Raw genomic sequence first — 132,357 nt, 5'->3', positions numbered from 1 at the left:
CAAAGCACTGATTAAAGCAGGGTAAGATTATAAAGTAGGTCGAAGGAGGAGAAAAAGAACGATAAAAAGAAAAAAAAAAAGAAAAGAAAGAAAAAGGGGATCCTTCCTCTTCCCTAAGAATCAGCAGTAGGCAAGCCTATTTCAACAAGAGTCCATGGCCAGCCCAGCCCCCCTCTCGTCCCCCCGAACGGCACCCCAAACGGCAGCGACCCCTTTGGTTGCCGCCCTTCGGCCGCCGGCCCGTGGCCGCCGGCCCCGGCTGTTGCCGCGGCTTTGACTCCGCAGGGCGCCTCCAAGACTGGCCCCGTCGCGCACCGCGTGCACCCGATCACCTGGGCCGGCAGGCGGTGCTCTCCGGCGCCGCGTGCGCCCGCGCTGGCCGGTGGAGCTGGCTGCCGTCGAGGTCGCAGCCGCGTGCGTCTGCCTGCATTCGCTTGAGGACATCAGTTTGCACAGAATTTGCATGTGCTGATTCATACACATATATGAGCATAAATACATTACTAATATTTCACCAAAGGCAAACCAATCATCACCATTACTATGGTTGTGGTATTATAGCTATACCTCATTCTGTCAGCTCTGCTGAAATAATTAATTTTCCCTCCTCTTCCCTCCCTGTGCCTTCCATGTAAGTGTGTTTTTTGAGATTGGAAGCCTGCAGGCAGGGAATGCCTTGTTTAATTATATGCAAGCCTTTCTGGGAGCTTTGCTTTTGGCTAAGGAGAGGCATGGAGGAGGGTAGAGACCTATTCTACCCTGCAGAGGAGGGCAGGGTGTGTTGCAATGGAGCCAAGCTCAAGGAACCAAGATGCTGGGAAGCACTTCCTGACAGTTAGGACCCCGAGGGTGTGGAATGGGCTTCCACAGGAGGTGGGTTGAGGCACCAGCGGTGAGGGTGTTCAAGGATAGGCTGTTCATGCACATGGTAGGCATGTCATGAGCGAAGCCAGCTGGAGCCAGGGGTCAGACTAGATGGCCTGGGAGACCCCTTCTGACTTGCTCTGTTTCTGTGTTTCTTTGAACAACAAATACAGAAGTTGTTTGAATTACATAAAAAAAAAAAAAAACCTCGCTCTTTATTTTCTTTTCCCAACAGCCTTTACACACGGCACAAAAAGCTGTGTGCAAGTCCACAGAATAGAAACGTGAAGAAGTGGATGAAGCAGAAGGTCGAGAGTCACGAAAAGATGGGTCATCAAACCAGGAAGAAAAACAAAGGCAAAAAGAGAAGAAAAAATATGAAGGAGCACTAACATGTGGATTGCTGAAGCCAACATGAAGATACCACCATCTGTACTCTCCAGTAAATTCAGCACATATTGCATAATGACACTGCCAATGTGGATATTCAATTTCTCAGATGTTTTGATCTTTCCCTTTTGAACTTACTCTGCAATATCCCCCGTGAACTCAGATCAATCCCTGCTCTGAGCTTACTTAACTATTCATTTCCAGGAGAGAGTGTGTCAATCCTTACATGCAGTGATTTTCCACTTGCTGCATCTATCAATTTGTAGGTTGGGACTAGCATGAAGTTTTATAAGCCTTTCTCTCTGTCATCTCTCTCCCTCTTAGCTGCCAGCAGGGCCTCTCTCTTCAGTGCTACCCTATGCCCTGAAAATCACAGATTGAGAAACCACAATCAGCTTGTCATGAATTGGAAAGTTTAAGCTTGCCAAAATTATAAAATAAAGGCCTTAAAATGCTCTTCCCCAACCTAGTGCCCTTCAAGTGTGTGGGACTTAAACTCCTATCACCCACACTATTTAGGGATTATAGGATTTGGGATCCAGTACACTCAGAAAGCATGAAAGGCTATCCTAAGAAACTGACCTGGTGAATAAGACACAATAAGCCGCAATGTCATGTCAACATGGTTTGCTGCAGTGTCTGAACACAGTGTAGACGCTTTAGCGTGGTCTGTTAAGCACACAGAAGCCTCCCTGAGAGACCTTGGCTTGTTCCAAATAGCCTCCCAACTGCCTACCAAGAGCAGTGAAAAACATGGCCACTTCTTCCCAGGTTGCTACTGCAACTACAGACCCTCCACTGATACAGAATGGCACTTGGGAATGTGTTCCAACCCCTTTTAAAGAACAAGTTTTTGATGTTCAGGGTCACTTTTTATTTTTTGTGTGCATTTGCACTCTTGTGAATGAAAGAAAAAAAATTTTTTTTTAACGATCACAATATTGTACATGATTACCACTCCTGCAGTAATTACAGCCACCCACTCCAGTAGCTCCATTCCGTTCAGGCACCATTTTCAGAGTCTGGGGGGCAAGGAAAATTTCTAACCAGAGGAGAAACTGAGTAGTGTCAGTTCAGAATGTATAAAATGCATAAAATTGGTGAGTGTGATTTCAGCTCATACGGAGAGAATACTGTGATTTCGCCTGAAGAAAGAAAATAGCAGACAGGTGAAGAAGCATAGATGTCCACTCGTGAATGACAGGAAAAGGAGCTGTGTGTTTTAAAACCCTATTGGCATACTACCAGAGTGCCAACATTATTTAAAGAAATAAACAAACCCATTTGTGTACTTCCAAAGCACCAGAAGGAGGGGGAGAGGGGAAGGTTGTAAATGGGAAAAGAGCTTACAAGGGCAGCAACTGAAACCAGAAAAGTTTCCCTCTGAAGAGACCAAGATAGGAGAGTGGTTGAGCTGTAAAGGCACACAAGGTATGTGCTGGGAGTGAGTAAGGGGCAGCAAGCCATGGCAAACTGCAGAGTACCTGCTCATTTGTCAGAATAGCATGAATTAGCAAGTAAACAACCAAACCACTGTGGTTTATGTTCATGGTGGCTTCTCATGCCATGTGGACAGGCCCAATTTGCTGAAAATCTTCAGCCTCTCTCTTATTGTTCAAGACAGTAGCTGGGGCTGGGGGCAGGGGAGGGGGAGAAAGCAAAAGTCAAGAGAACCCCTGCAACAGATTTGGAAGGCAGCCATGGCTGTTGATGTAGTAAGAGGCCACCGCTCAGCGGCAGAGCACACACCGTGCAGGTCCAAGGGCCCACATCAATTCCGCACAGGTCAGCTAACAAGAAATTGTTCTTTTTCCTTCCCCCTGGGATACAGAACTGAAACCCTCATTCTCCTTTCCCTCCATACATTCTTCACGTTTCTTTCATCACATCATTATCCTTGACATTTGTATAGCACAGGGCTGGGCAACTTGTGGCCCTCAAGATATTGCTGGACTGCAGCTCAGCCTTAGCCAGAAGAGCCAAGAGTGAGGGATAACGGCAGGTGTAGTTTAACAGCATCTGTGGGACAACAAGTTGAGCACTTTCACATGCTCAACGCTCTTACATACACTACATACATTATCTAGTCTTGGACTCTCCAATAGTCATGCACGCATGCATGCATTTATACTTCCATTTATACGCTGCCCGAAGTCTCAAGGCGGCTTACAACGAAATATGGAGCCTATGGGCAGTAGGACAACTCTCCTAGTAACCAACAGGCTTCCTGCCCCTCTTGATTTTTATTTTACTTAAGATTATTTAAGTACTATGCTAAAAAAGATGGGACACTGTCTTGCTGCAAAGTGTTACCCTCCAGCCTCACCTGAAGTTGACTTTGTCCTTCGGTTCTTGGACAAGTTGCTTCACTTTTTGTCTCTGGAGTTTCTGGGAAACCGAATGACAATGCCTGAAGCCGAGACAGGATGGCCTGCCTACAGCCAGAGGCAAGATCCGGACAGGGGACTTCTTGGTTTATGTACATGGTGTGGAAAAAGTGGACAGGCACATATCTCCACTTCCCTCTCATGATACTAGACCCTGGAGGCATCCCATGATGCTGACTGGGAAAAGGAACATGGCATGGTTGAATTATGGGGATCCACTTCCATATGAGAGAGCCACGACCACCAATTTGGATGACTTTAAAAAGGGATTGGATACACTCCTCCAGGATGAGGCTATTATTTTTTAGAACCCCCTTAGGACAGGTTCATCCAGCCCTCTTTCCCTTTGCCGCTTCTGCCCCTTTGCTTACCATTTCCCCCAGCCCCTAGCCTTGCTATTTCCCTCTGCCTCTTTAAGCCGACTGTTTCTCTCTCCCCTAGACTTTCCCTGCCCATTTGCCTTCTTATTCACACTCCCCTTACAACTCCGTCTTCTTGCCTTACCCTTTCCTCCCCTCTGCCTTGTTATGCCTTGCTGCCTTCCAGCAACCAGCTTCACTGCTTCTCTCCTCACTTCTTCATCTTGCTGTTTCTCCTCTCCCAGTCTCAGTCCCCGCTCTTTCCCTTTTCTTCCCAGCCTTCACCCTTGCCATTTCTCCCTTTCCCCCATAATGTCTTTAGTTCACTTTTGGCTGGGCCCGCCCTCCTCCACCTTATGTGAATAGCTGTATCCACCAGGAGAACCATGGTCTGGTGGTGCCCACAGCAGTTTCTCAGATTCCTCAAGGTGTCCTCAGCCAGGTCCCAAAAGACTGGGGACCCTGCACTACAAATCTGTGCATAAGCCATCCCTCTTTGCAATCAGTTTCATTGTGTTAGCTACATTTCTGTGCTGTCCAATAGCCAATGCTCTCACTTTTCCTTTCTTTGCTTTGTTTTTGTTCTTGCCTTGTGCTCACTTTGCCAAAGCTGATTTCCATGCATCTTCCGAAGGTTTCCCAGGGCATGATCAATCCTCAGTGGCCTCATTAAAACAGAGGAGTGAAGCAAACAGATAGCAGTGATAAAGGAGCTCTCTGAAAGCTATTTGCTGCAATTTATGAGTTTAAAGCCACAGGAACAAAGCCATAATCCAGTTATTGCAGATAGGTGTTTCATTAACAAAGCATTTGTGAGGTGGAAAACTTTCAGTGGAAGTCATTTAGGGGGTGTGGGTGGGGAGGGAGGCTTAACAGGTTCCATACATCATAGCATTGTGGAACTCAAAAAGAGAAGCATAAAGGTTGACCATCACAGCTGTGCAAAAACTCACACTTCCTCTCTTGCACTGAATAGACAGATGGAGTCTAGGTGAATGACAGCACCACAACATTCTTAGTAGCTATCAATCTGCTGCCTCACATCAGTTCCCAAGAAAGAGACACTTGTACCGGCAAGATGCCTTCAGAGAATGCTCCTAAACCTGCCTGGATCACTTCAAAGCTCACTCCTAGCCCTCAGCTTTGCCCCTTTCACTTTTTCTCAGACTTTCCAAAGGCTGCAGTTTCTTGCCACTTTCCATAGTGGTTCAGTTCAGTTCAGTTATCATTGTACATCTGGGAAGCTTAATTTGAGAGCATTCTGTGCACTTGCAAATATCACTAATATCAATGATGTTTACGGTGGAATAAGCGTATTTAGGACAGCAGCCAAAGTTTGTCCAAACGATCACTAATACTTTGCAAGCTGCCCCAGGACTTGATGACTCTCTTCTCTCAAGACTTTAAATCATTGGCTTAGAATCCCATTTTGTCATAATATATGCAAATAAAACTACGCAACTTTTTGACGCAAATACTATTTCCTAGAAAAGAAACCCTGTGGTGAATTAAGGTAACCTTGGACCAGTTAACCTGCTTGAACCTTCATTTATCTGTTTTTCAAAGCAAACAGAGGGCCATCCTTCCTCCCACTCTGCGGCACATGCTAACGCCCAAGGGCCAAAATCCATTTTGTATCACTTCACTGAGGCCACATTCAGTGGTGGTGGTGCGGGGCGCAAAAGAGGAGAGGCCAAAACTGAAGAAAATGCTATCGTTTTGCAGCAAGCTCTTCCTGCCAAGTTACAAAACCTAAGCAGAAGTATTTCAGCCTTTTGGAGTAGGGGAAATGCACAAAAGCCAGGAAAATATTTAACAATAGGTGGTTGGAGTGAAGAGGGTAGATCCTGGAAAAGTGGGACTAGTCATCTGTTTGACCCCCAAGAGGACTGAATTCTCCCTGCTACCTCTGTGTTAAGGCTACCTCTGTGTTAAGGTCCCTGCTACCTCAGCAAACTCTGTGATTAGCCAAGTTGCATTCTAACCATTCATTACTGAATTACGCCCAGAGATAATCTTGTTTCATCAGTGATGAATTATGGCTTGGAGTAGATGATTAGATTTAGATTTATAGTGGTTGGATAGAGGATCTGATACCAGTTCTTTGCATCTTTTCTACGGTGAGATAAAGAACACCCAGTGAGCTTTTATGGATGAATTCCCTGACAAATCTGGCAGGAGACTCTCCTTATGGAACTCATCTACGATTGCATAGCTTAAGTCAAAATGTGGCTCTTCCAGAGCCTGCATTCTGGCTTCTATTTGCCAAGAAGACCAGCTTCTACTAGCCAGCTGTCAGAGCCTGAAGGTATGGCAAGGGCTTCAGTTTTACTAAGCATTAAAAGCCCAGCTCAGGAACATAATCCAAGGAGCAGAGAGCTTGTACAAACAAGCAGCTCTAGAGAATTGCCTGCCATGTGTATTGTGGGGAATGATCTATATTGCAACTAGTGCTATTTACCAACTCATAACTGAACATGTGGATGTTTGCAGATGACACCAAATTATTCAGGATGGTGAATTCTCAAATGGACTGTCCAGAACTTTAAAGGGATCCTCCTGAAATAAGCAAAAATAAAATAAAATAAATAATAAATATTTATTAAAATAATAATGGGAATATGAAATTCAGGCTGAATTCACACATGACATACTGGAAACTGTGCAGGCATGGCTTGCTGTTATGTGCAAAACTAGCATCTATGGTGAAGTGTGGCACCTTTGGTTTCCATAAACTATGCAGAGAAACAATGGTTTGTTGTAAAGTTTCCATGCTTCACCATGGCTTGTCCCCACTTATGCTTCTGTGTGGTTTCCACAGGGCTGCCATTGAGTTGGCAGCAAGAGTAGCCACGGCTGCCGCAACCACACTACTCTCCATTTTCCACTGTCCTGTTCAGCCGAGCGACTGCTGAGGCAGCGACAACCACACTCTGACGGGCTGCCTTGTGCCGCTTTTCCCTTCTGTCCATGTGGTGCCTTCCCAATGGCCAGCCACAGCTTTAGAATCTTGGTGGCAGCAGGGCCATGTAGCCTAGCAGCTACCTGGAAATCACTGCAACCTAGCCTCCCACAGCCTCGTGTCCTCCGGGTTTGTTAGGCTACAACTCCCAACACTACGCAGGGCAGCAGCTTGGAAAAGGCTGATGCAACCTGACCTGAATATTCTCCAGTTAGTCCCATCAGGTAGGCTTTATAAGGCATTGCTGTGGTACAGGCAATATTAATAGATCTGGTTGCACTACCACACAAAATTAACAGCCTTGGCTGCAGTAGGAAGAATGAAATAAAGGATCTGATTAAAGTTAATAGGCTTTCCTAGTTTCTGCTGATGAAACATGGGCTTCCAAAACAATGGATTGACAAGATCATACTTCATTCAGTATGTTTCACCAGGATCAAGAGTAAAATGACTAAAATATCAGATCTTATCAATTTGCACAATGGAACATGACACGATTGCTTCAATCGCTATTCTCTTAATTTGGAATGTCTTGCTTGTAGGCCATGACAGCACTGTACATCATAGAAATGAATTCTGGAAGCATCAAACACACATTCTTGTTACACTAAAGATGATCTGGTCACCCCTTTCTGAAATGGACAAGCCATTTAAACAATTTGACTACCACCCTACTAATATACTGTGAACTGAAGTCTGAAATGAGGATACTGAAGCTACTTCTATCAATCTGAATATGGCACAAGCAAACCAGGTCCAGTTTGTACATAACAATCAGTGGGTGGTTTAAATGATGGATTGTCTTGGCCATGGTCAATTCTGGGTTCTTTAACCCCCCCCCCCCAAACATGCCTATGTTTCTGAGTTCGGATATCATTCTTACAAGCCATGAACAGGGCATGACTTCAGTAGCATGGTATGCCTTCCACCAGCTTTGATTGGTGGCCTGGCTGTGCTCCTATCTGTACTTTGATAACCTGGTTTTATACTCTTGAAACCTATTGCTATGTACTTTGCATGGGACACTTGACCGCTACTCAGAACTTGTGGCTTGTGTATAATGCACCAACCAGACTAATAACTGGGTCCAGAAGATCAGAAGATATAACAATAGTTCTCGCCTACTTGCATTGACTGCCAGTATGATTTTAGGCAGGTCATGAGTGGAGCCGGCCGCAGCCAGGGGTCAGACTAGATGGCCTGGGAGACCCCTTCTGATTCGCTATGTTTCTATGTTTTAAGCCCTCTTCAAGCTGTTACTTTTAACCTATAAAGCCTTACATAGTTTGGAACTGCAATACCTGATGGAATGCTAGTTTGGGACTGCAATACCTGACGCTATGGTGAACACCTGAGGCCTTCCTTCAAGTGCTACCTCTGAAGGAGGCTTGGGTGGTGGCAACAGGACAAGGCGCCTTCTCGGGGTCACCCACTCCTCCCCATTTATAGAACAAACTCACCACTGAAACTTGTCAGCACCAACTCTGTCATCTTTTCAGTATGAGGTTAAGAATACCTTCTTTTCCCAAGGATTAAGGGCCCTTAGTAGAACAATGGGGCATTTATGTCACCTCCTTTTAGTAAAATTAATGTGTTCTAGCTGTTGAGTTGGGTTTTTTAAAAAAAGTACAGTGGAAAAAGATTTACGATGTCTTAATGTTACTCTACTTATGCATTGTGTTTTTTGAATTGCAGTAAAATGCCCAGAGAACTTTGGCTACTGCTTAGTACAGTACAGAAATGAATGAAACATTATAGTCCCTAAGAAAATCTAGCTCAGTCTGGGTATACAGTTTGCTTTCAACACCTTTCTCACAATAAATTAGCTCTATAGGGCAACTAGGCAATGGGAGTAGTAGGAAAGTCTTGGCACAAAGAGGATGGGTTTCCCACACTGAAATAATTAATTGTAATTGTAGCCTTCCCAAATTAACAAAAAGGCAGCACTTCCAAATTAAACACCTACTCCTTAACTTTTTAATTCCTGCAGCTTGTGAAGTCTCCAAGCCTCCCAATTTCTCATCAGCTTTCTTGCCCAGCTCGGCAATGTTCTTGTATAAAGAGACTTAAGACCAATAAAAACCGAATGTGAATATAATAAGGGTCAGAGGCTAGACGGAAGAGCTGGAAACGCTGCTATCCTGGCGGAACTGACAGACAGCACTGCGCCGCATCAACATATCTCTTGATGTCCGTGCAGGACATAAACTACACCTGGTCCATTCACAGTGTGGCTCAAGAGCAACCCTGCAGCTGTGGGGAAGTCCACCTGGGAGATGTGAAGGCCTTCTTCCGCACCAGCATATAGCCTCTAAATCTGGAGTTTCCATGTGGCCTTGGGAACACAAGGAGCATCCATCTAGGCCAGCATTGTCTGCTACAATGGACAGTGGCTCCCCAGAGTCTCAAACATTTGCATTCCCCATCATCTGCTGTCTGCTCTCTCTAAAGTGCATATGGCAGGGAGGGGACCTACAAGCTTCTGAGCACCAAGCAGGTGCCCTACTACCCTATCATACTAGCTGATCTCCATAAAGAACAGAAATCCACAATTTTGAATTCTCCAGCATAAGCAAAATGCTGTGCTGTGTGAGGCTAAGCATATGGAACTTTTAAGGCCTAAACAGGTATTCCTTTCAGATCAAAAGCCTATGCATGTTTAGATGTGGGCAGTAAGGTCTTACAGCTCCCAGCAATCCTCAGCCAGCATTGCTGACCAGAGAATACTGGGAAATGTAGAAACTTTTTCTGTCTAAGCAAGCTCAGACTAAAGAGTGCTCATCAGTAGCACATTCTCAAACTGGGAAGAGGTGAAATGTGGGGTACCACAGGGTTCTGTGCTGGGACCAGTACTCTTCAACATTCTTATTAATGATTTAGATGAGGAAGTACAAGGAAATATTAAATTGGCAGATGACACAAAGTTGCATGGAATAGCAAACCCCCTGGAAGACAGAGATAAGATACAAGGTGATCTTGATAGGTTCTGCTGGGCAGAGAGCAACAGAATGAAATTCAGTAGGTACAAATGCCAAGCCCTCCACTTAATAACAAGAAACCAAATTCATTGCTACAAGATGGGCAACACTTGGGTTAACAATACTGCAAATGAAAGGATCTTGGGGTTGTTGTAGATCACAAGCTAAATATAAGCCAACAATGTGATACAACTGCAAAAAAAAAAAAAAAAAAAGAGAGAGAGAGAGAGAGGAAAACGCCATGGAATTCCCTGCCATGGAATTTTACAGTGACTCTGGAGATCATCATTTACCCTCAGAAGTGTACTGTTATCCCATAGCTTCTTCCATATTTTTTCTTACTACAGAAAATGCATTAAGAAAGGTGGAACAGTGATTCAATGTCTTTGATCTGTTAACTCTGGGTTCCCTCTATCTGGAAACAGGCAATCTACTTAAACTGCCATACCATTTTTCTAATTATGACATTTTCTGTGGAGAGTAACTTTCCCCTATTATATTAATCAATCATTTCTGTATTGTGTGTAAGTGTCTTCAACACTGCTTTTTGCAGTGGGAGGCATCACATTAATTAATTAATAATACTAATTTTTAAGCATTGTGGCACTCCTCCCTAACTTACCAGCCCCGCATAACGGACTTCCCTCCTTTCCAGCGAGAGTAACACGATGCTCCTCAGACGAGATGATCAGAGCGCCTTCCTCCCGTTGCTAAGCGACCGTCTCCCCTTTCTCACCAGAGGACCGACAACCGCACTACCCTCACCCCGCAGTCGGCAGCGGGGCCCTTATTGGTCACCAACCCGTTACGTCACGCGCTCATTTGCCGGGCCGGGCCTCCATTGGGCACTCTTCCTCGGGCCACGCGGCGTCATTTTCTCACACCATGTCCCCCCTCCTTTTCCCGCTTCGCTCCGCTCATTGGCGGAAAGCGGAACGAGGGGCATGCTTGGGCGCGCCGCTCTATGATTGGCTCCAGGGAGCTGCCGCTCATCGTATTCGAGCTTCTGCCTAGGCGGCGGGGCTGGTTTAAAGGCGCATCTCCTGCCGCCGCGGCGTTCCGTTTGGAGAGAACAGCTGTGCGAACGACGACTCTGCATAGGACGAGCCATTGCTGCACACAGGTAGATGCGGGCTGGAGGGAAGAGTGATGGTGGTGGTGGTGGTGATGATTGATGATGGTGCCCCTATCTCTGTCCAGTGTAAGAAGAGCCTGGCTTGGTATAAATAGGGGTATTTTCATCTTCGGAAGGTTTCCTGTGCATCTCTACTCAGTAGGAAGGACTGCTGAGTTTAGTGGGATTTACTTTCAGGTAAGGTGCATAAGACTGCAAGCTAAAGCTGAGAAGGCACCTATAGCGTGTTTGGGGATTTTCATTAGGGTTGCAGGATCTGAAGCCAGAGCGGGAGCAGTGCTGTATTTATGAGGGTGTGTTCTATGAGGACTTCCTTTTCTTCTGTTCATCTGCCTACTTTAGGGAGATCGCAAGATTCCATAAAACAGGAGAATGGAAGGGCAAGGTTCGACTAAAAGCTTGAGGGCTCCGGAATATCATCGATCGCATTGCCTCAGCCTCACACAGAAAGATCCGTTGCTCACGGGTAGTTTGAGGTTATAGGAAACTTGTGGGTTCTCATCCCCCGTGCCCGTGCCCCAGGGGGGCTAGTCCTCCTTGTCATGGCAACAAGTGGAGAGAGAAGTGCAAGCTTGGCATGGGAGGCTGGCCAAATGATGGCTGCAAGCCCTGGTAGCCACCGCCCTATAATTGTCGTTAAGGTGTCAGTCTCAGTTTGCCTTTGACTTTCTCTCTTTTTCTGTGTAAAAGGCTCTGTGTATTTGATCCAGTAATTTTTTATTTTTTATTTGCATTTTCATTCTCTAACACAGAGGGAGCAGACGGTAGATCTCAATTCCCAAAAGCCCCTCCTGGCATGGCCAATGGTTAGAAATGCTGGAAGTTGAAACCCAAAACATCTAGGGATCTATTTCACCTCTCTCTGCTCTAAGACACAGTAGGGCAGAGTCCGATTCTGATGCTGATAGCCTGGTTTTTCTAGACTAAGGGAAATTGATTAATGGCATCCTCCAGGCCTAGCACAGATGTGTCTAAGACATACCAAGCCAAAAATTACTTGCCGGTTAATTGTACTATCCTACACACATCTTCTGAAAAGCATGTTCCACTGAGTTCAATACTTATTACTCCCACATAAGGAAATATAGTATCACAGCCCAAGTTACTATTATTTCTAATTGATCTCTGAGAAGGTGCTAAGGCAAAGTTTCTGGGGGAAAATTTTTCCTAGCATTTGGTTGGCTTGTTAGGCCCTTGTATCTAAAGAAACAATTCATCCTTCCAAAGAACTGGAGTTGGTGAGTTATAAAGTAATCAGCCAAACATTTGTAATTTTTGTCATGCTACCTCAACAATTAGAAGCGCAAGTCTAACGTCCCCCACCTTGCCCAGGCAAGTGGCTATGGTTTAGGCATTGCGTAGATTCTGCCTCATGGCCAGAATTGTTTCTGTTTTGAGGCTCTGCATTCCTTGTCTTGGAACTGGACTACAATTTTTTCAGCAATTCATTATGAGGTTAAAAAAAATCATCTCTGATTCCTGCTCCTGGGAAGTCCTATTGCAAAAATGAACAACACCGCTAATTCTTTGGACTAATCAATGTACCAGTTCAGATAAAGTAGCTTCAAGCTTAAAACATAGGTCAGTTTAACTTGCTTGGGAAGCACATTTAGGAACAACTGCAAGATAAGACTGTGAACGGGTAGGACAAGCGAGCAAGAGTTAAGACTTGATGTATTTCATCTTAAAGGCATGCCTTTGTTCTAAGAAATACATTTACCTCTCTGAAACAAGTGGGTGTTCTGTATCGGTAGTGACACATTTATGCCACAGCAGTCAGTCAACTTGTGAAGTCAGCTTCATGGTGGCCACTAATAAATTCTTTCTTGGCAACTCTACTTTGGGGATGAAACCTATGATTAGGTACTAATAGCTCCATAGGAAACTCCCTGATAAGTAGCGGAGATACCTATGTGGTTTCATATGCTGTAGCTAAAGCATGTGACACTGGGTGTGTTTTGTATGCAAATGAGGAGAGGGATGGACAGCTACTTAGCCAAAAACACATTTGTTAAGTATGGCATGAATTTTACCAGCCTGTGCAGGTATTTTTCCTAGGAAGCAGGAGCTTTGAGATTTGACTTATTGTAAACAAGCCACTATAAGGCAGAATCTCATCTTTCAGATCAACCATGTTCTGGGTTCAAGCCAGCAAAAGTTAAATCTTGACTAAGGCCTGAGGGAGAGGGAAAACCTACTGTCTAAATCCTACTGCTTCAGACAGTAGGTGGCAACTTGGATGATGAAATGTTCCTCCAAAACAAATAATCCCTGCAAATGGAACACTTGATGTCAGGGAGAAACATTCTAAGCAGCGCCTTTCCTCAGGCATGCTTGTAAAACGTTATTTGTAGGAATACTGTTTTATCACAGAGCAGATTGTATCCAGTAAGCCCCACATACAAGCTTAGTGCAGACCATTCCACACATAAGAAGTTCTTATAACACCACTCATACAGCTGCAGTTCGATTTTGCAAGAGGTATGCCCAGTTTACATTTTGTTGGGACTTACTTCGGAGGAAGCTGCTTAGGATTTCACTGTAGGTCTTTGCAAATCCATCTGATTTTCTCAATGTGGTCTGGTCAGTGCTATCATTTTCTGGATTGTGCTCTCTGCCTCTGCAGAATGCCAGAGAAACTTGTGTGTTATCGCAAGCAATGGCAGAGTATACTCTAATGTAGGAAAACTAGCATGTCAAGCTATAGCAGTGCACCTTTACATTTCATTGAACTCAGTGGGGAAGGCCCTGTGTGTTTCTTTCCCATTGGAATCAACAGGATTTAAATCTGTCCAGCTGTGGCAGCCTTATGCACCTGTCTCTTCTCTTGGACATGGTTTGCTGTTAAATGGCCAAAAATTAAGCAGGATGTAGGAGCTGTCACTACTTTTTCTGTAACAGATTCACTAGGTAATGCTCAATATTGTACCAAAAATCCAATTTCCAATACTTAACTATTTAAGGTGCAATCTTATGCCAGTTTGGATGGGAAAAAAGTCTACAACTTCTCCATGGTGGCTGGGACATGCTAGGAATTAAAGCTTTTTTCCTGCCTAAACTTGCATGAAGTTGCACCCTTCATCTGATTTCTACAGTGTACTATTTTTGCAAGTGATTGCAGACATTGCTTTGAGATTTTAATACTTTTTTCTCTATTTGTTTGGGTTTGAAAAAGTGGGGCATTTTCACATCAGCCTCTGTATTCTAATTACATGAGGATGGTAACACATCTTACAGTGTCTCTTGACAGGACTTTTAGAGGGGGGCTGGCATTCTTTCAGGAAAAGAAAAAACAAAACTTTGAGGAATTCTCAAAGATTAGTGGATTTAGTGTGGCCTAAGGTTTAACAGTACAGATCACACATCATCTGAAACATGCAATTTTGTACCTTTGAAGATGACACCCGTCTTCCCACATAAGATTTTACTGCCTGAAGCTAAAATGTTATATCAACCATAGCTGCCAAGTTTCCCATCTCAAAACTCTTAATTTTGATGTGTCTGAATTCTTTGAAAGATTGCATACAGTGCTTTATTTCTAGGCTTCAGTATTCTGTGACTGCCTAAGAACATGAGCTGCAAGTAGATAAAATGAACCTCCTTAAATATTTGTCTGATAGCTGAAAGAATTTAGTAAATCTCTCATAGTGGAATTTTCTAGGGTGGGCTCTTGCCACCTCCAGGTGAAAGGGAAGGGGGGGACACAGTTTAAGGTCCATTTGCCTGAGTCTCCTATAGCAGTTATGAGCCAGGCTAAAGGTATGATAAGTGTAGGTGGGATGTGAAACAATGATAGAAGGCAGGTGACCTAAAACAATGCAGCTTATGACTACTACAGGCTGTGAGAGTGGTGGGGGTGTTTCCAGTTCTCAGGAGTAAGTGAAAGGGTAAACAATTTAATTCATTTCTACAACTTAGAGCAAAGCCTACCTGGGGTGTGTAGAAAGGAAACCCTACCAGATGGAAGACAGTGACCTCCTGTGGTTGTTTTCTAGTGCTATAGACCTGAGGTTTCCTATATTAAACAGAAGACTTTTGAATGCCAATTGAGTGGACCACAGAGTCAAGCTACCATAAGTTAATTATGACTAATAACTCACAGGTATAATACTTCAATGGTTCTGTCTTTCAGATACAAGCTACTGAAAGTGAGCTTGCACCTTATGACTCCCTGGCCCTGGTTTATTGGCATTCTGCTGTTCATACCTTATTTATACTAAACTTCCTTCCTCCTCCTTTCTTCATGGAGCAGAATGCCACCAAAAGCTTTAGGCTCCCTCCAGTATCAGCAGTGAGTCTAAGTAGACTGGTTGTTGGAGAACATGGGTACATCCTGCTGGTAGGTTTCCTCATTAGCAGCTATTGGTTGGCCATGGCGTGCATGGAATGCTGGGCTGGATGGCTCTTGCTCTGGTTCAGCTTGGCTCATCTCGTGGTACTTGAAAGATGAACACAAGCATCTCGGTACTTGATAGCTTGTGCAGACCAGTCTCCAGCTTGAAGCAAGGCAGATGGCTTCCTACCAAATGCAGGATTAAATTCTGGCATGTCACTGCAACAATTATATTGCCTCTCCCTCAAGATTTTTGCAGCATTTCCTGGTATAACTACTCCTGAAATGTCATCCAGTGCATTTAAGTATTCCTCAGTGATGAATGGTGAGGAACTAGGGTCAAGGTGTTGCACCTTGGAATCCAATTTGTGCAGGCCATTTTTGATGTCTTTTGAATGAACCAACTGGACTCCATCAAAGCAAACAATTTAATTCTATACTGTCCAGTTGTGAAAGCTCTCTGGGCAGTTCATAACAACAGAAAATACACTATAACATTTTAAATAGTTAAGACTACAGTATAAAATAAAAGTGAGAATTAAAGGAAAACCTACAGTACAAGATAGTGTACAAAAGTAGTTAAAATACAGTACAGAGAAATTTAGCAAACACAATTTACAAGCAAACTCAGTCTACTTATTAATAGCAGCAGCAGCTTCTCCAGTGAGAAAGGAAGATCAGCTGTCCCGGGACTAATGAATGAGTTATTCTGCCATTTTGCTAACTTTTTCGCTTGCTCAAGACACTTCTCTTGAAGCAGGAGATCTGGCTGCTCAAGTGAGTTTCCGCTTCCTAAAAAGAGCCCAACAGCATTTTTCCAGCAGCCCCACTGGGCCCTGGAGGTTATACTGTGTTTTGGTAGGATGGCCACTATGAGTGACACTAAAGGGGAGGCCAAGGATGCTTCTTTGTGTATGTTTTCTGAGGAGCACTTGAAATCAGGGTGAATTTGTTTTAAGTCACTAGTCAGACTAGATTTAAATCATGGTTTCTACATAATTTGCACACATGCCTACTTTATTCATAGGTAGAAGAACTTGATTAAAATATTCCCAAACTGGGTCTGTTTTATGCCCTGCTGCCATTATAGGTTTTCTCCTCCAGGGAAAGAGTAATATGATACTGTATACAAAAGATCAGGCTGTACACAAAAAGATCCAAACATTTGTAGATTATTCTGCTCAAAAGATTTCACTTTTACTGCTTGCCCCTCCCTCCTCACACTTAGCTTCTTGTGCTGAAGGGTTGAGGGTTGATTCTGTGTAAATAGATTTGTAAAGGAACAATGGGATTAATTTTTTTCCCTTAACTCGGTATGTTTATTTTATAACATTTTTGTTGTGAAGAAGAGGCATGTGATCTCTGTAGACACAAATTCACAGTTTTGAGAAGTGCAAAACCAAGCATCCCTGATTATATCTTCTAGATAGAAAAATTGTCCAATAATCTTATAGAAACCTCTGGAAGTGCATGGCATTGTGAATGGATTAATAGAATTCATTTACAAAAAAAGTTAAACATTGCACAAACACACAGCCTCATGCTATATAATTAAAAACTAATCTTTATTTCTAACCTCTGGACTGTAGTATATCTGAAATAGAAGGCTCAAAGAGCATTTTATTTAAAAATGCAATTTCAATCAAAAGCTGATTTAAATTTTAAAAATATTTTTATCCACCCTGCTTAAATTAGCACTTTGGCCACTTAGAACCTGCATTCTTGGGAGTTAATTCTAATAGTGCTACAGTTAGCTTTACAACATGTCCCTTGAAGAGTGGGGAACAGAAGCTGATTTGGGAACAACTATTCAAATGCTAACTGACAAGTGGAAGACAAAATAAGAGATGGGTTGACTGTATAGAGGAACAGCTACAGGCTTTAACTCAGATGAGCTGAGCTGGGCTGGCATGGCTACTAAACTTTGACGGGCGTACACAGGGTCACCACAAGTCAGAGATAAGTTGAAGGCACAGAACAAGAGAAGGTATGGTGAGGAGATTCCAACCTGTTTCAGGGAAAGAAGGATACACTGCCATTTTCTTTTTGCAAAAGAAGCCACAGTCAAAGTGAAGGTGGCCCTTCTGGTGTAAAGGTCACATTCATTAACACCAGGTCCCTTACTGGGAAAACATCACTCATTCAGGGTTCTGTTCTGGATAAAGATGATGACAGGAGATGTTTCATAGAAAGCTTAGTAAGGGAAAAGGGAGGGAAATTGTGTCTCACCTAGCTCTGCCTGCCAGGTTCTTCTGGGAGACAGCAGGTGAGGGCTGGGGAGCAGGCAGGGATGGAGCGGCAACAGTGGAAGAAAACTGTTTTACCACCCAGATGCTCCACCTTGCAATCTATTAATTTTGAGTCTGTGCTGCTGTGTTTGGGTGACCAGAACAGCATAGGGATTCTGTCCATGGACCATTCAACTCACTGCTGAACAATCTCCTTTCTTAAACTAGGCAGGCCAAGCTGAAGGCTGCTGCTGAGTCATCCCATATGTCTTGTCCTGGGGTATTTCAACATTCATGTGAGGTTGGTCAGGATATCAGGTCCATTGTGGTCTTGACCAGATTGCTAGAGAAGGGAGAGCAGGACAGTTTCTGGCTCACCATGGACAAATTGCTTCATTTTTTGTGATAAATTTATTTGAATTCACTTTGAATTGACTCCAGAATTAGGGCAGGTTAGAGTATTGTAACCTTGTCCAGCTTTAATTTTTTTTTCAGCTTGTGTGTGTGTGTGTGTGTGTGTGTGTGTGTGTGTGTATATGCCCTCCCGCCCCTTGAGATCAGCAACAGATGCCCTCTCCGGGAACCCTCTGTGAATGATATTAGGAGGGTGAGTACCCGGAGGAGGGCTTTCTCTATGGAATGCGCTCCCCAGAGAGGTCCACCTGGCGCCGTCGTTATTTGTTTTTCGGCGCCAGGCTAAGACCTTTTTATTTAAAACTTATTTTAATTGTTAAATTATTGAATTAATTAGGATTTTAAAATTTTTAGCCAAGAATGCACCGGGGGTTTTTAAACGATTTTTTTATTGTTATATTATCATTATTTATGTATGTATTTATGTATTCTTTGTGAGCCGCCCCGAGGCTTTGTTGCGATGGGGGCGGCATAGAAATGTTTTAAATAAATAAATATATTGCAAAGACAGGGACAGAAACAGTGACGGCCATCATTTGACTCTTTGATGATTAAATTGGCTAACTACAGTGAATCAAGACAATGGATAAAGGGAGAGTGATAGTAGAGAAATCAGTCAATACAGAATGGAAAACAATGCATAAGAGGAACTTTTTATGAGACAGAAGTTGCCATGCAGATAACAGATACTCTTCCTCAAAATAAGGTTAGAAATTATGCCTTTTACCCACTGGTACTATGTTTGTGACTATGGCTGGGATACTGACGGAAAAGTGGAGAGTAGGCTATTGCTTCAACCTGTTTCTCACAGGCCAGGCACGTGTTTGAATGCAGGCCTCATAAAAACAAGCAGGATTTTTCATCTGAATCACGCCTGACATTTTGTCATGTAGCCAAAAGGTTGAGTGCAGGTAAGTTCACTTTCTGTACCTTGTTGCTGTAGCGTACCACTCTTATTTGCATATTAATATACATTATAGGTAACACATTTTATAATCCCTGTTATACCTTTATAATTAGCCAGGCATGCTGATGGAACCTTCTACAGACTTTGCAAAGAAACTTGGTTATTTCTTAAGATGTGGCAAGTGTTCCCTTTCATAGCACATTAAGAAACTTGTATGACATAGGCTTGTGACTGGAAGCACACGGTTGACAAAATTCAGCCACAGAGGCTTTCTGTATGACAGCTATATGTTTGAATGTGATTAACCTTTCATAATGAAGCAACGTCTTTCTTAAAAATGGAAGGAAAATGGTTTTTTAAAGGTTTATTCTTAAGCAGAGGTATACAGGCAGTTCATATATTTGAACATCCCATAATCCACAGTGGGCTGCTTGGCAGACAATATTGTATGACCCTGGGGACCATGCGTTATGTGAAGGTTGAACTACCCTTGAATAAACCCAGTGTCACGATAAGCTGTGGCTGCAAAATCCCACCCAGCACGCATGGCACTTTACCATGGCTACTTTACCCATGCAAAACCAGGTCAGCGGTTTGGGTCCAATATAAGCAACTCACGATTGCGTTCATGGGAAAGTTTGATCTAGGGGGGAAAGCACACTGGTGGAAGTTGAGTTTTGTTGGTTCATCCCCCCTTCCCAGTGGATCTGCTATGAGGGCTGGGGGCCCCTCTGGAATGATGGGGACGGTTGTTCAAGCAGCTGCAGAGAGAGGAGAGAATCAACAAAAATTGCTTCCTTTTAGACAGCAAGTGCATTCCAACTGGAATTCTGATCAGATTCTTCTTTGGCTGTCAGAACAAATACCTGATCCAACCCTACTGGTTTTAAATCTTACACCCTGCATTTACACTTTCCTGCTGTAGTTTCTTCAAGAGTTGTTACCTGCTAAAGCTGTAGGCACTGGACAGCTGAAGGTATTCTAATACACATCCTATGTGTTTTGTACATTTAAATCAGCATTACATCTGCTGATTGCATCAGAAGCATCATTCAGACACATAATATCATGTGCTCACTTTTTTCTCTTAATGAAGTTCAATTTTTTGTTTTCAGTTCCAACCCACATTTTTATAACAGTCAGCAAAAACTTAAGCTTCTCTAATTGTCAGTGGGGGTAGGGAGAGACATTCTCAAAATCTGAGAAACCAAACTTGTGTTCCAGGCATCAACCCAGCTCTGATGCAATTTTCTTAAAAAAAGACATCCTGTCAGCTGGGTTCTACCTTGAAATCCCAACTACAAAACATGGATTAAATGCCCCTGATGGTTTCCTGAAATTAAGGGGATTGTTCAAAAATCTATACTGATGCTCATGCATGTAAGGCAAGAAGAGAAAAACACATTGTCATGCAAAAGGAAGATTACCGTTCTCCAATCCCATAACAAAGCAGCAGGTGGCTTGAAGGCTAAAGGTCTTCCCAAACTCATCTCTTAGATATAAACATTGTAAATGAAGTCTCATTTCAAGTAACTTCCATAAGAGGCACTTTTGGTCACAGCTGAACTAATCAGCTTTGAGACTGAACTACCACAAAGAAAGCACCACATCATAATTGCTCATTATACCGTTCCACAACCGAAGCTCTCTGGGCGTTTTATAACAATTCTTAAAGCAGACAATATTGCAATGGAAATACAAAATCAGAAAAATAGAAAGAACCCGAACAGCATTAGCTACTTGTGAATAATATTGCCCGGCATTTCGACGGTGCAGTTTTGCAAGTAATTTAAATCTTATCTGCCTGGTTAGGTCAGCTCAGGGCCAAGCAAGCAAACGGGGCCCCTCTGTATACGTCCCATTTGTGGGTGTACACCTGAAATATTTTAAGCGCGTGTACCTTAAACGTGAACTGCACATACGTATCGGGAAGTCAGCACTGGGTGCTAGGCCTGCGTTAAGCCGGCGTATCGTGTTAAACAGCCTTGGCGGCGTGTTGTCTCATTGCAAGGTAGGAGAAAGGTGTAGGAACAGAAGCACACGCAACACTTTTGTACCGTTGCCACCTCCTTTGACCAGTCAGCGAAAGGGCAAAACGCAGAGCGAGCGGCGCCTGCTCGCGCCTCTTCCATCGATCCACGCCGCCTGGATCTCGTGGGACTGAAAGTGGCGCATGCGCCGGGAGCTTACTCGGCTGCCGGTGGGAGGGGTAAGAGGGAACGCGCACGCGCCGTTTCCATAGGCAGAGGATGCTGCGAAGCCCCTTTTACGAGAAAGGGCGTGCCGCACGGGGACGGAGTACGTCGAGCGAACGCTGTGGGCGGCCGCTTTGTGAGGGCGGCGCGCATGTCCGCTCTTGCCTTCAAGGTGACAGCGGCGCTGAGAGTCGGGAAGGCGCGTGGGGCGCGCATGCGCGCCAGCTTACCCCGATGCGTGCCTGAAGATCCGGAGCCGGTGATGGGATTTCACTGTGTGTGAGTGGCCGGAGGGCGCGGGCGGGGGGCCTTCCCGGAAGCAGGCTAAGGACGGCTGCGCTCCTTCTGGCCGTGTTCTCTGAGGAGTTGTGTCTGAGGGTTGTCGACAGGCGCGAGGGGCTGTAGTTGGGTAAGGGTGCTGGTGCTGGTGCTGGTGCTGGAAAGGGGCCGCGGACCGATGGTCTTCTCACCCCCTCCCCCCAGTCATGGCAGTGGGTGAGAGAAGCTGAGGCAAAGGGCTTTATGCGGCTGAGGGGAGATGGAAGAGTGTGTACTATCAGGAAAGGTCCATCTGCGAACTGCGTGGTGAAAGAAAGCTAGGGGGAGGCGTCTCCAGAAGGAAATTGATCCTTAAATGCTTTCTTTTTTTATTTTGAGTCCCCTTTTAGGAATGTAGGAAACTTGCCCGAGTCAGGCTATTGGCCCAGTCAGCGCAGTTATTGTCTTACTAGCTTTGCCCAGTCAGATGTGCAGTATTACAACTCCCAGCATCCCCAGCTGTAGGCCAACACATCTGGGGGCACCAGGTTTTTCCAGGGTTTCTTTCCCCTGCTGGAGATCTAATGTAGGACCATTTGTGTACAAATCACAAGTTCTACCCCTTGAGGTTACAGCCCACAAAAAAGCTTACAATGTACTCCAATCCATGCTTACTCATAAATAAGCTCCACTGTGCTCAGTTGAGACTTACTCCCATGTAATTGAGTGTAGGTTTGTGACTGTGGAGTGTTGTTGTTGTTGTTAGTCGTGAAGTCGTGTCCAACCCATCGCGACCCCGTGGACAACATTCCTCCAGGCCTTCCTGTCCTCCGCCATCCCGCAGAGTCCACTTAAGCTCACGCCGACTGCCTCCGTGACTCCATCTAGCCACCTCACCCTCTATCACTCTCTTCTCCTTTTGCCATCCATCGATCCCAGCATTAGGCTCTTCTCCAGGGAGTCCTTCCTTCTCATTAGGTGGCCAAAGTATTTGAGTTTCATCTTCAGTATCTGGCCTTGATCTCCTCTAGGACTGACCGGTTTGATCACCTTGCAGTCCAAGGGACTTGCAGGAGTCTCCTCCAGCACCACAATTCAAAGACCTCAATCCTTTTGCGCTCAGCCTTCCTTATGGTCCAGCTTTTACAGCCATACATTGCAACTGGGAAACCCGTAGCCTTGACTATACGCACTTTTGTTGGCAGGGTGATGTCTCTGCTTTTTAGTATGACTGTGGAGTCTACTTGCTACTTTGCTTTCATTATGTGCTTTGTTTAAGGTTGCTTCCTACCCTTTTCTGGCAATTTTAAACTACCCACAGACCAATTTTCAATTGGTGATCCTTTATTTGGCAGTACAGGAAGGCTTCACCATTTGTTGTGTACCTGTATTATTTTCTTTCTAGTAATATAGTTGTTGCCTTGTTGTTAAGATGTATGTTGGGAGTGATTGTCAAGGTTACACTTTTGTGTCTCTTGTCAGAATTGTGTGGTTGGTAAGACTGTCAGGGTTGCTGCAGTATTTGAAGACAGATCTTGTTTAGGCAGGTTTCTGGTGTTTAGGGCAAGATATAATGTATGGAACATTAATTTTGTTGGTAATAGTTGTGTGGACAAACAAAATTTTTATCCTTTTATTTTAAAAGTGGTATATCAGTAAGTTCTAGTACAGATTGTTTTAAAAAGTTTTGTTTGGCCGACTTTAAAGGTTTTTGTCCCCTCATTTTTCCTAGGAGGGCCAAAATACTTGCTAAAAATATTAGCTCATGCCCTCCAGATGTTTTTGTATTGCAACTCAGATTAGCCATGGTTAGAATAGCCAAGACTCAGAAATGCTTGGAGTTGCAGAGCAAAACATCAGATGAGGTGAGGGAAGGCTGTTTTAGGCGTGTGTGTGTGTGTGTGTGTGACTAATAAATGCCTTTCTTAATGGGAGCCAGCAATAAGGCAATAACTGCTGTCCAAGACGTGGACACTTCATGTCGTTCTGGCTCTGTGGAACATGCCTCCAACCATCTTATTCTGTATCCTTGCTTAGTTAGCAAACTACTTTATGAATCTTAAAGGATTGACTAGGGCAAAGGCAAATTGTTTGGCTGGCAGTCAGTCTTGCCTGTGATTTGAGACCCAGCAATAAGTGCAGAGGGAATGACAGGATGGAAAGGGAGAGATTGAGTAAGTAGGACCAGGAAATGAGAACATCTGATCAAATTAAGCCAAGTGGCTTAATAGACTTGGAAGCCTTTCCAGGTAGTTTCCAAAGAAACATTTGCACAAAGTTAACAGAATTCCCAAATATTGTTCTGCAATGGAAGGTTGTAACAGATTACATGTGAACAACTAAACTGATGTCTGGGATTTATTTTATTTTGTTTTTTGTTCTCCAGGACTAAGATTAAATTATAGCAGTTATGGAGTGTGCAAGTTGCTGTGAGCAGATTCTTAACTGATAGGAGAGGTTTCAGTCTTCTTCTCAGATGAAGCTAGATGCTCCATTCTGTTACCAGTCATTTTTGTTACCAGTGGGGCCATTCAAGATAATGTTCCATACTATCTACTTATCCAAAAACATGTCTTAGTCACTGATTGGCATGGGTGGTAGTCTGGCAGATTGTTAGCCAAGGAGACATTAATAGCATAGTCAACAGCACATGAGCCTGTTGGTTTTATATGTTTCATTTCGTGCCCTTCTAGTCCTTTCTTTTTGTTGACGCCATCATTAGCTTGATGCACTAGCCCCATGCATAAGTTCATCAGCACATACAGGACTAATGTGTTTCCGTGTATCAGAGGGTCATGAGCACAATGTCCCCTGCATCCAGCTACATCGGAATCTTAGTGCATTCAGCACAGAAATCCCAATAGGTTTGTGGAACATGTTGGAATTGGTTCTGAACTTCATGGTCATCATGACAATGGGTCTATCCTTACTGATAGCTTTGTTCCACTTTCTGGATTGCCTAACTGCGATGTGACACAGTTGTGGGACTCCTGTTTGACACTGTGGCCATTGACCAACTTGCATGGATGGGCAACTTATCCTCCAGGTATTTTGGCATTTAGTACTGATCAGAGCTAGCCCACATAGCCCATGGTGAAGGATGCAGATGTTGCAAACGATAAGTTGCTTGCTTCTAGCTTGCATTGCTTATCAGGATTCTGTTTTGCCTCACAATGCTATTTAACCCATGCATGAAACTGCTGCAAAAAATTATCTGGAATTCTGTGGTTCAGTGACACCATATGCTGTTGATTCCTGAAACTGCCTCTTTTTAAAATCTAAATCCAAGGAAGCTTCACTCATAGCATGCTCGCTGCTCAAGACTCTTTGAGCAGTGGGATAAGGAAAGACTTCTGTTAGAGATTCTGCATAGTTGTTGGACCAGACTGTGATAATTGCAATTATCTGTAAAATAGCTTACATTTGTGTGGAAGTTCTTTGGCATTTTTTCCCACTGCTGCAGTTCATGGTTAGGAGAAAAATGAACTTTGTGCTCATGAAGATACAAGGTGGCTTTCAGTTGCTATTTGTTCACCTGTTGAATTCTGAATGAATGCTCCACATTAATTTATTGCAAAGGAACAGCTTTAGATTAGTTTTGCACTTAAAAGGATAAATGCAAGACTTGATTTTTCCTATTCCTCCAGCAATTACTATCTTACCTTCATCTTAAAATAACTACTAGTCAATGACATACTAACAAAAAATCCCTTGTATCAACCTGGTGCCCTCAACATGTGCTGTACTACAACTTCTAGCATGGTAGAATTTCCCAGATGCTGAGTGTTACAGTTCAACACATCTGGAGTTTGAGGAAGGCTAGCTTATGTGTACTGCAGTCTTCAGTGCTATTACAAGAAACCTGGTAAGGCACTATTTTTTAAAACAACAACTACAACTGAAACTTATTTCCTTGCAAGGTGCGGCCTCTTGTTGTTGAGTAAAGTCTTAGGAGGTTATCTAAGGTATTATTCATACCAGGATAACTAGCTTGTTGATTTAAAAAGTTGTGAAGAGAGTTATCTTCTTGCTCTAAATGGAGCAGTTATACTTGTCTGTGAAGCATTCTTTCAACACAGATCTGTACAGACTTGTACTATGATGTAAAAATGTTCTACAATGCCTTCCTGATGTGTTGGATTACAGCTCCCAGAACTCCCACCCATGCCACTGCTGACTGGGAAGGTGGAAATTGCACTTGAACACAGTTAGCCTAGACTGGTCAGATGCTAGAGGAAAACCCTTTTCCTTTCCTCCTTGTAAAGCCAGACAAAGAGAGACATTGGTGGGGGATATTCTTGGCTAACTACAACAGAGGCTAAGCTGCAAGGTTGCAACCCCAATTCTGTCCATGTGGATGTTGGTCCAAATGTGGCTAGGGTTGCTTCAATAGATGTAACTTTGATCTTTCAAAATCAGTAGTCCTGCAATCACAATATTCAGTGGTCTGTGCTGCAGGTGTCAGATTCTATTTTTTGGCTTTTCCCTGAAATCCTGAACACACATACTTGTATCTACTTCTAGTAGCTTAAAGCAGTTTGCTTTTAACTGTTGGCATACCTGCTGCTTCCTAACCAGAGCGTAGAGAAATTTTATCAAAATACTTCTAATCCTGTGAATGGCTATAATGGCTTAGATGCCACTGAATCCTAGCATCTAAGTAAATATGCATAAGATCAAGTGGTACACTTGCCTTAACATTATTCAATTAAGTATTGATAACTTTTTTTTTTCAGCTACACCACCATGCCTGGATCTCTTCCTGTGAATGCTGAAGCCTGCTGGCCAAAAGATGTGGGAATTGTTGCACTGGAGATCTATTTTCCTTCCCAATATGTTGACCAGGCAGAGTTAGAGAAATTTGATGGTGTGGATGCAGGGAAATACACCATTGGCTTGGGCCAGTCTAAGATGGGCTTCTGCTCAGATAGGGAAGACATCAATTCACTTTGTCTCACTGTAGTCCAAAAGCTTATGGAGAGGAACAATCTCTCCTACAACTGCATCGGGAGACTTGAAGTTGGAACAGAGACAATCATTGACAAATCCAAATCTGTAAAGACTGTTCTGATGCAGCTTTTTGAAGACTCTGGTAACACAGATGTGGAAGGCATTGATACAACCAATGCGTGCTATGGAGGTACTGCTGCACTCTTCAATGCTGTTAACTGGGTGGAATCCAGTTCCTGGGATGGTGAGTTTAGTTATCTCAAGTAAGCAACATTTATGAGAAATTGTGAAAGCAAAGAGTGAGGGTGGTAAAACACACCTAACACAGGTGGACAACTGATATCCTAATAGCTAGTGTGCACTTCCCAAGGGTCTCTGTAATGCATAGTGGTACCCATGCAAGTCAAAACACGGCAAATAAAATGCTCTGTAACAGGTTAGGAATAATAATGCTGCCTTGGCAGAGTTCTTCCAGTGCACACCTCAACTGTTGACTGTAATGTGCAGGCTGAAGGATGGAAAATAGGAGTAATAGAAGTGCATAAGGTGGAACCTTTGCTAAACCACACTGCTGCTGTAGGTATCATGGAGCAGTGAGGGATAAAAAGTACTTTCCTATGTCTTGTGAGCTTACCTGTTAGTCTATTGGCAGAGGTAATGCTGCTAGCTGTTTAGTTTCTTGTCACTTGAAAAAGAGAGATGGCTAAAACTCAGTTGCTGTCAAGTTGCTGTTCACAGTATTTGTTGAACAACATTCCAGCAAAAAGGTCATTCAGAGTCGGTTACATTCCTTACTGTGGAATGAGGACATGATCCTGAGTGTAAAATCATGTTGATTTCAGTGGGGGTTGGTAGCAATTCATTTTGTTGTGCTGGGCGAATTGGTTACGTGGCCAAGTTTGTAAGAAGAAACTATCTTAACAAGAGTAAAAAGACAGAGGGCTGTTTATCTTTAAATTAACTAGTTTAGAATGGTGTGGCCAACTTTTCATAGGCAGTGGACAACTTTGTGTAAGATTTTTACAGCTATACTATAGTACATTAACACAAGAAACAGCTCATGGCCCAATAAAACTTAAATCTCTTTCTACTGAACTAGCACATCACATATTAGTAATTTCAAACTGCAGCACTGAAGGAAGAAAAATGGGCATGCATTTTAGAAATGTATTTGGTTTGAAAAGTAAAAAGTTGATTTCATTCCTGAATTCAAATCTTGCTGCATTGTGAGCTCATTGAGTACCCTTAGGAAAGACCTGATTTCCTAAGCTGCTTTCCGATAGAGAACTTTAATCTGTTGGTTATGTACAAGCTGTGTGGCAACTGTGCTCACCCTCAGATTTATGATGCAACATAAATAGGCTGGTGGAATCAGCATGGATGCCCTAGTCCGAACTTGCAGATGCAGCATTAAACCTTTTTGGGACCTGGAACCATTTTTTTTTTTTTTGGTACCATTTCCATGTGGTGTTAGCTGCCTACTCTGGCAGGTGCCATCAGATAAATCCCCTAAGATTTATTGCTTATTTACAAACTAAAGAAGTACATAACAAGATGTACATAACAGGATGTGTGTAGTAACATGCATAAGTAATTTGTAAGCCTGAGTTGGGGTGTTATATCTCAGGCCAAATCTGGGCCATCCAGGTCCCAGTCCAGAACTCTGAGTTCCCCAAATGGCCACACCCCTCCTTCCCTATCATCTTCCCCAGGTGCCAATTTTTCACAATATTTTCCATCCTTGAACACCTCTTTCAAGGAAGGAAAGACCTTAAGCTAAAATATGCTGATTTTTTCATATTTTGGTCAGCCCCTCTTGCCTGTGGCTCCATTTTTTCCCCTGAGAGCATCTTTGATGTTGTATGTGGTTGAAAGAGGTTTGACAGCTCTATTTTAGATACTGTATATGTTAATTAGTGGTGGCAGCAGCTTCAAATTGATGAGCAGACTGAAGGTCAACATGCATGCTAAACTCAGACATCCTACCTAATTCAGTGGCACTGCTTCAAACTACATGCACAACCCAATGTGGTATTTGCCACACCTGAAGAGTCTAATAGCCATCTTTTCAATTTTTCTTTGCATTTTGCAGGGCGTTATGCACTTGTTGTTGCTGGAGACATCGCTGTCTATGCTACTGGAAATGCCAGGCCAACTGGAGGAGCTGGTGCTGTTGCTATGCTTGTGGGTCCAAATGCACCTCTTATTTTTGAGAGAGGTTAGTGTTCTGTCTGCACTGATTTCTCAGTAAATAACTTGTAGAATTTGCATGAGCACACTGTGCTTACAATATAAGAGCAAACTAGAGCTAAATTGTCCTTTTCCATCTGCAAAAGGGATCATCCAGTGATTTCATGTTTACACTACTTAAAGCAGGATCTTTTACATTTTCACTTTTCCATTCCTTGCACAAGTAGATTGCTTGTTCAAGCAGCAGGTGTGCAGGTGAACTTGCTAGATTATCACCAGGACTAGTTTATAGTAATATTAAAAATAACTTTCTACTGCTAAGCATGTTAGTATTGTATTTTTTTTCCAGGCCATATTCAAAAGTGGAAACACTCTCCCTTTTCACTGCTTCTTACTCCTCTTGGTTTAACCTGTGATTCTGCCAAGTGGTCCCTTAAGATAGGAAGAACTCAGAAGTATGTTAATAAGTTGCATCATCTCCTTTAAGCCTGGCTTCTCTCCTTAGGATTGCGTGGGACCCACATGCAGCATGCTTATGACTTTTATAAACCTGATATGGTATCTGAGTATCCTGTGGTTGATGGGAAACTGTCCATACAATGCTACCTCAGTGCATTAGATTGCTGCTACGCTGTGTATCGCAAGAAGATCCGAGCTCAGTGGCAGAAAGGTATGTTGTAGAGCCAAGGGCTTGCTTTTATTCTTGGATCCAGTTTTTTCATCCACAGCATTTGGAAAAGTATTACATACCTAAAATATTTGCCAAAAGTTGAAAAGTTATTTGTTGCACAGCATTGTTTTACTGAAACATGTTGTCTTGTATCTAAATGTTTACTGCAAGAGCCTGTATCATATTAATCACATAGCAACTCTGCATTACTACAGTGATACAACTTCTGTATTATTGGGTGTGGGTGAAGGGACCCCACTGTTTATATTAGATGAGTAATGGATGGATGGTATTATTACTCTTTTTCTGTAACACAGATTTTCCTTTTCATCAGGAAAGGCCTTTTCTTTTAAATAGCAGGCTTCAAGGAATACATATTTGGTTTTACAATGTATTTTTAAAGATTTTAATCTTTGTAATTGGCCCAGAGAACATTGTCTATTGCGTTGTATAGAAATGTAATATAAAAATGTAATATTACAGTAATTAATACTGTAATATTGTGTGTAGTCCCTGAGCATTTAAAAAGAAAGTAGTGGATAGCTTTTTTTAATGAATGGGGCTCTATCTGCAGAGGAGGAGATTCCAGTGTGGATTGCACCTATCCATCCCTCCCAGGTGCTATAGAAGGCTTCTAGGTAGAGACTTTAATGAAGGTTGCAAACATAAAGAAGGGAGAAAAGAGAAGGGATAGGCTGTGCAGTGCAGTGGATCATACTTGTCTTTGCTCTTGGTAGCACAATTCTACTAAACAGGCTCAGAGGACTATCTAGTCAAATCAGTCAAGGCCCAATGAAGATGTTGCTGATGTTATAATTCAAAACCTGAAATGGCCTGGAACTGGATTACATGATGACTCCTTTTTTCCCCATGTATACTTGTTCTCACTCTTACAGCATCTTCAGTGGACCTTTCTCTGGCAGCCCCCACTAAATAAAGAGAGATGGATGGCTCCTAAGAAGGGGGCCTTTTCAGTTAAGAAACACCACTTGTGGGATGAGCCCTGCAGAGCTCATGGTGGTCCTTTTAGCACTAGGTGAAACATTTATTTTCCCAGGCATTTTAGTCTTTGTGTTTATGTTATTTAAAACCTGTTTGGTATTTTAAATGTTTGCCCAATAAGTGGCTCACAACAATTAATAACCTACGACACAATAAAATATATGAACACTTAAAAGTTTAAAACTACAATATAAAAATAAGACCAGAAGCAAACTTAGCAGCAGTGCAGAGTGAAAATTTAATCAACTCTGTAAAGGAGGACAGAGAGGCAAAAACCTCTACTCCGCTGGCAGGCACCTTGCAGGGCACTGAATTATCAGAAGGCTCTGAAATCAGAGGCTTCCATCTAGTGGGGTAGCATTTCAGTAAGATATTGTGCCCTTAGGGACTTATTTCTACACTGTAGCATATGTATATGGGATTAATAGTTGATGTATCTGACAGGCATATAAGTTAGCATTCTAGAAATTGCAAAATTGGGCTTCAAATTTTTACAGGTCTTGTAAACACTGCCTTTTAAAAATGGTTTCAACTGTTTCCTAGCATTGGTAGGCTTTGAACAAACAGTAAACTTGCATGTCTACTTGGAAAAAGCTTTGTTATGTTCAACAGTTCTTACTTCCAAGTAAGTGCATGTAGAATCTATTGGCAGAATATCAGCTTAACTTTTTTCCTCCTCCTATCCAGAGGGAATTGACAAAGATTTCACCCTGAATGATTTTGGCTTCATGATCTTCCATTCTCCATACTGCAAACTTGTACAGAAATCAGTTGCTCGTCTTTTGCTGAATGACTTTCTTAATGACCAGACATCCACAAAAGAAAATGACATCTACAGTGGCTTGGAAGCCTTTAAGTAAGAAACTTTCAAATTAAATAAAATACTTAATTCAAGAGAGGCCACAAAAAGTAACCTGTGTTTTAAAATAGCAAAACATTGATGTTTTGATGATTTATATGTCTGATTATGTAAGTATATCTTTAAAAAATATGAAAACTTTTGAAAGATGCATGAAACACTGGTAACATTTCTCTTATGCAAAGATATCTGGGAAATTTTTAAATAGGAAAAAAGTTTGCTTGCATGGCCCCCCTCTTTCCCATAACCATAATCACATTGCTTATTTAAAATAATTATTTAATAATGGTTATTTTAGAGGGATAGTTGTGTTGTAGCATAATGCTAAACTTGTTTATTTATTTATTTAGGAAGCTTCTATGCTTCAGTCTCTGTTTGTTCAGTAGGATTTATTTCTAAATAAGTGAGTTTAGGATTGCAGACTTACTCTGTTACTATAAATGCAAAAATTGTATATGATACTTTAACGGAGTTACTGGTTTGGCTTGTCCAATCATATGTTGGGATAATAAGATGAGTTAAAAACAAGACTTTTGCCTGTCACACAACTGTTTTTTCTTCTCTTCTCCTTTCTTCTCATGCTTAAATGCAATGTGGTAGTATTCAGTTAATTGAAGTTGCCTGTTTCACCTGCACTGTGGGATTATTGTTACCATCTTGGGGAAAAGCCAGGATCTTGAACTACACTGAAAGTAGTTCAGACAAAAGAAGAATATATGACTAATGGAAGAATTCTCTCTTCTATTGGTGTGCCAGAATGCAATGCAGAAGTGACCTCATGCATTGGTGCAGGACCCTTTGGATAATTGCCCAAATGAGAACATTGTAAAATTTATGTTGGGACTAAATACTGCAGCATATGACCTCTCAGATAGAAGCTGAGCATTCTTTTAAATGTCATTTGCCATATCTGATTGAATGGGAATAACTGAAGGAAATTGGCGGGGGGGGGTGTGGATAGTCGGGATACCTTAAAAAAACTGGGGAAATGTCAGATACCAAATAGTACAGATGCTAGGTATTCAGTGTGTTCCATATCGGACTCTAGTCTTGAAGTCTCCTGAACTGTCTTTCAGCTCCCATCTTCCTCAGCCCAATACCTAATGGTCAGGAAGGTTGAAAAAGGCTGATATACCATGTCTTCTAAATACTTCTCTTCTTTCTGCAGAGACGTAAAACTGGAAGATACATACTTTGACCGAGATGTGGAGAAAGCTTTCATGAAAGCCAGTGCTGAACTTTTCAACCAAAAAACAAAAGCCTCTTTGCTTGTTTCTAATCAGAATGGGAATATGTACACACCTTCAGTCTATGGCTGTCTTGCTTCTCTTCTGGCTCAGTACGTATGATGGTGGGATGCAAAACTAAGTTTGAGGTGTGGGTCTTACAGTGATTTGACTTAGGTAACATATTCTTAAAGAAAAAAGTATAATTTGAACCATGGCTTGCTTTCACATCCATTTTGTAAATTAGTAGTAAGTAGAGTGCCTTTGAGCAAGTGCAAAGTGCCTTATTTTTCCATTGAGGGACCTTTCCAACCTTTCCTATGCCAGAGGACATAGAATTCCAGGTACAGAGGGTGACCTCACTTTTTTGCCTTTTGAAATTGAGTTTTATCTAAAGAAGGTAGTTTGCATCTTGGAAGCAGACTTCCCTGTCTTCTCAGGCTCATAAAAATTCAACACATAGAGTTGAGAGAGTCTGAGTGGGATAGGCTATGTTGTGGAGAGAAGAGGGGGAATCCTTGCAGTTGCTGTTGCCTAATTTTCAGAGATTTCCCCCTCTCTCCCCATGCTCCAACTTAGCCTATTGAGCAGGGTTCCCCTATCCTCTGTGCAACATGTTTGTGGGAGCAGAAGAACAGCAGTGCAGAGGAGATAACGTCCCAGCAGCCTAGTTACATGCACCTAAATTTGTGCATAACCCAGTATGCAGAGCCATTGAAAAGGTTAGGGCAGCTGGGCATTCATTGTATATCTGTATGACACATACTTGTGTTAATAAAATCTGGAGTGTGACTACTTGCAGAATAAAAGTTCTCAAATAATGTAGGTGTCAGGTATTGGGCAAGAAGTGGTATTTTGCGGCATCCACAAAACAGTTTACATTAATTCAAATGTGTTGTTCACACAGCTGTGGCAACGTCAAATTTGGCCTGATGCCACTTAGCCAAGTAACTTAGTGTGTGATATTGGGCCTGTCATGCTCTCTCAGCCTCCCCTGCCTCACAGAGTTTCTGCTAAGATAAAAGTAGGCAGGAGGACCATCAACTCCACCTCAAGCTCCTTGGAAGAAAGGCAAGATACAAATCAAGTCATCTGTGTACCTTTGAAATAAGGCTGCCCACTCCTGGCTGTGTCATAACTATTTAAACGTAGCAATGTGGCCCAATGAATGCTTTAATATAATTCATCCATGCATGTTGGAAGAAAAGTGTATGTCTGGGGCAAGGGGAGAGTCCAGTAATTTCAGTGTAAGGCAGGAGAAAAATAGCTTTCTGTTAAAATCTGCCTTTGAAAATAATGGCTTTGCTAACAGGAAAGAAGGAATGACACTGCAGGCAGCCTAGGATAGAGTCAGCTCATTACCAGAAGCAGCTGGCCCTAAATTTCATTCAACTAGTTTTGGACAGAGCAAACCAAATAAACTCTATAGACAACTAAGAATTTATATCTTTCATTCAGTTTTCCCAGATGTACTTCTTGCTGACATCTCTCTTTCTTGTGTGCAGGTACTCTCCTCAGCAGCTGGCCGGGCAGAGGATTGGGGTCTTCTCTTACGGATCTGGATTTGCTGCTACCCTCTACTCCATCAAGGTTAGCCAAGATGCAACCCCTGGTGAGTAAAATCAGGAAGATGTGCTCTGCACAACCATTTCTAATGTTTAAAGTCACAATGATAGGAAACAGCCAGTGTTTAATCTCCATTTGCAGTGCATACAGAACACTAGAGAATCCCCTCTTTTAAAGTGTAAAGGAAACAAAGATGTTTTCCTAACTTTTCCTTTAAACATTGAGTCATTTAACTTTTGTTAACATTGCACGAGGTAGAAATAATGCTATCATAAATTATTATTTTGTACTGCAGGCTCTTCCCTGGATAAAATAACAGCAAGTCTTTCTGATCTGAAAGCAAGGCTTGATTCAAGGAAATGTATCGCACCAGAAGTGTTTGCGGAGCGTATGCTGCTTAGACAAGAGACTCATCACTTAGGTGAGTGGGGGTAGAGAGTCTGCTCCTAGTTGGATCCATTCATAGCCATACTTGAAGTAGATCTGCTGACATAAATAGAATTGTACTTGTAATTTAAATTAAGCCCCAAGTCATGAATCTGCTCCCATATACGAGTACTCCTGGTTCTAACCCATTGTCTCTATTCGGATGGAGCTTAGTGGTCTGCCATAAATTTAGAGCAGACATCTAGTAAGCATTATTTCTTAAATAATGAAATTGGCTCATAAAACGATGCTTTACTCCATAGCTGTAAAACCTTGGATTAAGAGTCTTAGACAGCTCAGTTCATAAAAAAAGATTCTATGTGCCCCAGAAAATAGGAGGTTTAGATATTCCCAGTGTGAAATTTTATTATATAGCAAATCAGATGAGGCATATACCAAATATTATATTTCAGCTGTATAAAATAATATGAGGTAAATTAAAATGTCAGGATGTAGATGGGATCCTTATTAAATATGTTTCTTCAACAAGATAATAAAAATGGTTAAAAAGATGGGAAATCCCCTTTTTAAGAATATGATCAGAATCTGGAATAAATACAGGGACATATTTATCCCATTGATTTTGCCATTATATCTAGTTATGGAATTAGAAAGATTCCCAGAGAATTTGAGTAGTTTGAGGGATGTCCTGAAGAGTAAACATGTTATTAGGTTGAAGGACTGGTTAGAGAAAATGAAGAGTAAAGACATTAGCCAAGCAGTACTGGTACAGGATAAAGTAATTTGGTCAATGGACTAAAGATTGGTTGAAGAAAAATGGTAAATGTAGAGCATATACTAAATTTGAAGATACAATTTTATAGAAAGAAAAACAAGATATGTGGATGAGAGGAATGACAAGTAAAATTTACAACATACTACTAGAAGGGGATGACTGATATGATCCTCTTAAAGAGTCTTGGGAAAAAGATTTTAAAAGAAATATTAGTACTGAAGGATGGAATAATAGTGGGATAAGAGAATTTTAAAATGTATGTCAATAAGAAATTAAAGAGATTTTTTTGATAAGTTAGTTTGGAAATAGTACTTAACGCTGGTTAAATTGAATTACATTGAAATATTATTCATATATGTTGGAGATGCAACTGGGAAGTGGGTACATATTTCCATATATGGTGGCAGTGCAAACATATAAATGAGTTTTGAGAAGTGGCTTTCAAAGAAATTTGTAAAATATTGAATTTAAACATTGAAGCAGACCCTGGCCTAGCATTACTGTCATTATTTAGAGAACAAGTGGGACAAAATATTAAAGAATTGATGACAAATGTATTAACAGCAGTAAGATTGATAATAGCAAGGAACTGGAAAGTAAAGGATGATTACCAAATTAGACGACTGGTATAAAGAAGCTTGGAATATAGGTATTAATGATAAGTTAACTTGTTATATTAAGTAGAAAAAGGTTTGATAAGTAAAAATAATTTTGAAAATATTTGGAAACTGTTTATTGAATTTGTCTTAACAAAAGGAAAGGGGTGTGAACCATCACAAGAGTCACTGCAGTTCTGGAAAGGGTGTAGAAGTGGGTCAACCTGAATTAATAAATGATCTTACATTAAGTAGCATGATTTATTGGTCCTGGTGGAGGTAGCACTGCTCTTATTGTATTGTTTAATTATGCTTATGATTATATTAATTGCTTTATGTTTGTTTAATAAGATTAAATATTTTTTTTAAAAGATTGAATATTTTTTTAAAAAAAGACAACATGGCCCAGATCAAGCAAGCAAAACCTTCTCATATGGAGCCAACAAGGAATAGTTTGTAATTAAGACCTGAGTCGTTCTTAATTTCTCAGGACTTCAGCTGAACAACAACAGCTGAAGATATGCCAAGATATGCATGGATATCTTACTGTGTAGCTTTTAGTATTGCATTAGAAAGCACTGAGGTGCTGTGGTTTCAGTTTCCACTCTTCCAGTGTAATGTGACAAGGAAGGATCGTTGCATCTTCACAGTTTGGAGGGTAGCTGACAGTGAGAGAGCGAGACTTCACATTACTTTTGAGTCACTGAAAGAGGAAACGCGACTTACTACCTGTCAGTGAACTCCAGTGTGGCACCAATCTGTTTTCAGTGCAAAGATAAAAGGAACAAGAAGCTTAACAAACTGTATGTAGATTGAGCTCATACCAGGAGTAAGCTGCTTAATAAGTTCTGCCTTTCATTATTTCATAGCGAACTATATTCCACAATGTTCAGTGAATGAACTCTGTGAAGGAACATGGTACTTGGTGCGAGTAGATGAAAAGCACAGACGGACCTATGCTCGTCGCCCTGTGCTGGGTGATGGGCCTTTGGAAGCTGGAGTGGAAGTGGTTCATCTGGGCCTTGCTCATGAGGTATGGTCTTCAAATTCCCCTTCTTAATGTCCAAGGGCAGGTACACAGATAACAGGATTGATCTCACAGCTGCGTTTTAAGACATTGGGAGCAGTCTGCAGAGTTGAATTCATAGCCATGGATCATGAATACAGTGGATGAATGATAACAATGCTTAAGGCTTACCCGTTTTCAGTTTTTAAGTGGGAATGTTATCCAACTCCACATCCTGGTTAAGCAGGGAGCCTTAAGTGTAGTTAACATCAGTGTTGATAGATTGGTTCGCTGAAGTTAAGGCACACATAAACGTGGGCGGCGGGGGGGAGAAACTGTTAGAGAAAGAGAAGTGCACAAAGCTGGGTTTTCCTCACAATTTTTAACCATGGTTCCCTGCCCCCTTATATGTGGACCAGCCCTCCAAAAGTGTGCATTCTTTGCTAACTTTTCTTTATCTTATTTCTCTTTGTTACAAAACTAAATTACAGAATATTAAGCGCATGTAGCGGAGTATGTCTCTGTTTGCTATTCCAGTAAGTTACTATCTTCAGTAATACATAAACCCCGTGAAATCATGTATATCCTCCCTTTCTGAGCTTGTTTAATATGGTCTCACGCACCCCCATTCCCTGCCATTTCTTAAATTCTCTGCTCTTGCAGTGTGCCCTGCCCACAATTTTTGCTGCAGCTGACAAAACAATCACGAAAGATCTTTCCTTTATACCTTAAATACACAGTCTGAGGTCTAGGTTGGGCTCACCACAAGGCTTTAACTGCAGATTCCATGGGTGCTTCTTCCTGCAATCCACATACCGATCACTCTTTTTTCACTGCTGTTAACAGTGAGGATAGCATGATCTGTGCTAGGATTACTGTGCCTGCACAGCTCCCAAGCTAGCATCGTTTGAAGCTTTTAGGGATGAAAAGGTTGTACAGCCCCGCTCTCCATTAATATATCAATCTCAGTAAGTTAACCTTAATCCTTGCTATAAACCTGTATCTGAAATTTTATACATAATCTCAGTAATCCTGCCCTAATATCTAGAAATGTTAGCAAAAGCAAATCAAAGATGCAAAAAAATGAGCATTGGCAAAGCATCCTTCCTTTCGTAGTATTTATCCTATAAATCTTGTTTAGCTTCTGTGGCCATAAACTAAGATTTGGTTTCCACTAAATTTGAATAATGACAAATGTCTTTCATTCTCCCAATTTTAAATAATGTCCAAGTGCTTTATGCTGCTGCTGTTGACAATTAACTAAGTCATAATTATTCACTACCATTAATGTACTATAAGTCTGGGACATGATCTTTGTTTTTTTTCCGATGAATAACATCTCCATTTCAGATAATTGTCCATTTGACTGTTGTTACCAACCCGCTGCAAAATGCCAAATTTTAAAAACTTGAAAGAAAAGATGTTTGCAACTTAACATTTTTTGCACAATTTCTCAGATGAGAACACTGCCATTCTCAAGCATATCTTGAAGTCTGTATAATGTCTCTTTGGTCCAACTCTGAAAACTTCCTAGATATTGACTGGGGTTGAGTCCATTATTGTGCTCTATAGAAATTAGTACTGCACTATGGAGAATTGTCTGGATTAAGCATTTACTAAATTACTATTCCTGCTTGTCTAATTTATTTCAGAACAGAGTAAAATAATAGGAAGCTGTGTTTTTTAATGTGTTCTAATCTGCAGCTTTCCCTCCTTCCTTCCACAGCACATCCCTAGTCCTGCCAAGAAAGTACCAAGAATTCCTGCAAAAACAGACTCTGAAGTAGTTGCTGTTTCTCTTTCCAATGGAGAACATTAAGACACCTCTGTGAGGTGGGAATTGAAAAAATGAGGGAGGTGGAGATGTACATGGGATTAACAGATATTACCTACATCCTGCTGTACAGTACTGCTTAGTTGGAGCATGAAAATGTTAATCCTGACGCGCTGTCTTTTGATGCGGTTTGTTGACATGTGTAGTTTCATAACACTAAAAGTTCTTGTGCTTCTTGGAACAGAAATTACCAAGGGCTCTTTCTGAGAAAACAATTTGTTGTATGTTTGTTTGTTTTTAAATAGGCATGGTTCAGGAATAGGTACTGTAATATAGGCTCAGGAAAACTTCAAATGTGTTTGCCCTGCCCCTCCCACCCATTTTAATAAAAGTTAAAATTTGTAATAATAGCCTCCCAAAAGGAAGCAGCTCTTTTTTGTTTTAAAAAGCCATTATTAAGAGAAAATAATGTGCCCTAAAACCTTTTGTGTGTCACCTTAGTCTTTTATGTTAGGGTCCTGTGTGCCTTAACAGGATAAGCACCCTGCCTCTTAATACAAACTTTATTCTGCCTCTCAAAGTACTCCTTGGATTTGAGAAGGGTGCAGTGGGTTTGTTTGTCAAGGTGCTATTTATTGGAGAAAGTTTTTCCAGTTCTGTTGTAAATCTAAACCTATCCTAAAAAGGTGGATGTCTGTGATCTACAGGTGAATCTGGTCCCAATAGTATATTATCACTTGAAAACCTCATTTTCTCTACCATAAGCAAAGATACTTCTTCAGTACTAGTAAAGCTAAAAGTTGCATGCCTTACAAGTGAACAGCCCGTTCTGCCCCTCCCCACACCCTCTCCCCATGGCAGAGTATTGCAACAGTGTCTTCTTGGTACCTTAGAAATAGTTGAAAAATGAATTCCTTTGTACCTCTCTTGTGCAATCTTTTATAAAGGTTACCCGAGAGCAGGTTTTTCGTGTTCAGTTTCCTGTGAACAAAGACTTGGTCAAATGTGCATCCTAACAGCTAGGATCGATCATGGAACACTTTCTTCATCAAGGCAGTTTTTGTGTGTGTGTTGGGGATATTCTGCAACAAATAGGTGTGACTCTGCATTGATATATATGTGGCTTCATATTGCCAGCTTGTTTAAAGCTCCATTTTCATTTCTGTAGGAATGGTCAAAGGCTGCAGTCCTCAAATCACTTACTGTAGAACAGGCATGCACACTTGGTGAACCCTGAAGCTGAACATAGTTCACCAGTTGTGACTCACTTGATAAGCCTCCCGAGTTGACTGCCTGTAGCAAAAAGAGGGGTATTGGTCAAGCACCTGGCTGGGCATGGGACATGGCTTATGAGCTCCAAGTTACTCTCTTCTAGAACAATTCGTGATTTTCTTAGACCTGTTGCAAGTATGAATATGGGCTCTTCTGAGGGTGTCCACTGGCATGCTGGGTGGGCCTAGATGAACTGGACTTAAAGGGAAAGAAGGTTCCTGGTTTGTAAAATATATTGCATTTACACTAAACTTCTAGTCTGTCCTGTTTTTATTTTGCGTTAACATGCTACAAAAACCTTTGTCTATTAAGACTTGCAGAATTGGTACATATTGTGCAGTGTTACAAGATGCACGGGGTTTGGTGTTATGTTTTGTTTTTTAAAAAATATCACTGACTCTGGATTGATAATCGCTACACCTGTACATCGCATTGTACAAATGCTTTGACGTAACATGCATTGAGAAACCAGTGGTCTAAGTGCTGTGGCTTCACGTGACAGAGCTTGCTGTGTGTACACGTTGTTGGAAGCATATTCAGTCCATTGCAGGCAATGGACATGCTGAGAACCGTAGCACACAGTTTAACCTTTATACACCTCACAACCAATGAGGCAGATGCCTTGTAAAATAAACATTGAGCTATTTGAATTACCTGTATTGATGTAGTCATACTTTGTGCTTTAGCCCCACATCAGCCTGACTGTGAGATACAGCTGAAGGCCCTACAGAAAGCAGATTTAATTAAGGAGTGAGTTATCAGCTCTTTCCTCATCTAAGCCAATAGTGCTGAAATTGGAATATGAAAAACAGGATGAGTCTTGTCATGTATTCTCTTTAAAAATGATTGTACTTGTTTTGGATAGTTTTAGTTTTTGTGCTATATGGTGAAACATTTATTAAGATTTATATCCCTCTTTCTTTTTTAAAAATCTGAGAACATCTTACATCATGTTCCTCATGTTCTCAGTCTTGCCTTCACAGCAACACCTCTGTGAGGTAGGTTGGACTGAGAGTGTGTGACTGGCCCAAAGTCACCCAGTTGGTTCCATATCTGAGTGGGGACTAAAACCTAGGTCGCCAAGTCCCAGTCCTCTGCTCTTAGCCACTGCACCACACAGGCTCTCAAAATAAATAAATTTAAATTTTTGTGTAATAAACTACCTACACCTATTAAGATCACATGAAACTCTAATTTGAACTTGAATCATTTGATCAAATTAACCCTCTTGCCTGCACAGTTTTAAACCCAGACCTGTGCACAGACAGACAGACAGGCAAGCCATTCCCTGAGTTTGCTCAGGCACTGTAGAATAGCAGGTGGGAAAGGGACTTGGACAGAGTAAGCCGTAAGACCAGTGGAAAGAGCTCTGAGACCAGAGCATCCACAGCCCTGTCTCACTCATGCTGCTCCAGGATGCCTTTCTAGGAGCCAGAGGATTGTAGCCTTAGTCTCCTCACTCTTTCATACTGTATTGTAGCCTGGATAGCTTAGATCTGTTTTCGATTGTAACCCTAATTTTTTTGTTTTTGAATGTCTAGACTGTATTTTGGATGATAACTAGTGTTGTTTCGGTAAATATGCTTTCCATACATTTTTTTTTAAATACTGGGTTGGCTCCAGAATTTGTGAGCTGAGTTTTGATTCTGCCTATACAAGGGGGAATCCTAGCACTCCTTCCTTCATTCTTAACAATCTACTCAGAAAGCTGGGATGCGCGGAGACTGCAATGGCATGAGAGGCTGGAGAGCGGAAAGGGAATAATCAGAAATCTTTCCCCATCCCCCAGCTGTTACTTGGGAAAGTTGTGCTGAATGCAGATTCCTCCCATGAGCAGTCGGACATCTTTGGATCCAGCTCAGTAGTGCTGATTTTATATACATTCAAAACCTTAGAGCAGGAGGTAGCATATTAAAAGGTTACCAATTCCACATTTCCTGGGGTTAATGAAGATTAAACGTGGGTTCTTCATGTGCAGCATATATGCTTTTCTTCAGCTCTTCACAATGCTGCCAGCCAATTACAGAAATTGCAGTTCAACACATTGGAGGTAGCAAATTTGGGGAAAGGCACTTCCTAGTCAACAGCAATCATTCTTATAGAAATGGTTCTAAAGGGCTTTTAAAGGCACTTTTAAGGGCTACATTAAAAGATGGCATTTAATTAGCTCTAGTCTACAGGCTAGAATAGCCAGTGCAGGGCACCAAGTCTAGATAGGATGGGCAGGAGGATCCTCCAAGGAATCAGTCAGGACCCTAGCAGTGGCTCACGTTATACTTCCCTACTCAGATTTTGACAATAATAGGCTAGGTCTCTTTTTTAAAGCTGATTTGGTGATGAATGCCAATCTAATTTGGCCCACAAATTGTTCCATTACAATGAAGCTATACTTGAAGTTGAAATGTTGGTGGTACATTTCAATATATCATCTTTCCCAAGGCTCCTAATGAATTAACTGAAAGGGAATCTTTACCCACTGCTGTATGATCTTACCTGTTTTGATTCTCCTGCCTGTGTCTGTCTCATGGACTGCTTTCTCCTATGTGTGCATGTGCTAAAGGAGATGGTATACCTGTCATGGTCATTTATACCTGCGGCTACCACAAGATGCAAAATTTCAGCAGTTCAGAAAAGGGAGTGAGTAGTGGCTGCTGCAGATGTGCAAATTTGGGCTGAGACAGGTGTAGCTGCAACAGAGATGGCCCAGAAGAAGGCAAAAGCAACAGCTGCAGCATCAGGAATGATTGTATGGTTGCCTCTAATGGGATTGCACTTATTTACCTTGCATTATAGCTTGTCTCTTTTCTTCCTTTGAGGAACCTAAGTTATTTATATATATTTATTATGGTCACAGAGCAGCATAAGAACCCTAGGTAGCTTATACAGTTCCACTTTATCCTCACAACAACCACCTTGTAAGGTAGATTGGGCTGAGAGCCTGACTGGCCTTAAATACAGCTGTAGGGAGTAGGATACTAATGCTGAGTTTGTGTGCTACAGGCCTTGGCAACTCTTGCCTGAGTGTACTCCCAAGAGTCACAATTCCCAATTCACTTGGACCAGGAGATGGTGTGGGAAGCCCACCTATATTTACCAGTGGAGACCAGCATCATCCAAACTCATTCTGTTGAAACACAAAAAAGCTATTTCCAAATGCAGTATAATAAAGTGATTTCTACATCTTTTCTCTGAAGCAAGCTCCATGCGGGTTGCTGGGAACACAATGGAACTTGCTCCTGCATTAACAGATATCAGACTAAACTGCATGTTTGTCGCTTATGACCTAACTTTGTGGGTCAATATCACAACAAACAAATGGATTTGCACAAATGTCCAAGATAGGTTTTCCTTGGCCATTAGAATTTTGAGTGGGAATCGTGATTCAAAAGTCTTAAGGCATTTTTATTTATTTCAAAATTACAAAAATTCTAAGAGCAAGAATTAACCAGTACCAAACAAAAGGGCTTGATATGGTTCCTTAAAAACCAAGCCTGCAACTTGGTTTATAAAATCAAACACAGCTTAGATGAGTGTTTGAGGCCCCGATAGGTAGTCTGGTCTTTTTTTGACTCCTGTTCTCTGGGTTCTGGTTGGCTGATAATAGGAACAGTTTCCATGGCCCGTTTCTTTTGTACTCGGTGCAGAATAATTCTGTAGATCCCAGTTATTGAGCTATGAGAAACGCGCCTGTGGTTATTCTGAATGTGTTCCTCCATAATTCCCAAACTGTTCAGGACGTTTTTTACTTCAACTTCTTCCTCTTTGAGTGCTGCAGTATCCCACAAATATTTTGGATCCAGTTTAAATGGTTCCAAGGGCTTTGGATACTGTACTCCTTTCATCCATTCATTGTTCATAATGTACTCAATGGAATAGCGTTCAGATGGTACTGGCTGAAGGACTCCCCGAATCAGCTTCTGGCAAGGTTCCGACAGGAACAGTGGTAATACATACATTCCCTCAAGAATGCATTTCTTAAGTTTGCCCACTGTGTCTGCCCGGAAGGGCATGAGTCCAGTTGTCATGAAATACAGAAGAATTCCTAGTGCCCAGATATCCACATAAACCCCAATGTAGCTTTCATCCCTGAAGAGTTCAGGGGCAGCATAAGGAGGTGAGCCACAAAAAGTGTTCAGGGTTTCCTCTTTACGACTAATTGTGCTGAATCCAAAATCACCCACTTTCACGCAGGTGTTGCTGGTGTAAAACACATTTTCGGCTTTCAGGTCCCGGTGAATAATACTGCTTTCATGCTGCAGAGCCAAATGAAATGAAAGAAAGAACAGATATTAATAATCTTTCCAATTGGGTCTTGTGTAGGAAACGTGTGTGCGCGCGCGCTCTTAAACTGTATTTAATGGTGCTACTGCAAATGCAAACACAGATGTGCTTAAAGTACAACCTTGTGCAAGTTTAAACAGAAACAGGTCCTACAACTCCCAGCCTGTTTTTGGTCTAAATTTACATGAAACAGACTTTGGGCCACTCTTGCATGAATGAATCAGCAGAGTAGATTTCTGCCATAAGGCATGTTGTTGGGGTGGCAGGGAAGAAGCTCCATGAAGGCTTCTCTCCGGTGTTTTTAGTTTTCATTACATACCCATAGACACCAGCAAGTTTAATCGTTTAACTTACAGAGATAAAAGGAAAAAACACTAAAGCAGAATTCTGCCCAGTTGTTCACCAAGAGATAATTAAACTTATGGCTTGTGGTTATGTTCCAACTAGACAAATTATTCCCTACCAAAATTTCTAGGTAGAGACCTGACAATCAGAATTACTGGATAAATTCAATATGGTGGGAGTTACACCTCATCCGCACCCAATCACTTTCTGCTGAGGACAGATCTGGATTTCCAGCAAAAGCTAACTTAGGCAAAACACCTCTTAGGTTGCAAAGCACGTAACTAGCACCCCTAGGCTCCACCAAGCTTCCATAGACTGCAGATCACCACCAAACAAAAAAACAATGTTTGCTTGTATGTGCACTCGGTAGGATCCTGCCACTTCCTGTGTAGCCTGTTAAATTCACCTCACTATCAAAACTTGATGGGCATCTCAGTGCATTGCTGTGGCTAAATCTTCCCCAACCTGGCAACCTCCAGATGTTTCTGATGTCAACTCCCAGCAGCCCTGTCTAACATAGGAAATGGTCAGGAATCCTGGGAGTTGCATGGAGGGCACCACCTTGAAGAAAGTGATTCTAATCTGTTTCCATTAGAATCATGTGGCTGAACCAATCACTTGGATAAGTCTTTCCCATTCAATCCTTGTTGCCTCTCTCAGCTTTGATGAGGAACACATATGTATAAATAGAGACAAAAATAAAAAAGAAGTTAGGCTATTCTGCCTGTCTTTATGGGGGAAAATGACCCAGATTTTTATATATGTGTGCACACATGTATTTCTTATTCTCTCCTTCGGCGAAGGTGCTCAGAGCTGCTTACAAAAACTCAGGACAAACCGGTGAAATAAACCATGGCAGACCAGAGATTAGAAACACCCACCCTCCTTGTACCGTTACATTGCAATTCTCTAGCATAACAGAAAAGCTCACCACCACCACTTACCTCAACCTATGAATTTAACAGCTTATGCAACGGATCGTGCAAATCATTCAAATCACTCACTCCGGGACCACAGGAGCGTTGCCTTGCAGAGAGAACGAACTTTGGCCAATCTAGGCCACCATTCTCCAGGTTTCAGCCTGGGCTCTTTCCCAGCCCTATTGTGCAGATGCTGGGGTTCAAACCTTGGGCCTTCTGCAGGCAAAGCAGGTGCCACTGGGCTGAAACCTCTCCAGATACTGGTGATGGGCGAGGACCAAAGCCAACACAAGACGAGGCTGCCCCTTCCCTCTTTCTCCTTCCCCACCCTGCAGACAGCCAGGTCAAAGACAAGCTGCTTTTGTCAGGGGTCTGAAAGGGGCTTGTTGAGAGGACTTTGGAAATTAGGCCAAGAGACACACAAAATTAGGCTGAGGGCTGCAGGTTGCCCACTTCTCATTCGCAGAAATGTAGTAACACATCGAAGACAGAAAAGAGAGTAAAGAAAGCAAAGCTACCAGTGACTTACTGCTCTATCTTAGTTGTACTTTCTAAAGGCAGAACTATTCATTACTGGGTCAACATGGGGTTCCCAATCCCAGCTAATCAGGCAGTGGAAGCCTCTGAGAGGAAGAATGAGCAGGTGAGGCGGGTGCTTTATTCCTTTTTCAATCTTCCTCTTTTGATCACTTGCCCCAAAACTTGGACACATAGCTAGAGGGCACTTGTAGGAGAGAACTGGCAGGCATGGGAGGAATTTAGCACCCTTCCTACCTGTCACTTCTTTCCCCACAAGTGCCATCCTGAGCCATACACCCAAATAATTGTGGTAAATGTGGCCTTGGAATCGCCCATCTGGTGAGATAGTTTGTAGTTCCATCCTAAAACTACAGGACTTCAGAGTCAAGGAGAAGGAATGTGGCTGCTTGTAAACCACTACCCTTTCTACTGAAGCCTGGGAAAGTTAATTGGGTTTGGAGATAAAAAAGATGCCCCACCATAAAGCAATTAAGCCTAACCCTAGTCCCATTTTGCACAATATTAAAAATACTTCTTCCTGTTCTATTGAGCACCTACAATGTCCATGACTCAAAGCAGAGCCAGAAGTGAGTAAACAAGTTTTGCAGCATTCTTGTAGGTATTTTTTCTAAATATGTACAGATTTTTTCTAATATGGACAGAGTTGACTAGCTTGAGATCTTTGATCTTCACCAAATAGCATTGGTTGCTATCCATCTAGTATTTTGGTTAACTCAACCTACATCACTTAAAAATGGCTAGCACAAGCTGAGGCCATAGAGAAAGGTGGATACCTTCAAAAGCCTTTAACCTGCTTCAGAGTTCTGTTAGGCCTTTGACTTAGCCAGCACAGCCCTTCATACCCTCTTAGAAATGCTTTGGAAGCAACATTCTGTGTTCCTGGCAAGCAGATAATCCATGCTGATGTTGGGAGGGGAGGCCACACTGGGTTCAGTCCACACACACACTGACACACAGATTGCTTAGCAAAGATGCCCGGATCCTCTGGGTGCATAAAAAAGCTGTCTCTGCATAACCCCAAAAGGTGATTATAAGAACACCGGAAGCTGGCTTATAGTGAATCAGGGCCTTGGTCCATCTAGCCCAGTATTGTTGACCCCGATTGGCAGCCACTCTCCAGGGTTTCAGGCAGGAGCCCATCCTAGCCCTACATGGAGTTTCTGGGTGAGGAATGAACTAGGGCCATTCTGTCTGTAAAGAAACAGCTGTGGCCCCTGCCCAGAGGGACTGCGCTTGCCTAGCTGCAATCCAAAATGTGATGTGCTCCATTCCACTCTATGTGCCAGGGCTGCTCAGCTGGCAGCTGTAAAATCCTTAAATCTAGTTGGACTATCCAATCAATGGATTGTTGCTCTAGAGTCCATTTTCAATGGATCTTAGGTTCATGGCTTATTCAGTAAAATTATCATTTTCAATTTATTAGTCAATAAAATATCTCTTTAATAAGGGCCTATTTAAGTCAGCCAATGGCTTGATGTATAATACTTCTAATACTTTTTAAGAATTACATGTTTTGGCAACTGGCCCCTTTCTGGGAGGAAGTTGTAATATGGATAAACTTTGTACTGGAGCTCTCTCTAATATCTTCTGATGCACATGTTATTTTAAATTATCTATCTGCTTCTTGGAAATTAAAGTACTGTGAATACAATGAATCTTCATGCCCTTTCAATGGCAGAAAGACTAATACTTAAACATTTGAAAGGTAATATCTCCCCTCCTATAATATAATGGATTGAAGTCCAAAGAACAACGCTTACAACATTTGAGTAGATGAAATACTGAAGCTACGCTCAAATGGGCACATATAAGGATATTTGGACTGCTTTTATCGAAGCATAGGTCTCATCAATGCATTAAAATTTGTGCAGTTATATATATAACTATGTACTTTTCTTTAGATTTGCTTTGGTGAAATTCACAATAAACAAGACACAACAAGACACACTTCCCCCCAGCTAGGCACACAGTTGACCCTGTCTGTAGACTGCTCCCTCTCCCGTAATGCCTGGTTTGCAGTTTGGAAGCTGCTGACCCCGTCTTAGCGGACTCTACGGATTGCTGACCACTTGGATCATCCAAAGCCTTATTGCCACTAGCACATACATACGGCTGCAGAGGGGAAAGCAAGCCCTGCGTTTTCTTCTTTCAGAGTAAGACGTGCACTGTGAATTGCAGGGCTGCCAGAGGAAGTAAAGCAGAGATGGGGAACTTGCACTCCTCCAGACAGTGCTGGACTGCACTAGGTCAGCAAAGACAATATTAAAGGTTTAGAAGGAATTGCAGTCCAACAACATCTGGAGGGCCATGCATTCCCATGACTGGACTAGAGAAATCAGCTTACCATATGCTTAACGGCAGACACAATTTGGGAGAAAATGTGCTTGCTCTCCACCTCCGATAACTTTCCTTCCGTTGTGATTTTAGCAAAGAGTTCCCCTCCGCTGGCATATTCCATCACCAGGTGCAGTTTGGAGAGTGTCTCCATGACCTCATAGAGCCGGATGATATTCGGGTGATGCAGCTTCTCCATGCTGGAAATCTCACGGGAGAGTAAGCGCTGCGTCTTCTGGTCCAATTTTGTTTTATCCAAAATTTTGATAGCGACTTTTTCTGGAAATACAGTCATAATTTTCAAATGGTTAGTAAGTGCAATAATTTCAGAAAAGAAGGAAGTAAGTCATATGAACTGCTTTATAGCATGATTTGAGTCAAAAAGGTCCAAGTACCACCAATTAGAAGACAGTGGGGCAGTTTGCCCAAGTAAGCATCCCACTGTGGATTATTTTAAGCCAGTTTATTTAAGCCATGGTGAGTTGAAGCAAGTGCTGGTGGCCAGTATGAAACTCCAGCTGAAATGGAAACTTGTCGCATTGTCCAAATATGGATAAACTACCTTGGCATAACTCTAGAATTCCTCACAACCCCCTGGATTTAGAGGATACAAAATGTGGCTTGAAGCTTCAGTATGGAGGCCATGGTCCCAACACTCCTCCTGGTTCAAATGAGCCACAACAAGTTGCAGCTATTGGGTGAACCTGCTCAATGTGTAATTGCTCCATCTTTCAAAGTAGGAATTCTGGGGACTGAATCTGGCACCTTTTGCATGCGAAGTTGGACACAGTTCAACCAAACTGCAGAATTTTGCTTTATGTGTTTTTAAAAAGTTGTTCATAATAACACTAACAACTGCTTTTATACAGCAGGAAGAATATGTAGCCTGGTGCTTCCCCCTGCTGATTTTTGTACTACAGCTCCCAACAGCCCCAGGCAGCGTGACTCATGGAAAGTAACTGCATCCAAGAGGCCGAGAAGAAGATACCAGTGTGGTGTAGTGGTTAAGAGCACGGGACTGGGACTCAGGCGACCTGGGTTCTAGTCCCCGCTCAGCCATGGAGCCAACTGGGTGACTTTGGGCCAGTCACAGACTCTCAGCCCAACCTACCTCACAGGGTTGTTGTGAGGATAAGATGGAGGAGGAGATGTAAGCTGCCTTGAGCCCTTTGTAGGAAAAAGGCAGGATATAAATAAATTAAATAAAATAATTAAAATAAAATAAATACCAGGCTTCCAAACCCTCATTTAAAGACTGAGGATATAAAGTTGTCCCAGAGCGGTCTCTGATTATTCCCCAACCTATTTCATCAGTTCAACGTAGTAAATGTAGCAGTTTCAAGCTATCACAACACACATTCTCCTTGATATGTTCTCTCAAAGCACTGTGACCATTCTGTTTGCCCAGCTATTCTTGAAATCATCCATCTTTTTCACTCGCTCTCCTTCTCCCTTGAACTCTAAGCTGTCTAATGAAGGCCAGCAGAATCCAGCACAGAGACGCATTCCTTTGACGCAGCCACTGTATCTGTTTTTGGAAGCATGGCATCTGTATAATCCCGAATATATGAAAGCGACATATTCTAAGGAACAGGACTGATTCAGAAGCGCCTGAAAGGACTGAAGGCAAACTATGATCCAGAAGGAACAAGTTTCTTAGGCTTGAGCTCAAAAGACGTATGAAAAAGAAACTGCAGAAGAACGGCGATGGACAGGTTAAGCATTCTGCCCTTCCTTCACTGAGGGCTCAGCTACACACCAAGTTTCCCCAGCCTGGCGCCTTCCACATCTGTTGAACTGCAGCTCCCATCGTGCAGGAGGGGAATGATGTGAGTTGTAGTTCAGTAGCTCTGGAAGAGGGTTGCATTACAGCATTCACAAAATTGGCAATGGCGTGGATGGTTTTCAAAGCATGAAAGCCTCTGCAATAAAGATTTAATAACAAGTTTGGTCCTTAGATTCAGCTTGACTGAGGCAGCTTTGGGTTTTTATTAAAATATTTATAAATTGCCTTTCTGCTCTATTAGCTCCCACCTCAGGCAATACATAACGCAAAGCATTAAAACAAAGCCAGAACAACAAATGACATCAAAACCAGGGTTAGGTTTAAACACATCCCAGACTGCATCTTTAAAGAAAAGAAAGCAGCGAGAGTATTTTATATGCCCATCTGAACTTAACCAAGGTGAGGCCAATCTAATGTTAACCTTGCACAGTAGCCTCCTGTTCACTCACCTTTTAAACTGCAACAACTTTGATAAACACTCCTGGAGTTGGAATTACCATGACTCCTGGCACAGCCTCACCTTCCAGTATAAAAGTTGCAGTGATGCCCAGCCAATGTTAGACTCAAGTAGTAAATCTAAGATGCCCAAGAAAGGGAATCACACAATTCAGGTGCTGCCACTAAAGGCTCTTGCTGCACCTTCTCCTCAGCTTGGCCTCTCTTGGTGACGGGACAAATGAACAGCGCTTCTGAAGAGCATCATACATTGGTAAACATCAATTGGTGCAGCTGATACAGTGGCAGTGCATTGTGGTGCGCAGAAGGGTTTCCTGCTTTGGGACACTTTTCTTCTTGCCTACTGAAGCCCCACACCTTCCCCTTGTTTTATTTTTCAGTAAAGTTTGTTATGGACTGACTGCCGGGTACCTTCCAAGTAAAGCGAGGGCCTTTAGCTGTTTCCATCTTTTTCCCTGAATGCTTCTGGGTCACACATTGGACATGGAGCTGTTGTTATGAAGTGAAGATGGCAGGCCAATCCTTTCATCCCATTTTGCAGTGGTGCCTGGGACAGATTCTCCGGTTGCCGTATGTACCACAGGCCCTCAAAGGTTGCCTATCGGGGCCTATCAAATACACTCCAGACTGAACTCCCCACAACCTTTGCTGTGGGTTGCAGGGATGCTCGGGGGGGGGGATGTGCACAAGAATCACCCTTCTTTCTTCTTTCCCACAATTATAAGTACACAGAGAAGCACACTTGGAGGGAGTTCCTGCCACGTGGCATTCCCGGAGTATTTCTGTTTACTGTTGCAAACTGAAAGGTCTGCCAAAACTTTCTGTCAGGAGCTGCTGGATCTGCCCATAAAAAATACATCAGAACCAAACTACAGAACGATTTTAGCATTATTAAAAATCTCTGAAGCGTAGCCGCAGTTGGGGAAACTTCAAGGGTGGTGCTACATTACAGTTTCCTAACCAGCTGCCCTCCACATCCTTGAGATGACCACTTCCATGAGCCTCAGCCAGCATGGCCATTGCTCAGGGTTGATGGGACTTGCAATCCAAATTGTCCAGAAGGCATTAAATTGGGGAAGGTTTGACTGCAGAATTCTTTTTCAGAACAGCAGCACCTTCAAAAGGAAGTTGGAATCTGAGAGATGTACCAAGGCAACACAACAACAAAGCAGTGAAAAAATTCAGCGCAGATTTACTACTTCAGCCAGAGCTGAGATCTCCCGCTTTAACCAATTTTGCTTTTCTGGTCCAGCTTCTGCATTTTATTTCAAGAAGTTTAGGGGGAAAGATCAGGTTATCCTAAACATGCAGCTTGTTGGCCTCTTTGAGAACGAAAGGTTGCTGTAACCTTGCCCATGCCATCAGCCAGGAGCTGATCTGCGCTGCTGACGGAACCATCTGAAACAGAGCTTAGAGTTGGCATGGAAGGCATTGCCTGGAAAGGGAGCCAAACAGGAAGAGGCAGCTCAATGCACGTGGATGAACACATAGTCTCAAGTGTAGGTCCAGTCACAGGCAGTTTTCTAACAGGTGAACAGCATAATCTTGCTTCTCTGCTGAGAAGTAACTCCAACAAGTTCAGTGGCACTTCTGATTCCTTGATAGAAAAGGAAAAGATGCCCAGAATCTCTACAAAGCACACCTGGCCACGTTCACATCATGACTTCTTTATCGTAAATAACAGGCAGGAGACTGATGCCAAGAGGCAGGCAAACTCACAATGATGTCACGTGGTTAGCAGTTCCAAACAAAACACAGGTAGGCAGTCTGGAGTTTTCCAGGGATTATGTGAATAGTAATTCCAAGCATCAAGAGGGCTCCTGTTTGCCTAATCCTGCATTAAGAAGTAGATATGCATTTTCTTAGCAGCATCTTCATTCAGGTGCAACATTTGCTTGCATGCTGAGTGAAGACAAACCTTGATTTGGCATTGGAATGGGATCTCCTGTCAGGAACCTGTCTGAAATCTGTGCAGGTGAGTGCAGCTTAGACCTCAACATGCTAGCGGAACACAGGTTGTATTACTAGTGTGCATGTGTGCACACACCTGCCTCAAGCAGTGAAAAGAGCTACCAAAGGAGTCCTTGTTGATATTCTTATAAAGGCACCGCATTTTTCCATCTATAAGACGCTCCCATGTATAGGATGCCCCCTACTTTTCCTACCCATCTCCAGCGAGCAAGCTGCCGCCCCCCCCCCATGGTGCCTTGCTGCCCCCCGTGCATGTGTGCCATTTCGCCACCCCCCCACGCACCGCCCCTCTGTCCACACTCGCTGCCCCCGCCCGCACCTGCAGCCCCCATGTATAAGACGCACCTCAACTTTTAAGTAAATGTTTTTAAGAAAAAGTAGCGTCTTATCCGTGGAAAAATACAGTAGTTGGTGCCTTTTTCAGGGCTGCTTTAGGCACAGAATAGTCCATATGAGAACTTGTGGCCATGCCCCTACTTCATTTTATTTTTGACAATGCTGGAACAGGCATGCTCTTGCACATGGGTGGAAGAGAGAGAGAGATTGCACAGGTATCTAACCTCTCAAGGATTTCACCTGGCTTGCTAACCTTTTAGAACAAGAGTGGGGAAGCACCAGCCAAGAACTGGATATACTCCACCCTGTTCCTCAAAGTCAGGGAAGAAGTGGGCAATGTTCAATTTGATATCTACAGCAGATGCTGAAAGAGGGCATGTAAGCAGCATTTCCTAGATTCTCTTAGATGTGTTCTGATATGCTGTGGTTCTAATTTTGATCAAATCACATCTCTCAAGATTAGCAGTGGAGATTACGGAGGCTTCTGGACCTACTTTAGCCCTCCGGCATGGACACCCAGCATGCATGCCTGGGAGAAAAAATCCACCACTGGCAACCTGCCAACTTGGCATGGCTGGAAGTACACATACAAAGCCCCTTACAGAGATCCCTACGTTTCAGTCCTGTTCAGTTGGAATTATTTACCCTAGTGAAATGCCTGACAACTAGCAAGAAACTAGGCCCAAGACAGAAATTTCAGTGCATACAGTTTGCAGTGTGGGTTGCTGAAAAATGATTTGCAAGCTCTTGAAGCAAAAGGACTTAACAAAGCTTGTTTACCGGAGGTGAAAGTACAGTTCAGTAGCAGAGCACATGGTTTGCATGCAGAAGATCTCGGGATCAGGGCTGGCCCTACCACTGCCTAAAGTGAGGCAACTACCCCTGGTGGCCGATGCTGGGAGATGGCAGAGAGAGAGCTGCACGCTTGTGCTCTGCTGGCTTCAGGGCAGAAGAACAGGAGGTCCCATTGCCAGCTGGCTGTTCTAGCTGGATGGGAAGCATCTTGTTCTTCAACCCAGACTGTAACATGCCCACGCCCAGGTCCAGCCTCTGGCATCTTTGCTTAAAGAAGGATTAGGTAGCAGGTGATACCTTCTTCCTGAGATGTTGGAGAACTACTTCAGGGTAAGGTGGACAGTCCTGGGCCAGGTGGACTAACTGTCTGAGAGTGTCAAGGGAGCATCACATGTTTAAGCAGGACAGGAAGCAGTTGCTTTCTAAGCCTGAAAAAAACAACTCTTTGACCAAAGGCAAAAGAATAATGCATGCATGTACACTGATTTGTGTTCTTCTGACGTATATCAGCTGTTTTTTTCCTGAGTCTTTTTTCTCAATTATACTGGGTATTGTGGTCATCAAACATCTTGGGAAGCTTGAACAGCAGCCTAGTAATGCATTAAATAAGGGAAGAAACACCCCTAACAGTCAAGGCATCTCAAATCAAACTTGTTCTTTCAATTTCAATGAGACTAAACCATAATCTGCTCTCGATGGGGGCCAAAGTCCATGAACTCCATCAGAGGTTTGCTCACAGTAAAGGTAATACCTATCATTCTGAATCCAAGCTCTGCTTCCTCTCCAAGGAAAATAAGGAAAGAAGTTAATACCCTATATCAGATAATTAACTGGAATGGGACCCTGAAGAAGAGCTATTCTTAAAAAATGGAGCTTGGTCATCAGAATAATCCTGGGTTATAGAGAGAGCAACTAGCAAATGCCATGGTATCTTGTTTGGCTACACCAAGTATAACCAGACAAAAGTTGGCTCTGATGCAAACAAAAGTAGATAAATAATTCTGGAGATACTGAGAAAGAATAACCTGCAGGTTTGGCATCTGGCAATGGCCTGGTGGTTTAGAGGGTATTAGATGAAACAAAGAAATCCTTTTTTGCTATGTATGGAGCCGGATACGTTGCATGTTTACTTAGAAGTGCCTCAATGTACTTTGTGAGCTCTGTCCCGGGTAACTGTGCACAGTATTGCAGGCTTAGGTTCACACAGCAATGAGAAAGAGATACACAGAGAGACAGGAAATGTCAGAAAGAGAGTCAATGCCAGTGAGATAATGAGCCATCTGAAACTGGTCCTGAAAGACACTCTGGAGAGCGGCCTGCTTAAGGTATTAATGACATTACTTCAGAGGTGCTTCAGGAAGCTTTCCTCTAGCACTTGGGCTAGGATCCAGCAGCCAAACCGTTCCCAAAAGCATGCCCTCTAGATGTGCTGACTACATTTCCCATCATCCCAGGTGGTGATGGATGTTGTGGTCCAACAGATCCGGATAGTGCCAGCTGGGAAAGGCTAATCTAGTGACAAAACTGTTGCAGAATTTCTGTAAAGTGGGTACAGTGGGTGGCTGAATTAAAAATAGGCCCGGGATGCTCCCACCTTGTACTGGCCAGTATTTTTTTCTTCGTCTGCAATGTATCTCATAGGAACCGGACCGACTGCAATGATATATGTTTCCAGGCTGTCTCGCCTAGCAGTGCCCTACATTTTTAAAAGAATCTTCTTAGTGAAAGCTCCCACCATACTTCGAGACCACTGGCTGTTGAACTTTACATAGCTGTGCAAAGAACAGACCAAACACAAAATGTGCCAATTGGGGTGGAACAGAGCAAAGGAGGGGCAGACAAGCACGGGCAGAAGGACAACGGCCGAGGCCAGCCCGCTTTCCACAGGACAACCAGGAGGACTGAAACAGGGATCAGCGGGCGGCTTCCAGCAAAGCAGGACTGCTGGGCCAGTCCAAAATCTTGCAGGACTGAGTCACCTGAGATAGTCTAATCCCCGGACAGGAAGTGAAATTCCCAGGGCTCCTGCACCGTGCCGTCATCCCGGATTCGTTTCCTAGTGGGAAATGTTGGCACACGCTTGCCGATCTCCATGCCATGTGGGGCTCTCAAGCACCTGCCCTGGCATTTGCCAAGGTCCCCGGCCCTTCCCACTTTTTATAACAAATGGTCGAGCCCTTTGGCTGTGCAATGGGTTTCTGCTGGTGCTGAAAACTGGGGGTTCCACCGAGTCAGTTGCACTCAGTCCCCTTGGTCCTCATCTATTATTATTATTATTATTATTATTATTATTATTATTATTATTATTATTACTATTATTATTACTACTACTACTACTACTACTACTACTACTACTACATTTCTATGCCGCCCCTTGCCGAAGCCTCGGGGCGGCTTACAACACAATACTCTATGCAAAAACATGCATCCCAGTTCTGATTCTCATAAAGCAACTTTCATATTCAAAAATATGAACATGTGATGAAAAACTGAGGAGGTGGGCAGGGTGTGGGAGTCTTCATCTCCACAGTCAACTATTCCAGGAAGTTATTCAAAGACTGCTAAAAGTGTGGCTCACTTGTTTTTTAAAGCAGGGGCAGGCAACTTGGGGGGTCCTGGGGCCGAGTCCTCCCTTGCAACCCATGTGGCGCTACACCCCTTCCCCACGGCTCTCATCTGAACTGCCACTGACTCGGCCTCCATCATTCGGGGGGGAGGGGTGAGGGAAACAAAACGCAGGAAAAGGGGACCAAGGGAAACCGGAAAGCAAAATGTCGGCAGCAAGCCACCGCTTCTTGTGCTGCTCATCGGGGGCAGTGGAGGCTGCAAACCAGGCCGGAAGGGAGCGGACATGCAGTGCGTGGGACATGCGTCGCCCAGCCCTGCTTCTGAACTTGGCATGCAAGGGAGGAGGCCCCGGCAGACACTCCACCTGAAAGCACAGCCTTCAGTGAGTCCCTCCCATTTCCATGGGATTCAGCATCTTCCCCGGCACTTTCACACACACCTGGGCACTCCTCGGCCTCAGTGCTGCGTCTGTCGAGTATCACCCGCACCCGCCTCCCCAAATAAGCCGACATTCCACACACTGCGTAGCCTACCTTTGGTCAGGGAATGGATTCCGAGTTTCACTTGCGAGAAATTCCCACTCCCAATCTCCCCTCTGATGCGGTAAAACCCAATTCTCTTCCCCAGAGTTAATTCCTTGACCACCTTTTCATCCTGGGACATATCGAGAGTGAGCTTCTCGAAAGGGGTCAGTCGGCGCTGCCTGCCCTGCTCATCCTCCGCATAGACCTCACTCCTCGTATAGTCCTCCCCGCTGTCTTCCCGATTCCACCGGGCGTATCTGTGGCTCCCTGGAACGCCATTGGTATGTCCTGTGGTCATAGTCCAGGAGCAGTTACATTTCTGTCGGCTTCAATGCGCTGAGCCACGGGGAGAGCTCCGTTGACGCCGAGCCAGGCATGGCGGAGCAAACCGACTCTCTGCCAGCTTAAGCTGACACTGTGGGTAGTTCAGGGCTCATGTTGACCGATTCACAACTTGATTGCAAAGGGATCTTTCATTCTCCCAAAATCACAGCACTTGTTTCCTCCAGATGAAAATGACTGACAAGGTGAAGGGCCCCTGGCATCCACTTCTAACTAGCCATTTCAAAACTTGGAGCACTCCAGGAGTCACAACCTGCCGGCTTCATGGGAGATTTGCAAACCAAGTGGCACGCTGTATATCACAGAAGCCAGGAAGCGTGTGTCTCCGTGATGTGTGAAACATGAGAGCACCCCTTTTGGAGACTCCTTCAGCATCCAGGCTTCCATGGACCAACCACGCGATGTAGTGGCCGCTTTAAAGGTGTCCTGCAGTCTTTGGGTCCCTTTGAACAGCTGACCTCATCAGGCAGGGGACGATGACAAGGGTCCTTCCTCCCCAGTTCTGGTCCCAGTCCAAGGGCCGAAAGCTGCTCTGTCACTACATTCTTCAGCTGGCAACCCTCTGGCTCCCGTTCATATGTGCTGGAGCACTTCCTCGAAGCCATGTTGCAAAACGCTCGCCTGTGCCTCCTTTCGTTGCCATAGCTGGGAAAGGCTGATGCCGTAGGATGCTAAGCAAGCTGTAATAAGCCGAGTGCTGGCAGAACAGAAAGGAGGGTGGGTGGCAGCCGCGGCGGGGGATCGGTTCTTCTGTACCACCAAAGTCACACAGGAGGGCAGTGAAGGATTAAGTAACAGAGGCCGCTCTAACCTTCCTGTTTAGTGGAGGCTTCTTTGAAGTCCGGAGCCTCCTCAAAGCGTTCCCAGCTGCAACATGCTCCTAAAAGGAGGGAGATGCAGAAACAGTTGGTTGGAGCCTTCACCTAACCCTCTACAGCTCTCATTTTCCCCTCTGCTGATTCAGTTTAAGAAAGCCTTCTATTTTTATCCTGCACTTCAGTACTGCTTGCTAGTCACTGCTCTACTTGAAAGCCCCCTTGAATCTCCTCTCCTTGATGGGGCATTCAGAGATTAGAAGGATATCTGCGGGTGCTTCCAGAGTCTCTGAACACTCGCAGCCCAAGGGATGGATGCATCTACCATCATCCTCTCCTAACAGATTTTTTGCATGAAGGAAAAAGGTGAAATGAGTGATCAGAGGACAGCAGAGCAGGCTGTGTGGGGAGAGGAGAGAAGAAGCAGGGGATTCCACTGCCCCAGCTGGAATACTACTTAATGTCTTCCTCTTCCCTCCACATCCTGTTTTCCTTGCATGTCATGTATTTTAGAAGGTAAGCCCTTGAGAAGGGATTGCCTTGTTTTACTGGTCTCATGTCAGCTGCTTCAGGAGCCCTTTGGCTAGGGAGTGTGATACAATTAATAAAAAACAAGATGATCACTGGTTGAAGATGACAAGGTCTGAACACACTGCAAACTTTCATGAATAAGGCAAAGCAATAACACCATGAAGGCCTTGCCCGGAAGCATCTTGCGGATCACCCCCAAGTGTCAACTAGAGATCTGAGCCACAGGAGATCCAGGGTGGTGTAATGGTTAAGGGTGCGGGACTGGCACTCAGGAGATCTGGGTTCCAATCAGTACTGAGCCATGGAGCTCATTGGGTGACTCTGGGCAAGGCATCGACTCTCAGCTCGACCGACCTTACTGGGCTGATAATGCAAGGATAAAAATGAGAGGAGGAGAATTATGTAAGCCACCCTGAGTTCCTCAGAAGAAAAAAAAGGTGGGATACAAATAAATATCAGGCAGGCAGGCAGACCATGCTGTGTGCTGCCTCCTCTTTTACAAACAACCTGTACTTAGGAACAAGCAAACCCAGAACCTTGTCCCCAAGCAGCAAGTGGGTGCCTGGGGGCAGAATGGAATGTATAAATAACCCAGGGCCTACCTGTAAATTAAATGACCATTTTGCTGGGCCAGCGGTTTCTCTGCAGTTGAGACACATCATGGCCTGCATGTTTCAGCTATACCTGCTTAACTTTCTCCATGTCTCAAATTCTCTAATTTGCCTGCTATGTTTATGAACCCTTTAATCTTTCTCCTTCTCTCCCACCGGCAAAACTGCTCTGGCAATACTCTGGAAAACTAGAGGTGGTAGGGTGTCCTCTTTTACAGAGGAATGCTTTCCATTTGGAGGCATCCTCCTTTTGCAAGCACATCATGAGGCTCTTGAATTCTGACTTGAGCTTGAGGAACCACTGGTCATCTCCAGCCAGCACTTGGACAGCAGACTGGACAGACAGTTGGACGGGGAACCCGCTCACCATCTTCTTCCCTGTGCTGAGATGCCATGTAGTTCCACTTCAATTATCGTAATTATACTTCCACTATTACCTGTCTGCTGTCACAAACTTTCCTGAATGGGTGCTATTGAGATGAATTGGATGCCAATCTTCATCACTGTCCTACGGGCCGCAAATGATGGGAGATGTAGTCCACAGCTGCCAATGATGGGGATTGTAGTCTAACACATCTGGAGGGTGCCAGGTGTGAGGCAGCGGCATTGTCTGATAGTGAACCCATCACTGGAGGGTCAGTGCGATGCCATGGAGGGGGTGGGATTTAGATCGAGGAGCTGTGCATCAACACCCTGCTTGGCTATGAAGTTTACTGGATGCTCTTGTACTTGTTTTCTCCCAGCACAAGCAACTTCACAGGATGGTTGTGAGGATAAAACAGGGAGGAGGGGGATCCTCTGCAATCGCTTGAAGCTTTTGTTGGAAGGGCAGTATGACGAATGCGGGTCCAACCAAGCTGCAAAGGAGTTAGCATGAATGCAACTGGTTAGGGTTATGGATCCATTACGGATCCCTCTACAAACAGCATCACAGCTCATCCAGCAAGTTTGCCCTTGTGCTGCTACGCAATGCACACACATCGTTTTCAGGCTGGAAAAGATTCCTTCTGGGGATGCTCACAGGAGGATCCTTCCAAAGGTGGGGCAGAGCCAAATTATAAAAACTGCAGCCTATCTTAGTTTAAAGCTCTTTCTGACTTAAGAGAAGTATGTCAGCTTTTGAGAATGTGGGTGAAGGAATCACACAAAGGCTCGAAAATTGTCCAACGATGGAAAAGAGCAGAGCCATCTGACCGCCCCAGTGCATGAAGGCCAGGTTTGGCACCGCAGCATGGCATTTTACACATGGGAAGTACATGCTCTCTCCAAAATGGGCACAGTTTTCGACACTGAAAACCCACTTGCCATAGCTCAGAGACAGAAATTCCAAACGCTTAATCCCAATGGAAAACCCAAATAAAACGGTCCATGCGTGTGCACTGATACAGCCAGTCCCTGCAGGGCCTCCTCTGTGGTTCCCCTTCTTCCCCCGCTTTGTTAACATCGTGCCCTGCCAGGTAGACTGCATCCCATGATTACTGCATTTTAATGCATTAATTAATTACTATATCTCTGTATACATATCTATATAGAGAGAGCTTTCTCACTGATACAGCCTTAAAATGCTCAGGACCCTACAAGTTCTGACAAAGCAAAACCAGGCGTTCGGCCCCGGCTTTCTATATATGAGGACATGCGGATATAAATAGCAAGCCCCCTGCAGACAGGGCAGCTCAGGCCAACCTCAGCGGAGGCACAGAGCCGAGGAGGAGACAGTCCCCACCCTTCCCGCCTGGCACATTTACTATTCAGAGTCTATTTTTGCATTTCTGTTTCAGCGTTGACGTTAATCCCGGGGCACATGTCATGTTCCATTGTAATAAATGCACATCATGGGCACTGGAGCATTCATTCCCACCGTTACATAATCAGAACACATGCTGCAGCTTTGAACAAAGGGCTGTGCATTTGTTTAAGGCCATCATAGCCAGAAAACAGTGGGCCATGCAGCTGGACGGATACTTCCAGCACCTCTTCCTCCAAGGCTCCTTGTCCTGCCTTGGTTGCACTTTGAAGCAGCTTGAAATGGACAAGCTTGGTGCACCATGCCAAGGCCTTTGGACAGCCAATGCTTCACCCATATAGTCATAAAAGCTGAACTTGTGAGCTACACTCCTTTTAAATGAATGGACGTATTTTCCCATCACTGGTAAGCCCAGCTGTCTGCCTAAAGGGACCTCAAGGCCAGCCCTCCCATCAAGTAGGGTGGCTCGGCAGGGCAGGGAACGGCAGCGTGAGTTCAACGGCTGTGCTGCGTTTGGGCCACCTGGCAGACCTGAGCCCCCTCAAGGTGCCTGCTGTCTCCAGCTGCTTCGGAGAGGTTGCTGCTGGCCCAGTGCAGAAGGACGATTCAAATGCCGCTCTGGCCACCCTTTGCACGTGGCATGAAAGGGGGGCACCTTGTCCCGGAAGCAGCAAATGCCTCGGGCTGGCTCACGGAAAGGTCACTGGCTGATGCTGGTCTAGTTGGACTCTCGGACTAGTCTACCTCACAAGGCTGCTGTAAGACAAACAGGGAGAGGAGGAGGAAGATTAAGGAAGCCAAGTCCCTTGCAGGGATAGGGTGGGATTAGATGCCAATAATAAACCTAGAAACAAAATAGCTAAGAATGACATTAAACTAGTAAAGCATGATTTCTGAGGGCATCCTTTAGATCCATGGCAGGTAAGTAATGGCCCTGTGGATGCTGTTGGACTTCAACTCTTATTTTGTGGTCACTGGCTATGCTGGCTGGGTTTTATAGGACTGCAGTCCGATATCTTCTAAAGAACCATCAGTTTCTCCATCCTATCTATCTATCTAATGTATTTTGTATTTTGCTCCTTCTCTTCTTCCTCCTCTGTGTAGGGGAGCTATAATTGGAATTTGAGGGCTTTTCTACATGAGGCTGTTAACCAGCCGCTCTACCAAGGCTTCTGCTTTCAGATTCCTTGATAGATTGAGATTGATTCCTTTATACATCGTCCCAGGGTTCCTCCGGCGCCATCTTTCTCTATGTTCCATTACACAACCACTAGGCAGTGCCATGTAGAGCAGGACTGTGCTAATACAGATTGGTTTCCTGCCACCATTCACAGATGAAGTCTTTCCTTGATCTAAAAGAAGCCGCAGGAATGGCTAAAGAGGATGGGAGATGCCTTCAGCCTGAAGAGAGTCTTAATGCCCTCTCAGTTCTTCCCCAGCCTCCTTCCCACTTCCCCTTTCCCTTGATGGATGGCAGTGTGCCAGGGATGCTAGAAATGTAGTTTTCCTAGGACACCCAAGTTATGCAAAGACATTAAGCATCCAAGAAACGACGTTCCCCAGGGCCCCTGGTCCTAGGGAGGCCTTTGGAGTAACATCCTGATGGGTGCTAGAAACCTCCCTGCCCTGCTGTCAGGCCAAGTAAGGGGGAACATGGCAAGAGGCAGGTCCCAAGGGTTCATGGACAGATGCTGCAGATGTGTTTGGACTCCATCATACACCTGACTCAAGGGACTGGGCCCTCTTCTCACATAATACAGCCTCCCAAGGCTGGTGCCTCAGATTCAGCATCAAAACTAGAACAGGTGGGACTGGAATGCTGAGCCAGCAGGCTGAGAGAGAAGCCACAGTGCCATGGGAACCTTGGTGGGGCACGGGTGCGGCTGAATAGTTGCAGTCCCATAGCTACGGTGTCAGATTAAATGGGCTGACCCATGCAAACATGCCCTATGTTCTTGGCAATCGACCCAGAAATAGCAAGAACCACCCTAAAGGTGAAGGCAGCTCCTGCTGAGTTGGGAAGGAGGCTCTTGGGAATCCACTTCATATCATTAAGTCGCATTTCCCTAATAGCCTGTTTTCTAACTTCACTTGTGCCTTCAGCGGTTGACTTCTGCTTCTTTTGTATCACAAGATCACCCTGGTTGGCCAGCTTTAACATGATAAAAGTCTTTGGTTGGAGAGGCTTTGCCCTGATTCGCTTGGAAAGAGAGCAGGGAAGACCAGGACACACTGTTGACCAAGTCTCTGGGATCCCAGTGTGGTTTGAACAGGGCTCAGAATGCATCTCCTTTCATCCATCCATTCATCTGTCCTGCTTCCTTCCAGACTCTCAGACTGAGCTGGGAGAATTTGCCATGTTTCTGACAGCTTTGAAGGTACTGAGATAAAAGAAAACTGAACTTGCATCTCATCCATTTTTAAACCTGAAGAATGCTGCCAAAGGAAAATAGCCCAGTGTTGGGCAATTTACATTCTGCGGCCTCCTACGGCAAGGACCAAACTGCCAGGGGTGCCTCTTTGATAGGCTTTGATGTTCTCCACACTGTTGGCAAGACTGGCTTTTAAGCCACCTGTTCCTGTAATCTCAGTTTTCACTCTTTTTAACACATGGAGATGCAGCAGCCTGTGATCAACACAAAGTGAGACTACAATGATCAGAGGCATCGTTATTCCTCTTTTTGCAAAGGCGTGGCACTCAGAACAGCCTTGGGAGGGTCTCTGACTCTGCTTGAGATGGACTCTCTAAAATTTCAGTCAACAGGCCAATGGGCCGAAAACAACAACACACAGAGTGCTAATCTCAAACAGGAAAGACACACAACTCTTGACTGTAGCCTGTATTTGCCAGTGGGTGTACACTCAAGTAGGGAGATGTGGCCAGTTCCTTCAAAACAGATACAATTTTATTTTATTTATTTATTTATTTATTTTATTAAAACATTTTTATGCCGCCCCATTCGCCGAAGCCTCGGGGCGGCTTTTACTTCATTTTCAGAACCTACGAACCAGAAAACATGAAAGATCAGGGCCTCTTTTTATGTAAATGTTATTGATTCAATACTGTGTCTGTTCTTCAGTGCTGAAGCTACTTTATATGACAAAAAGACAACCAGGTGCATCCTAATCAGCATGTGAGCCTTATTTCCCTTCTCCCTTTTGTTTGTTCAAACCCATAGAGGTTTCTCCTAGTTCTTTGAAATTCAGAGCACTAGCCCACATCAATGTGGGCGCTAATAAATGGAGGAGGGGGAATTAAATCACTTCTCCTTCCACTTTAGTCTTTTGAAATTTTCTTTGCTAAGAATCTTCGTGAAGTACGATAAAATATTATTTTGCACTCTCCCTTGTTCGCCTGGTTGTACAATGTTACCCAGTTGGTGGGAAGTCAAATTTGCTGTTTGTAGGGTACACTGAATTTGGCAGAAGGAGAAGTGGATACTTGGACATGGTTTACACATAACAGTAATCCATGGTTTATTTAACCCACACATTGTTGAATTCTAACTTGCCATAATGGGAACCCTGATGCACTAACAAACCATGGTTTATGAAACCACAAACAACCCAGAAAGAGAACCCTTGGTTTGATTTTGAGTTGTGAATGCTGGGTTGATTAAATCACAGCTTGTCATTGTGTCTGAATCCAGGACTGTGGGTTGTTCGTGGGTTGTTTCATCATCCTAAAGAGGCACCAGGCAAAAATGGTAAAAAAACACACCCAACCCCAACAACCCATCTGCTCAATATGCCCATCCTGCAGTGCCATAAGGGCAATCATGGTGGATAGATGGAGAGGGAAACAACTCAGGGACTGAAACATCAAATCATGGGCTGCTTGATCATTGCCAGACAACCTCTGGGTAGGCCAATAAACCATGGGTTAACTGTGTTAAATGAAACATGGGTAAGATTTATCTGACCATCAGCTCTTCATGTCTTTGCAACCATTGACAAAAGTACCCTCCCCCTAAAAAAATTCAATGTCTCTCCAACCAAAAGTGAGAGCTGCCCTTACAATAGAAATGACCAGGATTTAAATACCATTGTCACAGCTCGTCCATCCCAGAGAAAAGGTAGCAGCAACACAAGAAGTTCTTGACCTCACTGCCTGCATCTTATTTAGTGTGAAACATATAATTCTTTTTTAGCATCTTAAAAATTGTCCTGCACCTGCAATTTCCAAGGTAAAACAGTTCATTATCTACATTTTGAAGACTGGGAATGGCTTGGGGTGGGAGAAGAATGGATTGTGATAGCAGTCTTCATGCTGAATACTGGAGGCGAGCGGTCGGGCTAAGAAACTGGTTTACAATACTCAGCAGAGCAATCCTGTGGCATCACACTGCTATTGCAGGTTAGGGAGGATGCTGAAAGATCGTAATTTACAACAGTCCTGCAATGTAGTCCATGCTTTAACACTGCTGTTCAAAGTCAGGGATCAAGTCACTTTGGACTACTGTACAAACAACCGGGGTTTTTTTAGATCAACATAAAAAAGCTGCCTCAAGTTGCAGCAAAGCTCAGTCTACAGAAATTTTCCCCTTCAGATCTCCTCTCAGGACAGCCCAGTACAGAGCTGGTTTGAAGAGTCCTGATACTTCACTGGCCTGCAATTTTTCAAATGCTCCCATTGAAAGCTTGCACACTGAGAAGAGCTATGCTGCCATTCACTTCTGTTTTTATTTTAGTTATTATAATTAGCGTATTTATATCCTGCCTTTTTCCTTTAAAGGAACCAAGGGCAGCTCACATAATTCTCCTTATAATACAATCTCATCCTCACAACAACAACCCTGTTCAGGCTAAGAGTCCATGACTGGCTCAAAGTCACCCATGGCTGAGTGGGGGCTAAAACCAGATCTCCAGAATCCCAGTAAATCACACCTACTGTTTTTTGGATAGCTGTCCACTACCCAATCACAAGGCCATTAAAAGCTTGGCTTTCTTGGTGATTTTTTCTGGGAAATTCTCACTTCCACACAAGAACAAAAACTATAGACCTGCTTCTTTCCAGAAATGAGTGAGCCTGCTCATTTCAGGTTGTCCCAGAGTGCAGATTGCTTGCATAACTGAATTGGTGTGGCCCGAGAGAATCAGTGGTTGTGAAAGTACCTCACTCAATTCTTTCCTGAGATACAACCCACTGATGTCAATTACATCAGTAATTAAACAAACACTTCAGCATTTAAAATTGACTCTCAATCAGCACCTCTTTTTCCCCATGGGAATTTCATTTCAAAAAGAAATTAAAAGAAAGTTAAAAATAAGGACACAAAACAGATGATACATAGCTGGAGAAATTCAAGGTGCAATCCTATAGCCTCCCAACTTTGTCTATGGGGCTACGAGAAAGCATAGGATTATTCAGATCCCAGCCTTGAGATCCTGCAGCCTCGGAGCTAGCAGTCCAAATGCAGAACCCCACCTGCGCCCTTCTTTGCCAGCATGGAATGAAATGTGTTAGCAGCTTCTCCAAGGTTGGAAATCAGTCTCAGGAGAGAGACGAAGAAGGAAGGGGAGAAGGATGGAGCTGGCAGCTTATGCCATATGCCGGCTGCATCCCAGCGTCCTTCCGTCCTGCTCTGCCATGCTCTCTTGGTGAAATGCAAGGCAGGAGGGATTGCCACTGTCCGGCCTCACACCCTGTGTGAGACACACACAAGTCTCCTTGTGGCAGGCATACCTGCCTCAAGGGCAGACAGCATAAGATCGCACCCTAGTCAGCTCCACTGGCTTCCGATTGAAGTCCGGGCCCAATTCAAGGTGTTGGTTATGACCTATAAAGCCCTAAACGGCTTGGGACCTGGATATCTAAAGGAACGCTTGCACACATATATGCCCTCCCGCCCCTGAGATCAGCAACGGATGCCCTTCTCCGGGAACCCTCTGGGAATGAGGGTGAGTACCTGGAGGAGGGCTTTCTCTGCGGTGGCGCCCCACCTATGGAATGCGCTCCCCAGAGAGGTCCGCCTGGTGCCATCGTTATCTGTTTTTCGGCGCCAGGCTAAGACCTTTTTATTTAAAACTTATTTTAATTGCTAAATTATTGAATTAATTAGGATTTTAAAATTAGCCGAGAATGCACCGGGGGGTTTTAAATGTTTTTTTTTTCTTTTAAATTATTATATTATTATTATTATTAATGTGTTTTTATGTATTTTTTGTGAGCCGTCCTGAGGCTTTGTTGCGAAGGGGGCGGCATAGAAATGTTTTAAATAAATAAATAACAAATAATAGTCAGTCACCAATTTTGAGGACGGCTGGCTGGGAAATTGGTTGCATGCCCCTTTTATCTACAAAAAGGTCGAAGGGCTATTTTTCAATCTAAACTTGTGCAGGATCATACCCTCAGTCTTTCACTGCGATGCTTTCAGTGACAATAGATGCAAGAATGAAAATATGACGTAGATAGTGCATATAACCCCTGAGAGTCCCTAGGACTGCAAGGAGAACAAACCAGTCAGTCCTAGAGGAGATCAACCCTGACTGCTCTTTAGAAGGCCAGATAGTGAAGATGAAACTCAAATACTTTGGCCACCTAATGAGAAGGAAGGACTCCCTGGAGAGGAGCCTAATGCTGGGAACAATAGATGGCAAAAGAAGAAGGGGACGGCAGAGAATTAGGTGGCTAGATGGAGTCACTGAAGCAGTTGGTGTGAGCTTAAGTGGACTCCGGGGGATGGTGGAGGACCGGAAGGCCTGGAGAAATGTTGTCTACGGGGTTGCGATGGGTCGGACACAACTTCCCAACTAACAACAACAACAAAAGTGCATATAAAAGGGGCAAGGTAGGTGCCTTTCCCAGAAAAAAACGAGTCAGTTGAACTTGGTTGGCGTGTGATCAAATTTTGGAGGGCTCCAGGATAGGAAATGAGTGGGGAAAGCTGCCATTTTTGAAACTTGCTTGCTGCATTTGCTGAGCACATGCAACAGCCATGCTTGGTCAGAGCAAGGGGCTACCTAGCCCTGTACAAGGACACTGGTTCAACAGCTCCCTCCACCATGTTCTCCAGCAACCGGCAGGACGGGGGGGAGGGGACCATCCCTGATGCTGTTGCAGCACATACCCATTGGAGTAGCACCCGCCGATAGCCGCCTCCAACACGAATCTGCCTTTAGAACACTTCCAGACTCTGGAATGCACTTCCCAGAGAGGTACGCCTGCCTCCGAGCCTATACTCTAAAAAACCTTTTTATTTAAACGGCATTTTAAAATTAATAGTTTTTAATTTTAAAAACTAACATGCGTTTAGTTGCAAACTAAAACAAGAGTTTAGTTGCTCTCATTTGTTTTGTGATTTTTTGTTTTGTTTATTGTTTTTATACATTGTTTTGTTTTTAATTCATTTATTGGAGATTGTTGTCGTTTAAAATTGCCTTTTAAAGCATTATAAGCGATCCTGAGATTTTTATATAATAGGACGGCATATAAAAGCTCTCAATAAATAAATAAATAAAACTCTGCACTGTGTGCAAAACCAATTCCTTTGATCTCCCATCAAACAGCTTCACAGTATGACCCTGGGTTCTGTGAGAAAGGGATTAAAATGCCCCCTCTCCATTTTCTATGCCCCATACCTAAGTTGGTGCGCCTCTATCATGCCTCTCCTTACCCACGTTTTTTCTAAGTTAAGCAATCCCAGGCGTTGTAACTTCTCCTCATGGGGGGGGGGGTGTTTCAGCCTCTTTTAGTTGTCCTTTCTGCACTCTTCCCAACTCTACAATATCCTGTTTGAGATACAGTGGTCAAAGCTTTGTGATAAGCTAAGTGGGCACATCATAAATGTGCATAAGGGCAATAAGACATTGGCAGTGTGATTTTCAGTTCCTTCCCTAATGATGCCGAACATGGACTGTGTCTTTTCCACTGCAACATGCAGCAATGCCATTTTCACTGAATAACTTTATATATAATCACAGTCTCCCAGTGTTATTAACCCACTGTGGTTCCACTGGTTGCTCTGGAGATCAACTGGTGAGCCCTGAATCAAATCAAGCCAGAGCTTTCCCTAGAAGCAAACAAGGACAAAACTGAGGTGTTCATACTTTGGACTCATCAAGAGAAGGCAAAACTCCCTGGAAAAGCCCATCGTGCCTGGGAACGTCGAAGGTGGAAGACCGACTAGGAGGTGGATAAAGGAAGCCACGGCTTGCGTTTACGAGAGCAGGGCTGTCACAGAGAGGACGTTTTGAGGGTCCTTCGTTCAATTCACAGTGTCGTCATAAGTCAGACACAATTTGATGGCACATAACACACTAGCGCTCTCCAGCTTGTAGCTTCTCTTTTGACCACCTTTGTTTCCTATTCCCTGCACACACACACACACACACACTCTCTTCTTAATTCTCACCCAGTAAAAGACCCCCTCAAAAGACTTGTTTGCCAACTTACCTAACAAAATTAGAGGACCTGCATCCTTGCGCAACACTCCTCCTCCTGCACATACAGGTCTTTTTCATGCCAGCAAGCCATTTTCGATCCAATTCAGAAACGACTGTGCAAAAGTGAGCACTGACTATAGGTTACACCTGGAGGCTTCCCAGCTTGCATGGAAATTCTGAGAGTGACAGGCACTTTTCCAAGTGCGACAGTGTGCAAGTTAACATGACACGAGCAAAGTTCCAAAATAGCCTAAGCTATTTTTACATCCATGTTAATGCAGTACTTCTGGCATTTCATTCACTGACTAATCCATCCTGGATTTGTTTAATAGTACGCCTCATACCCATAACTGCAGCTGCTCGATGGTCTCTGGTACATGTGGGGAGGGAGGGTGTAGAGAAAGGACTGAATTACCAACACATATCCTCCATGGAACTCCAAAATTGAGAGTCCCCCAAATCTTTGAGGGAAAGACCTGTGCAAAAATGTACCCAAGGAAATCTACTTTCATGAATGCATTTCTTAATCTATAGTTATAAATAACTTTTCCGCTGATTGCTTCTAAAGAAGAATACAACTGACCTAAGAAATCACACCCCCAAATGCAATATAAAGTCAAAATCTTTAACATATAACAAGCAGCAGCAGAGTATCTTAAACAAAAGTAAAATCCATTTTGAAATAAAATATTACATGCTATTTATCATTACACAGGATTGTGTACTACTTTCTAGTGAACTATCAAAGTAGCTAAAAATGTAACCCTAAAATATGACAATAAAAGTACCATTAAATCATCACTAAATTCCAATTAAACTATAATCATATGGCTTGTATCATTCTTATACTAATACAGACCAGAAGAACCCTGCACTGCTGGATGTGTTTCTTCATTTTGGGACAAGAAAATCCCTTGTAGCAGGGATAGGCAGAAAGAAGAATTCCAGAAGAGCTGGATTGCAATTCCCAGAGTTATTTATTTATTTAAGATATTTATATGCTGTCCTGTTGCAATAGCCTCAGGACGGCTTACATAAAATATAACATAAATAAATTCCCGACCCACACTGGCCGCAGTTAAAAACATAGAAAAGACAATATTAAAACTTATTAAAATGTTGCTGGAATAAAAAGGTCTTAACCTGGCACCGAAAAACAAATAATGACAGCGCCAGGTGGACCTCTGGTTATCAGTTCATCTCATACAGTGGCCCAAAGTGTTGAAGCCAGGGCGTGCAACTTGTGGCGTTCCAGATGTTTTGGCCAGCAGTTCCCATCATCTCAACATTGGCTATGCTGTCTGAGGCCGGGGCGAGTTGTAGGACAAACTATCTGGAGAGCTACAACCTTCCAACCACTGTTCTAACGTAATACTCTTTTTTCAAATGAAATATATTAAGTAGGGCAGTGATGGCAAACCTTTTTGAGACCAAGTGTCCAAACTACAACCCAAAACCCACTTTTTTATTGCAAAGTGCCAACACTGCAATAAAACCTGAATACTGAGGTTTTAGTTTAGAAAAAACAACTCAGACATTAACATCTTTTGTCCTAAAAGAAAAACACAATAACAGCGCTTTCAATGATACAGACAGCCTTTTATTGAAAGGTAAAAGTTTGCATTTGGTGTGCTTTTGCACAATTAGTGTGATCTTGGCTGTTGGATGCATGCTGATAATTCGCCAAACCTTGGCTCAAATATGCCAGGGGGACAGCACAACGTTAGAAGAATATCAGTCTCTTAATCAGAACATCTCTTTGCTAAACCTTAGATATTTCAATTTTTCTTAAGAAAACTCAAAGCTGAAATCTTGTGTTGAGAAAAACGAATGTATTAAAACTCACAGCCAGTCCAAGCAAACACACACACACACACACACACACAGTATATATCTCCTTAGCAGCGCACTGACCAGCCATGCGAAAGGTCGGATGAGTCGCAGTTAATGAGTTGCAGCTTGTGACGTCATCGCCTGGCGCCGCTACTCCTTTCTGAGCGTGCGCATGGCCCCTGTGTGCACTGTTATCCGATGCTCGACTGCTGGGGTGATGCTGGGGCGACCTGGCTCGCGTGCCTACAGAGACGGCTCTGCGTGCCCACTGCGGCACGCGTGCCATAGGTTCGCCACCACCGAAGTGGGGTATTCGTTGGATCTAACAAAAGCAGTACTAGTATGGTCAACCTATGGACAAAGCGCTGCCCAGGCCGAAACATCAAATGAGAGGTTTGGCCTGGCTGTAACTCTGCCTCCGTGGCGTGTGCAGCCCAGAAGCCTCTGGTACCCAGGGAGTTCTCAGTTTGCACAGGGAACAGTGCTGAGTTTCTGTCAGGTAAAAAAGGGAGACTAAGCAACATTGTGCTAGAACACAGGACTAGGGCTGGGGAGACCCAAGCTCAGTTCCCTGCTCTGCAGTGTAAATGCCTTGAGTTCCTCAGAGGAAATGCAGCAAGGCGGCGAAATAAAACAGAGTTGGGGAAGGTGGGGCCATCCAGATGTGGAGATGTAGTTAGAGCTTGTCTACATGAGCTTGTTAATTGCTGGTTCTACTTTGGTTTAATCACATGGGTGAGTTCAAGGGTCTACACAAGGAGCTTTTCCTTTCCTATTGCTCTACCCCATCACTTCTAGGTGGAGTTATACTCTACTGGAGCAGAACAAAAACACCAAATATATATTCTGCTTTCAGAAATAATGCCCCATTTTCCTGGGTTGGAAAAACGGAAGGGGTGAGAAGTGCCCTTAAAAAATGGCAGCAAAACTGGTGGGTCTAACACTGTCTAAAGAGCCTGCAAACACCTGTAAAGAATGAGTACACAGTAAAAGACACATGTAATAAAACTCAGATTGCTTGTAGAAGCCACCTGTGCCTCCTCTTTCCTTGCTTGCTTCAGACCACACCTTTGCATTGCTGTTATCAATTTTCCATCCCATGCAACATTGGAAAGCACATGACTATGCACACCCGAACCCTCACAAATCAGCACTTCCACCTAGCTCAATGTGGATGACCAGCTAAATCAGCCTTTCCAACTTGGATCTGTTCCCCAACCCCCAGCATTCCTGAGAACTGGGGCTGATCCCCCAAACACCTGCAGTTTGCCAACTTGGGTAAGACTGAGCTAAAATCAAGCAAACTGGATGTCACATCCCTTCTGCTCTCCTGCACAACAGAAGTGAGTGCCTGGAGAAATGCAACCAAAAATTAGGCAGTCAAAAATGGTTTCTGTAAGACTGGGGTGGATCTACCCCCTTCCAATAAATGAGTTCCTATTTACTTGGGGGTTTTATTTTCATGCAATGCATGAAGCTGGTTTGTGGTCAGGCAAGCCACCCTTTCATTACCCAGCATCCAAAAACCATTCCCGGTCACTGTGGGCCAGCAGCACAAAAGCGCAGATGCAATCTCTCCCCGGGATGGCTGCCAATCCAGCCTCTTCATGCTAGAGTGGTAGATGGGTATGGAGCAAGCCAGTGCAGCTGCTTCTTGGCCCAGTGAGGCTTCTGCAGAAATAACCTCCGGCATTAGGTTAAGTGCATTTGCTGGACAGGGAAAGAGAAAATGAGCACCACACCAGCAGGCACACCATTCCCGCCCTTAGCAATCGTGTGCATGGTTATTTAAGAGCAAATTGCAGGAAGGAGACACACTCAACCTGAGTTGGGAGAAAGGGTTCAAGTCACCTACCTCCACGCCAGGGTCTCTTGGGCCTCATATTTGCTTTTAGGCAGAAGTTCATGAATCCCTGTCATTAGCTCTCTTTTCCTTTATTTTGCCAGTGGTGGAAGGAGAATCCATCTCCTTACCAGGTGGCTCCTAGATCAGACCAAGGGCCTCTTGAATTTGGCATTGCTCCCACTGGGGTCAGCCAGGCACCTCTGGGAAGTCCACCTGAAGGCTGAGCCTACACGGGAGCTTTCGGTGAGCAACACCACTTAAAGCTTTCAAAAAGAGGGCCAAAAAAGGCTTTTTGACACTGCCAGGAATTCTAAAGCTTCATGAGGCCAAGACTGCCTTCAAGACACTTCCGCATTATTCTTTAGCAAGAAGTGCACAGGTTGTATTTTTTCCTTAGCATTAACTTTTCTGCTTCTCTAGCTGCTATAATAAAATGTTTATTACAATCACACTGTGTTTATATCCCACCTTTTTTCTCTTGTAAGGAATACGAAGTAGCTCACAAAACTTCAGTTTATCCTCAGAACAACACCTCTGTGATGCAGGTCGGGTTGCAGTTCTGCAACTGGCCCAAAGTCACTCCGTGAGCTTCGTGGCTGAGTGGGGTCTCAAACCCGGATCTCCCAGGTCCCCAGTCCAACGCTTTCACCACCGCACCACACTGGCTCTCAGCTGACGTAATTAACTGGACAATTCTCCATATGTGATTCTAGACACAAGCTCACGCTACCGTCCACTGATTAAGAGCAGATATCCCTGCATGGCATTACAGGGCAAGATATATTTTTAAAGGGTTTTAATGGCTATATATAGTGCAGAGCATGGCACCTGCAGGTGGTGGAGCTCACGGTATTTTTAGTGTCGAGGTACTCTCATCTCTGGAAATAAACTTGGGAAGGTCAGCCCCATCCCCTCGCAAACCAGCACACGTTAGGAGCCTGTCTCCACTGAATACCAAAATGCCATTCCGCTTCTGGGAGGGCAATTTGGAAAAATGACAAATCGGGCAGGTGGCTATAGCGATGCTTATGGCCAAGTGGCACCCAGGCCATGAGTTACAACGTACTAGTCCTTATTGCCAATCGAGGGGAGTTGTTTTATCAGCAACTGGATCCCAGTAATTCAGACAAGTCTCAAAAGGAGCTCAAGCGTCGGAATAGGCCACCAAGATCAAAACTGACATGCGGAAGTGGGGTTAAGATCAGAGCAAAGAACCATGAAGGAAGCACAGTCACCTGCTAGAAAATCTTGCAGAAACCAGAAAGCATCCAGCTGTAGCAGAGAGAGCGATGGGTGGCAGGACACACCAAGAGCAGCTCCACCAGGCTGCTCCTCTCCCTGAACGATTTCCATTCCAACGAGTCATTCTAAGCACTGCTAGGTAATTTCAAGAACTGGTGTGCACATCTGCATGTTTTCCTCTTCCCTCCTCATCCCTTTTTCCTTCGTAAGCCTGCAGGTAGAAACTCTCTTATGAAAACAGTGGAATCAAGAGTGGAATAAATATGTTTAAACAAGAAATACACAGGAGTGAAACTTCCCACTACCTCCATGGACAAGACTCCACGCCCACTTCTCACCTAAGCCAGGAAAACTTCTTTCCTTTGGTTTTTAAGTGACATATTTAGCCACACTTGAAGTCCTGCTCTCAGCTCACTCAGCTCACTGCTGAAGCTACCCAGCCACCTGCTTCCTCCCCGCACTGCTGCAACTCCACTTTTCCCCTCTACAACAACCAGCCAGAAGAAAGAAACTGGCAGAGTACCAAGGACTCTACATTCAGCATCTGCTAAGTCCTCCCTCCAAGACACTTTCCGCACCCATCTGCAAGATGCTTCCTTGATGGGCTGCTGAAGTGTCAGAGACCAGCTGAGGCACCTTCCGAAGGCCGAAGCTCAGTGGCACAGGACCGGACACTTGGTACTTCTGCTTGCTCTCTTTCCCACGGCGGCCACCTTGGCCCTGAAAACCACTCCAGACAGTCCCCTGATCCTCTAGAACAGATTGAGAAGAATGCCCAGGAAGGCCACAAGGGTGAAGGGAATCATTCCTGTCGGCAGGCAGGCAGCCAGCACTGGATGCAGCCCACATCCTTCACACACAAGCCATCGGGGAAATTAATTAAAATGTCATTAAAGTTCCCTTACATTTTGGTGGGAGCTTTGGTTACTGCATGATATAGCAAAGAAATGATTTTAGAAAATGATCCTGTAGAAGTCAGCCCATGAAGGACGGATCTCGTGCTTCGAAAAGCAGCTTGAGCTTTGCAATGTTGGCACCTCAGCCTGGGAGCAGCAATCCCAAACCCTGCTCCACACACACCTAAGCTCTTCACAGGTGCGGTAGTTCAATAGCAGATCCTTGAATTGTGCCCTGATTCATTACAGCTCTGAAGCTAAGCAGGGCTGGGGGCAGCCCCGGATCCTGAAAGGAACGCTGCTTGGCATCTTCTCAGATGGAACTCTGAGCTTCCCAAAGGAAGGAGTGGCTGAGAAATGTGAAAAAGACATCAGACATTGGTATGCATCGCTGAGTCCACACTGTGAAAGGGAGAGAAAGAAAACTGGGCTTTCTAGTCACTTGTTACATTGATCTGGAGTGTCTGGGGGTGGGCAGAGAGAGGAGGGCAACACACACAATTCTACGGCATGCAACCAGTGCATTAACATGCAAATTGCAAGGGGTGGGCTCCTCTGTGAGATTTTATCAAAGACTCCCCACTATGAAAGAGCTGCTGCAAAAATTCCCATAACCCTTAGAGAGTTCCCACAACCCTGAGTCTTTTTCACCTGTGTGCACAGCAGAAAAAGGCAAGCTTGAAGGCATGGTGGTGAGAGCAATTACTTAATGCTCCAGAGATTAGCTGGCTGCCTCCTCTTGAGATCGCATTATTCAGGAGAGAACAAAGAGAAAGGAATATTCATCCATCATTAGTACTGCAACCAGTTTTTCTGTCATGGGCTTTTATGAAACAATAAAAAAGTTCCACCCCCCCCCCCCCCCCCCTTGCAAAGCTTACAGAAAAAAAGTTTGCTCAGTCTGTTGAAAGAGAAGAAGAAATTCAAAAGTTGCCTTACATCCTGAAATTAGAAAGCTGTTTCAGCTGCAGAGAAGCAGAAGCAAGATCTTATTATGTTGCTGCAGGTAAATTTGTATCATAGGTTATGGTGGCTTTTGTTTATTTACCACATACGGATTAAGAGGCACAGACAGAAGCATACAGATCAGCAGTGCTTGTCTTCCACCACCATCATCATCAGAATTATTGCATCTGTTATTGAATAATTATTGAATTATTTTATTGCATCTATATTCTTTTTCCTCTTGTGAGGAAACTAAGGTGGGCATTTTATCCTCACAACAACCCTGTGAGGTAGGTTACGCTGGGTGACAGGTCCAAAATCACCTGGGGAACTTCATAGCCAGGTTGAAACTAGAACACAGATCTCATGTTCCCAGTTCAATACTCCAACCACCACCACATTGGCTCTCAGTCTTAATCTTCCTTTCCTACCCTTTCTCCTCAAAATCTAAATGAGGAAGAGATCTTTGATTTAGAGCTCCTGCATCTACACAAGCCTGCCTGAATCTCAATCAGCGTTTAAGGTACTTTTCCTTGGTCAACCAACCAGAAATACTAGACTGGCCACTGCAAGAGACAGAGTCTTTTCTGTGGTGGCTCCACTCCCTCTGGACTCTCTGTCTAGACAGGTGCTTACGGCCTCCACATTTATGCTTGCTGGCCGAGGGCCTGTTTATTCCAGACATCTTGTAGCTGATATCTATAACCGAATTTCTGTTAGTTTTAATTACTGCTTCCATTTGTGTTTGTATGTGTTTAAATTAACTTTTATTTTCCATTCACAGGGGTGCCCTAACTCAGACGGAGCTTGACATTTTATTCTGTGGCTGTAATATTTGTATGCATATTAATATGATTTTATGGTTCTGCAATATTTATTTATTTATTTATTTAGAATATTTATATGCCATCCTGTCGCAAAGGCCTCAGGACGGCTTACGTATGGGATTGTAGATTGTTTCCATATGCCTTGAACTGCTTCAAAAGGGAAGAACAAACAAACAAACAAGTCTTGTCTTGACCATCCCAATCTAAAATATGGACAGTCAGTTTTTTGACTGATTCAAATATTTTGCTTTTGCCCAGAAGCAAGCCGAGAGGCGCACTGTACTGAACTTGCTACGAGAGATCCAAAGAATGTGCTCCTTCTTTTGTGTGGATCCTGCCTGCATAAAGCAATCCCCAAACAACATGAATTTTAGTAACATGCAAACCCCCAACTTCTCGGCTTTCTAAAGCACTCCAGAAATATAACACCAAAACAGAACAAACAAATCTCAAAAAACAAGACACAGCAGATGAGCTTTGGGGTGCTGTCGCAGTCAGAGTACTGGATTGGGACTCAGGAGATCTGGGTTCTAGTCCTCACTCAGCCATGAAATTCATGGGGTTGCTTTGGGTCAGACATTAACTTTCAGCTGGCCTTCCTCACAAGGTTGTTGTGCAGATACAATACAGAAAAGGAGAATTGGGTAAGCACCCTCTGGTGCCTTGCAGGAAAAAAAGGTGGGATACGAATAAATCTCACTCACATACACATCTTAGAAGATTAAAATTCACCCACCAGTGGCAGAGAAACACTCATATTGGCTTCCAAGCTTGCAGCGGACACGCAGTTTCAGCAATCACACACAATGCTGTCTGCCAAGAGCAACCACACCACACCCAGATCTTGCACTAAAACAGAACTTGGAATAACTGGATATATGAGCAGAATGCACATGTGAATCAGCCTCAGGAGCCTGAAGCTCGAGGGCACCTGCGTAACAAGATAACTTGTCTCCAGGTTCCTGCCTTGTCACCTGCACCTGTGCAGATGCTGAACCTGGACTAGCACTTTGGAGAAGCCCTAGTGCAATGAAGCAATAATGCACAGAGCACGTTCTCATTAGCAGTCCTGCATCCAGGATCTCTCACTACAACCAAACTTCAGGTAATGCTTGATTTTAACTCAATCCCAGTTAAAATAAAAAAAAACCTTCTGAAGTGGTTTAGAACTAATTAAAAATAGCAATATGAAAGTCATCTAACTGGTGATGGAAAAGCCATAGAAACCAGGACATAGTGTGACATCTTGCCATTTTGAATGAGATATGTAACAACACAGGGTTCATCAGGCAACCGGCTAACACATGGTTAAAAAAACATTCTAGAACGAGCATCCGCAATATACCAACACACTCTGCTGGATACTCAGAACAGCTAACCACTAACTGCTAGCGCAGTACTGGAGGATTACAGACCCCGCACTTGTGCATTTCCCAGCTTCAGAAAGTGGGAGAATGACATTGGGCAAACTCTCTTCATTAAATTTGCCAATCTTTTTGACTATTTTTTCTTGAACAGTAGGAAATCAATAAACGTAGGGCAGTGGATTTCAATGTTCTAGTTTCAGGAAAACAATTCCACATTGATTTGTTTGTCATGAACTCTTTATGTGCAACAGAAGATGTCAAGACTCATTTTGGGGTGTATGATCAGTTCACCCTGCAGGGAGGTGAGTTGTCCTAGATGACCTCTGAGTTCTCTTCCAACTGGATCCTTCTATGATTCATATGAAAGAGCAGCCGGGGTTCTTCGCTGCTCCTGCAGCAATGCCTTATAGAAGACAATGACGCCTATTGGGTGCCCCAGAACACTCCATGCTTAATGCTTTTCGGGATTACGTAATGTTCTAGTTCTGCTCACATGCTGATCTGAGGCTTCCCAGCCTTTCTGGGTCACTGGACACATTTGAAACTCTGGGAACATGCTGGGAACATACCCACAAAACAGCTTGTTGGGGGGGGGGGGGGGGGGTGTGCTTGCCAGTTCACCTTGTACCTGCACAGTAAGCTTGCCTGGCCACAAAGCACTCATTTCCCAGCAGGAAAAGTGCTGAGGCTAAAAGAAAAACATGTTTTGCCCCCAAAACCTGACACCAGGCAAACATCAGCTCTGAGCTCCAACACACAAAATGACTAGTTTGTGCAGAAATCTAGATGGTACAGGAGTGTGGCATTGAAGTTAGTAATTGCAAGCCTCCCAGGGTTCTTGAGGATGAAAGAGAGAGCTTTTAAGTTAAAAAGAGAGAAAAATAAAACTAAGAGAGGTGCATATGGGGACTACACTGAAAACCCCATCATTCAACCATAGTTTAGCACGATGAAAGCACACCAGTGCAAGCTTCTAGCTCATGTATCACCACCACAATCACCACTTTTCCTCTGCCCACAAAGAGGAGATTGCAAGATTCTTCCCACCATTATCGACTGCGCTGGGCATGCCAGTCAAACATAGCCAATGTTACAGAAAATCCTTTCCATCAATCCCAGAGCATCAATCCCATATGTAATACGGGTGTATGTTTTCCTGTCGCTTGATACTGATGAGTTAATCTTGAAATTACATTAATCTGCGTGGATTAACGAACTGCTGTGTGGAGTCATGGTTGTCAAGACAACACACAGAAATGTACCCTACTAAATCCTCTCAGAAAAGATCAGCTTTCATGCAGGGATGTGGTACCAGGCAAGCCAAACAAAGGCTTTGTATTACTACTATTTTTGTGTCGGGTAGCCGAGGAACAAAGGATGCACAGGTTCATTAAGGGGTGGATTACTCGTTAAAGGATCACAGCCATGAACAAGCAAGAAGGCATCCTTTCCACCACAGAGAATTTTGGAAGGAAGGAAGGAGTCTGAATAACATTTTCTCACAGCGTTGCCTTCCTTGCCTCTCTAGCGCCCACAGGAAACACTTTCCCTTTCTTGCACCTACCTATATGTTGATAAAACATACCCTACAATTACACTCCTCCTTATTCAGTTTCTATTTCTGAGGAACACGGCGTGTCCTTTTAAGTAGAGGTGCTTCATTTCTCATCAGTCATATTCTGGATTACAGGCAGAGTGGGCTGGAGGGAAGCATGCGGAATGAGACGCCTGCAGCTCAAAGCAATCTAATGTTACATGAGGGGACACCCTGGTTCTGAGTCCTGAAAAGTTTCAGGGGTTCCAGCACTTGCCCATGATTCCCTTTCCTCAGGAGAAGGTCATCAAAGGCTTACAGCATAGAAGATTTACACATCTTATGGGGGCAGATCATGAAAACAGGTTCCCAGCGGATGCCTAGACCTCATCAGAAGCCCAGGGCAACCCGGCACTATTTCTGCAGACAGCAAGGCCAGCTTTCTGCCTCTTTTCTGGTTCCAGCTGCAGCACAGGATGCCTGAAGTTGGCCTCTACTGCTCTGCTCCAGGCTTGATCGGCATATTCCTCAGTGAAGGTGGGGAGGTAAAGAAGACAGATGAGAGCTCTCCACCCAAGAACTGTGCCTACTTGGGCCATCCCTGTTTCCATCAAAGCATACCTGCTGGAGGTGAGCTCCTGCTAGGTGACCTGTCTACAGGCAGGTGTCTGGAAGGTGTTGTTTCCAGGCATCTACACCTGGAGCCCCCAACCCAGGATTCCCTCAGTCCCCATCAAGGTGATAGTGGGCAGTTCCCCCCAAATAATTGCTTATTTCAATTTTTTAAATATAGGCACATGGTTTTGTATGAAATACATATAACTTTATAATAACTGCACACCTTGCTTCAACAAAAGCAGGCTAAATAGTCAAATGCACACCTATGGTGGTGCCTACAGGCTCCTGAATCCTATGTCAAAAGCACTGGAAGGACCTAAATCCACTGCAGCACAGAAGTGATTGCTTATCTTCCAGTGTTGCAACAGCACACCAGGCAGGTGTGCACAACAGTTTTGGCTGCACCTACTGCTGGCAGAGAGCCCAGGGAGGCTGCTGTGGAGTTCCTGAGGGAAACTGAAGCTTCCCCCCACTTCCCACAACCACTCCAGTGGGCATGGTGCCCAAAGACCTCCCTAGCTTAAGGTCAGTGTGGAAAGGGCCAGTCACCTATTGGGAGGGTGCTCACCTGTTCAGCAGCACAAACCAGGTGCAATAACACTGCTGGACCCTCCTCTCCACCCCCATGTGGGATGCATCCCCCTTGCAGCAAGGCCCCCTTGCCACTGCAGAGAGAGGCCAACTCACCCCGTGCTGCTCTCACTTGGAAGGTGTCCGTATGCACTGGGCAAGGCCCTTTTCCTTATTCCAAGGAACAGGTGCTCACGAATCCTACGCATCAACAGGAGACAAAGACAAACTGTAATGCAAGACAATAGGCTCCTACAGAGGGTTGATTATGATCTGGCTCCCATTATGTATCCTTTTTCATAGTAGAAGTAGCCCTACTGTAGTTCAGCTCTACTGCTTATCTCTCTGGGCAACAGATTTGCAAAAAGATTTGCGACACATCAGCCAAGGGTCCCGCATGCCCATGCCCAGTGGTTCCACAACAGAAGCAACAAGTAGCTCCCTTCCCATCCTAATTTATATAACGCAGATGAAGGAGAAACCGTGCAGTAACCTGGAAAGGATTTTTAAAGCGAAAGACCACTGCGACCCTCATTCAGTTCTGGTGCGCAAATCTAATTTCCAGGGTTAAGCGCCTCTTCATTCTTAGGTTGCAATCCCTTTAATAAAATCACTTGGAAGCTCCACGGGAGTCAGTAAAACTTCCTTCTGAATAAACGTGTACGGAGCTGCGCTGTGTGCACGTTTTCTGCGCGAGGCTTTGGTGGGTGGAAATTGGGGTTCCAGGAAAACTCTTACACAGAGAGTAAATCCCACCCGCCCGAAGTCCGTGGAGATGCATTCTTAGTATTCTGCCATCAGATCTCAGCACTCATTAATCAAAATAGTCGCACCATTAAATCGCTGAAGGAGGGGGGAATAATCAAATTCCATCAGCCAAAATCGGGGGGGGGGGGCGCAGAATGTAAAGGGTGCGTGTCTACTCAACAGTAAGCTCTACCGAATAATCCAGGGGAGCTTCCAGCCAAGTCGAGGTGTGCACGCGATTGCAGCCGAAGAATTAAAGGGCGCGGAGGCAGAACTTTGACCGGCAGAGCCGAGCGCTTCGGCCCAGTGCCTGGCTCACCTCTCCATCCAGCGCGGAGGATCGCCGCCGTCCCGCGCCCACGCGGGCGGCCACTCTGCGAACACACCGCGCGCCGGCCGGGGCGCCGAGGAGGCGGCCCGGCGCGGCCCCGCTGCCCTTAGCTGCCCCGGGCCGGGAGGAGGGGGGCGGCGGGAGCCCCCGCTGCCATGCCGGGCAAGGCGCTCCCGGCAGGAGCCTCCGCGCTGGCTGGCCGGCCGGCCGCGCGGGAGCCGGTGAGGCGCGGGGTCCCCGGCGCGCCGCTGCTGCAAGGCGCGCCGGAGGGAGCGCGTCGGGCCGGCCGGGCAGGCGGGCGGAGCGGCGCAGCAGCGGCGAGAGCGCGCGGGGGACCAATCCGCGCGCAGCCGGGCGCCTGGGAGGACGGGCGGCGGGCTCCGCGGCGGGCTGCGAGCAGGAGCTGCAGGGAGGAGCGGGGGCTTCACCGGTTGCATCTCTGGCTGCTTTAGCCAAGCGAGGGAGGGGGGTGCCCGCACAAATGCAGTTCGAAGGAATACCTAGATATTTCGAGGCGGCGCCCTGCACCAATGCAGCGCACGGCAACGGCGAGGGCAGCAACAAAATGCATGTCCTGAAACTCATGTAATAAAAAGGATGCGCTGAGAAAAAACAGCCAGTGCATCAAATAAACACCGGCGTAGTACTGAACCGATGGTGCAGTTGCAGCTAACACTCTTTGATAAAACATAGTGGGGAATAAGGCCGCAAGCCTTGCATTAAAGCCTCTGCTGATGGGGTCTGTCGGACTCCCTTATGCAACTCAGAGGTGTGGGGTCACTGCAGAAAAGGCCACGTCTACCGCACTCGGCCACAGGTGAGAAGATGCAAAGGACTGCTCTTGCTCTCTTGCAAAAAGCAGAGCTGGGTGGTATCTTTCAAGTACATTTGCAGCTCGTTTGTGTGTGTGTGTGTGTTCATTGGCCATTCCCCAGGACTTGAGCAGCCCTGGACAGGATAACGCTTGCTGCCTTTCCTCTGGGTCCCTGGATGGTGCTGGACTGCAACATGCATCTTTCCTAGCCAATACAGCCAACTGCATTAATCCAGCATTGGGGACACCAAGATTGAAAAGGGTTATGATTATGAAAACACACCTCCATTGTGGCGAATGGGCTCCTTAACTGTTGTAAAAGATGCTGTGGCTGAAGGTAGGTTGGCAGCCTCCCTGTGCAGGGGAAAGGACTGAGGGGGAAGGCAGTTATTATGTATTAGTCAAGTGCAGATGCCACCCAGCTCCAAAGCCCTCCCAGCTCCTTGCAACACCACACTGTGACATTTTCTTATTTGCTACAGACTTATCCCACCCTTTCCTCCAGGGAGAACCTGGAGCAGGTTTGTGTGTGAAAGGGCTCCTGAACTTGATTCTGATGCTCCTTGCAAATTCCTGGACTGAGCCTGTGCCTAGAGGAATACACTTCCTCAGCTCTTCCTGCATGTCTACTCTCCTGAGTCTTTGTACTCTGCACCTAGCTCTGGGTGGTGCTCCTTGGGGTTCCCAGTGAAAAACCAAGCAGATCCCACAAGCCTGATGCCTGTGTGATCCTGTTTGGGACTATAGTGCTCATCAGCCTCAGCAGGCATGGCCAGTGGTTGGTGTGATGGGAGCTGTAGGCCAACGTATTTGGAGGGAAGTCTACTCTAGGGTCACTTTGCACATTCCAAAGCAGAATCCAGGCAATTTTCTCTTGCTCCTGTGATGGGCCTTGCTCATGATCAAGCAGGAAATTGTACCAGGTTTCCCCCCTCTATATCTCAGCATGCTGTTTCTAGGAATATTTTGGGCTTACTTTTCCCAGCTTGGCCTCTTACAGATGTTTTGGACTACAACTCCCAGCATTCCTAGCCATTGGACATGTTACTTAGAGTAGTTAGGAGTAGTGGAGCAACATATCTGGGTTAGGACAGGCTGTTTTAGGGGTCAGCATTGTGATTGGGCAACTTTGCAGTAGTCATGAATGCAACACATTTTTGAAAGGTGCTGTAAAAGCATCACCGCTTTTCCCTGAAAACCATGGACAGCTCCATCATGTCCTTCCCTAAATAACTTGGCAGATGCAGCCATGTGTAAAATTGTGCAAACAGCACCATTGGGGGCTGGTGCAGAAGCCTCAGGACAGAACAGAAACAGCATTTTAGGAGCTGCAAGTGCTTTGAAATATGAGATATACTTGCAGTACGTGCTCCTACCCTGCTTTTGCCTCTGCTAAGCAGACCTTTTCATTGTTTTCAAAAGCAGTTTGACAGAAGGCAAACAACGGGGCAGAAGCAAAGGGCCTGTTGTGAGTAAGCCAGTTGTCCAACCAGTTTCAACTCACAAGCTTGGCACAGATCCTCACTTTTCAGGATTCAACAAAGAATGAGACTTCTACCCCCTTTGGCAGCCTGCAGTCTCCCCCCTATGTTATTCCAGGCTGGGAGATGCTTGTGAATGATCTGAAACGTCATGGGAGGATGTAGGAGGAAATTTAGCAGAAATGGCATACAGGAGGAACTTCTTTTTAAAAGAAACAAATTTGTTTTCTCTTCATTAAGAATGAAGCCCGAAAGGCAATTGCCATCACAGATCAAAACAAATTGGTACAATATAATGGGGATGGGGAACATTTCCCTCCCATCACAGAACCGTTCCACTGAGAACCATCTGTTAGGAATCAGGTAAGAAGCTGCCTTAAACAGAGTCCAATCCTTGCTTCACTGAGCCCAATAAGCTCAGTATTGACAACATGAACTGGCAATGCCTCTCCAAGGTTTCAGGCAGCATTCTTTACTGGCTGTACTGGGAATGCTGGGGATCCAAACTGCATGCAAAGCATATTCCTAACATTGAACTACACCCCTTCCTCAGGCCTGTGATGCAGCCACATGTGGGCAAGGACACCAGGAAAGAGTCTAAATTCTACAAATAAAGTGTAACGATAATCCTTGGGGAATGGACTTGCTCAACTGGGAATTGGCCAACTGCAGCATGAAATGCTAGGCACCCCCCACCTTTCTGAGCCTCCCTCCTGAATAGCAAAAAGGCATTTATAAGCCCCGCTGGTCCATTAGGCCAAACTGGTGGGCTACTTTTTGCAGTGCTGGGGCAGATACTGTTCAAGCATGTGGGTGAGAGAGAAACAGAGTGGAACTGGGAAGGGGTGATTTCTCTTGCCCAGTCCCCTTTGCACCCTCAAAATTTGCTCTGGAAGGCTGGGAAACCCCCAGGGCAGATTTTCAGCCAGAGAGCAAGGCTGCAGGCAGGAGGAGGGAGGAAGAAAGCTCAGCTGTGCTATCAGACATCTGCTAGCACAACACGGAAGCATGGCATTGGAGGCCATCTGGCACGGGGATAAGCCAACTGGTACCTTCTAGATGTTTTCAGTGACAACTCTCAGAATCTTTAATCGCCTAGCAAGTTGGTTGAGGCTTATGGGAGCTGTAGCCCAAAGCATTTAGAGGGTACCAAGCTGTCTACCTGGGATCTAGTCCAAGTCCTTCCTCAGTGGAGTAAATGGAGAACCAGAATGAGCCAGCTGCCCAGCCCCTCCACAAGGGAGAGCACATCATCAGGCAACTGATTCTGTTGATAAACTACTGTTGCCTTCAAGACATTTCTCCTAATGTTGAACCAAAATCTAACCTCTTGTAAACTGAAGCAGCAGCAACGAGCAACCGAGAGGGGCCTCAAACACACCAAAAAGCCAATGGCAGGATATTGACCTGTACCAGTGGAACACTTTTTGCTTACTAAGAAAAGGCATTACTTCATCGCTGAGGCCTCCAAATCCTCCTTGCAAGACAGCTTGGTGCTGCCCTCTAGCATCTTTGCTTAAATCTACCTCCAGGTACAGCAGAGTTTGGTTTGCACTGAATTAAGCGTTCAAATCCTAAATGTTCACAGATATACTGGCCTAAATATACCGTTACACCGCCCAACTTGAAATGCTTCCATAATAGCCACTTAGTCTGGATTTGCATAACTTTATTAACAGAACATTGCTGTCCTGCTTCACTTCAGCCCTGATTAAAGGCAGCTTTAATTTTTTTATATTTTGTTTACTAGATTTATATAATAATCCACATTCTGGTATGGAGATTTTGGAGCAGAGTATAATAAACAGATAAAAGCATAAAGCAATGATAAAAACAAATTGTGGCTGGTCAGTGAAGGAAGGCTTCCTGAATTAGGTGTTTTCGGGAGGTACTGAAAACAATGCAATGTTGATGCCTGCCTGACCTCCAAAGGCAGTGAGTTTCAGAGACATGGTGCCACTACACTGAAGGTTCTTCTCTGGCTGGACTCCCACTGGGTCATATAGAACCAGGGACAATTGCAATGGCAGCCTAACATTGATGGGCAAGTTGCTAGCAATGAATTCTAGGGGTTTTGTACATTAAATAACTGATTTCCTGACACTTGCATCCTTGAAATAGCACTACTGCACACTTTAAAAAAGAGTATGGGTAGGCAACTTGAAGAGAGCTGGGTGTGGACCTATAATAGGTAATGTGATTGACAAGGATTCCGCAGGCCCAGGTTCAAATCCCCACCCAGCGACAGTACTCCTTGTGTGGCCTTGGTCCTGTCACATTAAGCTACCCATGAAGAAGGAACAAACAAATCATGCATGCTAGCTTGGCTGCATAAAAATTCAGCAAGTAACCAAAGAAGTTCATACCACAGTTCTTCAACTGTGGGAAACTCTTAGCAACCCAAGTGTTGATACTTTTGGATATGTGCCCAAAATATATGCATGAAAAATAATCAAAAGGGAATGCAACAGAGCAATCCAACCGCTTTCATGTGGTAAGACAGAGGGAGAAGATAGTGTAAATTGGTGTCCTGCAACAAGAGGGGGTTGGACCCGAAAGCCTTCATGGCCCCTTCCAGCTTTACTATTTGATGGTTCTATAAGAGAGAGCTCTTATAGAATCTATTTTCTTGGGCTCCAAGATCACCGCAGACGGTGACTGTAGCCAAGAAATTTAAAGACGCTTGCTCCTGGGGAGGAAAGCTATGGCAAATCTAGACAGCATTCTAAAAAGCAGAGACATCACCCTGCCAACAAAAGTGTGTATAGTCAAGGCTATGGTTTTCCCAGTTGCAATATATGGCTGTGAAAGCTGGACCGTAAGGAAGGCTGAGCGCTGAAGAATTGAGGCCTTTGAATTGTGGTACTGGAGAAGACTCCTGCGTGTCCCTTGGACCGCAAGGAAATCAAACCAGTCAGTCCTATAAGAGATTAACCCTGACTGCTCTTTAGAGGGCCAGATACTGAAGATGAAACTCAAATACTTTGGTCACCTAATGAAAAGGAAGGACTCCCTGGAGAAGACCCTGATGCTGGGAACAATAGATGGCCAAAGAAGGGGACAGCTGAGAATTAGGTGGCTGGATGGAGTCACCAAAGCAGTCAGTGTGAGCTTAAGTGGACTCCGGGGGATGGTGGAGGACAGGGAGGCCTGGAGGAATGTTGTCCATGGGGTCGCGACGGGTCGGACGCAACTTTGCAACTAACAACAACATGAGAGAGAGAGATGAATGCAGGAATGTGTGTCTGATTCTCACACTAAGTCTGTTTAAACCAGGATCTGTGATGCTCTGGATATTGCTAGACTCCAACTTCCAGCAGCTTAAACCAGCACAGCCAATAGGAATTAGAGTTCAACCAGGGCAGTCTTTGCAGCATTATGGGCCCTGGGCAAAGCAGTGTGTACTGGGGCCCCTACGACAACTACAACTACTGTTAATTTTGGAAGTTTTCCCATTTTCCAAGGGTTAACATACACAGATTAGTATGGGGCTCACGGGCAAGTGCCCATCAGGCCCATGCGTTAAGACGGCCCTGAGTTCAACAATAGCTAGAGGACCACACCTAGCACTGGCCCTGGCAGGGGAGAGGATTGGGGCACCCTTCAGGCAACAAAATGGCTTTGGGTCAGCAATGACAGGCTGAAAACATGTTATCTTAGAAAGGCATGCTAATCCAGGAGCTGGATTGGTTGTAATCCCCTGTAGTGATTAATGCATGGGTCCTCAAACTGTGGCCTGCGGGCCAGATCCGGCCTGCCATGCCCATTTATCCGGCCTGCCTCAGAGGTTTTGGACTCGCCGCGCACGTGCGGCGAGGCGGTGGCTTGCTTGTGCGGAGATTGTTTTGGACTCACTCGGAGAAAATGATCTTCGTGTGAGCAAGTTGCTGCCTCACCCCGCCCCCGCTCCCGCCCCCTGCTGGCACTGCTTGGTGGCCCAGGCCCACCGCGGGCACCTTTCAACTGGCCCCACTGAAAGTTTGAGGACCCCTGGATTAACGTTTATGACTCAGTGACTGAACTCGGCGACTGTGTCAGTGAGGGAGCAGTTGACGGTATATGCCATCTGCCGCCCCCTCATATTGTCTGTCATTGTACTCTTGAGGACTAGAAGACTCTCATGTAGGCCTGCCTGGACCATCATGTCTGGTAACTGCCTTGTGAGCAGTCTCCAGGCTGAGCTATAAAGTCACAGGACCACCAAAGCCAACCAGCTCTGGCTGACTGGTACATGCAAAGTAAGAACAGTGCAGAATGCCTGCAGTTCTTGTACTGATTGGTTGTGCTGCGCCTATTTCTTTGTCCTTAGTTTTTGCTGGATCTAGGGTGAATTTATCTCTTTTCAAAGTATGTCCAAATGGTTTAATATATCGGCCGCTGGAGTGGAATATAAATGTGTATTTTTGGTTGAAATGTGGTCTTAATTATTCCTTGTCTGATATGTTTAGAAGTTTGCATTTTGAACTGATGCCAGTTTCAGTCCTGAATTTAAAATCTCTTTATAGATTTATTATGGTAGGATTTTTATTGTTAGATAGTTTTCTCATATTGTTGTCTTCTGATACTCTATTTAGTACCATTGTCTTTGTCACTGTAGAATGAAGCCCTTAGCTGCTTTGGGTTTCCTTAAAATGAAGAAAACATGTGAAATATGCTTACAAATTTGTATTCTAGAAGACTCAAATAATACTGCATTAATGGAAAACTTGTAAGTGGTACTGTTTTATTTTCCAATAATACTGATTAAAATATTTACACTCCTACTCTTATAAATCCACAGTTAAAACACTCATACCTATGGCTTTTGATTTCCCCCCCAATCTTTTAAGCATAAGATCTTTCTGTAAAGGGTCAAAAAGTTAAATAATAAAACAGTAGCCTGATGCATTGAGTAGACACATTTACTTTGTATTTTAATGCTTTTTTTTCCTTAAAATATAAAATGTACCTTTTTTCTAAAAAATAAAATTCTGGTGATAAGATGCCAGTGCAACCTTTCAGCCAATTCATACCTTGCTACAGATTCAGCTAATTTTTTTGTATTATAATTGGCCCTTTAAATAAAAAAAGAAACTGCCAGTGTTCAATCCATTTCCTTTCCCCAATCTAAGTTTATTTTAATGCCAGAAAAAAAACACCTGGTAGCAAAATTTCAAAGCATTATACAGCACTATCTACACTGTTTTGCATTAGCTTTGTAAATATCCTAAAAGCTTTGTGGAAGTTTAATTACTTAGTTTGAGAAGGCACAAGGGTTTTTCCTTTTAAAAAACAAACTCTTAGCATGCTCTACCTTCATCCCAATTCGATTTCTAGGCTTAAGACGACAGTGGTTAAATTTAAGAACATAAATAAAGCAAAGATTGGAGCTACTGCAAAATAAGAAAGGGCAGGGGAAGAGAGAGTTACCTGTGGTTTTTTTTTTTTTTTTTTTTAGCCGATCACCCAACTGTCCTTAGATAATCCATCTGAATGTTGGAACCTTTAAAACACTAAACTCATATTCTGAAAAGAAAACAGAACTAGCTTCAGAAGTTTCTCACAATGACAAACTGTATAACCTACTGGTACAATCTAGCAAAACTCTACAATTAAACTTCACACAAAGCTGTCTGTCTGTAGAATATACTTTGTTCCATGTTTTGTTTTGCTTTTTTAAAAACAACCAAAGGGGGACTTTTTACCATATGCACTAGAAGGGCAGTTTTATCAAATCTCCTAACTTTGGTCCACTTGTCCACTTCACCAAGGTTCAAGAGAGCCATCTATTTGTGGTGCAAAAGTCAAATGAGAAAATTAACAAAAATAATTTGGTATGACATTTTCCAGATCACAGGCAGCACAGTCAACATTTCCTAGGTCTCCACATTTTCCTCTTGCATATCCACTATTGGCTGAGTTTTTAAATCATCAGCTTCTTCATGATCTGTTGCAGGAACCTTTGCCTCTTCCACAGGGACAGAAACACCTGCTTCCATTTCTCCTTGCTCCACATGTCCTGATTCCACCTGCTCTAGTTCAGCTTCTTCTATAAGCTGTGCATGAACCTCTTCCATCTGTAACTGGTTCACATGGTCCACATCTAACTCCTCCATATGCACTTCAGTGCCTTGTTCAGTCTGAATGTGCTCCACTTCCAAGTAGCTGATCTCCACCTGCTCTTGCAGCTCTGCTATTTGTTCATTTTTCACTTGATTATTCTGTATCAAATCTGGGTGCACCTGCTCTACTGTCACTTGTGCTGGATCCATCTGGACCTGAATTACGGGCAACATGTGGACTTGCTCCACTTGCTCTATGATAGTCATGGACGCCACTGGATCACTGTCCACTGGAAGAATGTCATCAGTCACTATCCGCTCTGAAATGTTGTGAATTTCTTGCAAGTGCCTCCGCAGTTCACTGCCTTGCATGAACCAGACATCACACAGGGTACAGTGGTTGGGTTTGTCACCTGTGTGTATCACCAAGTGATCCTTGAATTGATCCCAGCTGTTAAATACACTGTTGCAGACCTGAAAGAACAAGATACAACAAGCTCAGGAGAACAAGCCAAAGTTCATTATGCATTTTCTGATCATTCTGTTAGTTTGGTCTACATCCTTAAACCCTCAGCCAACCATATATACTGCAGGAGGCTACATTCCTTCATTGTAGCTGGTATCACCATCAAATGATGTAACACTATCATTATGCTCCTTCCTTATAACATCTGACCCCATAAATTTAGCTCCTTTTAGACTAAAAGCTAGTGCCTTTCCAGTTGTGTTGCTCTATGGAACACCCTCTCCAGGAAAGCTTGCCTGATGCCTACCTAATTTTTGTGGATGTCAGACATTTTTTAAAAAATTCTCTAGGGATTTAAAATCTTACAAATTGCTCGGTTGGCTTATGTTTTAATATTGTAAATCACCCTGGAACCAAATCTGCTGATATATATGTAAGTATCAGAAATAAAGCAAATACAAATTCAGCTTGGAAAACAAAGTTATCTACAGATTTTACTCTAAATTTCAGTGCCATATTTAAGTGCCGAGATTAAAAACATAGGATCACTCTTACTGAGTTCAGAAAACATGACACGTTGTCTCTTGTTTATAAGCCACCATAGCTTATTGAGTTGTGTGAATGCCTGAGATGGCTGACATGGCTAAACTGTCCTTGAAGCACAGCCGGCCAGTATGTCTGTCTGTGAAGGCAGGCCAATGACTCGAACCCACCCAAGGGAAACCGTAGCCATTCCCACTCTCAGGTCAAATGGGTACCTTGTATAGTCTTATCCAACAATGGGAGACAAGACTGAAAGGCACTGGCTATGCTGGCAAAGGGGAAGGAAGAGAGAAGCTGTAGGCCAAAACATCTGCAGGGCCACAAGTCGCCCATTGCTGCCTTAAGGCTTGCTAACCCGGAAAAAAATATGAAGATATTTTAACAGAAATTCAGTCATAGACTTATTATACAGAGGACTTGCAAGTGAATTCAAATTAATTGCCAAGCCCTATACGGAATGTCACTGGAGTGAATACCCAAAGGAGCAGTAGAGGTGCTGCCAGTCTTTCCCCATGAATGATGTCTCCTTCCCCACCTCCTCTGCCATTTTCTCAGAGAAGGACCACATCAAAAGGAGAAAGTGATATAGCAGTTGTTGATACAGTCCCTACTACTGGATATCCTGGAAAGGCTGGGACACTGTATGGTCCTATCCCCTTCATACTCATACATAATCTCTCCCCTTTCTAAACCATCAAATAAAAGTTTAACGTTGCTGGAGGACATTAAAAGAGGTGTTGCTTAGAGGGCTACAGAGAGAAATAGAGGGTTATCTCAGTAGCAAGATGTGTGAACTGGGTTTACAATCTCTTACTCCACTATCTAGACATTCTGTGGCGCGTTCAAACAGCAGAATTAAAATTCTCAGAGAAAATGACAGCAGTGACAGTATCATCTTGACACACTCTCTTCCACACGTCATGTACAAAACCCACTTGTGTTTTTGTTTGTAACATACCTGACATTCATAAAGTTTCTTCCGTCCCTTTTTAGCACCAGCACCAGATTGGCAAGCTGTCAAGTGACATTTGAGTGTGCTATTCCGAGCAAAACGTTCATGGCAGTTTGGACACTCAAATGGTTTCTCACCTATCAAGGCAAATACAAGCATTTTTGGAAAATGACAGACTGATTCAACCTGATTTCAACCATTTATTGTTAAAAACGTCACCATTTAAATGGAACAGTGCAGATTTTCTAAGTACTGTCAAAGTAAAAGAATCAGAATGTAGTTTAAAGACCAGGATTAGCTTCAGAGAAATTGTGCAGGAACAGCATTCTGTCTAGCAAGATGAGCCCTGTAGGTTGCTTCATTCACAAGCAAGGAAACATCCTCAGTTATTAAATTCTCTCTAAAATGTAGATTCTTTCTTGAGTATTAGCCAGTGAAATACCCGTCCTCAAGGGTTGGCTGGAAGCAAGCATGCAAAATAAGGTAGAATATGAAGTGACTTCCACCATGCCCAAGGGCTAACAATTTCTTTAAAATCCTTGGGTTTTATTGACTTTGGGCAAGCTGGCATGCTAGTTCATGTGCCTCAATTGCTCCCACTTGCCTCTATGTTTGAGAAGGAGCAGCTAAATAACCCAAGGATGCTCCTGGAACAAACCCTGGATTCCAATTCTGGTTTGCCAAGGTAGAGACAACCCAGAATTTTGGTGATACACAAATGAGTACCTGGATTGTTTGAAAGCCTGTACATTCTAATAGCTAGAGCTAGTCCTAAGACCTACTCTGGTATTACTGAACATTGATGAATTTGAGGCCCTTGCTGTAGCAACAGAAAATTCAGGAGCAAGAAGACTTGACTGGCCCACCACCCAAATCTTCCTATGTAGCTGTAGCTCCGTGCACTGCAAAAGCAACACGCAATACAAGACTGGGATTGTGTTGTACAGTTTTGCAGTCAAAGTTGCCTACTTGGTCTGATCTAGCCAAGCAGTGCTTTTGTGCCTTTATGACTGTTTTGACATGGTAAAGCCATCAAACCTTCCTATCTGATTGCTGCCACTCACAGGCCCAGATTACTATGCAGGAATGGTTAAGATCATGCCTTATTGCCTCCTGGCCCAATCTATGTTCATAAATTCATTCTGCAATGCAGCAGTGTTGATGTGCTTAAGCATTCACAAGGTCAGGCATCGCACACATTTATGTAGACAAGCGTGACAACTTCATTTGTATATCTTCATCATGATGACCTCACTAGAGTGAGTGAATAAGACTAAAATCAGTTTAATTTCTGATTCAAGGCTTCCAGAAACACGAAGTTCCTTCCTTTGGGGAGAAAATTTTAGGCTTTAGGTGACTGTTTGAATTATGTTTTAACACATTATGGGCCTTTCTTCCCTTATGTAAGGATATATGTATCTTAATAATATTCCTGTTAGGTTGCATCTGTATTTCATGTGTGATTTTAAGCACTTAGGGTACAATCCTATAAAATTGGAGGATTACAGTCATCCTATGTAGAGCAGAAAGGGAACCCTCATGGCAGTAAAACAGAGAGGCAGGGAGGGGAATAAATTGGAGAAGTTTGGATACAAGCTACCCTGATGCCTCTCCAACCTCCTTTCCTCTTTTCGAGATGCTGTCACTAGACAGGCATAAAAGCAATCACCCCTCGCTGTCCTTGTGCCCTGCATTTTCATTAGAGGGACTTTTTGCCTGTCAGCATTTTGGAAAGGAAGGAGGCTTGGGAGGACTCCCTCCTCACCTGCAAGTGCACCCCCCTTTCTGCTTCACCAAGGTCACTTTCCCAACTTTAAGGAACAGCTGACATGGACCCTTCCTTACTTGGTGGGGGGGCGGCGGAGTTAGAGTTCCAGGGCTGGTGCGCTGTCTCCGACCACAGGTATGGGGATCCAGAATATTCCAAGATCCTCAAATGCTATCTAGGGGCCAAATGCTCGCTCCCTTAGCGATTCCACTGATTTGATTTTGGGTGCATAGAAAGGAAAGCTACAATATAGAGAGACAGGGGGAATCAAGCACTGGGACAAAACTTGCCTCTAGATTCCAAAAACTCTCTCTTAAGAATGAGTAACTGCCTCAGACTAACTTCAGCTTATTAAAATACCATCTGGGCATTCTGAATGTTCCAGATGGAGCTACTTACACCAGGCATGTCCCCTGGTGAGTGGACCCCCAGTGATCTCTTTGGGCTCTCACTTGCACAGAGCTTGGATGAGAGTGGAACAGCAGTCTGCTTCTGTCCTTATCGAAATGCCTGCGCAAGTCAGGCAACACATCATTCCTTAGCTGTGCTCCCTGGCAAACTTAGAAGACAGAACTGATTTTCATAGCATGGACAATCAGGGTTCCTTTGAACCCTGGTTAGTTGCAAACAAGTGGCAGAAAGGAAATGTGCTGGCTTCTGACAGGCTACCCATTCCTGCTGGACTAAACACTTATGATGAGGATGATGATGATGATGATTATTATTTTCATTTCTATACTGTCCCATGGCCAAAGCTCTCTGGGCAGTTTACAACAATGTATAAAATAAAACAATGGAATACAAGAAACAGAAACAAAGTGAGTCAGAAGCAGCCTCCTGGGTCATCTAGTCTGACCCCTGGCTCCAGCTGGCTCTGCTCATGTAATCCCCAACATGTGGTTGTCCAAATACAAATGTCATAAAAACTGCAATGTTAACATGAATTTAAAATAGGTTTTAAAAAACAGTAAAAAGACCCCAAAAGGAAACATCTGAATAATCCATTCAGACCCCTGGATAACCAAGGAGATCTTTAAAGGCTTCCACATAAACTGATGTTTTGACCTAGCACTGAAGAGATGGCAAGTTTGGTACAGGGAGGTTGTTCCAAAGATGGTGGGCCACCACAGAAAAGCCCCCCCCCCGCCACCTTGTTGCTACCCTGTGAGCTTCCCATGGAGTTTGCACTAGGAGGAAGACCCCAGAGACTGAGCATAGTGTCCAGCTTGATTGCAGTGAGAGAGGAATTCCATTAGGTCCGGCCCTAAACTATGTAGAGCTTTATAGGTTAACGCCAGCACCTTAATTTGGACCCAGTGCATACAGGCCCCAGTTATTAATCTGGCCGCCACATTCTGCACCAACTGCAGCTTCTGAGCTGTCTTCAAAGGCAGCCCCACATACAGTGGGTTGCAGTGATCTAATTTAAAGATTACCAGAATATGGATTACTGAAACCAGGCTCTCTCTATCCATATGGGGGCATACCTTGACCACCAGCCAAAGCTAGTAGAAGTTACTCCAAGCCACTGATGCCACTTGATCCTAAACTGACAAAGACAGATCAAGGAGCACTCTGAAGCTGTGCACCTACTCCTTTAGAGTTAATGCAACCTCTTCTAAAACAGGTTGAATGCCTGCCATCCAGTCAAGAGAACCACCCCCCAGTATGGCCTGGACTGAGTTTCAGTTTGTCAGCCCTCAGCCAGTCCATTCTCAGAGGCAGGCACCAGTTTGGCACATCCACAGCCTCACCTGCTGAAGATGAAAAGGAGAAATAGAGCTATGTGCCATCAGCATACCAGTGGCAACATACTCCGAACTCCGAAGGACCCCACTCAGCAGTGTCATGTCAATGTTAAACAGCATGGGGGATAGAAGAGACCCTATGAAACTCCGTGCTGGATAATTCATGAGGCTGATCTGTATTCCCCACACACCACCTTCTGGAAAAGGCCCTGGGGAATATCCACTATGTGGATATTCTAGCTGCGGATTGTTTGGTGTGACATCCAAACCTAGAATTGTGGACAACTTGAGGAAGAGAAACAGCTCAGAGTTACAACCTGTAGTTTGTTCTTGGACTATAATTCTGGGCTGCCTGTCTTGCAACAATTCTGGCTGTGGATATGACAAGAAACAATATGCCGTGCTTGCTAGGGGATGCTGGGCATTGTAATTCAACACATGTGGAGGGCACCACATTAGGAAAGGTTACAATACACAATATAAATATGTTTAACATTCACTAAGGTGAGTTCCAACTGCCCAGGTTCAGAAAGTACAGTTTAATGCTTGCTTGTTTTGAAACCATAGTTCATTTTAACCAGTATGCTACTCCAGACAACTCAAACAAGGGCTTCCCCCAGTACCTCCTCCTGGCCACGTGGCTGAAGGGAAGGAGCAGAACATGAACTGAAGGCTGTCTGTAGTTGCTTCTGTTCATTTACACAGTGCTAAACCATGGTTTAGTGTTCTCTGTGAACATGGCTACAGTGCTGAGGCAAGAATTCCAGGATAAGGGGGAAACTGCAGTTACCTGTGTGTTTCCGAAGATGTTCTTTAAAATGTCCAAAGTGGTCAAATTGTTTATCACAGTACTGGCAGACATGTATTTTTTTGCCAGGTCTTTGTTTCTTATTGGCTCCAGCTTCATCGAGGTGGTAACAGGTAAGGTGCTGCTTCAGTGCACTCTCACGCAAGTACCTTTTGTTGCATAGGTCACACTTGTAACTCTCAGTGGAGTGCGTTTTCATGTGTTCCTTAAAGTGGTAAAACAGTTTAAATGTACGGTTGCACTTTTCACAGTGGAACAGGTTGTTCACATGCGACAGCTGAAGCTCCATGATCTCAATGCCTTCCATCTGTTTGCCCATTGGATCAGATATGCTGTCGCCTTCCTCCTGAATTTCGCTTTTTCTCTCCCCATGGCGAAATTTGCTGGTAATATCAGCCAGAAGAGCCAATGCAGACTCATCTGAAGAATCCGTGGTCTGTATATACTTTATAGACTGTTCAGCAGAAGCATCCTCCTCAAGTGCTTCAATGTTATTTTCTTCCACATCAATAGCTCCCTCTGCAATCTCCACCTCAATTTCAACTGGTTCAGATTCTGCACAAGGCAGTGTTTCTGTAATAACATTGGAGGTCTCTGCGATCTTCCTTTTTTTGGCTTTATTTTTATCCTGTGCCTGATTCGATTCAAGTGGCAATGAATTTTCTTTGTTCCTGGAAAAAATGGTGAGGGACACAGTGAAGATCCAAAACCAGTCAACTTGGTCACAAATATTGGGATAAAGCAAGAAGCAAGATACACTAGGTCTGCTGCTGTTAACAGTTTAACAGTTAGTCACAGATAACCCAAGTTGCAATAATGTATGTTCCCAAAGGAAAGGGTATAGAAGAAGCAATACTTCATTTTATGGACTGTTCCTAATTCTTTACCATGGTTAAGCAATTAGAAAACGAATGTCCACACTGATTCTAAGTTCGTATTATAAGGAATTTCCATTGAAACTAGAATGCGAGATAGGTTATTCGATTAGGTCCACAATACGATCTAAAACAGATGGCTGAAATATTCTTCTCATCCATGCCCACTAACATCTCTGCCCTAGCTTCCTGTGTGTTCTGCATCAGTCTCAAACCTGTTCATCCAGTCATTCATGTTACTGGTTACCTCCCTCCTCCTCTCAGACTTCTATGTCCAATTAACACTTCTTCTAATCAGTGGATCTCTCCATTGTGCCCAAACACAGCTTTCTTTGTTCCCTGATCTCACTTATGCTTTCATGTTTTCTTCCCTGTTTGTGCAATGGTTTCCCTTTGCCTCTTTCAGTCTAACGGCACAATTCTATGCATGTTTAGACAAAACATAGTTCTACAGCCCCCAGCATTATTCAACCTGTGCAGCTATGCATGGAGATAGCATGTTGGTGACTTATGTGCTGTAAACCATCCTGCGATGTTTTACACAAGGATGGCATGTAAAAGTTTTACATAAATAAATAAATAAAGTGGAAGTGAAGCAGGACTGGACTTAAAGGCCTTATAGGCCTCAATGGCATTCCAACTCAACTGCTATTCTATTCTAACCCCTTCATGTCAACGTTAAAAAAAATTCCTTGGCAAGCCACATTATTCTTATTAAACCATTCTTTTTTAATTACCTTTATTCATCTGGTTATTTCAGGGTATGTTTTAACCCCTGGACCCATACAGTTGAAATAGTGCAAATCTGAACCTCCAAATTAAAATATCCTAGCTATTTCTTTGTCAAGTCAGTCCACCTGTGATCAATTACATCCTGCTCAGCTCATTCAGAATAAATCTTCTCTGAATAAGAACTATATAATTGCTTCATTTTGCAGAAGTCAAATGTAGTATTAGGCTTTTGCCACAATTCTAGTCTAGACATCTCAAAACTGTACACCAGTCCCTACCACTACCACAAGAATAGGGAACCTTTGGTTCTCCAGGCGTGGCTGAGTTCAATAGCCACAGCAAGAATGGCCAGTGGTCAAAAATGATGGGAACTGAAACTCAACATCCAGAGGGTCACAGGCTCTCTTCTGTCCCTACCACATGGCATTTTGGACCCGTATGAACAACAAAATGGTCTGTTGTAATTATTTGGGGGTTGAAACCTTCATATAACTGCTGCAGCCTGCATTTGGATGATATAGCAAGCCTCAAGAACCCCCAGTCATGAGTTGCTTATTCATAATAGCTGAGCTTTGATGGAGTATATATACACTGAATATATAGGACACTGTAATGCATGCTATTCACCTTATGTAGGCTTCTACTTAAAGAGCAAAACTATCCAAAGAAAGAGACAACCGTCAGCTGCCTGCCTCACAGCATGGCCTAAATGTATTTAATCTCCTCAATGAGCCTTCTCTTTGCTCCAATTATATTTAGAGCCAAATCCTAGCATTTTTTCTGGGAATATAGCAAATATTTCTGAAGTGTACATTATCTTTAAAGTTATAGTCAAGCTTGTGACTGTTACACAAACATGCAGACACACTCACTCACATTTGGGAGTGAGGATTCGTTGTGGGCACCGACCAAGTGCCCTTTCAGTGGTAAAGCCAAATTCCCCTGTATGACAGGGAAAAGGAACCACAGATGACAGTACTGTCAACTCTGAAATATTTTAAAAGTTAAAGGGGTCTTTCTTGATCCTGGAAAATAAATGAGAAGGCAGCCACCTAAAAGGAGCATCTTAGATTGGTATGAAGATTTCTTAGATGCCTCTTTAAGATACAGCCATCCAAAAAACCTCACCTGATTTCGAGGGCTTTAATGGCTTCTAACATCTGAAGATATTCAGCTGCTTTCCAGACATCATTTGCTTCCTCTTCCCCTTGGACCATTAGCTTGGCAGTGTACGTGAACTCAATTAAGTGACGAAATGCCATGTTACTTACACCTGATTGAAGGCAAAAGATAAAATGATACCTTCCTGTACTTTGTATAGATTTAATTTCTTTTGTAAGAGTTGCCTTGCAGGATTAAGTCCCAAAACCATTGAGTCTAGCATTCCACCTCCACCCTTGGCTAGTTAGAAAATGCTAGAATATGGCTACTCCATGTTGTTTGTTCCTAGCATGTGGTAATCAAAAATATTTCATCTTTGAACAAGGGAAGTTCTATTTAACTGCCACAAAGTGGGAACACTGGCTTCCACACTGATCACCTGGACAGGAGTAGGCTGGCTTTAAGCCTTATGGGTCTAATTTACGTTTACAAACAAACAGGCAAGCAAGACCCCAACCCAGAAGCAATTATTTTTAAATATATTAACAACAGTGCTTATATGGACTTATAATGGTCAGAACAAAACTAATCTTGGTCAAATGGTTGCAAGCATGTATCTTGGCTTTAAAAAATAGTTGCCAGTTCCTATATTTGAAAGAAACCTAACAAGCTTCAAATTACTAGAAAGTGGTGAAGCTAGATATTGACCAATGTCCCACAACTGAAGCTTGGTCTATTTTCTGTCTTCCTAGAGCCAGAAGTATTTTCAGCATTTGCAGAAACACTTCTGATACTGCAGTCAGAAAGTCTAGCGCTGAACAAGAGTCCAAATTCTATAGGGCAAGAGAGCACCCCCACTCTGTCTAGTGCTCTTCAGATTTGTTTGACTACAGCATCCATCATCCCGCAGTGAGCAGAACTGGCTGTGTGATCTGGGGGATGGTGGAGTTTTAGTCTAAGATATCTGAAGGACACCTGATTTGGGAAAGCTGCAATAGATCAAGGTAAGTTAAAAAGCTTTGTCTATTTTCATATTTGACCCTGACTGTAAAAGGTAGTTGATTTCTTGTTTTGTTAATGTAGCAGAAATGGTAAGAAACAATTTTCTGAGGTCCACCCAGATTTCTAGACTTCCATCATAGCTGTTTTCAGAGCAGTCCTTCACAATTTTCATTATTCAGTAGTTCACTGACCAGTGAAAGATTTTTGAAGATCACCATTCTTTTTAATCTAACACTACTGGGTTAAGTGCTTCAGCAGTAAGGAGTAAGCTGGTGGGGTCCAAAGCAACCATCACTGTTTCCTCTCAGACAACAGAACCTCTGTCTTCTAATTCCAGATGCACAGGTATAGTTGCCAGAGGCAAGAAAAAGATAGCCTGGGCATACTCTGCAGTCTGAAACCATAGTCAAGTAAAACCAGAGCAAAATCAATGGACTTCCAAAAGGTATTTCTACTCTGAAATTGCTACCAATGCATCCTTTCTTTTCAGATTAAAATCATTTCCCAAGTAGATAAGATGTTCCCTGACAACCTATGAAACAGGCAGAATCTATTTTATATGCCAGGATACTTCTCTCAAATACAGTTATTTGCATTTATTAATTTAGAAAACTCACACCACTCCCTTCTAACCTATTTGCATTGCTGAGGGCTTACAATTAAGAACAAATCAATCTAAAAGGTATCAATTTAAAGCTGCATAAAAATGGAAACCAGCTCAGCTGATAAAGATATAGAGAGTCAAGAAAAAATTGCATTGCAAGACAAATGCTTACTGGTACAAAGTGCTTGTCCAACAAAGACAGGTTAAAAGCAGTTAAGAAAGGAGACAAAATGAACCTTACAGAACAAGGATTCTATAGCCACCAAGGAACACCTCAACCAGTCATGCCTTGTCCATGGATACTTCAAGAGGGCCAACTTTGGCCAACTGAAGGCCAGACTGGGGAAAGTTGCCTGGGATAGGTTACTGGCAGGTAAGTGCGTTGAGGAGGGGTGGATGGCACTCAAAAGGGAGGTTTTGGAGGCGCAAGCCTTGACGATACCTCTAGTTAGTAAGGTGGGGAGGCAGAGGAGAGCGCTGCCATGGATGCGAAAGGAGGTGGTTAGAGGGATTAAACAAAAAAGGAATCTCCATAGGAAATGGGTACTGGGGGAAATAGACGAAAGGGTATACCGGGAGGAGGAGGCCCATTGCAGAAGGATTCTTCACAAGGCTAAGGCTGATTACGAGCTGAGACTTGCCAAATATATCAAGAGCAACAAAAAGGGCTTTTTTCAGCATGTAAATAGGAAGAGGAAGGGGAGACAAGTGGTGGGACCACTAAATAAGGAGGAAGGAGATCCAGTGACTGATATGAGGGAACAGGCACAGATGCTAAAAGATTATTTTGCCTCTGTGTTCTCCCCAGAGCAGGACGGGGGATATCCACATAGGAGATTAGATGAGGCTGGGGACTTAGGGGCACAGATTAGAGTCACCCCCCTTGAAGTCGAGGGGCTCCTCAGGGCATTGGACATTACAAAGGCGCCAGGCCCTGATAGGTTACACCCGAGAGAGAGTTGGCAGGGGTTCTCTCACGCCCGCTGGCCTCCATTTTTGGGGCCTTATGGAAAACGGGCGAAGTTCCAGAGGACTGGAGGGTGGCATCAGTGGTCCCAATTTTCAAAAAGGGTAGTAGAAGGGACATGGGGAATTACAGACCTGTTAGCCTTATGTCCATTGCAGGAAAAACAATGGAAAGGCTCATAATAGAGAGAGATCTAGTGATGCTAGATAGGGAAGGGAGGCTGGCAGCCACACAACACAGCTTCCGCAAAAACAGGCCCTGCCAGACAAACCTTGTGGAATTCTATGACAAGGTTTTGAGATGACTAGATGGAGGGGATGCAGTGGATGTGGTATACCTGGATTTCAGCAAGGCTTTTGACAAAGTGCCCCATGATATCCTGGTAGAGAAACTGAGTTGTTTTGGGATACACCAAAGCACTGTCCGGTGGATTAGGGCATGTTGACTGACCGAAAGCAGAAGGTAACCATTAGTGGGGAATCATCGGGATGGCGGCCAGTGACAAGCGAGGTACCCCAGGGCTCTGTCCTGGGGCCAATCCTGTTTAATCTCTTCATAAATGACACGGAAGAAGGGGTGAACAGTCTGCTGGTCAAATTCGCAGACGACACTAAAACTGGAGCAGTGGCCACAACTGAGGAGCAGGTACTCCAGATCCAAAAGGATCTGGACAGACTATGGAAGTGGGCAGGAGACAACAGGATGGCGTTCAATGTGGAGAAGTGCAAGGTCTTGCACTTGGGGCATAGGAATAGGTGTCATACGTACAGGTAAGGGGACAAGTGGCTGGAGAGCAGCACTTGTGAAAGGGACCTCAGGGTACTGGTTGACTGTAGGCTAAACATGAGTCAGCAGTGTGATGCGGTGGTCAAGAGGGCGAACGCCACCCTTGGTTGCATAGCCAGAAGTGTGGCTTCTAGATCGAAAGAGGTATTACTACCACTCTATATGACTCTGGTGCACCTGCAACTGGAGTATTGTGCTCAGTTTTGGGCCCCTCATTACAGAAAGAATATAGCCAGGTTGGAGTCAGTGCAGCGTAGGGCCACAAGGTTGGTGGCCGGTTTGCAGGGGATGCCGTATGAGGTGAGACTGAGGGAACTGGGTCTCTTCAGCCTGGAGAAGAGGAGACTCAGAGGGGATATGTTGGCGACAAACAGGTATGTGAGGGGATGTCACACGGAGATGGGTAGAGACCTGTTCTCCCCTGCAGAGGAAGGCAGGACGCACTCCAACGGAGCAAAGCTCAGGGAGCCAAGGTTCCATTTAGATACCAGGAAGCACTTTCTGAGTTAGGGCCCTGAGGGTGTGGAATGGGCTTCCACGAGAGGTGGTTGAGGCCCATCGGTAAGGGTGTTCAAAGACAGCCTGGACATGCACATGGTGGGCATGTTGTGAGTGGAGCTGGCTGGTGCCGGAGGTCGGACTAGATGGCCCAGGAGACCCCTTCTGACTTGCTCTATGTTTCTATGGATAGGGCATAGGAAAGAGCCTTTCTAATAGTTCTGGACCAGCTGGTATGGAAGGAGATGCTCCCTTGGGTACCCTGGACACAAACCACTGAATTGTGCCCAGAAATAAAGTGGCAACCAAGTGCAGCTTTTGCAGAAGAGGGATAATGTGATCTTCATCGGTAAGCGTCCACTATCATTGCTGCTGCATTCTGGACCAAGTGAAGTTCCCCAACACTCTTCAAAAGCTAGCCCCGTTTAATAATCCAAGGTAGGTTGCAACCAAGGTATGTGTTACTGTGGTCTGAACTGATCTGATCATCTCAAGAATAGCAGCAGTTGGTGGTACACAGGTGCCCAGCCATGTTCTAGGTGTTGTTAGTCGCGAAGTTGTGTCCGACCTATCGCGGCCTAGCTATCCACATGCAACCCAGGTTCTAGGAGTATCCCCAACTACTTGTTTGAACTTTCGAGGGAAGTGAAGCTGGAAATGTTCTGACACTTATACTGGGCTTTGGGAGCACTCAGAAGGCCACCAAGGTCCAGCACAACTGCAGGCCCCATCTTAGCTTCTTCACCTGCCCCCTCCACTGCCTGCCATTCCATGATGGAGCAGAGTACTGGGGCTTGTTTTCAGACATCCCTGCTCACATTCTGCTCCCAAAGCATTACAAGAACCCCCAAAACATCCTTTAGGAGAAGAACAGGTTCTTGGCAACAGTCAGGGCCATTGTTAGCCACATTTATAAGCCCTTTGTGCACATAGTAACATCACTCCACTCTGTTCCACATAGCAGGACTAAAATCTGAGAATGAGTGCCTGGAATTAAGCTTTACCAAGCAAAATCATTTTGCAGACCTCATCTGAGATTTTGCCTGCGAGAATGGGTAGACCAGTGAAGAACTAGACAAAGCAATCCCCTGCCCCCACCAGTCCTTCTCTTAGAAAAGATCTCTGGATCAGGTTGTATCAATTACCTTCTATCTCTACCAGAGGTTCCTGAGTGAAGTCCTGGAAGAATTTGTGAAAAAACTGGCTACAGGCAGCGAGAACAGCTTTATGAGCTTTAAAATGATGACCTGAAACAAAGGAAGAGATCTGGGTATAAAACCTCATGTGCTAGATGCTAAAGGCATAAAGAAAAAATAATGTTAGCATGTTATTGTTGTTAGTTGTGAAGTCACATTCGACCCATCGCAACCCCATGGACAACACTCCTCCAGGCCTTCCTGTCCTCCACCATCTCCCAGAGTCCACTTAAGCACACACAACTGCTTCAGTGATTCCATCTAGCCACCTCATTCTCTGCTGTCCCCTTCTTCTTTTGCCGTCAATTGTTCCCACCTTTAAGGTCTTCTCCAGTGAGTCCTTCCTTCTCATTAGGTGCCCAAAGTATTTGAGTTTCATCTTCAGGATCTGGCCTTCTAAAGAGCAGTCTGGTTTGATCTCCTTGCAGTCCAAGGTACTCATAGGAGTCTTCTCCAGCACCACATAATGTTAGCATACAGCCTTATTTAGTGACAAGATAAGGAACAGGCTACTGTCTACTGTTCTGCAAATTTTAACACATTATTTGTGGCTGCCACCAAAACCTCCTGGGAGGGAGGGGTCTCTTCCTTACACTAGGTGTAAAAGCAAGACAGTGCTGGTATTTCCAAGAAAAGGCCAGCGTGAAAATTTGTCTGAGAACAGCAACCCCTCATTTTCTATTCAGAACCACCCCAACCCCAGCTATTTCTCAATGGCTTTCTCCCCAAATTTCACTTTAGAGTTTAAGCTACCTATCAATTTGAGTAGATATTAAAGATGATCACAAAACTGAGGTAACATCTCCCTCACCAATTTCTTTCAAAGGACTGAGAATATTCAGTTGCCACTGAATATAACTGTGAGAGAAGTTAGCCCATGTGACAAAAGTTGGGGGTAAACTCTGTGAAGACCTCCAGTATTGAGAAACAGTTTACATTTACTTCATTGTAAATGAAATGCACACTGGACTATTTCTTCCAAATCCAATAACACACTTGGAATATTCATCTGTAATAGTGTCTCCCAAAGTGGACACTATCACCCCCTTGTTTTAAATTTGCAGTAGAGCCAAGAAAGAGGTGCAAGAGTGCCAGGGTCATTGTCCAAGACAAAAGGGGGCAGCAGTCCCAAAAGGTCTGGGGACTACTAATCCACAACAACTGGAACTCACCAAGGCTATAGCTTTTTTTATACAATTCACATGATATCTAACCCTCCCCAGATGAATTCTCAGTTCCAGACACATGTCAAATCAGAGCCGTTTTGTTTGAAATTCGGCTGCCTCTTCCAAATGCGCAGGCTGGGTAGCAGCCCTTGATACTGCCAACAGTTTATCACACACCACCCTCTGAATGGGTTGTTGATCCAGTGGTGGTGGTGTCCTGTTGTCTCAAGTACACTTTATAATATTCTGGAATTCATTCAATACAGTTGTTAACCTTGATAAGCAGTGTTTCATTTGCTCAGTTTTTCTTACAATAATGGATCAATGCTATTATTTGACTAATATTTGATGGGTAAAACACTGAAGGCTAAAGATAAAGTATTCTCTGATTTAAAATATTAAGTTGACATATTTAAACCATATTGACAGAACTCTGATCTGAACTTTCTGATGGGAGGAAAATAGGTGTTTTGCTGTTCCCTTTCTACACACACAAACTATAAGAAAGTGCACAAATCTGTTCTATCAAAAGTTTTAGGAAGGAAGGCAGAATTTCAACCACAGATTTTATTTTGACATTGAAGCTTGTGAAATAAATTCCACAATCATAAAAACTGTTGGGAGTGAGGTAATAAGGGATAGAAGCAGCATTTGGATCCTCGGCTACCCCAAAATGCCCCCATTCTGGGAAGAAAACTACAGTGGCATAAAGCTCTGCTGCTGTCCAAGGAGACCTCAGAAGCCGGCCCTCTGTCCTCATCGGTATAGACTCAAGAGGTCTGTAACATCCAGGAGTCTTGTAAGCAACACAGCATTCCTCACAAAGGCATTTTCTTTTCAATTAAACCCAACTGGACTTAACTCTTCAGTGGCCTGGGCAGTGAGCTAATTATGGATCATATGCATACGTGAGACTCAGTTTGCATAACTACATACCATCTACAATCAGAGTGATGTCTGTAAACTGATCTTGTTCCCGCTGTTCATTCAGTCTGTCCAAAATTACTTTGTAATGTTCTGGAAATTCCTGAATGCATTCCATCGTCTCTTCTGCTTCCATGGCTAGATTTGTCTAGGAAAGATCACCAGTCAAAATTAGTGTTGAAAGATCAATACAAAGAAAGATTACGAATCAAAATGAGAACTCTAGAGTCCATAACCATACATGTGAATAATTAGCCGGGGTAAGTGTCACTAATGGACACCCAAAATAAGAAATGCAACCAATTATAAGGAATAAAATTAGAAGATACATAGTACTTTCCTTCTTACGAAGCTACAACCAAATGAAAACTTGTGATCCAAAAATGCAGCTCAAAGACATGTGAAGATAATATGAGCCTTGTGATAAGAACATACAAGGGAGAGGAGGAAAAAACCATTCTCATCAGAACCAATGATGCCCAGAAGTAATGGCAATGAGGAAGAAAAATGGTTGCTGGAGCAGGGAATTTTTAAAAAATAACTTTATTTCATGAAGCTTATTCACAGTAAGATTTCAGCATCGAGCTCTTTGCCTTAGGAATTTGATGCACACCTGCCTCTCAATGCTCGTCAAATTTTCCTGCACACAACAGACTGGCTTAGGGCTTCATCTCCTCTTTCGACTAGGAGCAATTAACAAAACTAAGTGGGGAAAATCACCTTTAGCTACCTTACACGAAATGTGTTTTTATATTGCCTATTCTATAAACAAGGAAACAGAGCAACAGAAAGAGCAATTTAGGGGTTATGTAGTCACAGTAACCCTGACACCAGCTAAATTAGTATTCTGCTTAAAAGCTCAGCAATCCATCCGAGGGGGCTGGCTAGGAGCACACTGCAAGGTTGCACAGGACACTCTCCTTTCTCTCATGCACGTAAAGGCCAAAAACAATTTCTCCATAATCAAATGCAATCTTTCCTTTATCATGGAAATTCAAGCTGTCTGAACAGGGCTTCCAGGCAACTTTCCATTCAAATATTGACCAGGTTCAGGTTTTTCTTGTTTAGCTTCAGTAAAAGTTGCTGTATTACCTTTTATTCAGACTATAAATAAGACCACCTGAGCATCACAACTTCTTGGGAGGACCTAAAGGGTGTTATTTCAGATTAGGAATTGCCAGCCTCAGATTTGTTGTTTGGAGCCAATCCTGTACAAAACGCTAAGATTCTAAGGTACCAGAACTAATATTTCCTGTAGTCAAGGTATTTTTCTAGCCACAGCCAGAGAGGGTACAATACAGTAAACCATGTTTTAATCCTGGCTTTTAAGAATTCTAAATAGCTATGTTCTCTAACCTAAAACAAATTAATATTCTATACCTGTACACACCTTAAAAGCCTGGAACTATTTTGATAATACAAGAATGAGGGATAAACTGGGGAGAGTAATTTGGTGTTGGTAAGACCCACAGAACACAGTGATGCAATTCAAATGTAACTTTGCTGCCCTCATAACACACAATCCAATCAGAACCCAGACGTTATGGGCTAATTGTGTGCTAAATAGCTTGAAATCTAAGAACTAATTATACGTTTAACTGTTTTAACTCATAGTGTCCCATGTTTGAATCTCTGTATCATTAGTTATATTTTAAAAATAGCAAAGGGTTGGACCCTGTTTAAGGCCTGGGACAAGCAAAGGGAGAGCCCATCCATGCAGGCTTGCCCAGCCTGGAGAACAGTTCCCACAGTCAACAATTGCCAAGGCACCATGTTGGTTTTCCATTATCTTAAACCATGGAAGAATCTGAGCCACCTGATGATTTATTGCTGATACGCAAGTTGCAAGGGCATTGAGCAAGTGTGACCCTCCAGGCTACGGCTCCCTACCTCCCAGAGAGATTATGGCAGATAGAAGACCAACCTTGCTCCATAGCTGAACCAGAAAAGAATAGCATAGAGCTTTTACCCTTCAGTGCCAGAAAGAACACTTATAAGCATTTCGAAAGGAAGCACTGGTACCTGAGTTTTGCTGTTTTCCTCCTCCCTCCCAATCCTTTTGCCTCTTGTGTCGAGTCTAAAAGAACGAAGCTTGAAGGTAGCAACTGTCTAATTAATCGTTGGAAGCTGCTCTGAGAGCATTTACTGACTGAACAGCGTAAGTGAAAACGTACAAGGAGCATCACAGGCTGTACCTCTTGCGCTTCATGGCTGCTTTTAACCATTGTTTTTCCTCTCTATTTGTGTGTGTATCTGCCAAGTGAAGCTCACACCACGCATCTGATAAAGTAGACTCCAGTCAACCAATGTTTACTTCACATGAGTTCTGTTAGCGTTTAAGATGCCACGCAAGAACTCTCTCTCGGAACTCCTAAGAGGACCTGGCAGCCCTGATGTCCCCAGAAGCGCACGTGCCCCTCAAGTTCAGAAGCATCGCTCAGTGCATGTGACCTCACTGGGGGCAGCACGCCCGTCAATCATTTCAGCGTTAGCCAATGGCAGCACAGAAAGGAAGCGAAAGGGGCCAATGAACACGGAAAGCGGGCCAAGCGGAAGGCCTAGCCGCTGAGGGGCGCCGAGAAGCGAAAGTGTCTCCTAAAGGCAAAAGCAGGACGGAGCGGGAGGTCCCTGCTCGGGCCGGCGCGAACGGAAAGACGCCACAGAAGCCGGCGCATGGACCAGCGCAATTCCAGCGGCGGCCCCGTCTCCAGAGCCGTTATTACGTCATCAAATCGCGCATTAAATCGATCCCTTTTTGACGCCCGCCTCGGCCGGAGGACCACCCCGACCCGGAGAAAACCGGGTCAGTCCATAAAGCGCTTACCAGGAGAGGCCTCCTGTCCCGCCGAGCCGTCTCGGCTGCCGCTTTAGCTTCCTGCCCGCCTAGCTCGCCGAAAAGCGGGGTAGGCACCAGCCAATAGCGCTACTCGCATTCCCGTCCTGCATCGCGCACCGGAAACGGCGAACTCGTTGACCTTCTCTACCTGTCAGGGCGCTCTCGGGAAACTGGTGGAATCAGGTGCATGCTGGGAAGTGCTCTTGTTTGGCCACGCTCCACCCTTTAGGCCACGAAGTGCATTCTGGGAGGAGGCGCTCTAATTTGCTTTCCACTCCGTATTTGGTGCTCTCTTTTCTTGGAAGTGGCAGGTTCTGCTAAACGCACGTAAAAGCATATTATACAATAGTTGCATATTAAGTGACGCACATTAATGTTGATAACGTCCAAATAAAACTTTCACGTGCAGAATGTTTTCAGTCTTATACAAAATTCAGAAAATTGTTACTAGCATTTAGTGATTATTTTTAAAATGAATATTGGCGCACGTTAGAAGCTGCATCCGAGAAGAAAACAGTAAACGCGAGAGTGAATCCTGTACACACTTTGAACTTAGTGGAACTTTCTTATAAGTAGACATCCGCAGGACTGGACATTCGCAGTAGAGGTATAACTGGATGTATCTTGTGCTATTTTTAAGTCTAAGGTGCAATATATTGTAACATGTCTTATATTTATCAGGAAAGTAGATCAAGGAGGAATGCTTTGCAGAGGACTACATATAACAAGTGTTCGATTTCTAGTTTAATCACACTTTGACAAATATTGCTTACTCCTTCCATGTATGTTTCCCTCTTGAGATATCTGTGCATATTATATAAGTTAATACATTTGTAAGTTTGATACACTTCATTAAAAGAAAATTGGTTTTTAAAAATTACCACCACCATGATGTGGCACACTACACTCAGCACTTCTAGAGACTACATTACTTTGTTGAATTTTTACCCTTGATGGAGAGTTGTCCTTCAGAAAGCATTAGATGCATCCACTGTCCTATGGAGAAGTCTGTCAATGATTGCATGACTTTCCAGTTGCAAAAGTGTTGTGTGTCTGACTACCAGATTGCAGTGACAAACGGGATTACTACCCTCTCCTTTCATCTCTTCCAGAAGTATTTTACTGGCTCCTTTTGGTGACAGTATGATGAATTGAGAAAATAAAGAACATAGGAGGAGCCCTGCCTGTATTACTTGGCACTGTGTTTTACACAGTTACCAAGCAGATGCCTCTGGCAAGCCCATGGGGAGGATCAAGGAGGCAGCAAGTATTTATTTTCAAATTTATATGCTGCTTATTACCCTGGCAGGACTCTAACCCTAAAGTACTGAAAAGTTGTGGGGCTCAAGCTCACAGGAGAAAAACTGCACAAATTTGCATGTGCTAATTTACATACACTTAAACATCTCCTTGTGTGTCTTTAAAAAACCCTTCCTCCTAAGGGATACCCCTATTTGTACAATGGGATATATGTACGGGAGAGAGGAGGGCATCTCACTTCAGTAAAATAAGGCTCAGGCAGAAAGATTTGAAGCAAGCAATGGGAGGCAAAGCACATGTGGGAAAAAGGCCAGCTAATCCAGGAGGATCGGATGCAACAGAGATCATAGGAGCCCCTGTATCTTTATTTCAGCAAACATCCATGAGAGCAGGGTGGTGGCGCAGTTGACTTCTCATGAGCTGTCTGGGAGAAGTTAACTGCGTCCTGGTAATAACCTCTCAATAAAGTTAACCTTGCAGACATTTGCATAGAGTTGTAGCCATTGCGCCCTACTGTAGCAGTGTGTGAAGACCACACAGCACCCATCGTGAGGCATCAGAACTTATTTTTTTATTTTTTTATTTAGAAAATTTCTATGCCGCCCCATTTGCCGAAGCCTCGGGGCGGCTCACAAAACATTAAAATATAATACATTAAAAATATAAAATGAATTTACAATATAAAATAAGTCGCCCTGGCCAAAGAATAAAATAAGGAAATAATCTTAGCAGTTAAAATGACATTTGAATAAAAAGGTCTTCGCCTGGTGCCGAAAAACAAATAACAGCGGCGCCAGGCGGACCTCTCTGGGGAGTGCATTCCATAGATAGGGAAGTGTTTCTCAGAATGCAAGAACCTGAGAGGGCATTCGGTGAAGGTTAGAAGTAGGAGATTCAGGGAAGACAAAAGACATGGCAAGCCATTACAGCAAGACAGTACAGAACTCTCAAGGGCATTTGCTGCGTGAGCAATGATCCAGTTTATATAGGGACAGTTCTTCACCTTTTCTTGGCTTTCAACCTCGCCTTGATCTAGGGAGGTACTTACATGAGTTCTCCTTTTGAGACATTTCATGTACAGCTAACTGGGTACTTCACCAGGAACCCTGAAACTCCTCCCTGGTTTGCTGTCTCCTTTGCTGCAGCCTTGGGAGTAAACAGTGGCACAGGGACTCCAGGAATCTGCCAGGACCCCATGCAACTGGTATGGAGAGCACCAGTCCCACAGCTTGAGTGCCTGAGTCCAAGGATCCACCACTGGTGCTGCAATCTGCTCCAGGGAGAGTTATTTCTGCTGCTCCTCTTCCAAGGAAACTCCAGTTTCCATGTCTGGGCAGCTTCCAGAACCCTGAGAGCATGGCATCCACAGGAGCACCCAAACTAGAACCTCCAAAGTGACTAATTTTATGAAAAGTATCGTGCCCCCCCCACATTTATCTGGGGTATCCTTTTTTATTAAATCATCTATTTTCCCCAGAAGCGGATGGAAATGTCTATCTTCACATGGCATTGCATCAGCTGATAACAGAAAAGTGTATTTCTTTCCAGTGTGTTCAAGTGCCTGTTCAGAAGTCTTTTTCTCAGCTTGTCAACCCAGGAAGGGTGCCAAATATTTGCAAAACTGTTTACAGGAGCAATTTTTATCTTCAATCTGGAATGTACTTTGTATCTCCACATCCAAAACATTTGCTCTTCCCAGTAGGCATTTGGGTTCATGTACTTTCATCGTCATCTCCATTCGCCTCTCTTTCCAGCCATGAGATGCACTTCCTCTTTCTGGGCCAAAGTCCTTTGGCACTGAGCAACTTGGGTGACACAGGTATATTCTGTTATTTCCGTAGTCTTGTTGAAATGTGCACTTCAGCAAAACGAGTGCCTGAAATATTTGCAGCAGCTCATTCGATGCTTTTGCAATGAGCTTTAGGATGCACTCCCTGCAGGTAGCCACTCATGGTGCATCACTCAATGGGTATGAAGTCTAGTTATTCTCTCCAGCCATGCCTACCCTTAATGTTTTCCCTGGCGCTGCACATCCCTGTCTTCTCAAATAGCCTTTGGCCTGCCTGACATTATTTCTATTCATGCCTTTTCACTGATCTCACTGCAAGGCAAGCAAAGAGAGGCATTTAGAAGATGAGATTCTACACAACACTTCACAGCACTTAATACGTCTGTCGATAAGTTTGCAGTGATAATACCTGTAAGTGCATATGGGTATGTGCCTACGTTTCATAGCATTGGAAGTTTGGAATCCAATTTACACCAAAATACTTAAAATACTTGAAATACTGTCTTGCAAAGCAAGTTCTGAACGTTCCTGCTGCCCCAAAGAATAAGGAAAAAAACTCAGAAAAGTACTGCCCAAAATGCTGAACCAAGAGATTTAACTTTCTCTGTGAGGAAAGCAGTTGTCCCGCAAAATGCTTGCCAGAGGCAAGAAAGGATTCTGGGCATGCTCAGGGACAGTCTGTCATTGAATCTTCTCAGATCTGGTGTTCTCTTTGGGAGATGAATATTTACATACATTTATAGCTACTCGGCCCAATGTCCCTATTTTTCAGACGCAAAAGTCAGCAACCCTAATGAAGAAAGAAGTTGCCATTAGTTTGTTTCTATCCTGGAGCAGCAAGAACATATTTCTTTGGCATTTCTCTTTGTAGCACAGCCAACAGTAAACAAAAATTGAATCTTGCCCTGTTTAATAAAGTGCTGATCCCAAAATAGCTGAAATGCATCTCAGATTTCCCTGGACAATGCCACTGCAGATTTGCTAGCATGGTGAAATGAGAATGTTTTTCAATGACTATTATTTGCTTGACTTCCTCCTATCCTGAATTAATGGATTAAATCCACCACTTGGAATCCATCGTGAAGGATAAAATCACTTTAATGAGAGTGGAGGCAGGCAAGGAGCTGTCCAGAGGTATTATGAGCTTAATCCATACTCTAGGAACTATTAGCTGACACAGGGTCTGTTATGCTGATCTCCATGGGCAGCTGTCGTCGTTAGGCTACATGCCTTTGGGCCGACCTGAAACCAAGGCCTTTTGGAATGCATTCTCAGCCACATTTGGGAAAATCCTGTCCAGGCAGCTTTGTACTCTGCTAGGATTGGACTGGGTCTAATAGCTACTACAGGTCTCAAAGCCCTCTTAGACAGGGTTCAGACAATATGATTACCCTGATTCCAGGGTTCTGTTGAACCATGGATTATAATGTTGCTTGGCCTCAACTGAGATAACGAATGATGGTGAACAACCCGCAGTTTGCAACAACAGCAAAGCATGGATTCTTTTCCTAGGCTTTGTGGTCAACAAGCCATAGCTTGTTAGCACTGCTGGGTTTAGACAACGCAATAATGCACCGTTCAGCAAGCCACAGTTGGATGACAACCCCCACTGAATCTTTGAGTGGCAGTTGCTGGGCTGTCTGAACCCTTTCCTTACGTTCTAGGAACAGATGCTTCATCAAGACACTACTGCTTTTTGGGGACGGGACAAAAATCTCTTCTTTGGCCTAGCTCTCTTCACTGGCTGAGTCATGGTTTCTCAGGCATCCATTAAATTAGTAATTTCCAAACTACGACATCTGGGCATGGTATTCTCATGCAACCCTAATTCTTGGAAAGATGAGAAGTTCCAGGGATGAAGCACTTAGCTGGGTTTGATGTGGAGCGAGGTCCCTGCAGGCTTGTCTTCACAACAAGAACCCTGCAAAGTAGGTTGAGCTGAGAGTCCATGACTGGCCTTAGTCACCCAGCAAGCTGCTTGGCCGAGCAGGAGTAGAACCCAGATCTCCTGAGTCCTAGTCCTGCACTCTTAACTACCACACCACACTGGCTCTCATATACCACACTCACTTCCTCTATCTTTCTTCTGAGTAGGAAACATAAATGAGAAAAGACAGAAAGGCTGCACAATGCCTTCTGCTCTGTAGTGCTAGGAATGTTATAAAAATGTTTTTATAAAGGAAGTTAAAAGTTGATGGGGCAGCATGCTCTGAAGAGATTCATCAACAGGATACTCTTTATCCTAGGGTCAGTCCTGCTCCCTGCACTCCTTTTCAAGAAAAATGTCAGCTGGAAACATGTCATTAAAAGGTGTGATGTTTGTTGAATGTGCAAACCGGCACGACGGAGCTTTTTGCATGTGACAGAAATAATTAAACCACCAGTTTCTCTCCTTTCCCACAGTTGTGCTTGTTTGGACACGATGCTGAGAGAGGCAGACTGGAGGGATAAGTAGAGCACCTTTGCACTCACCATGCAAAGTAACGCTTCTAGCATTGCTTTGTGGTAAGGATATCCATGTAAGAAAACTCCCCCTTCCAGTTTGGAATGGGAGGGGGTCATTGCAATTAAAACTGCGGCCTCTGTGGCTGAGACTTGCATGAATGTAATAATTAACTTTATAGGCCAAGCTCTCCTCTTAGCTGAGTTTCAGTCAGGGAACAACTAGAAAAAGCCTGACTGGAGTCTTCCTGACAGTGTGGAAGGCTGGGCTGGTCCTGGGAACACCTGGCCCTGCCAGAAGTAAAGGTGCTCCAGGCAGCTTTCTTGCATAGTTGAGGCGTGACTGGGTACACTTGTTGATTTTTACTTTTAAAACCTCTTATCCTTGCCAGCATAAAATAAAATAAAATAAAATAAAATAAAATAAAATAAAATAAATGAAAGGTTCGTTTTCCCATTAGGGCACCTGAAACAACCTCCACTGTGTCCATGCTACTTTCATGATACTACTTTTTCTGGTGAAATGTTGCACAGTAATGAGCTGAAGGCAGAAGAAGAGCAAGACGAGCTGTGAGGCGGATCAGATCCATAAAGGAAGCCACAGCCTTGAGTTTACAATTGCTGAGCAGGACTGTCAAAGAAAGGAGATCCTGGAGGGCTTTCATTCAGAGAGTCCCCATATGTTGGAGGTAACAGTACAACAGACTGCAAAGTTGCACATGTGCAGAATATTTCATTGATGGTTTTTTGTTTGAAGTCATCCACATTAGTGGTTTTCAACCTATCCACAGCTGGGGACTGGTGAAAATAGGAAAACCCCTCAGGGACCACTGAGGCAGAAACGAAAAGCACCATACACACAATACAGTGTTCTGTGTATTAGTTTCCAAACACAATCCCCAAAAATGAAAATTCTCCAGGACAACCAGAAATCCAGCAACAAAAAATGCCAACAAAAGAACAAAATACTGAAATTGGCAAAGCGTGGCTCCCAGCCGGCTCCCTGCCCCCCCACCCCGGCAGCACTGGTGCACCCCCATGCAAACGACGCCAACCCAGGAAGAGGTGGTGGAGCACAGTCAGCCCCTGTGCTGGTCTGCAGCAAGTGGGATGCAGGACTGCCCGCCCCCCACACGGACTGGCAGAAAACCTCCTGCGGACTGGCACTGGTCCAAGGACCAGTGGTTCAAAATCACTGATCTACATGGCCATCCAAAGGCTCTGCCAGACCATGAAGGGCAAAAGTCTATGCAGATGCAGACCCAGACAAACAAGTTCCACACTTCCCGGAATTCTCCAGCCAGCCCTTTAGACTTACTTTCTAAACAGGATAGTACCTATGTCCAAGGTCTAAGATGACCTTTCTTTAAGAAGTATTATGTTAGAATATTTTAATATGTCATACGGGAGACATTTATCTTCAGAAAACTGGATTTTAAAAATTAAAAAGAAGTGGAACTATTACTAATGTCAAACACAATTCATATTAATAACCATGTGATCTCTAGCCATATGTTTACTTGGTGATCCTAATTTCCAAAATCCACAGTACTGCAACACCTTCTTAAAAATAGCACAAAATAGTGAGCAAGCCTTTGTGTTCCCCAGAATTCTTTGTCTTGATAGTAAAGAAAAGCAAGCAAGAAAGAAAACCTAGTCTGGTGCAGAAGCATCACCATATGCTGGAGACAATGGCCTATAACACCCCCACCATCATGTAGCACCCCTTCCCCTCAGTGGATCTAGGGCTGGCGTGACCTCCTGCTAGCATACCAGCGACTCCTTCATGGGCGCCAGCATTGCCCTGCCAGTGAAGCAGAACTTCTGTGGCTCCCTGTGACCAGCTGAAAACCAAATGAAGGGCTGTAGGATTGGAGCCTTGATTAGAATAGGCTCCAGTGGGAGCAATGCAGGTGTCCACTTGCACCCGGGACCACTAGGACAGAGAAAAGTGCTCTCATTTCCGACATGGACTGGCTCCAGCCTTAAATAGAGCAAATTCCTTGTGAAGCAGCGAACAAGAAACAATTCTGTTCATATATTTATATTTTAAAAGCTGGAGATTAATTTCTGGTAGTATAACATTTTTTTAAAAATTCAGTGAAGGCATTGTGGCGCTCTCTCTTTAACACATACACACACGCAGTTTGCATCCATCCTGATGAAGAGCTCTGTAAATTTGTGATTTGTCTTATGCAGCAACACAACTTCCTTTGTTTTTTGTGTCGCTTTTGTGTAACATTATCTCTTGACTGTCTTGGAAACACAGCTGATAACTCACCCACCCCCAACCTTCCCTGTTTCTCAAAGTTACACTTTGCTTCCCCCTTTCTTGTTCTCACTCACAGGAAGAGAGAATGCTGAGTTGCAGAGTCAGCAAAAGCATGTCCTGTTTTTCCTTTTTCCCGACTGGCAAAAGTTCAGAAAACTGCAGCTTTAAGCTAGTTCAAAAGCACAGCTGTGTTCTTAGAACGCTTTTTCTCAACACTGTTAAAAACCACAAGTGCTGTCATTAAAGACAACTGATTATTATTACCAGTTTTCTTTTTTCCTTTCTCCATGGCATGGGAGTGGAACTGGTTTGTTATGTGCTATTGTCTCCGACTTATGGCGAGCCCATTAACGAATACCTCTAAGATCTCCTGTCTTTGACAGCCTTCTCAACTGTTGTGAAGTCAAGGCTGTACCTTCCTTTACAGGATCTTTCTTTCCTGTACATTTCATTTCTGGTCTTCACTTCCATCTTCTGCCTTCAACTTTCCCTGGCATTATTGTCTTCTTTACAGAGACTTGCCTTCTCATGATGTGTCTCAAGTATGACAGCTTCAGTTTTGTCATTTTTGCTTCTAGGAAAAACATTGGCTCTATTTGACCTCGAGCCCACTTGTTCATCTTTCTGTCAGTTGAGGCCTTTGCAAAACTCTCCTCCAGCACTGTTTCAAACCCATCGATTCTCTTCCTGTCAGCTTTCTTCACTGTCCAGCTTTCCCACCCACACATAATGATCAGGAATGCAATAGCATGGACGATCTAGGCCCTGGTCTCCAGAGAGATGTCCTTAGCTAGATAACTCTGGGGTTGCATTACTTTGGCCTTGTAGGGTGAAGAAGAAACAAAGAATATATTAAACACAATGGGCCCAATCTGGAGGAACAGCTTCTGAGCAGGACATTTTGCACTGAGTCAAAAGACGATGCCCACCCGTTCTACCTGCGGAAGATTATTGGACTGGCAGCCGAATCTTACTCCAGTGGTGGCAGTGGGACAGCATCCTTCACCAGGCTGCGGGCAGCAGACTAAACTTGGGGAATCAGGGAAGGATTTGTGTGGTGCTATTCCATCCTTCTATATTTTGCAACCTCTCCCTCACTGTTCTGCATGGCACTGGAGCTAAGTATGTATCTATACACACATGCACACCCTTGGATCACAATGCGATGCATGTTTGGGCAGAAAAAGGGCCTGTATAGCATGGCACATTTGCTCACTTGCATGCCTTTTTTGCTCCAGTAAGAAATCTCAGCACACCAGTCTAGAAAGCACTGAAGGATTCTAGATTAGTGGTGGTGGGGTCAACCTATAGTCTTCTGGATAGTGTTGGACTACAACTCCCATCATCCCTGACAATGAGCTATCTTGGCTGGGACTGATGGGAGTGCATAATGCGTGGAAGTCAAAATTTGGTGAAGTGCAGGTTTCTCCCTCCACACCCTTGTTCTAGCTTGCAATCTTTAAATAATTCTACTGTATCCTCCCACTGGAAAACTGGGGGAAGAATTTGAGGGGGTGGGCATGGTGAAGGAACAACTCTGATTACCAGCATAGCAACCTGGGAAGCATTTTCGGCAAGAAATGCAAAATAAACTTGCAAAGGAAAACTAGCAGTCTTTTGAACTGGCCATTGTTGGAGGAGGAGGAAAAGGCATGACACAAAGAATAATAAGTGTCTCTAACGCAGACTGTGTTGATATGGCACAATCCTATTGTGGAACTGTGCTACCTTCAAACAGGGCTAGGCAAAATGGTGGCCATGGGAACCAAAGAAACCCAGGAAACGTTGCCTGACACCTGCTTAGATGCCCTGCCCCTTCCACATGCAGCGTGGATTAATATGAAATACATTTCTGTAGCTGTCAGAAACTGCAGCTTCAGAGATGTTGTGTACATCTCTGTTGGGGTTGTGCTGGGGTTCAGGCCTCACTTCTACCATGCACTTAGACTTTGGGGCAGAGAACTTGTTTTTTTGCCATGCCTCCCATGGCAGCCATTTTGTGATGGTGCCCAGGACAGTTTCTCCAATTGCCAAATGTGCCCACAACCCCCAGGATTTTCCCACTCCTGCCTCTGAATGTTCACCTGCATGTAGAAAGTTCTACGTCTTATGAGTGGGCCCTCAGGTGTAACTGGAGAAAAAGGCACAACCCACAGAAGGTGAGGTGTGCCTAGCTGTCAATTCATATGATTGCTTGAAGCAACTTGCTTCTGCTATGGCAGAGTCCTCTCATAGGGCTGTACCACCTTAGAATGTCTGTGGCAGTAGCTTCATGACTATGTTAAATCTTTCATCCTGCATGTCGCACTGTTTTCTAAAGACTGCCCTTCCTTTGGGCAGTCACCTAAATCTTGGCAGCTGGTCCCAAGCAACCTGAGGTCAGAAGGAGTCCTATTGGATGTCGGTAGGTTATTGCGCAAAGGCTCATACTCTAAAGATTAATTTTGCAAATATGTTATTACATAACTTGCAGACAATGTTTTTATGTCCTTCAGCTGAATAAATATTGACACATGGAATTTACCTGATTAAACCATGTCCATTCTGATACAGAATGAACCTAGGAATGGAGGAAACCTGGATTATAGTCTTGTCACATCACTGATTTCATCCAGTCCATCTATAGCAACTTCTCCACCGATGTTGATGGGGATTTGCTTTCCCAATCCCTACCTGGAGATGCTGCAGGTGGAACACGAGACCTTCTACCTGCGAAGCGGGTCTCCCCCGCTGACAACCCTGCAGCCAGCTGGGAGTTTTCCTTCCCTGTCTCTGCACATCTGCCCCACTTCCTTCCTGCTTCTATTTAAAATTCTTTGGTTGTGGGTCAAGGCAACATGCTGTCCTTTGGAAAGGAATTATTAACAAGGATTTGTTCATGGAGTTCATGTGGAATTTCTTGCAAATGCTTTTCCACTAGGTCACCTGGAATGAAGCTGCTGCAATAGCACTCAGAGCAAAATTGCCTGCTATTTTTGGTATGTTTGTCCGTACCAGCTGTCTGTGAAAGAAACTTCTACAAGATCAGACTGGGTGTGGCTACTGCCACTGGAGGGACTTCTCTCTCTCCTTTCCTGTCATGTGGCTGAGCCACCATGGCAAATGGTGATGATGGGATTTGTGGTCCCAAACTTTTGCAGCACACCTGGTTGTCTGCATCTAATATCTGCTACTCTGAGCACCATGCAGGAAAAAAAACTAAGCAGGAGAAAGATCTAATGAAACAGCTACATGTTAATTCACCCTGGCAATATGGCACGGTGGACTGATTGTTAATTGAACAACTTAACTTATGGTGCACCTGACAAATGGTGATAGGAGTGCCTTCTTTCAGCTGCAGCGAATATACCAACTATGCCCCTACCTGGACAGGCAGAGCTTGGCCACAGTTACTCATGCACTGGAACATCTGGGTTAGATTATTAACACGCCGTGTGTGGGGCAGCCTTTGAAGATGGTCTGGATACTTCAACTGGTTCAAAATAGGGCTGCATGATTAGAATCTCATGACCCTGTATAGACTACATTGGATACCAGCTGAAGCCAGGGACCAATTTAAATTGCTTGTTTTAACATAAAGCCCTTATGTCTTAGGACTGGCTGCCCAAAGGACTGCCTTCTCCCATATAGACCTACCTGCCCCTTAAGATTAGGCAAGAGGCCCTTCTGAAAGAGCCATCCCTCAAGGAGGTGAGAGGCATGGAGAACAGAAGAAGGGCCTTCTCAGTGACTGCCCCACACCTGTGGAACAGACTCCCCAGAGAAGCTTGCCTGGTGCCATCTCTGCTTTCATTTTGGCTCCAGGCAAAAACATTTCTCTTCTCCACCCATTTTAATAATTAAGGTTAAGGATGATTTTATTAACTTTAAGGCATTTAATAGATTATTGAGTCCTCACTCAGCCATGGAGCTCACTGGATGATTTTGAGCCAGTCATAGACTCTCCGACCGACCGACCTCACAGGGCTGTTGTTGTGAAGATAAGACCGAGAGGAGAAGATTTATGCTAGATGCCCGGAGTTCCTTGAAAGGAAACAAGGCAGGGTAGAAAAACAAACAAATGCATAGCAGTTTGCTGCATCACAGAGGAGAAGTGGAGACCAGTGGATCTTCCTGAAGAGAGATGTAAAGGAGAGGAAAACTCCTTGATGAACGCACAGTGTGCCCGGCTCTCAGACACAGGGAGCCACAAGGCGGACGGTGTTTGGCTGATGAAATTATTGCAACAGAGGTTTGGGTTTCAGTGCGCGTGGTTTCAGAAATGGACTTGCCCTCAAGCCATAAACTATTCCTAACCTGGTGCCATCCAGAAGTATTGGAATACAGTTCCCATCATCCCCAGCTATCATTGCCCCTGGAAGGATGCCTCATGAGCCAAATTCATATGGGTGAATCAGCTGTGCAGACACTCACTGTAAACAGCTTTTCATAGCAGAGTTACCAAAATGATAAGAATCTGAAATTAATACTTGCCCTGGTGAGCTGTCTGAACATTGTCCTATTTCATGTTGAGAAGACAGTACTGATCAAACAGGACTACTTGGTGCACTGCATCTTATCTGTCATATGGATTATATATGGCCTTCATCAACTCTTGCTCTAACTCCTTTGAGTGATCTTACATCCCTGACCTGTACATTACAAGATAAGGCCAGATACAAAAATCTTAGCATAACCGCACTTAAAATGAGACAACAAAACTAAGCCAGAGCATGACACTGCCAAGGGCAAGGGAGAATTAGGCTGCGTGAACAGCAGCATCTTTCTGTAGCACTCTAAGGAGGCCTGCTTTGAGTATTGCATAGCCTTGCAAACCCTGGGTTCCAGCCTTAGTCACTTTACTCTAGACTGAGGTTGCAGAATGAGGGTCAGAAATTACTGAAACACGCAGCTGCAGCAACCACCTTTCAGCATGCGCATTCTGGAAAGGGCCAGCTTGGGCATTCACCAGGGCCCCTAGATTAGCAGAGGGCTACCAGCTCACCAGTGTTTCTATTTCCCCTTTGTAGTGAGCATCCAAGATCAGATGCAGCCCAAGAGAAGGTTCCACTGGCACATCCAGTCTTTTCCAGGATGAGGAGTGCCAAGCCAGAAAGCCTCCAAAACCCTGGAGCTACTGCCCCGTCTGCTGTTCCCTGAATCCTCCCTGGAGCAAAGAAAGTTTCCAGCTCCTTCCTCTATGTGCTTCCTCCTCCTCCTCCTCCTCCTCCCTTCCTTATCCAAAACTGTATGACAAGATGGTTGGTTGTACCTGGCTCAGAAAAAAGAATGGTATTGCAAGGGTTGTGATTGGGATTGGCACATCTGTCCTGGATCTCTGGATCGTAGGGTTACTGCATTGCTGCCAGTACAACAGCAGTAAATTCTCCTATGTGAGTGATCTCCCCTTGTGCTTCCATGACCCTGAACTGTGGTTTGTGCTGTAAATGTTTGATAGAGACATCTTGTCAAGCTAATTATTCTTTAGATCAGCATTTCTGTTGCAATGACCTTTGTCAAGGCATTTAAGGGAAATAAAGAAGTGAAAAAAGAGATGAAAAAATACATGAGTTAGCTCTTTTTCCAAATCTGAGCTGATACCATATGGGTTGGTTAAACATGAAGCTATCCAGACTTTCATTTTGGCTAGAAGGGTAAATGTAGAATGCAGGACTTCCTGGAGGATGGGCTGGAATCCCCCTGGCTGTGCAACCAATTCTGGGTGCCCAAGGGGGCCTTGGGCTACTTTGACATAAAGAGGAGAGTCACACCCACCACTTGGCAACTCACCTTGGAAATTGCACTGCATGGCAAGGACTGTGCAAGACAGTCTTGGGAATCTGCTGTGTAAAGAGATCCCAACAAGCCCAGCACAGCTGAGCCTACGCAAAGGTTCATGCTTCAGCTAGTTGCTGGCCCCAGCCACAGTCTCACCCAGGCAGAGGAGGGATCTTTAAGAACAGGCTGAGAAACACATGTCGGCTGGAACAGGTTTCTGCAATTTAACAGTCTACTAACTCTGTTAAGCATTCGTTCCCAAAACACAAAACATGTAGGGAGGAAGTGCAATTATTGCCAATTATATCAGCGTTGTAGCTTTTAATTTTCTCAAGGTTCCATGCCTTGATGCTATTACACAGACAGAGCTTCACCAAATGCCAGCCTGGATAGTGTAACAAAATCTTTTCTCATTATCTGAAAAATAATTTAAGAGAGAGAGAGAGAGTTTATGCTTTGCTAAATAAATTATACAGGCTGTGATGCAAAGCTGCATCCTCCAGATGTTTTGAACTGCAGTTTCCAGCATTCCTGACCATTGGCTATGCCAGGTGCTGGAAACTGGAATCCAAAACATTTGAAGAACTTCTGTTTGGGAAAGGCTTGCCCTCTCATTCTTTTACTAAGTATGCTAGTAATATCTGACCCACCAATGTAAGGCCTTTGGGTTTTCATTCTCCCTCCAAATTCCTCTTTGTGTCTGAGAGAAGGGCAGAAAGGTTTTGAGCGCAACCTCCGATCTGTGGGGTTGACTGATAGACTGGACAAAAAGCAGGTTTAAGGTTTCAGGTTTAGAGAAACAGAAGGCCAGGTTATTATGTCCATGTTTCTCATGGCCAATTTACCACGAATCTATTTTTCTCTTAGAGCTGTTAATCTACTGTATCTCCTTTCAGTTTTGTTCTAGAATTAACAATGGAATTTTCCACAGAGCTTTTCCTTTCTAGGCAGAGCTGTGCTGTAGTGGAATAACACAAATGCACAAGTAGGAAAAAAACACTTTCTTTTACTTTCAGGGATAAAAGCTTTTCTACTCAAGGCATGGGTTGTGCATTTATCATTCCCTACTTTTAGCTATATATGGATTTTTTTTAGCTAATGTTGTGACCCTCCGGTTTCACTTCTGCTTTTAAATGGGAACCTGGTCTAAACAAAGCCAAAACACAAAATAAACCTGCAGAAGTACTCTTTAAAAACAAAAGCAGGGAGAGGATCCTTTCCTTGTTACCAGCCACATTCCTTCATGGTAATCTGTAAGGGGCTGCATGTCAGTGATAAGTAGGGCTGAAGCCAGGGTGGGCAGAGCAGAGTGGAGAATGAGCTGGCCACGTTGCTTCTTTTTCTTCTACTCTCTTTTAACTGCCCGTCCATCCTGTCCTTCTCTCTCTCTCTTCATGAAATAGCCTGCCAAGGAAGGAAAGAGGTCTGAACCCATCACATGCAGAGGGCACCTGAAATTCGGCTGAGAACCATATGCAGCCCAGTGCTGCAGATTCCTCACCCTTCCTCCAGAGAATCTGCCATGTCTGAAACAGGGCACAGAGGCTACAAGTCTTGTTCTCAGGACCATAGGAGATGTAAACGACCCTTTGATCTTGGTGCCGCAGCCAGCCATCACCACCAAGGCCCCAGGGAGGGGCTTTCCCAGGCTGTGGGGACCTCTCCTCTCCCCCAACCGGGTGGTGATGCTGTGCAGCAGACCCAGCAGGAACCCTTCGAGGGCTTCTCCTCCTTGTCCCCTCCACATCATGCAGGCAAGACTCTTCTGTCGGCCTGCAAACTACCAGGCAGGTGAATTCTGGCTGGCCTCTCGCTCCTTGGATCGGGACAGCGCTTTTTCTCCCACTCCGCATCACTGCAGAGCCTCCACTCACGGTGCCAGCGCAGTGTGCCACTCCATCTGACCACTCGCGTCACCTCTCCTCTCTTGGGCTCCTCCCCTCTGTGGCTCACTGGCTGATGGGGTCTGTGTTCCCCTCCATGCCTCCCTCCACCCCGCACCAGCTGCCTTTCAGGTCTCCTGGCTTCCCGCCACCCTGCCATCTCCGGCAGCCCAGATCACTGCAACTGGAGCATGGCCACAGCAAGAGGGCCTGCTCAAGTCACAGCGCGGCCCAAGGGAAAGGACAACATTTCATGTAAAAAAGACAGCCAGGCTGGCCGTTCAAGAAAGGGGCCACCACACTGAAGCGCTGCACAGGATAACCTCGGCTAAAGACCTGCATGCAGTTTTGGAAGGCTACTGTCATCCACATGTGAGGTTTTATGAGTAATTCTGCCCCAATACTCTTTCCTTTAGTTTGTTCCTGTCTGCAGAAAAGGAAGAAGCAGCGAAATCTTGCATTGGCATCAGGACAGCGCCCTTAATCACACCTGAGGCCAGCAGGCTGGTTTCCAGATGCAAGAGAGGTGGAGTGGCCCACATCACATAGACCTCTAAGAGAGTGGAGTGGCTGGGGGCTCAGGAGGAATAGAGGGGGCCATAACTGGTACCTTCCTCCATCTGCCCTGGGAGGCAGTTGCCTCACTCTGCTTCAGGATAGGGCCAGTCCTGTGCAGCAAACCCCTATCAGCCTGCCTGCACTTTAAGATCACTTCTCATTTGCCCACCTGTGAAGACAGTTAGGTGGGTAACTAAATTAGAGAGCACCTTTTCTGTAGTGGCCCCACACCTCTGGTATAAGTTGTCACGGGTCAAGTAACAGGTCCCATCACTGCAGGCTTTTAGGAAGGCCTGAAAACCTATTACTTTACTCAGGCTGTCTCCCAACTCTTCGTTTGAGCGGTCTGGTTGTAAGTGTGGTTCCCTAGGTAGATTTTGTTTTTATGCTTTTTAAAAGCAGTGCTTGCTGTTTTTACTACATTTTATTGCTATTAGGATTACCACCATGTTGCTCTTTATTATGTGGGTTTGATTGTTGTACGCCACCTTAGGAGAGCTCTTGCCCTGGAGAAGAAATATCTTAAATCAATAAATCATAACAAGGCAAACCTAGAGTGCTTGTTCTAGGGGTGAGTCTTTGCTGCAGAAAGAAAGGGAGGGACACAAGAGGAGGAGAGCCAGACGGAAAGTGATTGGGAGCTGCCACTGGCTCTCCAGCTTTTCAGGGAATACCAGTGCCTTGGAATACAACCCTATGTGCATTGCTGGCTGGTGAACGCGGGGAATTGTAGGACTTTTTCCCATCTAAACACACATAGAATGTTGTCCTTGGATTGTTTCCTGATCAACAAGGTGACTCAGTTTGTGGGATAGTTGTCACTGCTTCTAAATTCAGACAAGAAGTGTCAGAATGAGGGTGCATCGGGGTCAAAGGCTTACATGAGACAAGGGCCGCATTCATTATTTAGGAAGCTGTTGTGTCAAGAGGCGATAGCTCCATAAAGCAGTATGTTTCAAACACAAAGTATCTCTGTTGTCAGGTTCAGATTAAAGGAGCCATTGTTTGGGGTTGCTGCAGTGTCTTTTCTTCTTATCCTATGGCCTGGGGTTATATCTGAGTCATGGAAGCAGGAGAAAAAAGTAATCGGTGGGCACCACAGTGGTTTCTATCTAAATCATGTGAGCAAAGACAGCTGGAGACCACTGACCATATGGTCCAGCTGGTCGAAGTGCTTTTCTACAGAAGTCATTGATTATGTGATTGTCATTCTCCACTCACGGTTGTTTTGGGGTTCTTCAGGGGCTTCTCTACACGAGGCTTTTCACATGCTACTTCAATGAGACTTCTGCTCCTGGATCTTTTGCAGGATTAAGAGTGGCTCCTTTACACATATTCCTTCTCCAGGGGTTTTTCCTCCCGTCTTTTCATAGCCCCATTACACAACCGCAGGGTGGATGCAGCAGTCTAGTAGAACTGCAAGAAGATCAAGCTTCTCATCCCACTGGAAATATAATGCCTCATCTGAGACAAGCTGTGGAAATGCTTGGAAAGCATGGGAGAGGCCCTGGAAAAAGACCACATTGTGTGAAGCACCCAGCTGCTGTGACTGAGGAATTACAAGCACACAATACATGCCTCATGTAGAGAAGCGCAGTGGCACTGGGACCCTCTGTTACACTTCTGTGTCCAACAAGTGCTTTTTGGAGCAGGGAAAATGCTACCTTTAAAGCTCAAAGCAAAAGAAAAGGCCATTTCCTCTTGTGTGTTGGTGTTACTTCTCTATCATAGTGCCACCTAGAGGTTATTTAGCAGAAAGGCCAGCAAGGGAATGCTCCTTGGGCAGTGTCAGATCTTGGAAGTAGCTACCGTGGATTGACAGCCTTGTGTAGATAAACTCTCAATCTCACCAAGAAGAGCAATCCAAGATGTCAGGCAGAAATCCTTCCCAACAGTGCTGCCTGGGAGTCCTTCTTGGGGTAACAAACTTGGGGAGGCTAGGAAATTAACTGGGTGCTTTCCCTGTGCAAAACACATGCTCTGTCACTGAGTTATGACTAATTTCAGAGGAATCTAAGCAGGTGCCAAACGAACAGGACTTTTAATATGGAAGAATGGGACAATGGCTGGGAGGAAAGAAAGGCATTCCTTCCAAACAAAGAGATTTGAGCCCCGGCTCTCACACCTGGGCTGCTCGTGAGAAACGGCAAGCCAAACCTTGTCAAAGAGCAACAGCAGTTGCTGCTTTTATTCCGCAGTTGGGGGGGGGAGTGTTTTGGCAAGCCGCCTTGACATCCCCCTGCCCCCCCCCCCCCGTTTTTGGTAGAGAAGCAAGTTAAGGCATAAAAATATCGACAGCAAAGATACGTCCTCCTTTCTTTTCTTACAATCAACAAATACAGATGCTTTTCTCTGCCTCCGCTTCTGCCTCCAGTACTGGCTCGGAGTTCGGGCCAGAGAGGGGACCCGGAGCTGCAGAGCTTGGAAAACGCCTTCCCCCGGAGCCCCTGGCTGCAACACGAGCCCTTTCGCTGGCAGCCTGTGGTTAACGTCCCGGTTCTTTAACGAAAACAAGCCTTTTGGCTGATTTTGACTGGCTTGCAAGGACGTTGCAAACACTCCCCTGAACTTTGAACCGCCTCTGAAGCCGAGATAAACAGGAGAAGTATAAATACGAGGGCGCTGCTGTTACTTGTTGGTTTCTGCTTGCAAGGGTTGGAGAGGCGCGCAGGGAAGAGGCCAAGCGAAGGGTGGGGTAAGTCCCTTCCTTTCGTGGCTAGCGGGCTTTGCGAGTTGTGCGAACGGCGATGCAAGGAGCTGCACTTGCTGGAAAAACCGGACTTTGCAAATAAATATCCGGGCACGGGAGCTTTACTTTAAAACTTTATCCCGCGATATATTATTTCCTATAGAAATATAATTGCAGAAGCCGCGAGTACACTACTGGCTTCGCTATGTTGCATCGGGAAGGAATTATTACATATCTTATTTCTGTAGAAGATGGTATTCTAGTCTATAAAGCGTCGCCCTCTGGGACTTTTATCCGGAAAGCTTTACATCGCAATCCTATGCAAGTCCACCCAGAAGTCCCGCTGGGTTGAAGTTAGGCTTGCTTCCAGATGAGTGCCGCAGGCGTTTTCCGATGGCATAGCTGTGTGTTGCCCATATAACGTGAGCACACTGCAGTCATGTAATCGATTTTTGTGCGTCTGGGGAGGCGTACGAATTCCGCAGAAATCGAAGCACTTCTCAGGTTTTGCAGACTGTTAGAAATAGGGATGTCTAGAAATCAAAACATTCTTACCGAATTTATCTTCGCTTCAGACTTGCCAGAATAAAGGAAAATGTATGATACTACATTTTGTGCTACTAATCGTGCAATCCTATACAGAGCTATTCAGAAATAATCTCGAATTGGGTTTGGAAGGACTTACTCCTGGGCGTGTACAGAATTGCAGCCTAAGAGTTGCACACGTCTCTTCTCTGTTCATTCTTGCTGGTAAACACTATCAAGGATAGTGGGAATGACTTCTGAGCCATTTCAGGCTGTGCAGCTCTTTGGCCTGTGATGGATTCCATGGTTTTAACATTCAGGGTGCACCACTGGGAACAGACATGCCTTCCTGTAGGTTAATGAGAAGGAAAGCGGAATTCCAAAGTGGCAGCAATTGTATTTTTAAGTCACAATAAACAAATTGAATTCTCAAGCTTATGTTTAACTAAATGTAATGCAAAGAAACATGTTTTCCAGTATAGTTTTAATGCTTGTCAGATAATAGGAGTAGCGATTGGGGAAGGTTTCCCTGAAAAACATGGATTGCACAAAGTTCTCAAGAGTTTGCTTCCACACAGGGACATTTTCTGAAAGCTTGTAATCTTCACTCAGAATTCCATTTTAAACATTGTTTTCTTTATTTTGCAGCTGTAGCCCAGCCATGTGGGTTGGGCTGGGGCTTGCCCTGGCTCTCTGTTTCCTCCCAGGAGGAGGGACAGAGAGCCAGGGTTCAAGTACCCGATGTAACGTGCCTCCAGAATGGTGGATAGGGGAGCAGAATCCGATGCTGGACTCCAGAGGTTCGGTGACAGTGGTAGCTCTCCTTCAAGCTAGCTGATACTTGTGTCTCTTGCAGGCTTCTAGGTAAGGAGAATCTGAAACTGCATCTGTGATTTGATGGGAAGGTACTGGATTAGTTTTGTAAAACATTAAGACATTTGCTCGGGGATGGTTGAGATGTCTTCACTTGTCTGTGACTCCTTCCGGAAGAGGGCTTTACTACCTCCTTGGAAATTGAACAGGGTCTAGATGTCATCTCCAGTTGTAGTTTTGGGTTTCCCTACTGGTGCTTACATTTTTCTTGGTACCAGGAAAAAAGGCAATTAAAGAGGGAAATCCTTTTAATTGTTTGCACTAGCAGCCCTCCCTCTGGAAGTAGGAATGGGTTCATATTACTGCTTTAAAATTATTTTTCACTCTGAATCTAGCAGTGCAAGTTTCACTGTTTGGCTGTAACAAGGCTGCTTATCTTGCTTCTGATGCTAGATGTTTCACTTACTCATTTTTGAACTTCATCCAAGCTTGCTTTCCAAAAAATTAACTAGCAAGAGCCCATACTTTAGAACACCACTGGTTTCTTAGGGTTGGTTTTTGATCCAGGTCATTAGCATTCTTAGGAATTTTCACTTTTAATGTTCTATTGTAGGCTTTCAGGAGGGATTATGAGTTCTCATAGCACTGTATATCCTATCTTGGAAAATCAAGGACAGCAGACCAACTGCATTATGAATGTGGATGCACAAGATATTCCTATGTTTTGCAAATCAATGAGGATGCCCTTCTCAAAGCCTTTCATAGGGGAGCAACATGAGACTCCCCTCTCCCCTCTTGGAAAGTTTTGGTGGCCATGCAAAAAATACCAGGATTTACAAAGGAGAGAGTAAATGGAAAAAGGTTGTTTGCAGCCCAAACTACTGGTGGTTGTATCTGTGTTTTGGTGAGAAAGAAGATCTGCCAAATGACTTTCTTCTTTTGTTGTTGTTTTACCTTTGCTTGCGGAAAAAGAAGAAATGGCTAATATAGTCAGTACATTCATTATACAGAACTTGCAGTCTCCATTAAAAATAGAACAAAATGGCATATTGCCACTGATTTGCAAGCATTAATATAAAGCTTTTGTTAAATAGGTTGGGAGTATTAAAAGCTTTTAATATGTGGGGAAATATTTTGAACAGTGTATATTTTAAAAGAAACTCTTGAATTGTTTTAATGGTCAAGAAGGACCTGGTTTTCCCAATATGGCATTGAAATCCTCATGCACAGAAATATCAAAACAGAAAACCTGATAGAAGTATTTCCTAAGCAAACAAGCCCAATGCAACTACCTCCAAAGTTGGAGGCATTGATATGTGTGGTGCTTTTAGCTGGACATAAAAAGTTACTATCAGAGATTTCTGGCAACACCCTTGAAGCTGACATAACCATAACATGTTGAAAATAATAATGCTTTGTTAAAGATTCTGAAAAGCCTTTCTGAGAAGTCCTATCCCCTGCAAGTGTTTCAAAGGAAAGATGATTTGTGTAAGATACTCAATGTTTCACTTTATACCTGTTAGACTGGAAGACCTGCGACTGAAGCTGGAACGTGATGGGTTGATTGTTTCCTTTTTGGTGGTCAATCACCAAGGACAACATTCCCAGCTAAAGTATCCCCAACTAAGAGAAAAGGTTTCGACGAACATTCCTGTATACCAACAAGATTCAAAACAGCCTGATGTCTGGACTGCTCTAAATGGAAGAAAGGATGATTTTCTGATCTATGACAGGTCTGTCTATAAATAGGAAGCTGAGAAAGTTCAGATCAGATGGATCACCAGGTCTTTATAATGAAGTATTTCATCTTTTGAAACAGGGATGGGGAACATGTGACCTTGTTTGCAGGGAGGTCACAATGCCCATGAACCCTAGCCATCATAGCCAGTGGTAAGGGTTGATGGGAGTTGTAGTCAAGAGCCTCTGGCAGGCCACACATTTCTCATCTTGTTTTAAAGGGCACAGTGATGATTTCTACTAGATGCTATTGTGTGATTGTTCTGGATGGATGGCAAAATAAATATGGGCTTTCAGATTGTGGTGAGATTGCACCCTGTCACATAGAGGTGGTTGAGTCTGGGTTCTAACACATGAGTGAAAGCACATCCTTATAAAGTCCCCTCCTTACAGAAAACTGGATGTCAGAGAAGAATTCTAGCCTAACATTCTCCCTACTGCACTGCTCCACTATATATCAGGATTTTAACTCATTTTCTTTGTGGAGTGCTTGAGAAGACTGAGTGGGGACATGATGTCCCTCTATAAGTACCTCAAGGCTGTCACAAAGTGGAAGATTAAGATCTTTTCTCACTGATACCGGAGTGTAGGGCATGTAATAATCAGCTCAAGTTGCAACAACTCAGATTCAGGCTAGATATCAGGAAAAGTTTCCTCACTGTCAGAGCAGTATGACAGTGAAACCAGTTGCCTAGAGAGGTCATGGGTTCTCCCACACTGGAGACATTCAGAAAGAAACTGAACAGGCATCTGAGTGGGATGGTGTAACTTGGTGTCCTGCAACAGCAGGGGGTTGGACCTGATGGCCTGCATGGCCCCTTGCAGCTCTACCATTCCATGATCCTATGTAGTCTGAATGGTATGGTGCGCACTAGGCCTATGCCACAAGATCATAAGAAAAGCCAGGAATAGTCTGGTGTTTTGTGTGCCTATAGGAGCACATAGTAAAACATGATCAGAATAGTGCTCTACTAGCTGTATTCTCCAGCAACTGGCATTCAGAGGCATATTGCCTCCATTAAAGTGGTAACAGAGCCATCATAACGAATTTGTATTTGTTCTGCTGCTTTCAAGGATTTTTGATGGGAGAGAACTCCCTGCCCTCTAAACAGGAATGGCACAAGGGGATGCCCGCAATTCAGAAGTGCAATGAAAAGGGGAGGAAATGGATAGACACATTATTGCAATAGGCAGCTGAAAATGCCCTCCTCTCACAACCTTGCTATATTGTATTGCATTGCTATAGTGGTGAAGTGCCTACAGTAGATCATGCGGATTGTAGCAGCAGCTAAGACTTTTCTGAACCAACAAATTCATTTTGTTTCATAAAGCTGCATTTTATGAAAACAATGCTAAATTGATAATTTATTTTGTGCAACTTTTTATTAGGTGTGGTCGCCTTGTGTATCACCTTGGTTTGCCTTACTCTTTTCTGAGTTTTCCGTATGTGGAAGAAGCCATTCGTATCACATACTGTGAATCCAAGTGTGGAAACTGCTCTTACCTGGTAGGTGTTTACTTTATTCTCCTCTTTTTGGGTTTTTTTTTTTTTTGAGGGGGCTGGGGGTGTGTAATGGATGTGTGGCGGGGTGGACAGCTTG

The 132,357-nt window shown here is 44.1% G+C and overlaps 5 protein-coding genes and 2 long non-coding RNA genes across 15 annotated transcripts in view; 3 read left to right on the top strand and 4 right to left on the bottom strand.

Moving 5' to 3' along the window:
* Positions 1-1,327, top strand: part of CCL28 (C-C motif chemokine ligand 28) — an 8,561-nt gene extending 7,234 nt beyond the window's left edge. The window contains exon 3 of the mRNA XM_044446888.1: positions 1,100-1,327. Coding sequence (XP_044302823.1) covers positions 1,100-1,256 — 157 coding nt within the window. The 3' untranslated portion in view covers positions 1,257-1,327. The remainder of the gene's footprint in view (positions 1-1,099) is intronic.
* Positions 1,328-11,012: 9,685 nt separating this feature from the next.
* HMGCS1 (3-hydroxy-3-methylglutaryl-CoA synthase 1) lies at positions 11,013-40,333 on the top strand. 6 transcript variants are annotated; one of them, XM_044446217.1, is made up of 11 exons: positions 22,563-25,275; positions 26,147-26,604; positions 28,453-28,578; positions 29,056-29,220; positions 30,910-31,078; positions 32,250-32,420; positions 33,813-33,919; positions 34,169-34,294; positions 36,501-36,664; positions 37,129-37,173; positions 38,364-40,333. In XM_044446217.1, exons 1-10 carry the CDS (start codon positions 25,187-25,189, stop codon positions 37,144-37,146), a joined length of 1,593 nt encoding a protein of 530 aa, XP_044302152.1. In that variant the 5' UTR covers positions 22,563-25,186; the 3' UTR covers positions 37,147-37,173; positions 38,364-40,333. The 6 variants fall into 6 exon arrangements, with proteins under 6 accessions (XP_044302154.1, XP_044302150.1, XP_044302153.1 ...); XM_044446219.1 differs by lacking the exons at positions 22,563-25,275; positions 37,129-37,173 and adding an exon at positions 11,013-11,063; XM_044446215.1 differs by lacking the exons at positions 22,563-25,275; positions 37,129-37,173 and adding an exon at positions 21,339-21,431.
* LOC123031356 lies at positions 19,307-21,097 on the bottom strand. The gene is made up of 2 exons (XR_006416277.1): positions 20,858-21,097; positions 19,307-19,718 (listed from the first exon to the last, which is right to left on the bottom strand). It is a non-coding gene; the product is annotated as an uncharacterized LOC123031356 (long non-coding RNA).
* A 2,731-nt stretch (positions 40,334-43,064) lies between the features above and the next one.
* Positions 43,065-69,044, bottom strand: NIM1K (NIM1 serine/threonine protein kinase). Its single transcript, XM_044446220.1, has 4 exons — positions 68,978-69,044; positions 56,549-57,761; positions 48,114-48,382; positions 43,065-43,936 (listed from the first exon to the last, which is right to left on the bottom strand). Exons 2-4 carry the CDS (start codon positions 56,835-56,837, stop codon positions 43,187-43,189), a joined length of 1,308 nt encoding a protein of 435 aa, XP_044302155.1. The 5' UTR covers positions 56,838-57,761; positions 68,978-69,044; the 3' UTR covers positions 43,065-43,186.
* Positions 69,045-88,724: 19,680 nt separating this feature from the next.
* On the bottom strand, positions 88,725-109,210 carry ZNF131 (zinc finger protein 131). Of its 4 annotated transcripts, none has more exons than XM_044446520.1 (7): positions 109,020-109,210; positions 106,208-106,343; positions 104,055-104,156; positions 99,080-99,224; positions 96,327-97,015; positions 92,027-92,157; positions 88,725-90,533 (listed from the first exon to the last, which is right to left on the bottom strand). In XM_044446520.1, the coding sequence occupies exons 2-7, from the start codon at positions 106,329-106,331 to the stop codon at positions 89,874-89,876; spliced, it is 1,851 nt and encodes a 616-aa protein (XP_044302455.1). In that variant the 5' UTR covers positions 106,332-106,343; positions 109,020-109,210; the 3' UTR covers positions 88,725-89,873. The 4 variants fall into 4 exon arrangements, with proteins under 4 accessions (XP_044302455.1, XP_044302453.1, XP_044302454.1 ...); XM_044446518.1 differs by lacking the exon at positions 109,020-109,210 and adding an exon at positions 108,370-108,813; XM_044446519.1 differs by lacking the exon at positions 109,020-109,210 and adding an exon at positions 108,391-108,813.
* Positions 109,211-125,861: 16,651 nt separating this feature from the next.
* LOC123031496 lies at positions 125,862-127,506 on the bottom strand. Its single transcript, XR_006416305.1, has 2 exons — positions 127,320-127,506; positions 125,862-126,499 (listed from the first exon to the last, which is right to left on the bottom strand). It is a non-coding gene; the product is annotated as an uncharacterized LOC123031496 (long non-coding RNA).
* A 28-nt stretch (positions 127,507-127,534) lies between these two features.
* LOC123031494 (selenoprotein P) overlaps positions 127,535-132,357 on the top strand; it is a 7,419-nt gene continuing 2,596 nt past the window's right edge. Inside the window, exons 1-4 of the mRNA XM_044446530.1 lie at positions 127,535-127,687; positions 128,855-129,070; positions 130,543-130,752; positions 132,146-132,263. Of these exons, the coding sequence (XP_044302465.1) occupies positions 128,868-129,070; positions 130,543-130,752; positions 132,146-132,263 (531 nt within the window). The 5' untranslated portion in view covers positions 127,535-127,687; positions 128,855-128,867. The remainder of the gene's footprint in view (positions 127,688-128,854; positions 129,071-130,542; positions 130,753-132,145; positions 132,264-132,357) is intronic.

This window comes from Varanus komodoensis, unplaced genomic scaffold, assembly GCF_004798865.1.
Source record: "Varanus komodoensis strain SLA01 unplaced genomic scaffold, ASM479886v1 scaffold5, whole genome shotgun sequence".
Classification (NCBI taxonomy): domain Eukaryota; kingdom Metazoa; phylum Chordata; class Lepidosauria; order Squamata; family Varanidae; genus Varanus; species Varanus komodoensis.
This window is presented reverse-complemented; position numbering and strand designations above follow the sequence as displayed.

Coding starts and splice junctions, on each gene's coding strand:
- HMGCS1 (XM_044446214.1), top strand. CDS start 25,187: ATGCTGAGTGTTACAGTTCAACACATCTGGAGTTTGAGGAAGGCTAGC. Junction 25,276..26,146: donor GTGCTATTACAAGAAACCTG/GTAAGGCACTAT, acceptor TTTTTTTTTCAG/CTACACCACCATGCCTGGAT. Junction 33,920..34,168: donor TAGCCAAGATGCAACCCCTG/GTGAGTAAAATC, acceptor TTTGTACTGCAG/GCTCTTCCCTGGATAAAATA.
- NIM1K (XM_044446220.1), bottom strand. CDS start 56,837: ATGACCACAGGACATACCAATGGCGTTCCAGGGAGCCACAGATACGCC. Junction 48,383..56,548: donor AATCCATTCCCTGACCAAAG/GTAGGCTACGCA, acceptor CTGTATTTCCAG/AAAAAGTCGCTATCAAAATT. Junction 43,937..48,113: donor TGTCTGCCGTTAAGCATATG/GTAAGCTGATTT, acceptor TTGGCTCTGCAG/CATGAAAGCAGTATTATTCA.
- ZNF131 (XM_044446518.1), bottom strand. CDS start 108,420: ATGGTTAAAAGCAGCCATGAAGCGCAAGAGGTACAGCCTGTGATGCTC. Junction 97,016..99,079: donor ATTAAAGCCCTCGAAATCAG/GTGAGGTTTTTT, acceptor CATTTTTTCCAG/GAACAAAGAAAATTCATTGC. Junction 90,534..92,026: donor AGAAACTTTATGAATGTCAG/GTATGTTACAAA, acceptor TTGTTCTTTCAG/GTCTGCAACAGTGTATTTAA.